We start from the raw sequence: 142,047 nt of genomic DNA, 5'->3' as shown, positions 1-142,047 counted from the left end.
GTGCTTCGTCATTTGCCATTTGCACATCCCTCAGATCTGTATCCTAAGGCCTCTGATTCCCCTTCTGGACAACAAATTGTTAAGTTTTTTTTTTCACTGAAAAAAGGAGAAAGGGGGCAGCTAGGTGGTATAGTAGTTAGAACACCGGCCCCTGAGTCAGGAGGGCCTGAGTCGAATCCAGCCTCAGATACTTAATAATTGCCTAGCTGTGTGGCCTTGGGCAAGTCACTTTAAAAAAAAAAGAAAAAAGAAAAAAGGGGAAAAAAGAAAAAGAAAAGAAAAAGGAGAAAGGAGGTTGTTCCTGGTTGGGCCTAAAGAATTCTTAAGTCTCTTCAATACTTAATAATTGCCTAGCTGTGTGGCCTTGGGCAAGTCACTTAAAAAAAAGAAAAAAGGGGAAAAGAAGAAAAGAAAAAAAAAAGAGAAAGGAGGTTGTTCCTGGTTGGGCCTAAAGAATTCTTAAGTCTCTTCAAAGCATCCTGCAACGAAAGTCCTCTAGGTTCTTACCATAGAGCTCCTGCCATTATAGCAAAAACCCAATATTAGAAAGCTAAGTGCTCTGGAGATTTTAGTCTTTGAGAACCTGTTACCTCCATGATGTGATGAGGTACAGAAAGACTTGAGTAGAGGAACTTGACATTAACTTCGTCAATAAAATTCTAAGTGTAACATTGGCCTATAAGAAAGGCTTAAAATATGCTATGTTTTTTAAGCTCCACCACTGCTGCCAATCAGCTAACAAAGACAGAGCCTTTCTCTTCTTTTGTATTCCTTTGGCACTTGATTGCTAACTTTTTTTTGGGGGGGGGGTTTGCAAGGCAATGGGGTTAAAGTTATCTGCCCAAGATCACACAGCTAGGCAATCATTAAGTGTCTGAGGCCAGATTTGAACTCAGGTCCTCCTGACTCCAGGGCTGGTGCTCTTCCACTGCACCACCTAGCTAACTGCTAACTTTGGATTTTTGCACTAATTCAGATCAACCTTGTCCACACTGTAGGCACTTGATTATGTTTCTCAACATGCCTTTGATAGCCACCCTAAGGTCATCTTGACCTGTTACCCACAATACTACCTGCCTTCTCTACTTCATTTTCTTCCACTTTTCATTTTATGCCCAAACACCACATGTGACACATATATTTCTGCAAAAGAGAAAACAGGAGGTCCCTACATCATGTGGTTAAAATCTTGATTCAACTGCTTGAATACGTACCAACTACCGTTGGCTCCAGGTCCACAAATACAGCTCTGGGCACATGCTTGCCAGCCCCAGTTTCACTGAAGAATGTGTTAAATGAATCATCCCCACCACCTATGGTTTTATCGCTTGGCATCTGGCCATCAGGCTGAATCCCATGCTCCAGACAATACAATTCCCAGCAGGCATTGCCAATCTGAACCCCGGCCTGTCCCACGTGGATGGAGATACACTCACGCTAAAAACAAAAATACATAACAAGTTTATCTTCAAAGCAGTGGATATTTGCCAAAAGACCAAAAAATACCACTTACCTTTCTTTCTAGACCACTTCAGGGCTTTCAAAGCTCTCTTTATAATTGTTTTCTTTCAAGTCCCAGGGAAGATACTTTCTCATTTTACACGAGTAAAACAGGATCAGAGATGTTGAAGGACTTGCAGCTCTTTTAAGAGGATTAACTGGGGAAAAAAATCTGTGCCTCCTGCCTCTTTGCCCACTATTGTCTTGTTTCACTGAATTTGTTTTGAGAGAATATAAAGGGATTCAATAAGATTAAAAGTTCTAATCCCAATGACAGGATATTAGTCGTATGACCACAAACTCCCTAACTTATTAAAATCTGTTTTTCTTGTGGATAGAACACCAGTCCTGGAGTCAAGAGGACCTGAGTTCAAATCAGGCCTCAGACACTTATTAATGCATTTGTGTGGTCTTGGGCAAGCCACTTAACCCCATTGCCTTAAATAAACTTTTTTTTAGGTTTTTACAAGCAAATGGGGTTAAAGTGGCTTGCCCAAGGCCACACAGATAGGTTAAGTGTCTGAGGCCACATTTGAACTCAGGTTCTCCTGACTCCAGGGCCAGTATGGCTAGGTGGCCCACTAAAGCTAAAAAAAAATCTGTTTGCTCATTTGTAAAATTTAAGTCTCAAGAGTCTTGTGAGTCTTAACACTACGGCATCATCCACGTGTATCCGTGAAAAAGCACCCTCACACTCACAAAGGCGGTCTCAGACCTGTAACACCCCTAGGAGCGGCCATTAGAGACGGCGGCCCCCATTGCACAGGGGGGCTGAGGCCAGGGAGGCTCAATCTCCAGTCATCTCTCTCACAGGCTGGGGGGCGGCTTAGAAATGATCTGCTGCGGAGGGGGGGGTCGTGAGCCTCGCTATTCAGGCAGGAGAGAACAGCAGGCAGAGGGCACTATCTAGTGCCCCAGTTCCTCAGGCTTTAAAGGGGCGTGAGGATGGCCCAACCCCATCAAGTCCAAAGTCTCCCGGCTTTCCGCAGACCGTCGCCGTTTTTAAAAGTCGCAACTATTTCCAAACGGTCACTGTCCGCCTCCCAACTCGATGCACTTCACAACATGGTTTGTGGGTGACCCCAGCCCCTGACTGGGGGCCCAGCTACCCGGGGCTCCCCTGCTGCTCGGGTAACAGCGGCTCGGCCTAGTCCTGCAGCGGAGGCTCGAACATTCCAGGCCTCCGGACCCGCCCCTCCCCCCACAGGCCACGCGCTTGACGCAAGGCGGGCGCCCCTCGCCGCGGCGCCCCGCCCCCACCCCTCCATCCTCCGGCCTCCCTCCCCGCTTCCCTGAGGCGCGGCCGGGGGAGCCGCCTTGATTTTGGGGGGTCTCTCCGCCCTTGCTTCTCGACCCCGGCCACAAAGCCCGCCTCCATCCTTGGGGTTCTCCCCCTCCCCTCGCTCCCCGACTCCGGGGCCCCTCTCCCACCCCCACTCTCGGCGGCTCCCTCCGGGCGGCCCCAGCGGGACCCGGGTCCGGACCGGGAGGAGAGGGGGAGAGGAGGGAGAGGGGGAGAGGGTCGAGGCCCGGGGTCCGCGGGGCCCGGCCGCCCCTACCATGATGAGCCGCCAACGCCGACACCACCGCCCTCAACGACTAACAACCGACTGAGGGCGCGCAGGCCTTCGACGCTCGACGTCTTCGACAGGCCGCCCTCTGATTGGCCGAGCCGCCCGAACGCCGCCGCCCATTGGCCGAGCGGGACTCAGAGCGCGCGCAAGGAGAACGCCACGCGGTGCGAGGCGCGGAAGGAGCGGCGAGAGGATACTGCGCCTGCGCGAAGAAACTGCGCCTGCGCGAAAGCCACGCCGCGTGAAAGAGGCGCGAGGACCCGAAAAGGGGCGGGGCGGGCCCGCGGCCCCTGGGGGGCGGGGCGGGGCGGGGCGGGGCGGGCCCGAGCCCACTGCGCCTGTGCCGGGAGGGGGCGGCTCGGCGGGAGGGCCAGGCCCGGCCCCTCCCCGCGGCCTCGGCCTTTCTGTCTAAAGTGGGCGACTCCCCGGGAGGGCGGCCGGCGCCTCGGGGGGCAGCGCTGCTTTGGGGGCTACCCGGGGGCCGGGCGGGCTGCGGTGAGGCCCCGACGTCGAGGCCCTCCGGCCCTTGGCGAGGGGCTCCCGGCCCCGCCCCCTGAGGGGCCCGCCCGGCCCCGGGGGCTTCTCTCACGAAGACTGACGGGCCAACAGGCCAATCACAGAGGGGCCTGTCCGCCGTGCGCGTGCTGGTCCCGTGGGGGGCGGGGCAGGAAGGCTGAGCCCGGGGGCCTTTCTGGGGGCGTGACCGGGGGGCACGGGGGGGGGGGCTGCCCTCCCTTAGGCCCGAGCCTCCCCCTGGGGGGCGTGCGCTGATGCCCGCCTCACCCAGCCCTGTTTCCGGGTGGCACGGCCCTGGCACGTGCCAGCACCCAACCAGTGGTCATCGATTGACAGATCACTGGCCAGGGATCGGTTCCAAGGTTACCGAGCGTTTGGGGTGCTGCGTGACAGGTGTGTCCTCCGTAATGCGCCTGCCCAGGTGGGGAGGGGTCCTCCTCAGGGCAGACCGCCCTTAGCCCAGCCGGCTCCCTTCCAGAATTGCCCCAGAGTGCCCAGGTGGGGAGGGGCCCTTAGCCCAGCCGGCCCCCTTCCAGATTGCCCCAGAGTGCCCAGGTGGGGAGGGGCCCTTAGCCCAGCCGGCTCCCTTCCAGAATTGCCCCAGAGTGCCCAGGTGGGGAGGGGCCCTTAGCCCAGCCGGCCCCCTTCCAGAAGTGCCCCAGGAGTCAGTCTCTGCAGTTCACAGACTCTTTGTTCTCCCGTTTTGGGGAACTCAGGACTTTGCCTTTCTCAGATTCTGTCTGCCAAGGGTCACACAGATAGCAAGTGTCTGAGGCAGGATCTGAACTTGGGTCTTCCCGACTCGATTCCCAATGCAGTATCTGCTGCACCTTCCCAAGTCTTTCAGTTGTTAGTCTTGTAAAGACTATATTCAACATTAAAATGGTCACTGTATAAATGCTTCTCCTGGTTGTTATTGCATAAATTCTCCAGGTTCTACTTCCCTTCGCATCAGTTCATATGAGTCTTCCCAGGTTTCTCTGAAACTGTCCCCTTCACCATCTCTTACAGCACAGTCAAATTCCATGGCATTCGTATTTCACAGTTTATTCTCCAACTGATCCGCACTCCTCAGTTTCCAATTCTTTACCCCATGAAAAAAATCTACTAAATTTTGTATCTCCTCAAAATTTGTTTTATCAGTCAGTTGACAAATATTAATCAAGCACCTACTATGTGCCCAATACCCTGCTAACACTGTTGTCCTTCATTTTCTTTTTTTTTTTAGGGTTTTTTTTTTTTGCAAGGCAAATGGGGTTAAGTGGCTTGCCCAAGGCCACACAGCTAGGTCATTATTAAGTGTCTGAGACCAGATTTGAACCCAGGTACTCCTGACTCCAAGGCCGGTGCTTTATCCACTGCACCACCTAGCCACCCCTTGTCCTTCATTTTCAAAGAAGACCACATCAAGGAGGTGATGCCTTGACAAGCATGTGAATTGGATTTTAGTGAGGCGGGGCTGTGCTAGGTCACCAGCCTCACTTGCTCCTCCAGAATCATGTGGGTTCAGTGGCCAGATAGGAATCAGGACAACTGGAGATGGCTCTGGATAGTAAATGACAAGTGTCTGAAACTGGATTCAAACTCCCATCCTTCTGACTCCAAGGCCAGTGCTCAACACTGGGGATAAAAAGAAAGCCAAAAGACAGTCCTTGCTCCCAGGGAGCTCACTATTTATGAGGAAAACAACCAATAGACAAATAATACAAACTATACCCAGGTTGAATTTATATTTGTCCTTCATTTTTGAAGAGGACCAATGACATTAGAGAGTAAAGTTTACTTCTAGAATTGAGAAGTGATTAGAAAAGTATTCCTATAGAAATTTTAGTTGGGACTTAAAGCTAGGAAAGTTAATAGTGGAGGAGAGAGAGAGAGAGAGAGAGAGAGAGAGAGAGAGAGAGAGAGAGAGAGAGAGAGAACATTCTAGGCATGGTGAGAAGTCAGAGTGAGATGGAGGGAGGGGTCTGCTACTGGACCAAAGAGAATGTGCTGGAAAGATGGGAGCTAACTGGAAAGGTGGGAGTGGGCCAGATTGTGAAGGGCTTTAAGTGCTAAGCAGAGATTTTGTTCTTGTTCCTGGAGGCAAATAGAGAGCCACAGCAATTTAGGGCCCAGCCTGCAGCAGACTTGCTGAATTTAACCATAAGGAACTCTGCTGGTGTAAAATGAAGAACTCTAAGATTTTCTTTGGTCTAGGATCCCAGCTCTGGCTAGCAACACTTTCAGATTTGCAAAAGCACTTAATATGATCTCATTTTATTCTCACCATGACTTGCTCAAGGTCAAACACCTAGTGCCATTGGCCCTACTCTTCTCCAGGGTTCTCAGACACCTATATGGCTGCTTGCTTCTGAATGTGGCCCCTTGCTCAGTTCAGAGCCTATGGCCCCAGACCACTCCTGACCCTGAAGAGCCAGTGGTCCCAAGGTGCAGGTCCCCCCTTCAGCCTACTTTTGTATGTATGTGCACCCTGGGTCCCCCCTTCAGCCCACTTTGTATACACACACACACACACACACACACACACACACACACACACACACATATACATATATATGCCCTGGCAGAGTGGCAGAGTTGGCATTTCACACCACTTCTGAGAACTCTGGGGGCCTTGCATGCTCTGGTGCATAGCTTCTCCCTGCCTGGGAGAGCATGGCCAGTCCCAGTCTCAGGAGCTGCCCAGTTCGCTGGAAAAAATATTGTCTCCAATTTTGGTTGTTCATGAACTTTCTGATCACAATTTGGACTGATGCATTTTCCACATCTGTCTGCAAGTTTTGTCATGGAGGAACTGCTCCTGGCTCCTCTGCCATCTTGGTTCCTCTTCCCAGTTCTTCCTATCACAAGTTTCATCTCACCAAGTCTCAGAGTTGTACTTGGTAGAGAACTCTGGGTGTGCAGTCAGGAAGATTTGAGTTCAAATCTAACCTCCGATAGTCACTAGCTGCATATCCTGGGTGAGTCCCTCCACCTCTGTTCATCTCAGCCTCCTCATTTGTAAAATGGGGATTATAATAATTACCTTTATAATATATGTTATAATATATAATGATCCTATCAGTATCTGGCCCATAGAAGACACTTTATAATGCTAGTCAGTATTATCTATCACTGTGGTTTCTCATTTGGGGAGTGTATAGAGTCTTCTCCCTAATTTTTTTCTTCTTTTTTAGCAAAGCAATCAGATTAAGTGATTTGTTCAAGGTCGCGCAGCTAGAAAGTATCAAGTGTTTGAGGTCATATTTGAACTCATGTTCTCCTCCTGACTCCAAGGCAAGTAGTCTATCCACTGAGCAACCTAACTGCCCCTCCTCCATCCTTTTTGTTGTCCTTTTAATTAAATTTCTAAAATGCCCAGAAAATATACGTAGTTTGGGTTTTTTTAGTTGGTTTTTTTTTTTTTGCAAGGCAATGGGGTTAAGCGGCTTACCCAAGGCCACACAACTAGGTAATTATTAAGTGTCTGAGGCCACATTTGAACTCAGGTACTCCTGACTCCAGGGCCAGTGCTCTATCTAGCTGCCCCCATATATATAGTTTTAATTAGCCTATCAGGAATTTGTCGTGCCTATATTTTAAGCAATGCTTCAGAGATCTTTCCAATCTCATTCTCAGATGCCATATTTTTAACCAGCTATTCACTTCCCAAATTAATCTTTCTTTTTTTTTTTAATCTTCTCTCTCATAAGAAATAATGAGGAGAATATAACTTGTTCTCATAGCTTTTGGTTTCTTGTCCCAGAACTTAACATGTTTTCGGGGGGGGGGGATTATATTTTATTTGCTTTCAGTCAGTACAAGTCTGCCTTGTTATCCTCCTTCCCACATCATTAAGAACAAAAGAAAACCCAAAGCTATGTTATAAACAGGTAGATAATTAAGCAAAACAAATCCTATCCCCCCAACCACATCCCCAAAGCAGGTGTCTCTGCTCCCTAGGGTCCTTGCCATGAGATCTATCAGGAGGTAGCTAGCACATTCATCATCAGCCCTTATCAACACAATCAATACTCTTAAGGTTTCTTCTGGCAGATCCTCTTGTGCCCTAGTGAATTACCAGGAGTGGATGTTGTCATCTGCTGTTGAGAGTCCTGGTGGATTCTCAGCTATGTCCTGGAGATTTGACCTTTATGATATCATCAGTTGACAAAGAACTGTCTCAGTCCCCTCTGAGAGGGTCACAATTCCTATTGTTTCCTTCAGCAGCAAGGGATCAACTGACCATCTTCTTTTGACTCTTGCCCTATGGCTTCTGGGGCCTTGTGGGGTCATTCTTTGAGAGACAAGCAACTTATTTCTCTTGGGAGCATCTGGCTCCATTATCATCACAAAGGGCTCTATAAGGGATTGTTGTGTGTATGGGAGTACTGTAAACCTTTATCACCTTGTGTCCTCTAGCACCAGAGTGTTGTTTTATTCATTGATTGGAGAGTGCCACGGGAGTGGGAGTGGGCCAGGGACTGGGCCAGGGACTGGTGAGGATATTTAAGCACTTGCATTTGGTTTAATAAACGGAGATCTTGGAGAACTTAGAGAACTTTCCATCCTTTCCAGCCTTTTCAACGTTTGCCTGGGTAAAGATAAGCTAGTCTAGCAGTAACCTAACAAGGCTCAACTCTGGTTTTCAGCCCAAATAGCTCAACTATCTTCTCTCTCCTTTCTTCTTGGTTTGACCCATTCATTCTCAAACATCCTGACCAGAGTCAAATCTCTCCTCCTCCATCTGTGGTCCCTGAGTTCATTGAAGTTTCATTCTGATTTCCTTTAGAAACCCTTCATCATTCCTTCCAACTGAGAACATGGCTAGATGGGAGGTAGAGTCCCTATCCATTGTTCCTCCAGGAGGGAGATTAGTCTACAGAGATCCCAGAGAAGTCACTTGGCTTGTCTGAAGCCATTTTATGATGGAGGGAATAAGCTGCTGTCTTGTATCCATATGGGTAATAAAGGTATAGTTTCTGGAAGTCAGTCAGTAAATATACAGATTAATTAAATGTATACTGTGTGCTAAGTACTGACTAGACAAAGAAAGACGAAAGCTAATCCCTGTTCTCAAGGAGCTCACAGTCTGATGGGGGAGACAACAATCCAACACCTGTAGACAGTAAGGTCTTTATTGTTAGGTGTCTGCTCTTTGTAACTCCATTTTGTATTGTCTTTGCAAAGATACAGAAGTGATTTGCCATTTCTTTCATATATTCATGTACAATTAGACATTAGTCAATAGCTAAATATAAAGCATTTATTATTTATCAGCAGGTACTTAATAAACATTTATTGAATTGAAAATTCACTGTTTGAATCTTCATAAGTGGGTTGACATTTCCTTCTCCAGCTCATTTGACAGATGAGAAAATGAGGCAAACAAGGGTTAAGTGACTTGCCAGGGGCACACAGGTAATAAGTGTCTGAGGCAGGATTCAAATTCAGGTATTTTGGGTAATTCCACATAGTTGTTGTAGAAAAGAGAGGTAGTCTCAGGTAGAAGGCACTAAAATTCAGTAATCCTGGAATACATAACTAATGTTTGAGTAGTAGGGAGAGAAAGAGAGGGGGGGAAAGAGAGAGAGGGGAGAGAGAAGGGGGAAAGAGGAGGGAGAGGGGGAGGGGCAGAGAGAGAATGGGAGGGGGAGGGGGAAAGGAGGGGGAGAGGGAGGGGGAGGGGGAGAGGGAGGGGGAGGGGGAGAGGGAGAGGGAGGGGGAGAGGGAGAGGGAGAGGGAGAGGGAGAGGGAGAGAACTCTACTTCCGATGAATTCTGATCCTCCTTTCAACTATGACTTCAGATGTCTATGAGACCAGGCTTTGGAGTCATATGTTACGATCCTATGACCCCAGAATTTCAGATGCAGAGGAGTCATCAATATCTTTTTTTGTGTTTTATTTTATTCTATTTTCCCTCAGTTTTATGCAAAAGCAAGTTTCAACATTCACTTTTAAAACCTTGAGTTCCAAATTCTCTCCCTTCCTCCCCCTCATTGAGAAAGCAAGTTATCTGATATAAGTTAAAAATGTGTGGTCATGAAAAATATTACAATAGTCATGTTGTAAATATAAACCTCTCCCCCAAAAGAGAAACCTCACAAAAATAAAGTTAAAAAAGTATGTTTCAATCTCTATTCAGCCACCATCACCTCTGTCTTTGGAATGAATAATATTCCTTAATATAAATCCTTCAGAATTCTCTTGGATCACACACAGCATTGCTGAGAAAAGATAAGCCATTCACAGCTGATCATCTGCAATATTGCTTCTACTTTGTATATAATTTCCCATTGCATCTGCTCCTGTATTTTTTTTTTTTTAGGTTTTTGCAAGGCAATGGGGTTCAGTGACTTGCCCAAGACCACATAGCTAGGTAATTATTAAGTGTTTGAGATGGGATTTGGACTCAGGTACTCCTAATTCCAGCGGGTGCTCTGTTCACTGCGCCACCTAGCTGCCCCTCCTATAAGTTGTTGTTTTTTTTTACTCAGAGAATCCTGTTCTTCATTTCTTAAAAAAGAACAGCATTTCATTTTAATCACATACTAAAATTTGTTGAACCATTCCCCAACTGATGGGCATCCCCCTCAATCTCCAGCTACCTACCCCCAGAAAAGACCTGCTTTAAATATCCTTATACATATAGGTCTTTTTCCTTCCTGTTTTTCATCTTTTCTGAAATAGCATGGTATTGGCATTGGTCATAGTTCCATAACATCTGCAATAATGCATTAATGTCCCATTTTCCCCATATCCCTTCCTCATTTGTCTTTTTCTCCTTCAGTCCTTTTAGCCAGTCCAATAGGTCTAAAGTAGTACCTCAGAATTGTTCCAACTGTATGTATCCTATCAATAATTAGGATATTTTTTAAATGATTCAAATAGAAAGCATTGAAAATTTCATCTAAAAACTGTTTATATCCTTTGATCATTCATCAGTTGAGGAATGACTCCTATATTTTACAAACTTGGCTCAGTTCTCTATGTTTGAGAAATGAGACCTTTATCAGAGCAATTTGTTTCAATATTTTTTCCCACAATTACTATTGCTAACTGTATTTCCTTCCATCTTATTCTCCCCACCACCCATTTATTCTATTCTCTTTCACCTTTCACCCTTTCCCTCCTCAAAAGTGTTGTTGTATCTGACTACCCTCTTCCACAATCTTCCCTTCCTTCTATCATCTATCCTTCTTTCCTTTCTTCCATCCCTTTCCTCTCCTATTTTCCTCCAGGTGAATTTCTTTACCCAGCTGAATGTGTGTTATTCCCTCTCTGAACCAATTCTAATGAGAGTAAGAATTACTTACTCCCCTTACCTAACCCGCTCTACTCTACTCCACTGAAAGCTTTTTCTTGCCTTTTTTTTTTTTTTAGTTTTTGCAAGGCAGTGGGGTTAAGTGGCTTGCCCCAAAGCCACACAGCTAGGTAATTATTAAGTGTCTGAGGTTGGATTTGAACCTAGGTACTCCTGACTCCAGGGTGGGTGTTCTATCCACTGTGCCACCTAGCCACCCCATTTCTTGCCTCTTTGTGAAATAACTTAACCCCATTCTACCTCCCCCTTTTCCTCTCTGCCAGTATATTCTTCTCTCCCCCATCAACTCCATCATTTTAATATATCATCCCTTCAGATTCAATTTCCACCTGTGCTTTGTCTTTATAAGCCCCTTCTAACTGCCCTAATATGAGTTATCAGCATCATCTCCCCATGCAGGAATATAAGCAGTTCAATATCATTAAATCCTTTATGATTTGCCTTTTTTTTGTTTGTTTTTTAGGTTTTTTTGCAAGGCAATGGGGTTAAAGTGGCTTGCCCAAGGCCACACAGCTAGGTAATTAGTAAGTGTCTGAGGCTGAATTTGAACTTAGGTCCTCCTGATTCCAGGGCCAGTACTCTATTCACTGTGCCACCTAGCCGCCCCATGATTTGCCTTTTTATGCTTCATTTAAGTCTTGTATTTGAAGATCAAATTTTCTATTCAGTTCTGGTCATTTCATCAGGAAAGTTTGAAAGTCCCCATTTCACTGAATGTCCTTTTTAACCCCTGAAAGAGTATGTTAGTTTTGCTTGTAATCCAAGTTCCTTTTCCTTCCAGAATATCATATTAATATCTTTTCTACAGTGAACCCAACACCTCAGGGATGACCCAAACAGGATAGCTCTGCCTCTCTTAATGCAGCCCAAGATGGCACCAGCTTGGTCCTCCTATGCCTTGCAGCCCCTCAACCCCCTGGATCTCCTTCCAGGCTCCTGTGTGACCCCCCACCCCCGCCTTTCCTACTTCATCTTTGCAAATTTCATTTCTAAACCTGAAATGGAAAGTTTCCTCATCACTCATCCCAATTCCAGTCTCATCTTTTCTTCAGCCTAGAATTTTCTTCTGCTCCCTAAGATTATTTTTTGCTTTCTCATTCTCACCAATCTAGCCCTCCCTGTTCTATGTCATCTCTTAATCTGATAAACACATCATCTATGATTTGATTCAAGTCACAGAATCAAATGCTAGCCAGTTCATGCCTGGATCCCTGGGCCCTTGACCGTAAACTCTGGTCAAATTAACCTGGAGCAAAGAACAATGACTCTTTGAGTGCAGTATGAGCTAGTCTTTTCTTGTCTGGGCTGGTCTCCATGGCTGCTGAGGTCCTTGATGGAGTCTTTACTTCATTTTTCCTGGTCTATAAAATAGAGATACTTCACTGACTCCCAGGATTGTTGTAGCAGAATATAAACCACTTCAGAAATTCTCCAAACCCTCTAGCCCATTGGCTATTGGTGGTAGTAATTTGTTGTTTGGTCCACTCATTCTTTAAAATGAGGTTACTCAGTTTCCAATTGGTTTCCAATTCTATATCTCCTTGGCCCAATATTGCATAGGACCTTTATTGCATTGTGATCTGAGAAAGATGTATTCGCTATTTCTGCCTTTCTGCAGTTGAGCATTAGGTTTTTATCCCATTGGCTATTGGAATGAAGCTGGATAATGTTTGTGGCAAAACTAGAATGGTGTCCTTTGGACTTTGTATCTCAGTGCCCAGCTCAGTGTTAGCACATAGTAGGTGCTTAATTTTCAATTCTATTCAATAAATATTTATTATGGGTTAGTGAGGTGGATGAATTAAGTCCCCTGATGGGAGTCAGGAAGACCTGAGTTCAAATTTGACTTCAGAAGCTTACTATCTATGTGAGCCTGGGCAAGACACAATCCCGTGTACCTCACTTTCATCATCTGTCATATGAGCTGAAGACAAAATGACAAACTACTCCATGAAGAGTGGGATACTGAATTTTTAATTCAATAAACATTTATGAAGCACCTGCTGATGAATAATAAAAACTTGATAGAGTATACTTTATATTAAGCAATTGACTAATATCTAATTGTACATGAATTCCCGAAGCTAGATGAGATGTCCAGACCAAAGTCTAAGTCACAATACACCTCTTTCCTGGATACCCAAATAACCAATGGTGTTCAACTTCTTGGTATCTTTACAGAAAATATTTAAAATGGAATATTTATCTTGCCAGAGATGTGTGGTAGGGTCCATGACTGGGGAGAAATAAATGGTATTGAAGTCAGGATTTGCTCTGTATGAATCTAAAAGAGGTCACCCCCCCACACCCCCTTCAAGGAGGCAAATACACTGACTGCCTCATCTGCTGATTTTTCAGGTGGTTAAAATCAAGATCAACAAAACTAAATAAAGACTTTTACACATGCATGAACTGTATCATCTAGATGTGGGAAATGGAGCATATATAATAAAAGGGTTTACAGACATTACAATGGTGACATAAAGAGAAATAGCAAAAGGCATGTTAACTCTCAAACTAGTTATTGAGGGATTGCACGATCTGAGGTGAGGCACAGCTCACCACTGCCTCACCTCGTCTTTCCCTATATTGAGGCTATAAAAATGACTGGCATGCAGAAATTAGTTATAATATTTATTTTATTTTATCATTTTTTTTTACCTTTGATGATGTCACAGAAGGCTCTGCCTCCTCTGTCTCCCCTGATCACAAGTTCCTGAGCCTTGTCCCTTGTCATTCTATATTAGCTGATATATATTGATTTCTATTTGGCTATTCCATTGAATAAATGATTTTCTTCTATTAAAAAACAAATGAAAAATAAAAACATTATATTCCTATTTTAGCAGATCCTCCTTTTTTCCTCTCCTTTCCAACTCATCTCTTTGATTTCCAAATTAGAAGGTGACATGTTGAATATGAAGCCAGTGAGGCAGTAGGATAGATGGATCCCCATGTGCTACATAAAGATATGTGAAAAATAAACCCTCTATTATGCGCTGCTTCACAGAATTAACCCCTGGGAACCAGAAGGGATCTTAGAAGGCATGAAGTCCAACCCACACCTGAAAGGAATCCCCGCTTGCAAGATTCCTGAAAAATCCTGAAACTCAGCTTGTTGCTTTCAATGGGAACCCATCTGCCACCTCTAGAAACAACCCCTTCCTTTTGGGGATATCTCTTTTGTCCTCAAATTCCCCCTGACTTCCAGCCTAAATTTGCCCCTGTAGCTTCCAAACTTGTAACCATCATCCTTGGGCCCAACTTAGTGTATTTCCATTGTGGTTAAGAAGGTGAATGAGGATACACACACACACACATTTATCTGTGAGTGCTGTGCAAACAGAATTTTGCATATATTTTAGTTATTATAAGTCTTACTATTTACTGTTTTGTTGTTAACAGCATTTTTAAGGAGGGATAGATAGCCTCACTCTACCTGTTTGTTTTCTTTTGGTTTGGTTTTTGGAGAAATGCCTCAAACACCCACTTTTGTTAAATAGCCATATTTTTGGATTGAGACTTAGCTGTATATTTGCAGAATTATTTTATGCCTTTACTAAGTTAAAAAAAAATTGGGGGCGGCTAGGTGGCAAAGTGGATAGAGCATCAGCCCTGGAGTCAGGAGTACCTGGGTTCAAATCTGACCTCAGACACTTAATAATGACCTAGCTCTGTGGCCTTGGGCAAGCCACTTAACCCCATTGCCTTGCAAAAACCTAAAAAAAAAAATTTCAAGGATGTAGCTTGAATTTGTGGAATGCACCTCAAAAGCTCTTGAGGGCAAGAGTTGATCCACTTTTGACTCTGTATTCACAGGGCGTAGGTTGATGTCCAGATCTCTTTGAAAATTCCTGTTGGACAGAGTTTGGAATTGCAATTTGCTTAAGATTGGAGCAGGTTGGAGGTCTCACTATGGTTTGATCCCCTGGACTGGTTTCTGGGCCATACTGGACTCTGTGAGGAAAATCCTTCCTTTGTCCTCCTACCCAGTTCCACATCTAGCTTGACTTTTGGCCAAGAGATAAATGGTTCATGTTGAGGTGAAGAAGAGAAGCATTTGAAGGTTTTGTCTTTAATAGCAATATCCTAAAAGATCACTAGGTGGAACTCTGGTTCTTGAACAAATTAAGATCCAAACTGTAGTAGAGACCAGAGGTCGTCTGGTCCCACCTTCTCCTTCTTCCGATGAAGAAATGAAGATTTGTGGAAGTTAGGTGACTTGCTCAAGGTCACACAGGCAGACTTTGAACTCAAGCCCTCTGATGATAACATCAATTTTCTTTTCTCAATAGTTAAAAGTGAACCACCATTTATAGAGCAGGCTACAAGTACTATATCCTTTGAGGCTTACAACCACCCTGGGAGGTAGATGCTACAATTACATCCATTTTACAGTTGGGGAAATTAAGGCAAACAGGGTTAAGGGACTTGCTCAGGGTCATCTTTCTGACTTCAAGTTCATACTGTGCTCCTTGTTGCCTCAGTTTCAGCCTTTTAATTATATTTAGTCCCTCATTTAACAAATATTGATAAAAGGACTACTGAGTGTGGTCCACAGCTTCCTGTTTCTAGAGTAGAAAATTAAGAGCTTTCTCATTGAAAAGAGATGGAGAGAGAGAGAGAGAGAGAGAAGGAGGAGGAGGATGAAAAGAAAGGGAGGAAGCAAGGAAAGAAGGGAGGGAGGGAGGGAGGAAAGAAGGAAAAAAGAAAGAAAGAAAGAAAGAAAGGCAGGAAGGAAGGAAGGAAGAAAGGAAGGAAGGAAGAGGAAAAAAGAAAAAGAAGAAAATGAAGGGAAGAAAGAATCCCACCAAGGCCAGAGCTTCCAATCTTTAAGGAGAAGCAAAAACATTTTTCAGACTAAATTCTAGATGAGTTGATTTGAAACAAACAACCCCCTTGTCTGGACTGAAGCTCTCCCTTTCCTCTTTTATCCATGGACTTTAGGTAAAGTCACTCTGGTTCCCTTAGTCTCCTTTTCTGTGAAATGGGGACATTTCATCACAACGTGTGATAAGGGTTGACAGATGATGATGGTGGTGGTAGAATTGGGACTGGACTTTTGATTTCATAGGGGAACTTCTGAATGAGAAAACTCTGTCCCCATAAAGGTCCAGTGCTAGCAAGTGACTAAGGTGAAGAGGCTGGACTCTCACCAAGGCTTCCTTCTTGCTCTTCACTGTACTGATTTCTCTCTCTCACATTTCTTTTTTGCAAGGTTAAGTGACTTCCCCAAGGTCACACAGTTAGGTAATTATTAAGTGTCTGAGACTAGATTTGAACTTAGGTTCTCCTGATTCCAGGGCAGGTGCACTATGCACTGCACCACCTAGCCGCCCCTGCATTGTCTCTTGCTAAAGATGACCCTCTTCACATTTCTCTGGTGACTAAGTAAGATGATGTATGCTTCTCATACATCATGCTCCTCATTGTGGAGAGAAGGAAATTGAGATTCAGAGATCAAGGTCCCTCCTCCTGATCTCTCTTCTTTTTGGGGGAGTGTTGTCTTTCCCACACTGTCTCCAGCACCATGAGTCAGCTTGGTTCCTTTTACACAAGCCCATGAAATAGCTGGCATCTGTGAATAGTCGTGAGCTCCTGGGGCTTTGGGAACACAGCTGCTCTTCCTTCACCAGTACCTGCCAGGGATGGTTGCTTCCTTAATCAAATTGGTTTCTTCTGGATAGATGAGCTGATCAAGGCAGTGAATGATTGGCCAACTATAGGGTATATTTAAGCTGTGTACCTTTTAGCTGGAGACAGCCAAAGAAAAAGTGACACGGGAGGGAAAGGGGACCGGAGCAGCTCAAGGAGAGCCCACATGTGTGTCCAAACTAGGAAAGTCTCTATACCCCCTCACACATCCTCAGCCCCCAGCAAAAGGCTGGCTAATGACTCTGGGAAGGACTGGTCCAGTACCAAGAGGGGTCACACCCAGAATGACATCAGGTCATCTGGGCCTACACCTGGTCTAGGTCTCCTGGGTGTGTACTTCAAGGAAGCTCACTTTGATCACAGCCTCCTGTGATCAGAGGGGCTCATGGTAGTTTCCTTCTCAGGTCTGTTTGAACATAAGCAGGGAGGCACCAATCAGCCAGGAGGTTGGAAGCTTCCAGCCCAGAAGGCAAAAATAGCAAATGCAGACATGGAGTAGAAGGAAGGTTCCAGCAAAGGGCCAGGGCAGGAGCCAAAAGGAGCATGCCAGCTAGTTAGATATTCAATAAACATTGATTAAGCACCTGCTACTTGACAAGACCTAGGCTAACAGCAGAAATAAGAGTAGGGAGCAGGCAGCCTAGAGAAAGACCAGGCCAGACAAAAACCGAGGATCCCTTGACTTCCACAGTGTCTGGAGCCTCTATCAAAATTAGAGATTCCATTACTGGGCTTCTACCCCAAGGAGATCATTGTCAAAAAGAAAGACCCCAAAGTCTCCAAAATATTGATTGTAAATGATGCTAAGTGAAGAAATGAGAGCAAATTGATGCTCATCGATTGGGGGGACAGAAATCATGGTCCACGAACATAACAGACCATTATTGTACTGCAAGAAATGACAAATAGAAAGAATACTAAGAAACCCAAGAAGATTTACATGAACCGATTCAGAATGACATCAAAAGAGCCAAGAAAGCAATAGACATAATGATGACAACAATGAAAAATAAAAACAACCACATACACACACATATCAAAAGTGAAGTGCCAATCTAGAGAAACCTGGCCCCAAAGAGGAGCTAAAAGGCAAAACCTCCAGTTCACCCCCTGGAAGAGGTTGGGAGAGCCACAAATGTTAAACATTGCCCATATTTTCACACATTTTTGATGTATTAATCAGTTATACAGATATTTTCCACTTTTTCTTTTTTTTTCCCTTTAGAAACACTATTTGTTTTTATGAGATGTCTCTTTGGAAGGAGGAAGGAGGAATACTGGAGAAAATTATGGTGATGTAAAAAAAAAAGCAAAAGATCAATTAAAAACTTATTTTGAAAAAAGAAACCTAGAAATAATACATAGGAGTGAGGGAAATCCATGTACCTTGGGGTCTGAAAGGGAGTCAGATACCACTGTGTGAGGGGGTGGAGACCCTACAGAGACAGGTCAGGAGGCCAAGTTAGCTCAGCTACTATATAACTGGATAGAATAACAGATGTCTTAAAACCATCCAGTTTTTATTAGTTGTCTCCTTTATTCTCTGTTCTCTTGAGTCCCTATTCAGGTGCTAGTATGTTGAGTCCCCTTCTGGATTCTCTCAATCTTCCCCAGGCAAGCATTGCAGGGGCAAGGATGACAAGGGAGACAAGTACTCCATCAAGATCTCCAAGGTCTCCGTTTCTTTGCCAAAACACCAGTGCTTAAATTCCTTTCCAGTCTCTAATCTACTCCCACTCCCATGGCACTTAGTAAGATAAGACTCTGGTGCTCAAGGACAGAAGGTGAAGATAATTTACAATGCTCCCATACACAACAATCCTTAATACTGCTCTAATTAAATTACACTGGATATGTATATATTACATCAGAATTGATGTCTATTTTCTCATATAATTAAATATACTTGTTTACAGCTATAAGGGCTTAGATATGTCATCAAGTGAACGAACATTTATATAGTGCTCACTGTGTACCCACCACTGTGATAAGCACTATAATAATAACATTAATTGTAATAAAAATAAAAAGTTAAGGTAGCACTAGTGCCGGTAAGTACTATGATATGAATAGCAATAACTATAATAATTGTTATATATCATTTACTATGTAGTAGGCATTATGCCAAGTACTATATAATTATCATCTTGTACACAGCCCTGGGATGTATGTACTATTATTAACCTATTTTATAGATCAGAAAACTGAGGCAGAAGTTGTGAAATGACTTGCACAAGGCCACAAAGCTAGGAAGTGTCTGAGACTAGATTCAAACTCAGGTCTTCCTGACTGCAAGTCCAGCACTCTATATACCACTCAGGATCACAGAGTTAATAAAGAAGTATTTGGGGGCATCTAGGTGGCACAGTGGATAAAGCACCAGCCCTGGAGTCAGGAGTACCCGAGTTCAAATCTGACCTCAGACACTTAATAATTGCCTAGCTGTGTGGCCTTGGGTAAGCCACTTAACCCCATTTGCCTCGCAGAAAAAAAGAAGTATTTGAACGTCAGCCTGAGTTCAGTTTCAATTCTCCATCCATGGTGTCATCTTGATGCGCACATGATATGGTGGATAAAGGGCCAGCCAGGGAGTCAGGAAGCCCTGGGTTCAAATCGGTCTTGGGCTGACATTCTGCTCCAGGTGATTCTGACTATACATTCCAAAGGTGGCAGCTACCTGCATTAGTAGGAGGAGCATCTTCAGCTTGGAGTTCCAAGGCTCAATTAAATCACAGGTTCTTTCTCTACCCCTGCCTCGCCAGGGTAGTGGATCAGGTGTCTCTCATTACTGTTTGCTGAGATGTTATCAATGCATTCAACAACAACAAACATTTTATGCCAGAGGGAGCGCTATAACAGGAGGCATTTTATGAAATAGCAGAGTAAAATGATTTACAATCGAACTTAAGGTATACTGTCCCACAAACATGAATTCCCTGTGGGAAGGAAGAAAATGTGTGGAGTTCATCCATGAGAGGTAGTATAAGAAAAATGTCAACAAAAGATTTTATATTTTTTTGTTTAAAGTGTGTATGTGGGCATGACATGAATAGACTTGTGTTTTAGGAAAACCACTTTAGTGACTGGATAGAGGATCTACTGTATTGTAGTAGGGAGAGACCTGAGGTAGGAAGACTCCCCTCCCCTCCAGCAGCTACTGCAATAATAGTCCAGGTGTGAGATGATGAGAGTCTGCCCTGGGGTTGGGGCAGGGTCAGAAGAGAGGAGGGGATCATTAGAGAGATATTTATAGATGAGGTCAATAGACCTTGGATGTTTATGGAAGAGAATTCAGTAAGGAATTCAGAATATATGGAATTTAAGATACCTAGCAGACCTATGTCTAATAAGTAGTTGTGCATGTGAGACAGGAGGTGAGTAGAGATTGGGGCAGGATAAGAAGATTGGATCTGAGAATCATCAGCACGTAAATTATACCTGAGTCCTCAGGAACTGATTTCCAGATTCCAGGATTTCCAGAACTCAGGAAGCGATAAGCTGACTCAGTGAAATAAAACAGAGGGAGAAGAGAAGAGGACCTAGGTCTGACCCTTGAGGGGCCCCTGTGGTCAGAGAGCGAGAGTTGGAGGTGAATCCAGCAAAGGAGATAGAAAAAGATACCAGAGAGGGAGGAAGAGGACCAGGAGAGACGATGTCCTGAACACCTAGAGAGAGAATAAAGTCTCAGGGAGGTCCTCAGGAGAAAGTCTCAGGAGGTCCTCCTCAGGGAGGAGAGAGAGTGATGGCAGTGTCCCAAGCTGCAGAGAGGACAGGAAGGAAGATGGAGAAAATGTCATTGGATCTGGAGCCTAAGAGATCATTCATTGGTCACTGTGTAGAGGGCAGTTTCAGTGAAATGAGGAGGTTGAAAACCGATTTTGTAAGAAAGTGAGAGGAGAGAAGAAAGACATGGGCTAGAATAGATAATAGTCTAATTAAGTGGATTAGGAACCTGTTGAATGTCTAGATGCAGAGACTAGTTCTTAATGGCTTGGTGTCCATCTGAAGGAAAGACTTTAGGAAGGTAAGAATCGAGCATGTATTAGGCATTCTAAGTTCACGATTTCAACTGGCCTTCAAAACAGTTCTGTGAAATAGGTACTGTTATCCCCATTGAACAGCAGGCAGAAGGTGAAGTGACTAGCCCAAGCTCACATGGATAATAATTGTCTGAGGTCACATTAGAACTCAGTTCTTCCTGATTCCACCTTCACTGCTCTAAGTGAGGATTTATTCTCTGCTGTTAAACACTTTTTATCAGTGACTTGGACAAGGGTTTAGACAGCACACTTCCTAAATTTTCAAATTTTATAAAGGTTGGTAAGGATAGTAATCATGTTGGATTTCCAGATAGTTCCATCTACTCCCATAGTGGTTCAGATCTCATTAGATGAAGTTTGGTCTGGACCAATGGAAAGTCTGGGTTCTCAGACATTAGCTCCCCAAGTACAAGATCTGGGGGTTTTGAGAATGCTTGGTGGTTAGATGAGAACCAGTCTGTGACCAGCAAGAAGACATGTTTGACTTCTTAGGGAGTCTTCCAACCCCTGGGTTTCTGCTTACCCAGCTTACTTATCAAGATCTTCCCCATAAAGGATCCACTGGAGTGGGTGCCTTTGTCTACCTCAGCACAAAACCCCACAGGTCCTAATTCCACTACACTGCTGCAAAATAGGCTAGGGTTCTGAACAGTCAGTCAATTGATAAGAATTTAATAAATGCCTACTGTGTGTAAACACTGGGCTAGACTCTAGGGGATCCAAGGACAAAGAACTCAGCAACAGTACCAAAAAAAAAAAAAAAAAAAAAAAAGCAAAGCTGATTTCTTGGGTTATGTGTTTGGGTGTGCCTTAATTATCCTTAAGAACAACAAAATTATTATCATATTAGTAATAATAGCTAGTGTTTGAATGGTTCTTTAAGGTTTGAAGTGACTTTTAGGTGGCTCGGTGGCACAGTGGATAGAGCATTGGCCCTGGAGTCAGGAGTACCTGGGTTCAAATCCAGCCTCAGACACTTAATAATGACCTAGCTGAGTGGCCTTGGGCAAGCCACTTAACCCTATTGCCTTGCAAAAAAAAAAATTTAAAAAAAAGTTGAAGTGACTTTTAAAAATATTATCTAATTAGAGTCTCACAAACTTCCATAGGTGCTATTACTATTTCCATTTTACAGATGAGAAAACTGAGACAGTCAGGTGTTAAGTGACTTGCCTAGGTTCATACAGTTCAAAAACTGTCTAAGGTTGGATTTGTTCTCTGTTCTTCCTAAATCTAAGCACAGTACACTATCCATTGTGCTGTTCCTAAGGATAAGACTGGGACCCAAGGAACTCTCTCACCTCCTCAGAATCTTTTCTTCCTCTGGAGAGGACAGAGAGTAGACATTGGAGAGCTCCCACATCCTCCACCATTGACAAATTCTCTCCCTCATTCTTCAAATTCTCCTTTTCATTCCTCACCTGGACTTCATGATCTTTAGAAACTCATCCTTCTGCAAGCTGAAATCGGCTCCAAAATTCTCGCCTCCTCATTCATTTCCCACTTGGCCTCACAATTTCACCATGCCCCTCTGCCTTTTTCAGTTTCTTTCATACATTGTCCTCCCATTAGATGGAAAGTTCCTGGAGGGCAGAATTTATCTTATGCCTTTCTTTGTCTCCCCAGCCCTTAGCATAGTGTCTGACACCCATCAGGTATTAATGTTTATTGACTATTGATTCTAGTAATGAAATACAACTGTGTATTTCCTTGCATATTTTTTAAATGAATGAACCAGGTGTATGCTGTTGATTCAGCCTATTAAATTGCATGCTTTTGGTATAAAGGTGAACAAGGCTGTTTTTCTGTTCCTTGAGATCTAAAAGCTGATTAGTCCAAATTCCCAACCAGAAACTATTAAAGCTTAACAAGTCTTTGAGACTATATTTCTGATAAAAAGAAAAAACCGGTTTCTTAGTTTCTAAAGAAGTTATGAATGTTGTCTCTGGGTGTAAAAATGTCACTCTCCTGTGTCCAGACCTGTTCTTCATAGCCTGTTGCAATACTATCTGGAATAGCATCAATAAATTCCTTTACCTGGTTAACAAATCGTAAATCACAAGCTAAGAGACATTCCCTCTCCTGCCTAAGTGGGATCCTTATCAATATCATAGAAATTTGAAGCAAATATTATCGCTTATGAGAGACCATGATATATAAATATGCCATCTATATGAAACCTCATTGGTTACCTAACTCAATTTTATGGTTCTTTGTCCTTTCTGTATAAACATGCCTTTAAAACTTTGTAGCAGAATTGATGTCTTTAATGGTGTCTTCTACCTATAGGTTCCTAGGTAAGATTTTAGAGAATAAAACTTCCTTTATAACCTAACTTTTTGTTATTTCATTTTTAGCCCAAAAGAATTAAAGTTGACCTAAAGCATCTGAAAAAAACATAGTGGAGACTGGAAGCAGTGGTCAGCAATGCATTGGGGTACCCCCAAATCATGTGATCTTGGGTTACAAGAAGAGGGACAGAATAAACAGGAATAGTTGAGGCACCTACCTAGAGTCAGGAAGATCAGAATTCAAATCTGGCCTAAGACACTTATTCATGCGTGGCCTTGGGTAAATCATTTCACCTTGGGCTGACTGCCTCAGTTTCTTCAATTGTAAAATGGAGGTGATAATAAAAATGTCTCAGAGTTGTTGTGAGGATCAAATGAGATATTTATAAAGGACACAGGCACAGTATTTGACCCTTGTGGTTGTTCAGTCATCTCAGTCATGATCAACTCTACAGGACCTCATCTTGGTTTTTGTTGGCAGAGATACTGGAGGGGTTTGCCATTCCCTTCATTTTACAGATGAAGAAACTAAGACCAATAGGGTGAAGTGGCTTCCCCAAGATCACCCAGTCAGTAACTGTCTGAGACTGGATTTGAATTCAGGAAGAAGAGTTTTTCTGACTCCAGACCTGGAGCTCTGGCACATAGTGGGTACTTAATTAATATTCCTTGACTGTTCATCTCTTGACCAAGATCTTGGCATTCAGAGCCCTTCATAACCTGCCCTCCCTCCAGGTCTCTTATCCCTTACTGCCCCATCATACTTTGCAATCCATTGAAACCTACCATTACTGGCCTCCTGACTGGTCCTTGCATGAGACACTCCATTTCTGAATTCTATGTATTTTCTCTGGCCTTGCTCCAAGCCTGGACCACTCTCCCTCCTCATCTTCACTCCTGGATTTCCTGACTTCCTTCAGATCCTTCAGATCAAATCCTTCAGATTTCTACAAGAGCCTTTCCTGGCCCTCCTAAAAGCTAGGGGATTTCCCCCAACTTCGTCTGCATCTACCTTGCTCATTCACAACTGTTTGCAGGTCACCTTCTCCATGGGACTATAAGCTACTTCAGGGCAGGGGCTGGGTTTTCTGTTTTAGGTGTTTACTTTCTTTGTAACGGTGGGGATTGGCACAGTGCCTAACATAGCTTACTTCTTAAATGATTGTTGATTGATTGGCCATGTCACACCCCTGCTGAAGAAGTTTCAGTAGCTCCCTTTCACAAGCTTCTCATTACTGTTACACATGTATATCCCCTAATCACCTTGGGCTAATAGTTCTTTTTTTTTTTAAATCAATATTTTTTATTTTATTCTTGGTTCCAAATTCTCTTCTGCTCCCTTCTTCCCTCACCCATTGAGAAGGCAAGAAAAACTAAGGCTTTTCCAAGCACGTGTAGACATGCAAAACAAATCCTTCCATTTTCCATGATCCAAAAAGAAAGAAAACATTCTCCACCATGTTTTCTAAGTCCATCAGCTTTCTATCTAAAGAGCAGTAACGTGTCTAACCTGTCCTTCCACCGTGGTTTCAAATTACGACCCCAATGAACTTTAAGGTCCAATCAAACTGTCCTATTGCTCCCATTGGATAATTCATCTCCTACCTCTGCATCTTTGCCTAGGTGGTGCCCCGTGCTTGGAAGCCTCGCTCTTCTCTTCTATCCCTTTGTATTTGTTCTTCATACAGGTGAGAAGTCAGTGCCTGTTGACTGGCTGATTTCTTCTTTCTCCCTACTTTCTACTTCCTTCGAGACCAGTTCTGGAGCCCCCTCTCCCCAATCCTTCAGACACCCGCCAGGTTACCTTCATCGATTTCCTAAGAATTTTGTACTTTTCTCTTCCACCCCTTCTCCTCTATCGAATGTCAGCTTCTTGAGGCCAGTGTAGAGGGCCTGGGGAGGGTGTGAAGTCTGGAGGAAGCAGTGGGGATACGGCTCGGTGTGGAGGGACTAATGCGGGTGTGGGACCAGTGAGGGTCGGGATGGAGAGATGAGTGGGAAGGTTTGGGTCAGTAGAAATGAGCCGGTGGGGGGGTCAGTAGAGATAGATCATCGGTGGGGGGGTCAGTACGGAGTACCCTCCCCCTCCTCACTGGATGAGCCGGTGGTGAGGTGGGGGGGCTGGTAGAGGGTGTCCATCGGTGGGGGGTCAGTACGGAGTACCCTCCCCCTCCTCACTGGATGAGCCGGTGGTGAGGTGGGGGGGCTGGTAGAGGGTGTCCATCGGTGGGGGGGTCAGTACGGAGTACCCTCCCCCTCCTCACTGGATGAGCCGGTGGTGAGGTGGGGGGGCTGGTAGAGGGTGTCCATCGGTGGGGGGGTCTGTACAAGTACCTCCCTCTCCTCACTCCCTTGGGAAGCTCTGGAAAGTGTGGGGGAGCGTTCCTCTGCGCTTCCCCCGCCCCGGTCCGGGCTGGGCGGACCTTCCCGGGTAGGTGGGGCCGGCCTGGAGCCTGGAGGAGCCGAGCCGCAGAGGCTGCAGGTGGGTCTCCTGCGTCGAGCTCCGCAGCCCCCCGTCCCCCGCCCCGGACCGCCGGTCCACAGATCCCCCGCCCTCCGTCCCCACCCCGAGCTGACCGGGGGCGACCGTACGAAGTATCCGGGACCGGGGAGAGCCGGGGCGGACCCCAGCCCTGGGGATGGACAGGAGGAGGCCTGGGGGGCAGCGCTGCTGGGGCGGGCCTGGGGGCCGCGGGGGGCTCGGGCGTGGGCAGGGCGGGGCTCGGGGGGCCGCCAGGCGGCTCCGGAGCTGGCTGTGGTGCTGAGCGGCCCGAGCGGCCGAGAGCCGGCAGCCGCGGCCCTGGGGTGCAATGTGGCCCGAGCCCCCGGGGCGAGTCGGGGCCCTCTGGGAAAGTTCGGGGGCTCGACCCCTGCCCCCCCCCGGCTATCCGCCTCACCCGCAGAAAATGCCCCCCGGCGTCCCCAGCTGGGAGCCGGAGGAGACCCGCTCTGGGGGGAGATCAGATCTGGGAAGGGAAGGTCCCTCTTGGGACATTTTGCCCCCGAGGCCCTGACCGGCCTGCCAGCCTGCCTGCCACCCGCCTCCATTTTGATGTCCGGGAGAAAAGCTCCCTCCGGGGCTGCTTGCTTGTCCAGCGCCCCGGTCCCCAATCCCACCCGCTCCAGCCCGGTTCCCCTCCTGCGCTCCTCCATCTGCCAAACTTAGCCCGGCCTGCGGGGGCTGGGCGGGGGGCAGAGGATGCAGGCCCCAAGGGCTGCCTTCTGGCAGAGCCCTCAGTGCCAGGGGAGGTGAGGGAGACAGCGGGGGGCCCGGCCGAGGCCTGAATTGTAGCTGATCCGTAAAGGGAGGGGCTGGGAGAGAAGAGAGAAAGCTGGGGAGGGGGGTGAGAAGCAGGGTTACCCTTGGGATGGACAGGAAGGGAGGAGCTACAAGGGAGCCTCAGCTAGAAAGACAGACAGGGTGAGGGGGCAGATGGCAATGCCCAGGAGTTGGAGGGGCAAGGCGGCAGAAAAGTGACGGCTGGGCAAGGACCAGGCCGCAGAGAGGAAGGCTGAAGACTAGGGACAGGGGCGAGGAGGAGGGGGAGAGTTGGCAGGTAGGCTGCGGCTTTGGTGAAAGGGGAGAGGAAGAAGGATGGGGCAGAGGGAAAAGCTGATGAGTAGCGAGAAGTAGGTGGTGGGCAAGGATGGGGGCCGAGCAGTGTGGGCAGGGGGAGATGGCGGTTCCCTACAGGAACTTGGCCCGCTGTCAGAAAACACAGATGGCAGCTGCTCCGAGCTCCTGGGAGACGCCCCTGGCCCAGCAGGCAGTGTCAGAGGTAGAAAGGCTGTTAGCTGGGGCTCTCCCCGTTTCCTTGGAGAAAGAGGGAAGCTCTAGCTTCTGCCTCTCTAGTCCTGCCTAGAGTTGATGACACATGCTGAAGTCTCAGGTTTCATACCTGCTCCTCAGTTCCTGGTCAAGGGAGAGAACCTCCCAGGGAGCCAGTTCCCTTTCTTTCAGCCCCACCCCCATAAAGGGTGTCCCACCTGGTCCCTCTCTTACCCAGGAAAAGAAATTCCATCTGGTTCCCTCCCTCTCACAAGGGAGAGAGATACAGTCTGTTCCCTCCCCAGGAAGCAGAGAGAGAGAGAGAGAGAGAGAGAGAGAGAGAGAGAGGAAGGGAGGGAGAGATCTGACTTTCCTTGTCCTCAGTAAGGGAGAAATCCAGTCCTGGCCATGGAGAAAGGCCAGCCAGGCTGGGGCAGGGATCTAGTGTATTTTTCCACATGTGCCCAGGAAGCAGAGAAGCGGTTGCATAATAAATTGGGCTGGTGGTCTGCTCCTGTGCACTGAGCAGGGGTGTAGACTCTAGCCCAGTCCCCTCCCACTCCAGTCTACAGTAGTCTCCAGAAGCTACTGTCAACCTTTCTGCAGTTCCATCTGCTCTGGTTTAGGGGAGGGAGCAGAGGAGGGCACACTTTAGTTCTGACTAGGAGAATACCCCAATCAATCAATCAATCAATCAGCAGCAAACATTTGCATTGATGGAAATGCACAGAATGAAAAAGACTCTTCTCTTCTCCAGTATCTTACTCTACATTTGGATGGGGGCCAGCAAGGGCAGACCCACATATCTATACTCTCTGTCTCTCTCTGTCTCTCTCTGTCTCTCTGTCTCTGTCTGTCTCTGTCTCTCTCTCTCTCTCTCTCTCTCTCTCTCTCTCTCTCTCACACACACACACACACACACACACACACACCACCTCTCCTGCACCATAAACATACATTCCTATATATACCTCCTACAAATACACAGATATAGATATGTATACTGACTCTTGACCTTTGTTACTGAAGAAGACCAAAATTACATCAATAACTTAGAGACAGATTCAAGTGTGTCCTCCTGTAAACACACACACATCTTTTATGTGGATGTACATATGCATGTGTGTGTGTGTGTGTAAATGTTGCTGTTGAGTGGTTTCCAACACTGTGACCCTATTTGGTGGGATTTTCAGTCTGGCTCTGGCTGTGTGAAGAGAGAGAAGGGGTGGCGTGGGCGAGATGTTTTGGAGGTAAAAATAGGAGGTTTCGAACCCTGAATAGACTAGGGAGGAGCTGAATAGAATGCATAGCTCACAAAGATGGGGACTGAAGGATGGTCAGATCTTCAACAGACAGTGTGGAATTTGGAAGAGTGCTGAGGTCTTTTTTTGGGATTTGACTTTGAGATGAGTCCTAGGCCTACAGTCTGAAATGCCAGGTAGACAGTTGGGGATGAAGGCCTGATGGTCAGGGGAAAGACTGCACTAGATAGAGACCTCTGTAAATCATCTTTGTGGAGAAGATTATCAAATTATTGGGAGGTTACCAAGAAAGTATAGATAGCAAAGGAAAGAGTCTGGGAGCAGAGCTTAGAGAAGACAGGGGAGATTGGGGAGTGAGGAAAATGGAGAGACACTGGATGGGGTGGGGCAGGAAACCCAGAGAGGAGAGAGCCCCAAGAAGAGAGGGCTAGGGGTGGCTAGGAGGCACAGTCCACCCACCCTGGAGTCAGGAGGACCTGAGTTCAAATGTGGCCTCAGACACTTAATAATTACCTAGCTGTGTGGCCTTGGGCAAGCCATTTAACCCCATTTACCTTGCAAAAAAAACCCCCTAAAAACTAAAAGATTTTTTAAAAAAATTTAAAAAAGAGAGGGCTGAAGGCAACCAAGAAAAAAAGATCCTCTGATTCAGCCTTTGTTGATTGTTGGTAACTCAGGAGAGAGAGATGAGGCTGGAAGTCAGAGTGCAAAGGACTGGGGAATGAGTTCAAGGAGGCCTGGGAGATGATGATTCCAAGGAGTTTGGCTGAGAAATCAAGGGGAGATACAGGACAAAAGCTTGGGAGAATAGTGGGCTATAGTGAAGGCTCCCCAAGATTTGCCAAATACTTTACACATTGTTTCTTATTTGATCCTCACAACCCTGAGAGGTAGGTGATTTTCTTATCTTCATTTTACAGGTGAGGAAACTGAAGCAGGTAGGGGTTAAGGGACCTGCTTAGAGTCACACCACTGTTAATGTCTTAAGTTGGATCAAACTCATGTCTTCCTAACTTTAAGTCTAGAACTCTACACTGCGCCACCTAACTGCTCCTTTGTCTTTCTCTTTTCTCTCTGTGCATGTCTATTTGTCTCTATCTATCTGACTCTATTTGTCTGTCTTTATTTATATCTTTCTATATATCTGTCTATTTAGATCTTTCTGCCTATATAGGTATATCTGTCTCTCTATGTCCATCTGTTATAATTATCTATCCAACTGTCTATCAGCATCTGCCTGTCTGTTTATCTATTTAAGCTCTCTCTTTCTCCCTCCCTCCCTCTGTGCTTTCTTGCTTTCTCCTCTAGAACAGGGATTCTCCTTACTCTACTTGTTTCCATGGGGGACTCAGTGGGTATAATGAATGGGAGTCTCAGAAGCAGTTTCATCTCGAAAGCTTTTTAAAATCAGGTAAAAAAAAAGGTGAATCCCCTATAGGATTAAGTGAGGAGGTGCCTGGTGGGCATGGAGAGGCTGGGACCCTTCCAAGGGGCTTACCCTGGAGAAGTGGGGTAAAGGCTGGCCAAATAAAGAAGCAGTGCAGGCCAGGGTTCACCAGCCAATGACCAGCCCTTAAGTTCTCTTGCTATCCCTCATTGTGGGATCAAAAAGTCTCTGCAGAGGTTGTCCTCCATCACACCCCCCACACTTCTTGAAGGATATGGCAGGAAAGACAAAGGAGGGGAGGTATTGGATGGCTTGGGATCTGCCTCCTGATCCAGGAGGTCAGAGAATTGACTTGGGATGGAAAATTCTCCAACAATCAGAGTTGTCTGAAAGAGGATGGGGCTGCCTGGGGGAGTTCTCTAGGAATGTTCAAGAGAGGGCTGAATGATCACTTCCGTGGCACGTTGCAGAAGGGTTTCCTCTTCCTGGAGACATTAGGTGAGGTGACCTTTGAGGGTCCTCTGGATGTCAAAATTCTGGAGAGGATGGAAAGGGATTAGTTTAGCCTAGGGATAGGGCCTGGGAAAGGGCTAGCCTGGGGAGGGGACCAAAGATCAAAAGAGAGAGGGGACAGGGATTTCCCAATCTTCCCAATATTAGAACCTTCCTTGAGATTATCTGGCTTTCCCACTACATATTATTTGCAATATAGAGGGCAGGGTTCATGAGTTTTATTATCTTTATATCCCCAGCCCTGGTGAATCATAAGCCTATTAAATATTGGGGGACTCTCCAACAGACTGTCTGACTGATGAGGGGTGAGGCTAGGCTGGGTGAATGGCGGGTGGGCAGGGCCCTTGTCTGGAGCTCAGATGCTCTCTTTTTTTTTTTTTTTTTGCCCTGACCAGACAGGTGTTGGCTCTGTGCCCCTCCTCTGCCTCCTCCTTGCCCAGGCCCTAGGGCCCAGCTTCACCCCCAGCATGGCGTGGGGGCTGCCCAGTGTCGCCAGCCTGGCTCGTTTCTGCCAGAAGCTCAATCGGCTGAAGCCCTTGGAAGACACCATGATGGAGACGTCCCTGAGGCGCTGCCTATCTACTCTGGACCTGGCACTTTTGGGCATCGGTGGCATGGTGGGCTCAGGGCTTTATGTGCTCACAGGCACAGTGGCTAAAGAACTGACAGGTCCTGCAGTGGTTATCTCCTTTGCTCTGGCCGCCGTGACCTCACTGCTGGCAGCCCTATGCTATGCAGAGTTTGGGGCTCGGGTGCCACGCACAGGCTCAGCCTACTTGTTCACCTATGTGTCCATGGGCGAACTCTGGGCCTTCCTCATAGGCTGGAACGTGCTCCTGGAGTATGTGATCGGGGGTGCCGCTGTGGCCCGGGCCTGGAGTGGCTACCTGGATTCCATCTTCAGCCACCGCATCAAGAACTTTACAGAGATCCATGTGGGCGTGTGGCAGGTGCCCTTCCTTGCCCGTTACCCAGACTTCCTGGCAGCGGGTATCCTGCTGATAGCCTCCGCCTTTGTTTCCTGCGGGGCTCGTGTCTCCTCCTGGCTCAACCATATCTTCTCGGCCCTCAGTATAGCCGTCATCGTCTTCATCGTTGTCTTGGGCTTTGTCCTGGCCCAGCCCAGGAACTGGAGTGCCCAAGAAGGTGGCTTTGCCCCTTTCGGGATCTCAGGCATCCTGGCGGGCACCGCCACCTGCTTCTATGCCTTTGTGGGCTTTGATGTCATCGCTGCCTCCAGTGAAGAGGCCAGGAACCCCAAGCGGGCAGTGCCCATGGCCATTGCTATCTCCCTGGGTCTGGTGGCCTGTGCCTACATCCTAGTGTCCACGGTCCTGACTCTGATGGTGCCCTGGAACAGCCTGAACCCCGAGTCGGCCCTGGCCGATGCCTTCTACCGGCGGGGCTACAGCTGGGCCGGTTTCATTGTGGCTGCAGGATCCATTTGTTGTGAGTGGCAAGAGGGAGGAGGGATGCCATCCAGCCCTGGGTCTTGTGCCAGAGCAGTACCCTTGTCCTAGTGGTGTTCCCATGTGGAGTTCTCTCAGCTCTGCCCTGGGCCCAATAAGGCTCTAGCCTTTTCATGGTTTTTTCCAGTGAGGTTCCCCACCCCCGCCCCATCTTCCCCTGTGGACAAATGGGAGCAGTCCTGGTCTTCTAGGGTGGTCTGACTGCAGGGCCAATTAAGGGGCGAATTATGCCACAATAACTGCCAGATGGATCCTCTGAACTATAAAAGGTCAAGTCACAAAGGAGGCAGCAAGGGGGCACATTCAAGAACACTGGGTCTGGAGTCAGGGAGACCCAAGTTCAAATCCTGCCTAAGACACCTGCTAGCTATGTGACCCTGGGAAAATCATTCAGTGTCTTTGGGCCTCAGCTGCCTCATCTATCAGATAGGCTAACAATAGTACCCTTCCCTCCTGATCACTGTGAGAATTAAATGAGACAACACATGTAAAGCATTTTGGAAAACAAAGCTTTATAGAAACGTTAGTTAGATGATGATGAGCAATCAGGGATCAAAAAGGAGACACTTGCACATCTGTGAATTAACCAAAGGACAGTGGGAATTTAGAAAGTAGAAACAGGTCATTTCAATTATATAAAAACAAAAAGATTTTTATGTAAGTAAAATCAAAATAGCTCCCATAAAGAGTACTTATAGAAGGGGGGGGGGGAACCTGGGCCTCAAACAGATTTAATAAAAGTCAGCTTTGCAAGCTCTACTGGGAATTGACACAAATATTTAAGATCAAGGGTCCTTTTTCAATGGATGAGAGGACAAAGGACATGAGTTGACAGAGAGAGAGAGAGAGAGAGACAGAATCAGAGACAAGGAGAAGAAAAACCCATCAACCAAGAGGTAGGTTGAGAATGGTCAGAAGTGTAGATAGTTCGCAGGCCTCTTCAAAGACTGACATGAGATCATGGGGTTTAGAGTTGAAACAACTAGACCTGTCCTGTCATTTGTCAGATGGGGATACCGAGGTCCAGACAGGTTAATAAGGACTTCTGCTGCCACTCTCCCAATGAGGGTTCTCCTGGGGTGACCCAAGACAGCAAGCTGGGTGTCATAGCAGATGGAATGTTGGGTTGGAGTCAGGAAGAACCTGACTTCCGGAACCAGCCTCAGACAATTAACTGGCTCTATGGCCCTGGACAAGTCATTTCCCTGTCAGCTTCAGTTGCCTCAACTGTAAAATGGGGATGATAAAAAAAAGGGTTCTTGTGGAGATGCAATGAGATAACAAAAGAGATCTGTATATGTGTACGATTATTAATCTTAGCCTCTAGTGGTCAGGTGGGGATTGGGGGAAGAGCAGCAGCAAGTCTCCAGCCATCCAGCTGGTGGCCAAGCGCCCAGCCCACCAGCCTCCCCAAGATGGCCAGTGGCCTTGCCCCACCCCAGCTGGACTTGCCCCGAGCTCCTCGATCCAGTTCCCTCTCTCACTTTGAGCTGACCTGCTTCTGGGTTTCTCCCACAGCCATGAACACGGTTCTGCTGAGCAGCCTCTTCTCCCTGCCAAGAATTGTCTACGCCATGGCCACGGATGGGCTCTTCTTCCAGGTGTTTGCCCAGGTGCACCCCAAGACCCAGGTGCCGGTCGTGGCTATCATGGTATTTGGAAGCCTCATGGCGCTGCTGGCCCTGATCCTAGACCTGGAGGCTCTGGTCCAGTTCTTGTCTATTGGGACCCTGCTGGCCTACACCTTTGTGGCAGCCAGCATCATCATCCTTCGCTTTCAGAAAACCCCAGCCCCTGCCTCACCAGCAGCCCCGTCCAGTCCGGGTCCCCCCTCCAAGCAGTATGAGTCCTTCTCCGACAGGCTGCAGCTGGTTGGGGTCACCCAGGCTGGGGTCCCTGAGCCAGGTCAGCTAAAGCTAGCCTGGCGCCCCTATCTGCCCTTCCTGAGTACCTGCGGTGGCTCAGGGACTGCTGTGATCTGGGCCCTGGTGGGCCTCATGGTCTCCGCCACTGGGCTCAGTGGTGTGCTTCTCTTTGGGAATTCCCACCTGCACCTGCCCCACTGGTGCTTCATCTTCTTGCTAGTCCTTTGCATTCTGGGCTTCTTGTTCAGCCTTCTCCTCCTGGCCGCCCATCAACAACAGCCAAGCCAGGACACTTTCCAGGTAACCGTCCTCCCTCCCAGGTAAACTTCCTCCCCAGCTGTCTCCTCCTCCATCTTTTGCCCTCCTTTCTAATTTTCCTCCTCCTGAGATCCATACAAATGCCAAATTTAAAGGTATCTCAGGATGCATCAAGTCACGGACACTTGTCAGGCGACAGCCGTTATTTGCTGTCTGCCGGTTCTTTGCCAAACACTGAGCAAACAAAGGAAGACAAAGAGAGTCCCTGCTCTCAAGGGGCTTCCACTCTAGAAGGGAGGCAAGATGTAAACAACTACATAGATATACACAGTGGTTTGAAGGCAATTCGAAATGGGGAAGGTTTTAGCAGCTTGGGGGCCTGGGAAGTTGAGATTTGAGCGGTGAAGATCAGTCAGCAAAACCATTTATTGAGCACCGTTGTGCAGGCACTTGTACTCTCACGAAGCTCACTTCTAATGAGGGAGACTAGAGACAGACCGGCTATAGAGAGGAGGCCTGGAGCATTAAAGGAGGTTGGGGCTTCCTGTAGAAGATGGGATTTTAGCTGGGAGGTCAGGAGTCAAAGCAGAGGAGAGAGAGAATCTCAGGCATGAAGGACAAACCGCAAATGTCCAACGTGGAGAGCTGGAGGGCTGAGCCTATCACACCTCCACCTCCTGGTTGTCCTCCTCTACCTTGCCTTTCCCTGTCTTCTAGATCCCTTGGGTGCCCCTGACTCCAGCCTTGAGCATCCTTCTGAACATCTGCCTCATGATGAAACTGAGCTATATGACCTGGCTACGCTTTTCTATCTGGATGCTGGTAGGTGAGTATCCAAGAGTTTCTCCTTCTGAGGGCCTGCTGTCTCTCCAAGCCTGGGAATCCCGGTCATCTCCACATCATCATTGCCCTTCCATGCAGCAGATATCTACCATGGGACAGGTGCTCTCTTTGGCCCTGAAGACTCAAATACAAAAATCAAATATCCCTTCGCCTCAAGAGGTTTCCAAGTCTAAACACTGGCCCTGCCCTGAGGAAGGGGCCTTATTACTTTCAAATGAACTGTCACCATTTTACCATCTGGTTGGGGCTCACTTTGAGGTTTCAGGTTGGGGAGGAAGAGGGAGGACAGAGTGGAAGCCTTCCAGAAACCTTCCAAGGTTATCTGATCTGATCTGGCCAGACCCTCCCCTCCTGAACCCTGGGCTCCCTAGCGGAGGCTCTCTGTTACCTGGGACCTCAAAGCAGAGGAAGTATCTAGACCTGGATGATGGGGAGGGAAGTCTGACCAGGTTATTTGTGCCAGTCTGGTGACCCCTCCTCACAAGAATGTTTTTAAATGCACAAAATAAGATACACAGGATTACAAAGGAAATCCATAGTATGGAAGGAGCAGTCAAAATACTCTTTTAAACAATGAGTTCTTAATCCCAGGTTGAAGATCCTGTTTGGCCCCAACATCCTTGTGGGAAAATGGGAACTCATGGGGACCTCTGGGATTCTCTTTGGGACAGCTTTCCCTGTGAGGCAGTATTTACCAATGGGAGGCTTCTGCCCTCCAGAACTAAACAGAGCAGATTGAACACCTCTTTTTCCGGTGACAGTCATCAGATTGCCAAACACTGCTGAATTTCTGTCTGATGTCAGGAAAACCTTATTAACAATCAGAATGGGCTGTCTCAAAAGGGAGTAGAGATGATAGGGCTGATTGATCCCAGAGTGGTGGAACCAGAAGCCCCTGGCAGCTCTGCCAGCTTGATCACTCTGGGGCTTCTTGTCCTCTCAAGTCTTCTTCGGGCTCTTTCGACTCTTCCTGCTACACCCAGGTGGCTCAGGCCTCCAGGGGAGCCTAACCTCCTTCTCCCTCCCCTCCCCCCCCAGGGCTTGGCGTCTATTTTGGCTATGGAGTCTGGCACAGTAAGGAGAATGTGAAGGAGCCTCCCAGTGTGGGCAGTACCCGCTACGTGGTGTTCCCCAGCGGGAGCCTGGAGGAGACGGTGGAAACCGTGCAGCCTCCAAGCCAGGCTGGCTCAGAACCTCCTCCCAGCACCAACAGCCCGGGGAGCAGCGGCTGATGCCCAGCAGACTGCTCCTAACAGCCCTCACTGCCAGGGGCTGGCAGGTCTGGCTCCTCCCCCAACCCTTACATCTCTTTCTCAGCATCCTTCGAGTCTCCCTCTGAGCCGGAAGGAAGAATGGGGGAGAATGTCCCCTCCCACCTGCCTTCCCTGCCTGACCCCTAGCCCCTACAAGGCGCCACTCTGGAAGTGGTCCCTAGTTGTCTGTCTGAGGTGGGGACTGGTGGGGCAGAGGGCTGGGGGAAACACTCGCAGGAGAGCCCTGGCTTCCAGTGAGTCACATAGACCTACAAAGGCACAGAAGGCTAAGAGAAGTTCAGAAAGCTTGGAGGCGTCTGGAAAGGCTGGTGACTGATAATAAGCAATGAGACATTTTTCGTTACTGGTGCTGTATGCCAATTAGGCAGCTGGCACCCATCATCTTGGCTAAGAGAAAAATATTAATCATGATTACAACAACTCACACTGAACTTTTTTGTCTTTGTTCTCATGAAAGGGGAGGTGGGAGTCCAGAAAAGGGAAGAGTCAGATCTGGGTGGGGACACAACTGCGCCTGTACCACCTTTGAGGCCTGGGATTCTCTCCCTGCAGTGGTTCCTCAGGACATCCCCAAATAAGTATCACAAGCACCTTCTCTACTAGGTGTCCTGCATCCGTCAGTGATGAGGGTTCCCTCCTTGTGGCCTTCACACAGTGTGGAGGTGGGGCCAGCAGCATGGCCCTCCTCCCCTCAGTCAACGAGGCGTTAAGCAGCTTTGGAAGGGGCCTTCTCTGTAGTGGGTAGTGGGCTAAGCCCCCAGCCCTGCCCTCAAGACTCACAATCTAATGGGGTGGATGATGTGTAGGTGATTGGAGGGTGCACGCTATAGAGGAAAGTATGTGGAGGTGTGTGAGCGCATGTTTGTGCATGTGTGGTGTGTGGTGGCTATGTATGAGGGTGTGATGGGTGTGTATGAGGGTGTGTGGGGTGTGTGGCCCCATCAGGAAGGCCTTAGACAGAAGCTGGGAGAAGAGCTGCGTCTGAGCCCTGGCTCCACCTCTTCCTAGACGTCCTGCTGAGAGCCCTCCTCTGTGAAATGGGATAATGATGCCCCCCACATGTTGCCTCATGGTCTCAATTCTTGCTCTCTTCCGATGCTCCTCCGATTCCTCTCGTCTCTGCTGACGGCAGGCTCACCTCCCTACACTTAACCACCTTCCCTGCGCGCCTCCCCTCTTCCTAAGGACCTAAGTACCTCGGAGAGCGACACCAGCCTCGGGATCCCAGGCTGAAGTCTGGGGGGTCATTTTCAACTCCTCTAGAGCCAATCAGGAGCCAAGTTACCAGCATTTCTAGTCCAGCCCCTCCTCCCTCTGAGGCTGCCCCCGATGCTGGTCCTGGTCCCCTCTGCCTGGAGCCTGGCCAGGGCTGCAGGGCCCGTCCTCCCCTCTGCTGTCAAACCAAGGTCTGTCCCCCTCTTCCAGTCAATTCACCCTCCCTATCACCTCCAGCCCCTCTGCCTCCTGCTTTCCTTCTAGTCTCAGGTAGAATCTCACCTCCTGGAAGCCCTTCCCATAGAAACTTGCTACCTGTTTACAGAGTAGCTTGCAGGTTGTCTCTTTGAGAGTACAATAATTGCCTTTCTTTAGAGTCAGATGAATTGGGGCAGAACCTGGCTCACTGTAGGAGCCTAATAAATGCTCGTTGCTGTGGGAGACCCAAAATCTCACCAGCCTTCACCCCAAACCCGACCGGAGAGACGAAAGGATGAGCAAGAGGGATTTGTTCTGAGCTGTCCAGGGCCAAAGAGCTTCCTGCCCTCTTCTACCCCAGGCTCCCAATGAGCATGCCATCATTGGAAGAGGGGGAGAGGAAGTGCCATTTCTGACCCCAACCCCCGACTCTTGTCCTTGCTCCCATCACAGGTCACCTCGACCCCCTTTACTGCTCCCAGAGTTACAACACAGACCTCTCTTCCCCCAGTAGAGGGCTCCTTGTTTGGGGTCCTCCTTGGGGCACTGGCTGGTCTTAGAGTTCTGGCCTTGGGCCCCATAGTGGACCAAATATGAAGGAAGGGAGTGATTCCCCGGGGTCCCTCACCCCAGCCCCAGGAAGAGTTCTCGTCTTTCTTCCCACCACACATCCAGGCCCCTGACCCCCCCCATCCAGCAGGACCCTGCCCCCCCATCCAGGACCCTGGCCCCCTCCTCATAAAGGACCCTGCCCCCCCATCCAGGACTCTGACCCCCCATCCAGGACCCTGCCCCCCCATCCAGGACCCTGCCCCCCCATCCAGGACCCTGGCCCCCTCCTCATCCTCCCAGGGGGCAGAGACTGGGCCTCCTAGTAAATTCAGCTCTCAAGGTGTGGTCCGGGGGTCCTTGAGCCCCTCCCGGGGTCCCCGCAGTCAGAACGATTTTTCCTTTCTATGGGGGGGCTGGTGGAGCTCGGGCGGGAGGAGGCGCCTCCCCGGGAGTGACGTCACACGGTGGGGCCCGGGGGGGCAGGGCTGCGGGTCCCCGGAACCCTCAAACTAGGGGCTGGAGGGGAGGCCCCCGCCCTGTCATCACGGGGACAAGCGTGCCTCAGTTTCCCCATCTGTCCAGCCCTAGCCTCCGGGTCCCCGAGCCCTCTGAGCGCTCGGACCCTCAGCCCGGGGGGCGAGTGTCGGGGTCCCGGGTGACTCGGGGGGAGGGGCGATGCCCACGCGCCGCTCCGAGCTCCGGGCCACGCCCCTGCAGCCGCTGGGCCCCTCCCACTCCGCGCATGCTCCGTGACGAGGCACTCTTCCTCGGGGGCGGCCGGACTCCATTTCCCGGCGCCCCTAGAGCTTCCGGAGGACGCGCGAGCACTTCCGGAGCCGTCCCGGAAGTGGGGCTGTGGGGCAGGGGCTGCCGGAGGAGGCGGCGCAGCGGACGCGTTAGGAGCCTGGCCCCGGGCAGACCCCGGCCCCGACCCCGCCTCCGCCATGGGCAAGCGGCAGCACCAGAAGGACAAGATGTGAGGCCTGCGGGGGGGCGGCCCGGGGTCACAGGTCAGGGAGGGCGCGCCCCCTCCCACGTCGCGCAGCCCGGGGTCCTCCTGAGGCCGGGGCGGGGCGGGGCGGGGCGGGGCCGGGGAGCCGCTGGGGGGGGCGCCTGGGCCCGGCCCCGCCCGGCTGACCCCCCCCCGCCCCCCCAGGTACATCACGTGCGCGGAGTACACGCACTTCTACGGGGGCAAGAAGCCGGGTGAGTGACCCCCACCCCCGAGCCCGGGGCGTATGCAGCTGGCGCCCACTGCGTGCGCGTGCCGGCCGAAGGGGCGCCGGAGCGGGAGGGGGCGCGGGGCGCGGGGGCCTGGCCCGGGGCAGCGCCTCTTCGGCCCCCCCAGCACGCCCTCCGTGGAGGGCCGGAGGCTCTGGGCAGGGCGCCGGGCGGGCCTGTGCCCCGTGCCAGGCCCCCCGGAGCCAGGCCCCCCGGAGCCAGGGCCCCCGGAGCCAGGCCCCCCGGAGCCAGGCCCCCCGGAGCCACGCCCCCCCCCCCCCCCCGAGCCACGGCCCCCCGGAGCCAGGCCCCCCCGGAGCCACGCCCCCGGAGCCACGCCCCCCCGAGCCAGGCCCCCCCGGAGCCACGCCCCCCCGGAGCCAGGCCCCCCGGAGCCAGCCTCTGATGCAGACCCCCCTTTCGTTCCGCACAGATCTCCCACAAGCAAACTTCCGACGTTTGCCTTTCGATCACTGCAGGTAAGAGCTCCCCCGTGCCATGCTGTGCCCGTGCCCGTGCCCACTCCAGGCCACGACTCTGGGCTGAGCCCCTCGGTGGCCGGCCCAGGCTCGGGCTGCAGGACGGAGGACGGAGCCCGGCGAACGACCACCCCCGACGGCGTTTATTCAGAACGCCCTGTTCCAGGCCGGGCAGACGCGAGTGGGGCGGCCTTGTGGTCAGGGTCTCCCTGGACGCCCTCCACGGGACATGAAGGGGTGGTAGGGGGAGGCGGCTTGGGTCCGTGGCATGGAGGCCTTGAATGCCGCCTAGAGCAGGGCAGAGAGGAGGGCTGAACCTCAGAGGGTCTCCAGTGGGCAGCGAGCTGGGGGAGGGTGATGTGGAGGGAAGGGAGACCTCTAAAGCCCAGGGAAGTTTTGTGCCTCGTTCGGGGTGACCCAGGCAGTGGGCGCCAGAGGCAGCCCGGGCACTTCCCGCTGTCCCAGGCCGACCCCGCGCTCCGTGGCTGAAGGGATGGACGGGGATGGGCGGAGGGAGGAGGCGGAATGGACGTCCACGGGCTGGCATCGGGGACTGTGGAGAGGAGCGGGTGCCCCGGGAGGGCCGCCCGATCCCCTCGACCGACCGGAGCGTGTTTGTGTGTCTCAGCCTGTCGCTGCAGCCCTTTGAGTACCCGGTGTGCACCTCTGATGGAGTCGTCTTTGACTTACTGTGAGTGTGTCCCGTCCTGAGGCCCTGACACGGCCTCTGGGCCCCTCCCCCTGCCAGAAGGCGCTCTCTTGGAGTCTCCCCCCTTTGCCATTTATCCATTAACCTCACAGCTCCTTGACCACCAGATGAGCCGGCCCCATATCAAGCCAAGCCCCACCCGGGCCGTTTGTTTTAGCTTAGCCACAGCAGGGCCCCAGCCCTGCAGCTGCCTCTCTTGGGGCGACCGAAATAGGTCACTACCGGGCTCCGTTGAGCCCGGGGGTCTTCTCACAGGTCATTCCCGGCAGAGCAGCCCAGGCACTGGGAGTCACCCACTGACTGGCACAGTCAAGGTGCTTTGTACATGTTGGTTGCCCGATGGCCCCAAGCCCCCCATTTTATAGCTGAAGAAACTAAGTGTTCTCAGCGCTGACGCCCCCAATCTCCCCCTCTTGCAGCCTGAGTGGATGGGCTGGCTGACCCTCCACCTCCTTCCCAGGAGGGGCTTTGGCAGCGATCCCCAGGAAAGGTTTTTAAGCAGGGAACCAGTCATGGGTGTCGAGGCACAGGAAAAGGCCATGTTCCGTCCCACAGATTCATGAGCAGAGCAGCCAGCCCAGGGGCCTGGGGACAATGCCAGGATGGAGAGGCCCAGGCCAGACAGAGGGCCCTTGTGCCCTATCAGAGTGAGAGAGACGATGGCTTTGGGGAGGTTTCCCTTCAAGGAGATGTGAGGCCTGCTGCACTGACTGGATCTTCTTTTGTCTCCTGATCCTTCAGGAATATTGTGCCTTGGATCAAGAAGTATGGGACTAACCCCAGCAGTGGAGAGGTAGGCGGTCAGACACGGGCTGGTGGCGCTGGCTGGGGGAGTCTGGAGGGCTGCCAGAGCCGGCTGCAGGGTCAGGCACGGACTGGGCCTGTTGTCTTTCCTAAGGGAGGGAAATTGAGTTGTGATTGTTTTCGGGTGAGGACGGATGACTTCTGTGCCTTCTCTCCCAAACGTAGAGCCGAGGCTTCGTGCCCTTCAGCGGCTCTTAGATGAGAGCTGTCCCTTGGGCAGTGACCTCTCTGGCCCAGCTGATGACACTGGAGGGCCCTTGACGAAGGAGCAGTGGCCACTGAGAGCTCTCAGCAGCACCTCAGGGACACAAAATGTGACCAGAGGTCAGAACTGGAAGGGAGACCGACTTCCCTGAGGTTACAGAGAGCAGGGCACCAGGCCCCCTGGCAGGAGGCCTGAGTTTACACTCTGAACCAGTGACTAGAGGAAGTGGGGACTGGGGGTGTGAACCCCAGGCCACTGCCCAGGTCCAGTTTCTCTTCAGCTTCAGCATTATCTTCTCCCCTGGTCCTAGAGCCCAGGGGCTGTTGGGAGCTTCTCATCCTTGGCCTTAGAGGATGCTATGGTGACTGGGGCAGGGCAAGGGGCTCTCATGCCTGTGGTAGTTGAAGGCCAATGGGGTAGTGTCCTCAAAACCAGGCTGGGAGGTGAGGAGTGAGCTATAAAGCTAGGGTAAGAGTTTGATCCAAGGTTACACAGTCACAGGGTGGTCAGCCTCCCCTCACAGACCTTGTGCCAGGGACCAGAGGCTAAGGGGTTTTTCTGTTGATCCTGGTCATCCCCTCCCCACCCCCCACCCCCCAAGATCCAGGCAGAGTCAGACTAATCCCTAGACCGGAAGACAATCCTTCAAAGCCCAGCCTTGTCCTGCCCCCCAAGTGTTCTCTTCTCCCAGATGAACAGATCCAATGGCAAGTCCTCTAGCCTTGATTCTCAGAGGAATCAGAGGCTCTTTTTTTCTCTCCTAGTTCACCTCTAAATCCTCTCTAGCTCATCCCCCACCAGGCCAGGGGCCTGACTAGTCTTCCCCCCCTTTGCTGCCCTTCCTCGGAGGCCTGGCTGAGGTTGACATGGTGCCCCCCATCTCCCCCCACCCTGCCCCTCTCATTCCTGATGTAGTCAGAGAAGAATTCATCACAAGAGGTGACTTGAATTACTAGAGAGAAACCTCAGAAGAAAGATCCCTGAGTGTTTGTCTTCAAGCTAAGATGGGCTGCTGGTCGAGGGGGCTTTGCTGATGGCTGTGGGGATCCAGCCTAAGCTCTGCCATGGTAACATATCCCCTAGACCTTGCCTCAAGACTTCTGTTTTTCGGTCGTATGATGGGGGCCTCAGATGGGGTAGCATCTTGGCCTTCCCAGCACAAGCACAGCGTCCTCAGCTAGTCAAGTCTAGGCCACGTGGACAGATGAGAAAATAAAATAGACCTATTAGTGAGTTGGGGATAGAGCTGAGGTCAGAACCCTGGAGAGTGGATGAGAAGAGATTTGGTCCCCGAGAGAGTGGTTCAGGGAGAGGCTGCCCAGTCCAGGCCCCTTCTTTTGAGAGTTGAGGAACCTGAGGTCTTGGGAGGCCCAACAGCTAGTAAATATACATGAACCTAGGGCTTCAGAGCCCCAAGCTCCCTGTTCTGACCCCTGTGCTCCTGAATCGGATTCCCTGGACCCCTTGCTGGAGCTGCTGAGCCCCCCAGGCATCATCTTTTATCATTACAGTTAAGACATAAGCATGGAAACGGGATGGACTCTGTGACCAGGGAATGGATGACTGTAGATTTAGGCCCCAAGATGGGGTCATCTCCTGGATGGCGGTGGGCTCTTTGGGGGTGCAACTTGTGGCTTACCAATGCCTTCATGGCCACACTGTCCTTTGGCTTACCACCAATTCTTGCTGAATCATCCTGCCTTCATCCATGCTCGGGGTCTATGCTTTTCTATTGCAAGCCAAATAAATCTCTGTATTGACTCTTTTGCCTGGTGATTGAGTTGTCATCGCTCTTATCTGCCAGGAGAGGGCAGCACCCTGAAAAATAGGGGCAGGGACCTCCTGCCCAGACAAGGAGACTGATTGTGACCAAGCTGGAAAAACCTGTGGAAATGGGAAAGGCTGGCAGGAGTTAGTGATATCTCTAGGAAACTTGTGTTCTTAGCCATGAGTTGGGGCCACTGCTCCAGCGGCAGCCTGATTTGGCTCGGTGTGTGTCTACTCTGGCTGACCTGGGCCTGAGACTCTGGCGGCTCCCCTTCCCTGTTGCTGCCAGTTCAAGTACACTAATGAAGCAGGTGGCTTAGGAGAGCGGTGGCCAGAACCCTGGGTCTGCAGTCAGGAAGACCTGAGATCAAATTCAACCTTGGACATTTCTGGCTTTGTGACCCTGGGCACGTCATGTTCTTTAGTTTCTTCATCTATAAAATGGAGGTGATGTTGGTACCTGCCTCCCATGGTGATTGTAAGGATCGAATGAGATGCTATCAGTTACTATCACATAGGTATGGCTCGGGGGCTAGGCCTTGTACACAACGTGGGGGTGCCCAGACAGAAAGTGTCTTTGGGGGACACAGTATGAGCCTGGAGGAGCCCATGTAGAGCTTCAACTAAAGAACCAGGAAAGAGGGTCCTACAGGAGAGCATTGGGGGGATTCCTTCCCCTCAGCCTCTATAAAGGCTTAGAGGTGGGAGGTGGAGAGTGGCCTGTGGCACCTGAAGGGATTGTTGAACGGGGCCGCCAGATGGCGCTGTTGCCCAACCTGCCTTTTTAAATGAAACTGATAGACTGAAACTCAAGAATTTCTTTCATTTCAAAGACCTTTCTTTGCTTGGTCTTTCAGAAGCTGGATGCCAAGTCTCTGATCAAGCTGAACTTCTCCAAGAATAATGAAGGTGGGTGGGCAGCTTTCTGGATCGGTCCCCAACCCCCATTAAACCTTTACTGTGCTAGGACCAGGAGACTTGAAAGGGGAGGTGGCCGGGGTGAGATGCAAGAGCAGGGCCTGCAGGGAAGTGGGGTTTAGAGGAGAAAGTGGGGAGGGCCAGCCAGTCGGAGCCTGGGCTTTCTATTATGATGAGGCAGGAAAGACAGTGGGGGCCAAGGCTGGGGTCTCATGGGTCAGGGGAAGGAGGTGGAGTGGGGTCCGTCAGAAGTGTTGGAATGATTGCTCGGACCTGTTCCTTAGGAAGCCCTCCCCTAGGAGTTCATGGTGTGAAGGGGGGGGGGGGAGACTTGATGGAGTCTGTTGGGTGGCTCTCCAGAGGGAGGTGGCCAAGCTCCCTGACTTCCATCGACCAGCCTGTTTATGGGGTGGGGATGGAAGAGGTGGCTGGTCCTATTAACACATGACCTGTTTGTAGGTAAATATCACTGTCCGGTGCTGTTCACGGTTTTCACCAACAACTCCCACATTGTGGCAATCAAGTCAACCGGCAACGTGTACGCTTATGAGGTAGGTTTTGTGCCTCTGGTTATCTCAGATGCAGACCCAGGGCAGGATCTGCCCTTGGAGGTGGCAGACAGCTCAGTGAGCAGACTACTGGGTGCAAGGGCAGCTGCAAACCCCTGGGGCCCTGGGCTGCATGCCACAGTTTCCTCAACTGTAAAATGGGGGGTCATAATAGTACCTGCCTGCCAGGGTCTACAGCCCTGGTGCTATGAGGTTGGGCCTTTGCTTCCATGGTGTCACTGCCTCCAGTGGACACACTGCTATAGAGCTGTCTTCTGTGGTGGCTCCTGGGCAGGGGTATATTATTGAGGAGTGCCTCAGGCGAGGAATGGGGTGGGTTATATGACAGCACAGGGGTTACCAGAAACCCCCCCCGCCTCCTGCATCATGGGATGGTGGAAGGAAGACACAAACCTGGGTTTAAGCTGCTCTACTGCCCTCTCTCAGCCTTGGTTTCCTTCTCAGTAAAATGGGGTTGGTAGTCCTGGCCCCCCTCCCTCCTGAGGCTACTAGGAGGAGAGGCCCCTGTTGACTCTCAGAGGTTAGGAAAAAATGAGTTTCTGCTGTTAGCTTTGAGACTGAGCCACAACTCCTTCAGGGAGGCTTGTGCATCAGCCGAGTTGGTGCGATGTGGCCCGTGCCACGACTCCCACTTTTGAGGTGTTTTGGAGACCCCACCCACCTTGGTCTGCCTGCCACGTGTCCACCTCAGCCTGCCCGCCATGTGCCCGTCTGCCTCCTGGAACCATTTCTTTATGAATCTTGAGTCTTCTGGAAAAAAGGGGCAAGATGTTCAGGAAGGCATGTTGGCTGAGCTGGGCTTCTGCTGCTCTGCAGGAGCTGCCGTGGTCTCGGGGGGCTCGTGTTCTGGTTATTCCTTGTCCTTGAAGACTCATTCAGGCATGAGCATGGCAAGGAGGGAGCCAAAGGATCCTTGGCACAGATCTCCCCCATGACTCCTCCAGGCCTGCTTGCAGGGAGACCTAGGCCAGGGTGGCCAAAGATGTTCTTGGGGAGAAACTGGCTGACCTCTGGGCCTTAACTGGGCCACCTGATCTGCCTCTGGGGCATCCTCTGCAGCATGGGCTCAGGATTCCTGCACCACCTGCCTTGTGAGAGCACCATGAGGAGGATTCAAAGAATCACAGAGACATGGCACTGCGCTGTGGATGAGGTGGCGGGCAGGGAGGCCAGAGGGCTGGGGATAGACAGGCTTGCGAGACCTTCCCTCATTTATGTCCTCACTGCAGGCCGTTGAGCAGCTGAACATCAAGACCAAGAACTTCAAAGACCTGCTGACGGACGAGCCCTTTTCCCGCCAGGACATCCTGACGCTTCAGGTGAGAGCCTCTGGGGTACGCTCCTCCCATCTGGCCCTGGGCTGGAAGACCTCTGTCCTCCAAACCCTCGTTGTGGGTGGACACTGGGGTTGCTTTGAGGGAGAGGGAATGTGGACATGAAAATGGTCTCTGCCCATGGGAAGCTCATGTCTCCTTGGGGAGTGGCCATTTGACATGGGGTTCCAGAGTGGCCGACCACAGGTGATTAGCTCCTCACTCAGGGAGTGAAGACCGTGTCAGATATGGGGGAGGGGAGAGGTGTGGATACAGGGGAGGAGGTGGGAAATCACAGGGATGCACCAAGGCTTGTTGGAGGACAGCTCTCACCTGGTGGGCCAAGCAGCAGAAGCCAAGGCCTTGCCTCACAATGGCAGCATCTCGACTCCTTGGAGAACGCTCTGGGATTCTCCTCCGAGTTGTCTTGTCTTCCTAGTCTTCTCTCCTTCTGCTCAGCCTCCTCCAGTCATGCTCCAGCTCTCTGAGACAGGAAGTATCTGGGGTGAGGCTTGAACCCAGATCCCTGTTGCCTCCCAGGGCCAGTGCTCTTGACTACTGACCACACTGCCTTTTTTCTGGGGGCCATTGATTTAGCTGGTATTTGTGGAGGTCTTCTTGTATGCTGGATGCCTTGAGGTCAGCAGAGGAAATGGGGTAGACCTGGCAAAGCCTCAGGCCTGTCCAGACTGGAAGGTAGCAGAGCACCTCTGGGGAGGGGTCATCCTCCTGGCTCTTCCTCTCCCTGCTGGGCTAACCATCTTCTAGTGCCTGGGCGACCAGGAGCAGATGAGGGTGTCAATGAGTCTGGTTGTTTCCCTGGTTTGTTGGGAGAGGGAGAAGGAGCCTGAGATGGGAGTTGGGGGCCCAGTACGATGGCTTAGGGGTCCATAGTCCCCATTCTGGGCCTCAGTTTGCTTGGGACTCTGGAAGCAGCCCAGTGATCTGGGGGAGGGAACCAGGCCTAAGGTCAGGAAGGCCTGAGTCCGAATCCAACCACAGGCCCCAAGGGGGCCTCACCTGTAAAATGGCCAGCCCTGGGGCACCCCCTTGCCTGGGGAAAAGGCTCTGGCTCCCCAGCATTATTATGACTGTAGAAGGAGAAGCCCCCCATCCTTGCTTCCCTCTCTGCATTGGGCCTGGGAAGAACCAGGCTCTCCCCTTGCTGGGTAACCTTTCTGACCATTCATCATGGCTGCCTTTCCTTGGTCATTTTTTTCCACCCTCAATATCCCCTGTTTCTAAAGTCTGTCCTGGGCTGGGGTCCCAGGCACCTTCCCCAGAGGCCAGTTATTACATTAGAATCTGGCTCAGGAAAAAAGATTGAACATCACCTGGACCACCTCGACATGGCCAGCATCTGTTCCCTGGACAGTGACTGCGGTAATGCCCCCTCCACCAACTTCATGGAGTTGACCTCGACCTCATCAGCTCTAGTCCGTCCCCTTTGTGCCAGCTTTGGAAGCCCTGATGGACATTTGCCCATGATGTCCACCCTTCTGCCAGCCCCACGGGCCAGAAGGGAGCTTGTTACCCCTGCCATCTCCCTGGCTCTGGGCCCACTCCCCAAGCAACCTAGTGAATGAATGACTTGGTCCTGTGCTGGCATCTGGCATGCAAGACAGCCCCTGCCTTGAAGGCACTTCCAGTCTAACGGGGAAGACCACCAAGGCCCGAGATGGCCCTGGCCCGCTTGGCGTCTCCAGCTCAGACCCTGGTGAGAACGGGGCTCCCAACATGCCCCAACTTCTCCTAGGGGCCACTAGGTGGTGCTGTGGCCCCAGCACTGGCCTGTCTCACGCTGACCACTGAGGTGGGGGTCCTCTGGACAAAGCTCTTGGTCTCCTCATCTGGTTCCCAGGCAGGGTTTTTGGGAAGCTCAGTAGGTTGTAAGACCAGAAAACAGTATAGAAGCATCAACCTTCATTCCTGTTGGTGCTGCCTTGCTTTCCTTACAAGAACCGCGTGATGGAGGACGGGGGCATGATCATCCCATCTCACCCAGGGCCCAGAGCAGCAGCCTTCAGAGCCCCCTTGAGAAGGTTTAGACCTCAAATCTCTAATCCAGAGCTTAGAGATGAACACACCAAGGCCCAAAGACACAGAGAAACGGGATGAGATCAGGAGCAAGAGAGGAAAGTTCCAGAGAGAAGCACCACTGGCTTGAGGTTGGGGCAAGTGGCGAGCCTCCTCATGGGAGGCTGGGAGCAACCAGGGCTGTCGTTTTCTGGTGGGAGCTGACCCCAGTGGTTTCAGGGCTGGTTTTCAGATCGTGGGGCCACAGCACTCGTGACAACTTTATTTGTCTCATTCGCCTTGTCTCCATCACTCTCTTGAGGCCACCCAATCAGACAACTCTGCCAGGCCCTGACCCAGAGTGTTTGCTTCCCCTGATGATGGAGCCCTTGATGTTTGGGGATTCCCTGGCTGAGATTAAGAAAGGCAGGACTCAAACCCCAGAACCTCCCCTAGCTCCACTCAGCTTTTTCACTCCCATGCTACGTTTGTAGGTTAGATAGGATCAGAGATTTAGAAGAGGGACCGTGGAGGTCCAGCCCCCCTCATTTTACAGTTGAGGAACCTGAGGCCTGTGGTGGGGAGGAGGAATTTGCCTGGCATCATACCTTAAAGAACGGGGGGGTGGGGATCCAGGGGTCTTGCCATTTGACCTCCTTTGTCTAGCTCTGCAGGTACCAACCAAAGGCGGGGGGAGAAGTGGAAAGAATTCCAGGTCTGGAGTTGGGGACCGAGTTCAAATCTAGATAATCCCACTTTACTCCCAGGTCCCTTCCCTCTGTACCTGGCAGGCCTTGGCTGAGGGGTGGGGGGGCCATGGAGTCGGCGGGCAAGGAGCTTTCAGACAAAGGGAGACACAGAAGCGAAGGGCCCCACGGCCTCCAGGGGTCTGTGCTTCAGTGAGGGAAGTGTTTCCAAAGGTGTGGGTAAGCTCAGAAAGAGGGGGCAGATGGCCTGGCAGAGAGGGGAGCCAGTGCTAGGATGCCCAGAATAGACAGACCGTCCTTTCTCAGACTCAGCCTGGGCCATGACTCCATTAATGAAGGGTTTGAGGACTGGGGTGACCCTCTTGGGGCAACTCTTCCCATGGCTCATGGAGTCATGGACTGTCAGAGCCAGAAGGGATGGTAGAGGGCTTAAAGGGAGGCCTTGCCAAAGTCACTGTCAGCCGGCCCCCGCTCCCGATACGCTGATGGGATGCCAGAGAGAGCCGCAGCTTCTAGTTTGTGTTTGGTGTGGGCTTCATATGCCCTTCAGCTCCGAGGGCAGGGGGCATCACAGCCTTGTCTCTGTTGCCTCAGAAGCTGGCCCCCAAAGCAGGGGGCCCCTGGATTTGGAGAGAGGGCCAGGCTCAAGGCCTGCTTTTTGGTTTAGCTCCTTCAACCTTGAAAGAGAGTGGGCTTTGTGAGCTCTATGCATGGCCCCGTTTGGCCCACATCTTCCTCTAACTCCGAAGACATCAGGTTACTGCAGGGGCCCAGAATACAGAAAGTTGGGGCCTGTGGGGGACCAGAGGGAGTCCCACCTTTAGCAAAGGAGGGACCCTGAGTTCTACTGCTCTCAATCTTGGCACTCACCAAACTCAGTTGCAGAGGGAGGTCAAGGGCCTGGCCCAAGCACACCTCTCTCTCCCTCCCTCTGCTCAGGTGGTCCTGTTTGTTTTGTTTCCCTTCAGGATCCCACGAACCTGGACAAGTTTAATGTGGCCAACTTCTACCACGTTAAGAACAACCTCCGGGTCCTGGACCCAGGTAGGTGGGAGTTCCCCTGTCCCATCTCAGCTCAGGCCCCTCTGGTGCTTTTCAGTTTCAGGTCGGCCCTGGAGGTGAGATGTGTGACTTTGCATAACTCCACTGCAGATGAGCCCCCTCAGGCTGAGTCTAGAGAGCTTTCCTTAAGCCCCTGGCTTCATGGTGGGGGGAGATCCTGGGACTGGAGGTGTTCAGAGGGAGTGGAGACCCTGAGCCTACCTGCTGTGAAGGCCCTTGGAAGGAGAGGCTTCAGAGGGGGGGGGGGGGGCTGAGGGCCCTCACCAGCCACCCAAGTTACATCTGCTCCTTTGTAGATGAAGAGAAAGCACGGCAGGATCCCACCTATCACCTGAAAAACACCAACGCTGAGACTCGAGAGACCCTGCAGGAGCTTTACAAAAATTTCAAAGGGGACGAGATCCTGGCTGCCACGATGAGGGCCCCAGAGAAGAAGAAGGTGGACAAGCTAAACGCGGTAAGGTTGAGGCTAGGACGCTACCAGCACAAAGGCTGCCCTCCCCCATGATCGAGGCCCCACAGCTGGGCCTGGGGCTCTGACCTTGGCCCGAATCTCTCCCAAGTGATCAATGTCTGGTGTCCTCCTCCTTTTCCTAATTGTGAATAGCTCATCATGCAAAAAGCCAATTCAATAAGTGTTGCCCCCTTTCCCGAGGCCTCCAGGGCCTGCAGCCCCTCTCCCACTCTGCCAACAGCATCCCCTTGCCTTGGTTCTTCACCATCCTCAGAATTTTGACAGGCACCAAAGTTGTCTGTTTTTTCTTAATCATGGCCAACACAGCCCTAAGTAGGTGCGCCCCTCAGCCTTAGCCCCCAGAGCCACATACCTGAGGAGAAGCCGCTGCAGCTTCAGGACCCTTGCCTGACCCCATGCTCCCTGCATTCTTCTCCCTCGACTCTGGCTCGGTTCCTTGCAGACCTTTGGAGTCTTTTTATTGGGTTCTTTAGTCGAAGCTCACAGATGGCAGCTGCCCGAGCCAGAGGCATCCCATTCCTTGGAGTTCTCATTTGCTTTGCTTGTCCTTAATGCAGAGTTTTAATGAATCTCATCTGAACCTTTGGCCTGTCCCCAGGGTGTTCCATCTCTTTGCTCAGTTTGACTTCCATTCCTGCAGCTCTGTGTCCCTTTATGTAACATCTGTGTTGATGACTGCACATGGGGTGCCCGGCCCCGCCAGCCTGGGCTTCTTAGAAATGGAGAAGTGGACTTAAAGAATCCATTTGTTGGAAACAGGGGAGCTGACCTTAGGTCACAGATGGAGAGGCTGAGGTTGGGGAGGGGCAGGGGCAGGGGCAGGAATCCCTGCCAGGGCTCCTGCCTCCTGGCCATGCAGGGTCTGTCCAGCTGAGAGGCCAGCATCAAACTTGCATTGGTCACCTTCAGTTGTCAGATGCTCTCTTGGTGACCCTGCCTTTGTTTCTCTTTCCTCCAGGCTCATTACTCAACTGGGAAAGTCAGTGCCTCCTTCACATCTACAGCCATGGTGCCCGAAACAACCCATGAAGCAGGTGGGTGCCATGACCTCCATGGGATTGACCCGGGTGGGCACACTCTGCCCTTTAGGATTGGTTATGAGGAAGTGGATGGGCTAAGAAAAACTGCTGCCCTTGAGAGCTGTCTAGAAGTGGGCTGCTCCCCAGCAGATTGGCCATTCCCTCCCCCAGCCTATTCTGTCTGGTCATTGCCTAGCCCTGCCATTAGGGGCTTGGGACCAGATGACCCTTAAGTCCCTCCTGCCTCAAAGCTCTTTGTGAACCTTCACCATTTGTGCTGGCTGGAGGCCATGGCCAAGGGAAGGGCAGGGCAGTGCCTGACATCCAGTCTGTGGGGGCTCTTCCTTCTTGCCACTGCCTGACCATGCCTTGGGGCTCTGCTCAGGGCTGCTGCTCCATTACCCAGGGACCCTTGGCATCTGTCTTGGCACCTTCTCCTTAGCTCATTCTTTTCCGTCCCACCTCTCTTCTTTCTGGCCAGGCCCTGAGGTCCTCCCTGCCCTCCCTGTCTCTCTGGCTTGCCCATGTCCATTGACTTGATGATGTTTTCTCTGTTCTCGTCCCCTGGAGGGGCCAGAGACAGTTGATTGCCTTCAGTCATTTCCCTGCCTTCTCTTCTTTCCCCAATCCTTTCTTCTTACTGCTCCACTCTGGTCATGCCCCTTGTCTGCTCCAACTTGGCCACTCCGACAGATCAGACCCTCAGGCCCCTCTTCCCCCACTCCGTGTGGGGGATGTCTGTCCTTTGGGCTCTCCTTGCCTTGCATACTTTGTTCTCTGGCTGTGTTTTGTGTTGTATTATCACAGAACAATATTGTTCCCTTATCCTGGCCCTGGAGAACATACAGGTGCTACGGGTGTTTTAGTTTTTGCCTCCTTTGTATTCCTACCACCTGGTGCTTGGGAGACATTCCGGGGCCTCTGGTTCCTCATCAGGATGTCGCTTTTCTTGCCACTGGCCCTTTCATTGACCTCTTTTCCAGTCCCCCACCACCCTCCCCTTCCCTTGTCCTTCTTTTCTCTGGGCAGAGACACTTAGCGACGTGGTCCCCAGAGGAAGTCTCATCTCTCTGGAATGCCTCACCCATCCCACTCCCCAGTCACACGCAAGCTGGGATAGGAACTGCCCAAGGTCAGGGTCAGCAGAATGGTGAAGATGGGAACCACCCCCCAGGCTGCCCTGAGCCTCCTTTAACTGCACTCCCCATTCTTCCTGGTCTGCCAGAAACGCCTGCCTCTGATTCAGAACAGGGACTGAGGGGCCTCAGAGATGATCAAATCCCATCCCCTTGTTCTAGACTGAGGAGTGATTTCTCCCAGGCCACATTAGACCCAGGCTGAGCCCCCCTCACCAATGTGTTTTTCCATTTTCCCATAATAGCAATAGCCCTGGGTCTCTGTGATTGTGATCTGTGTCCCCAGGCCAGCCACAGTCCATGTTTCTCACACACACACCAAATCCACATGTATCATCCAGACACCCCTCTGCTTCACACATAGTCCTGCCTGTAGATGCATGTGTGCCCGCCTCTCCCTCCCCCCTCTCTGAGCCATGTCTGTGCTGTTGCACCCCAGCTTCCCTAACTCTGTGGCTGCTGGGAAGCCACAGAGGGAGCCCAGGTGAGGGGGACAGACTGACTTACGGCAGGAGGCCGGCTTTGTTTCACAGTACTTTCTGTGAATGGTCATGATCAGTCCTCTGGGCAGCAACTGCTTCACTGGAAGGGGCTCCCTTTCACTGGAGGCCTCCTTAAGAGGCTGGCCCAAAACTATACGGGAGAAATCACCCCAAATTCTTCCTCAGTGACGTGATTCCCAAGTCCCTTCCTGCTCTGATGCCGTAAGCCCTCATAGAATCTTCTAACAGAACCGGGTTGTGGCCCCCACAGCTCTTCTATCTTGGGTGACCATGTTGGTCCTTTTGTTGGCCAAGGCTTGACTGAGGGTCTGGAGTTCATACCCTTGGAGGAGCAAAGCCATTCAACTTGGGGAAGACAAGAGTGGAGGGAGGTGACCATGCCCTCATCTGAACAGCTCTGCTGGGGAGGCTGCCCCATGGGGGTTGGAGGGCATGACCCCCTTGGTGGGAGGGGCTCCTCTTGGTGGGGGTGGGCTTAGGTGTAACTCTAAGACTCTGCTCCTGTAGTACAGAGTGGCAATCCCTAATTGGGCCTTTTCCTTGAAACAGCTGCCATTGATGATGATGTTGTCCGGTATCAGTTTGTGAAGAAGAAGGGGTATGTCCGGCTGCACACCAACAAGGGGGATCTCAACCTAGAGCTGCACTGTGACATGGTAGGTGTGCCAGCCTTCATCTGAGTTCCAGGGACAGCCAGGTTGGCGGCTGCCACAGCCCCTGGTGCCCAAGCTGGGGAAGAGCAGGGACCTCCTGCCTCCATGGCCATTTCTTTGGTCTGAGGGTCCCAGGACAATATGGCAACAGTTGTTGAACCTTCAGGGAGGCCATTTCCTGGCCACCACATTTTAGGAGACTTAGACAAGCTGGAGGAGCTTCAGAATGCAAGGATGGCAGCGATCTTAGCGCTGACTTAGGATGGACCTCCATGAGTCATCCATGAAGTAGAAGAATGAGCCTCTTATGCCTGGGTCTGCACTGGTCGGATGTCAGCTGGCCAGGGAGCTGCTGGCTAGTGGACCAGGGCTAGGGTGCCAGGTGCCCAGGCCTCCTTTAGAAGCCTGGCTACACCAAGTCCTTTACTGGAGTTCTAGATGGCTTCAGCCTCAGCCTGATTCAAAAAGAGACCAATCCCAGGCTTTTACTGAGACTTGCGGCCCCCAGAGGGATGGCACGCCTGCTGTCTTGTGGCTGTCCTTGGGATAGCTCTATCACCTCCCCTCCGAAGCTAGTGGGAGTTTTGTCCCTCTTTGGGTGAGCAGATAGGACACTCCTCATCCCCTAAGCCTTTCTCTCCACAGTCCTCTGAGACAGGAAGCCCTTGTCTTTCTGTCTCCTTTTTGGAGCTAAGGAAATGGAAACGGAAAAAGCAGTGCCTTCTCCACAGTCCTCCAGCTCATGAGGCCAGGCCCAGCCTCAGGGGGTCTCTCCTTCCGATGTACTCGGGGAGCTCATCTGCGTTCTGTGCAGTCAGGCATGACCCTGGACAAAGCCTTTTCAAAGCCACTTGGGCACTAAGAATCACCAGGAAGAAAATTTTATTTTATTTTTTTCAATTAGCATTTCCCACTTTGCTTATCTTTGAAATTCAGAACTCTGGTCAGTCCTTTGTTGGCCATGTCCAAAGTTGGAGGCCTCATTATGGGGCCTCTGACCTCAAGCCTGGTCATTGCTGTAGTTGGAGCTCCTCAGAGGCTGTTCTTACTGTGGTTGCCACTGTATGATTGTCCTGGTTCTGCTCATTTCACTGTGTCTGCTCATAGCCGTTTTCCTGACGCTGTTCCTTGGATTGTTTCTTAAGGCACCTTGCTTGCCTTATCTTCCGATGTCAGCTTTATGTTGAGTCACACCCCAGGTGATGAGCACTTCTCTGCCTTCTAGTTCATGGTCACCACAAAAATAAGTTTCTCTATCAGCAGGTCTTTACTGGATCTCTTGGGTATCAGGGGCCTAGGTGTGGTGTCTCTGGTCAGGAGTTTTCCCATCACTAGAATGACCATAGAGGAAGCAACTTTTCCTCCTGGGGAAGCAATGGGTCCACTGTTCTCTCCCCTCCGTTTCCTGACTTTGGCTTCTGTTGACTCTCCCTCTGTTCTCCAGGACTCCTTTCTCAGGAGGTCATAGGCTAGTGCCCAGTAGAGAGCTGGGATCCTCAGCCCCTTTCCTGGACAGACTGAGATCCAGAATGGGGAAGTTTGCCCAGTGTGGAGGGAGCCAAGGCAGACTGCCCAGAGATCATCTCCTGGCTCCCAGCCCTGGGCTCCTGGTACCACCATCACTGCTCCCTAGGACAGAGGATATGACTGTGGTGGGTGATTTGTTTAAGGGGCAGAATTTGGAGATCACATCTCCCCAAGCCTTCTTTGATCCACCCCGTGGTGGGAAGGAAGCAGCTTCTTCCTCATCTGATCTCAGGGCTCTTGCCTCCTATCTTACATATTTTTTCATATTTTCAGGCTATAAACATTAATCAGAGGGCGTGTCCTATCCCTCCTATTTACCTGTACCCTCCTGGGTGGCCTTTATGTTGGCCATCAGGTTTCTCAGCTTGGCCTTGTTTACATGCCCCAAAGGTTCCCAAATAAGAGAAAAATGGGATTTGCCCTTCCTGCCTTGGTCCCTTCAGCAGTGCCCTCCTGCAAGGAGGGGGATGGGGCCACCATCTGGTGATGATGTAATGTTACCAGTTACAGATGGATGGAGGAGGCGCTTCTGCTATTTCTGTCTTGTCTATCCTTGCAAAAACATGGAGAGACCCTCCCCTCCACCAAGACTGGAAGCATCTCTCCGGTGCAATGGGAGAAAGAAGAGGCACCTTCCCGGAGTGATCAGGGAAGAAAATCAAGGAGCAGGCCCAGAGGCACCAAATCTGGGTCAGAGCTGGGAGGGATCTTTGGATAAAGCTATCTGAGAACATAGCTGTAGGATCAACAGAGGACTTCAGGACATAGAATATGGAATTTTAGGGCTAAAAGGATGAAGGAATATGGAATGTCAGACTTGGGGGCTGAGAGGGACCTTAGAACCAGCAATGTCAGAGCTGGAAGAGAGCTTAGAACAGGGAATGTCAGAGCTGGGAGGGTTCTTAGAACCTGGGAAACTGAGGATTGGAGGGGAAGTAGCTGGCCCAAAGTTACAGAGGTGGTATCTGAGATGGAAATTGAACCCAGGGCTTCCTGACTTCAAGGCCACTTGGCATCACAAGATTTATCTGTCCTTTGTCCAGAGACCGAAGTACAGACTCCACCCTTCAACAGTTTTTTGGAAGACCTCCTCCAAATGGCTCTGATTAATTCTCAAGTCTTTTGGTTCTTGGTTCTGGTGCTCTCTGCAGGCGGCCCAGCTTTCCAGCCCTTCCCCAGCAGCCCCTCCCATGATTCAATGGGGACACAGGAAGGAAGGAGGGAGCTGGTATTACTTGGCAACCACATACCTGCATCAGCGCCTGTGGCTCCATGGGAACAGTCCAGGAGGATGGCCTTGCCTATGGACTGGCAGAGGCCCAGGTCCTAAGCTCTGTTTCACCAGATGGCAGACAAGGGCTCTCTGGGAGCTGCCAACATGCCCCTGGCATGGGGGCAGAGGCTGAGAGGGAAGCACGTGTTGTTTAACTCTTAGAATAGAGACTGTCAGAGCTGGGCTGGGACTTTGGGCCCTAGTCCATGGGAGGTCTGGCTCGGGAAGGCTCATGGAGGACAAGATAGTTAATGATGTCCAGGTGGCAGGGACAATTCCTGCATTGGAAATCTGGGGAAACTGAGGCCTGCAGTGAGCAGAGGAGTCAGAAGGCTCAAGTGGGCTCAGCAGTGAATCCAAGGCTCCTCAAGACTTCATTGCTTCCTAGATCAATTTTTTTCCTGTTCCAAGATTTTTCTTTTACTTTTCAACTGTTTTTCTACCTTATGTTTCCAATCTCATGCAAAAATCATTTTCACCTTTCACCTTTTTGTAAGCTTTTGAGTTCCACATTTTTCTCCCTTCCCTGTGGCAAGGACCAGTTTGATCTCAGTTGTCCACATACAGTTGTGGTTAGCATAGTGCCATATTAGTCACCAAAGAGAAAAATATAGAAGAAGTTGTAAAAAGTAAGCAGAGTCCGCTTTGCTCTGCATTGAGACTCCATGGTTTCTTCTCTGGATGTGGACGGCATTTTCATTAACAGATCTCTCAGGGTAGGCCCTGATCACTGAACTGCTGGGAGGAGTTGTGTCCACCCTAGTTACTCATCTCACAGTGTGTGCAGTGTTGTCCTCTTGCTGTCCCCTCCATTCAGCATCAGTTCAGACTAATCTTTGCAGGCTTCTCTAGAGTCCAGCCACTCATGAGTTTTTTCTTCCATAATGTTCATGTACCATAACTCGTTCAGCCATTCCCCAAGTGATGGGCAGCCCCTCAAGTTTGGCCACTGGGAGCATCCAGCCCATGAGAGCCAGAAGAGTCTTAGTCATTTTTGCCTGTAACCCCCAGACGAGCACATAAGAGGCATCAGCCAGTCTTGCCCAGAGCTGGGTCAGGAGCGAGTTTCTTGGTTACAGTACTGGGAAGTCGGGGGACAGTGAGGGGTCCCTTTGCTGGTAAACTTCCTGATGGAAATCCTGAGGGTCAAGAGCAGCTTCTTGTGGACTGGAGGGCTTGCTGCATTTTTCTTAAGAAGGTTATTGTAATGAACAGGAATCCCAAGCTGCAGATTTGCCCCCAGCCCCCAGCAGCTGTGGGCACAGGAAAGAGTCCTGGGCCGCTGCAGCTCCAGACTGACTAATGGTGTCCATCCACACCCCTGCCCCACCAGAAAGGAAGGAAAACTGGGATTGGGAAGGGGAGTTCCCCACCCTCTTTCTCAGTAGTACAAAATCATGGTTTAATATCCAAGCCCCCAGTCCCTGGCATCTCATTGTATTCTCATGGCAGGGTCTTCAGAAAGAAGAATCCTCCAGATAATTGGCTGTTTTATGGATTCATCCAAGAGGGGAAGGGTTGTTGGGAATAGGTTGGCAGGCTGAGGGCGACCTTGGGAAGAGGGCTAGAGGGAAATTCTGGTGAGGTCAGGCCTTCGAGATTTTTAACATCATTTGAATTTCTTCCTTTGTTGAGGAGGGGACTGAAGTCTGGAAGAGGGCAAGTGATCTGTCCAAAGTCACCAGCTGGTCTTGGAGAAAGTTCTGAACTCAAGTCTTGGCCCCCAGGGCTCTCTCTCTGCTTGTCTAGTGTACCCTCCTCACTTTACAGATGAGACAGTGACTTGCCTTGGGTCACACAGATGGACGTGTTATTGGAGCTCAGGTTTGAACTCGAGCCTCCAAAATCACACCAAGGAATTTCTCTGAATTGGATCCATTTCTTCTTCTGGTGTAATATGGGGGTGTTAGCCTGTCCCACCCTCTCAGGAAAAATTTGAACAGAAAAGTGCATGGGGATCCTTGAAACCCCCAAGAGGTCAGAGAGCTAATGACTCATCCTGATGTGTCTGGCTTGTTTGTAGACTCCAAAAACCTGTGAAAACTTCATCAAACTCTGCAAGAAGGATTACTACAATGGGACCATCTTCCACAGGTCAATTCGGAACTTTGTGGTGAGTATTGCCAAACTGGAGGTGAGTAGGGAGGGGATGGCACCTGGGGGAAGCCACTCCTGGCCGCCGTTCAAGTCTGGCCCAGAACCCACTTGCCTCAGGCAGACCTCTCTGGCCCTCACTTTGCTTATTTGTCCAATTGGAGGTGGGATGATTCTAGGGGCCCTTCCTACTTGTTTTAGCCCTAGTCATTCTTATAATGCCAACACACCTTTCTCTAGGTCTTTATATGGGAAGCAGGGGAAGACTGACCAGACCAAGGACACAGTTTGGAAAAAAAAAGCCATTATCAGCTTTTGATGTTTATTAGCTGGGTGACCATGGATGTGTCACTGCCCCTATCTAGGCCTCAGTTTCTTTATCTATAAAATGGGTGGGGGGATGGGGTAGACTTCTGAAGTCCCTTTATCTGGACCCCAGTTAGTCCTTCTAGATACAGATCATAGTTCTTCACCCCTCCCCTTCTAAAGAAGGTGAAGGGGCTTTCTGTCTCCCTCTCCTGATCTGTCTCTCCTTGAACGACCTTGGCCTTGGTTCTCTTTGAGCCGGCAAGATGACATACAGATTGTATTTCTCCCCACTGCTCCCTCCCATCCCCTTCCAGGGAGAATGGAGGGTCCCTGAAGGGAAGAATCCTCTCAGGGCTGAGCCCTGGCCTTGATGGGTCTTCCTTTTCCTTGTCCTCTGTGCTCATCTGACACTTTGTTCCCTTCTCTCTTCTCTCTAGATCCAGGGTGGGGATCCAACTGGCACAGGGACAGGTAAGTGTCCAGGGAGTTTATTCAGGAACTCGGTCATTCTTCAGTCCAAATGCCCCTGGGGTGCAGAAGGATTGTTGCTAAGAGTGGCGAGACTTTGCCAGCGCCTCCTTCCAATGGCTGGCTGAGCCTGGAGTCGTGGCTGTTGTGGAGTGGGGCATCAGGCCAATTTATCCCCATGGTTCCATCCCTGCATTGTCTCCAGGAGCCTGCGGGCCAAATGTTTAGGCAGCTATCCAAGGCGCTTCAGCTGGCTGAGCAGCAGACTGGGGTGGAGCCCTGGGCCTGAGGCTCTGGGCCGCCAACCAGACCATGGGGTCAGCCTGGACCCAGAACCAGGGCAGGAAAGCAGAGAACCAAGGAGTGGCCAGGAGACTCCCTGCTGCAGTCAGGACTGCCAAAAGAAAGGCTGAGGCTGCAGGCGATTAGAGCCCGTGCCTGCAGTGGCCAGGCAGGATGCTCCTCTTCCAGACCCAGAGAAGATTCCTCTCCTTTTCTAACATCAGTGGTGGTGGGTCAGGAAACCCTTTCTGCCAATAAGAGCAGTGGCAGGGTGTCGGGGGCCATCTTGGGAGGCAGAAGGGTCCCCGTCCAGCTCAGGACTAAATTGGACTAACTGCTCCAGAGATCCTGCTCAGTAATCATCTCCTATGGCAGCTAGGGGGTCACTGGACCTGGGGTCAGGAAGATGTGAGTTCGTATTCTGCTCAGACACTTAGCCCTTGTTTGCCTTAGTTTCTTTATCTGCAAATTGAGGATGAAAATGGTACCTTCCTCCCAGGATTGTTGTGAGAATCCAATGAGATTAGAATTGTAAAACACTTAGCACACAGTATGCACTGTCATCGTCATTACTGCTAATCTGACCCCTTGTGGCAGAGCATTCTGAGCTTGTATGGGGCTGATCAGCCATAGTTGGATATGCTAATTTTCTCAAATGTAAGTGATGCCATTTTGGTCTTCTTCGATAATGAAGGACAAGAACCAACCATCCAATCTGGCCTTAATCTCTTATTAGTTGTGGGACCCTGGACAAGTCATTTCATTTCTTCTTGCCTCAGTTTTCTTATCTGTAAATGGCAATTCTAATAGTACCTTACTTGAGTATATTGGGTGTATATGGGATGTTAAGGAGGATGAGCACCTCTGTTGTGAAGGCTCCTCCGCTTTTGATGTCCACCTGGGGCCCCAGGGAGCTAGAGCCTGCAGGGTGGTCACAAGCTGGTAAACTGTCTTGGCAGGTGGGCTAAAGTACCTGATTGGCCTCAACCCATTGGTGAGTTGGGGCGGTGTCTATCCCAAGGGTGGGAAGATTTCCCCCAGCAGAATAGGTGGGTGAGAAGAGTTTGTTCCAATGGCTTTGAAGGCTGCCGAAGCAGGCTCTGGGATGCCCTCAGGCACTTGGGCAGACAGCAAAGACACCGCCACCAGTCATCCTGTCTTTTGTTCTGCTGAACAGGAAGAGAAAGTGAGGCTACTGACCTTGTACAGCTCTGCCTTACTTAAATCTAATTCACATAGGAGTTGAGACATCCCCCAATGGTGTCATTGGGCCTCTTCAGAAACAAAGGACAAACAGACACCTAGAGGCTCTGGTGAGGAGCCACTGAGGTCATAGTTACAAGCACGTAGGAATCCTTTCCCTCTGAGTCTTGGAACAAAGAATCAAGAACTGGGGGGGGGGGGGCCCAGAGGGGCAGGGAGATGCCTGGTCTCTCCATGTCTTTATGTCTGTTATTTGATCCTCACTTCCATCGTGTGTGGTAGGTACATAATGAGAAAATGAAGTCTTAGACTAGGCGTATCACCTTCCCAGGTCACTCAGCTATAAGTATCTGGGACGAGATTTGAACTTGAGTCTTCTCGATTCTGCCCCTCTGTACTCTTTCTCTTGGTGTTCTTTCTCCCCAAAACCACTCTTGGCTTCCCTAGTGTTGTCAGACCCTCCTGGTCACCTGGGTTTGAAACCTGGCAGCCATCCTCCACTCCTCCCTCTCTCATGCCTATGTCTAGTCTGTCGATCTTAGCTCATCACCATCTCTTTTGTAGCCCCCTTCACTCCTCTGATGCTGCCCTCACCTGCTGGAGGGTTAGGGCCTGCCTGCCCTGAGTCTCCCTACTCTAGTTCATCCTCCATTTAACCACCAAAGTGATTTTTCTAATGGACAGGTCTGACCATGACACTGAACTCTGGCCACCTTTGGCCCTCAGAGCCCTTCATGATCTTGGCCTCTCCTACCCTGCTAGTCTCCTTCCAGTGACACTGACCCCGTGACTGTCCATCTCAGCTCAGGACATTTTCTCTGACCTGGAACACTCTCCCTCCCTCCTCCACTCCAACCACTGTCCTTCCTGGCTTCCTGTAGGTCCCACCTTCTACAGGAAGCCTTCCCGATTCCTCTTGCTGCCAGTGCTTTCCCTTTGTGTATTGTTGATGTTCAGTTGTGCCTGACTTTCCATGACCCCATTTGGGTTTTCTTGGCATTTCCTTCTCCAGCCCATTTTATAGAGGAGGAGACTGAGGCAGAGTGTAGTGCTTGCCCAGGATCACATAGCCAGGACATGAATGGGACTAGATTTGAACTCGGGGAAATGAGTGCTCTAGACCCTCTGGCTGTTGTGTGGATTAGCTCAAGTTGCTCCTGTAGGAAGCCTCCCGTGTTACATAGAGGGGCAGCTGGGTGGTGCAGTGGATGGGGCACTGGCCTTGGAGTCAGGAGGTCAGGAGTTTGAATCCAACCTCAGACACTTGACTCTTACTCGCGTGGCCTTGGGCAAGTCACTGCCCCACATCTAGGGCCATCTCCAGTCATCCTGATCCATACCTGGCCCCTAGACTCATGGGACTCTGGAGGAGAAAGTGAGGCTGGGGACTCAACATAGCCTCCTCCCCCTCACTCAAATCCAGTTCACCTGCTTGTCATGGCATCCCCCTCCTCCCCTCATGTCATGGTCATCTTCGAAAACATTATCGTTAGATAGCTTATGAGCTTCTGGAAGGCTTCCCCCCCCCAGCCTTCCTCCTGTGCCTGGAACACAGAAGGGGCTTCATATGTCCCCCCTGCACACTGCCCAAGATTTCCTGTTGCACCTCTGTCATCCTCAGGGCCCCCCTGACCTTGGGGGTTTGCCCTTCTGGCAAACAAGGCGTGTATGGAGGAGACTTTCTAAAAGCTGCCAACATTGGTGAGCGGAGTCTCCCTCTGGAGCCAGCAGGGGCTCCCTCAGCCTCTCAGCTGCCCTTCCCACAGCTCACTTGCCATCTGTCCCCAGACTCGATGTCCATCTCCTTCCTCCCACCGTTGGAGACCACTCCCAGGCTTGTTTAGGCGGCAGAGGCTTGGAGTGTGAGACTGGCACCCACAGCAGGCTACCCTTGTTCTGACCTTGTTTGAGGTTTTGGCACTGGCCAGGGGGCCTTAACTTAGGACTCAGATTCCAGCGCTGGCCCCCCCCACCCCCATATCAGCAGGGGCCGAGACCCTCTGTCACGAGGGTGTTGGAGAAGCCAGCCTGCAGTAGTTTCCTTCTGGGATCCTTGGCATAAGGTCCCCTTGGAGCAAGGCCCAGGGCCTAGTCTAGAGGGAACCCATCCTCGGGGGGCAGAGACAATTCCTGCTAGCACTGTTGGGGCCCTGGCTGATCCCTCGCTCCTGCCTTGACCTTCACTGTCTTTGGTCTTTCAGGGGGTGAGTCCTATTGGGGGAAACCCTTCAAAGACGAGTTCCGGCCCAACCTGTCCCACACAGGCCGAGGCATCCTCAGCATGGCTAACTCAGGGCCCAACTGCAACAAGTCCCAGTTGTGAGTTACAGCCCCTTGGGAGGTGGTGGGAGGGGTGGGTGGATGGCATCTTCCTATTTCCTGGCTCTAACTGGCACTGCCCAAGGAGCACCACCCCCACCATAGATGGAGTGCCCTGGGGAGCATGCCCTTCCTCCTCTCCCTCCTCCATAGACTCCATGATATTCAGGTCCACCCATGTCTGAATGAGAGTTCCCCTTAAAATCTCAGACAATCGAGACCTGCCAACTCTACCAAAGACCCCCAAATGAGGGGGTGCCCACCCCTTCTTGGGGTCTTCTGGCTGACCTGGAATCTTGCCAGTCATAAGCCTAGCTCAGGCTCTTGGCAGCTGCTCCCCCTGTGTTCCCAGGTCTACCATCCTGAGCCCTCCCCTCACCCCTGGACACTTGAAGTCTCCCCCATGCTCTTCTCTAGACCAGACACACCCAGTTTCTTCACTGGATGTTCCAGAGGGTGGACGCCAGACCCTCCTGAACCTCCTCTGGTCCCATCAGCGATGGCTGCCCTTCTTAGTGTCCTGCCAGAGCTAGTCCCCCCTGAGCCCCTGGGGCCTGGTCAGGGAAGACCTCGTTCAGCCTCCCCTTCCCCTCCTGCACCTCTTATGTGACATCCCAGCGCAGCTCTTCCCCACTGGGTGGGGGTTAGAACTAGAAGGGGCTTTAGATGAGACCGAGGCTCAGCAGGCCTGCTCCCGGCCCCTCGGCCTTGGTGATCTCTGAGCTTCTTCCAGCTCTGACCTCTGCCAGTCAGAATACTGGTCTGATTGTTGGCACCTCCACAAAGCCTGCTCTGTGCGGGCCCCAGTGGGGTGTGGTACCACCTCGTGGGGATGGATGCAGTGGGGGAGGATCCACAGGGAAGGGCAGGGCCATGCTCAGGGTACCCCTGCTGCTAAAGCTCGGGCCTGAGACCCGCCCCAGGTCTTCTGGCTCCCAAGGTGGGGGCTTCTTTCTTGGCACACACTGATCTGCAGGAAAAGTTGGTGCATTCAGTGGGTTAACTTCTTGGGGTCGATGATGACATTCCAGGTCAAGCCCTCCCTCAAATAAAAAAATGTCACTCCATGGGACATCCAGGGGGATCTCCCCACTTCAGGGTCCCCTTTATCTTACCTGTCTCACTATGTCTGAGTGTTCCTTTTCATTGGAGTAGACTGGGGGGAACTGTCCCACTGCCCACACCCTTCTCCCTCCCTCACTACCCACCCTGACTCCCCTACAGAAAAATGCTGGAGAAAATGAGTTAAAGGAAATGAGGAAAAACAAAAAATTCTGACTGTGGGGAATCAGAGGAGGCCGGGAGAGGGTTGGGGTCTGCTTGATGGAGGGGGGGAGAGGGTCCAAGGGGCAGAACCCTGGGCTGCCTCCAGTATCCAGTTGAGGGATCTTCCAGGGAGGTCCAGTGACCACTGCATGGAAATTGACTCAGAGACCTTCTGAGCTTCTGGGATTCTGCAGTCAAGGGGTCTTGAGAGCCAAGCGGGTATGACCGAGGTCCTGCAGCCCATGGTAGCTACTGGTAGAAGCTCGACTGGGAACCGCCATCTCCTGCCCACCCCCATCCAGTGACTCAGATGCAGTGTCCCCTGGGGGCTGAGCGAAGTTTCCAGATCGGCCTCTCCTTGGTCCTTCCTGCTTTGAGCTGCCTCTTTTTGTTTTGAATTCCTTCTCTTGGGGTCCTGGAGGACTCTCCAGGGTCCTCCCTTTGGAGTTTCCTTTGGGGGCAGTAAGGCCAGAAACATAGACCCAGGCCTCTTGGAGCCAAAGGGATCCCACAGCTAAGGACGGGGTGACAGCCTCAGAGGCTTGACCCCAACAGGATACCCTCTCCACATCCAGTGATGGGGGGGGGGCTCCCTGCCTCTTGGTGGATCCATTCTTCAGGGTTCACTGTTTGGATCTTCTGTTGAGTTAAAATCCAGCCTTGTAGAATCACAGCCCCTTTCTTGTTAGCAGACAGGGTGACCCCAAGTTTTCAACTCAGGGAGCCAAGATGGGAAATGGCTTCTTCAGGAGGGGGCTCCCAAGGGTCTTGGGCACCTTAGTAATCAACCAGAAAAAAACATTTGTTAGCCCCAGAATTTTCCCAGAATGCCTTAATTCGGATGTCCTAGAAAGGGGAGAGGAGGCGAGGCAGGCGAGGGCATGGACTTGAGGGTCCCCTGTGGGCTGCGTGACTTTCAGAGGTGGACAAGCAGGAGGCCACACCTCCCTCACTTCTAACCATGCGAACAGGCCCAGCTTGGAGAGGGATCACTCGAAGCCAGTGCTCCTGGTTGTCTTCTAGGGCCAGGTCCCCTACAGTCACTTCCAGTTCTCTGAAGAGGGCAGTTGTGTTTCTGTGGGTGCTGGGAGAACCTCTCTGGGTTGGGGGGGGGTATCACTTCTGGTCTTTTATGCCGAAATTCACCCATGGCCTCTTCTCCTCTCTAGTTTTATCACTTTTCGGTCATGCGCTTACCTGGATAAGAAGCACACTGTCTTTGGAAAGTAAGAGAAGCTCTTTGGGCCCCGTGGCTTCTGCCCTCCCTCCTCCCCCAATCAGATCCCATTTCCTCCTGGGGGGGCTGGTGCCTGGCACTGTCAGATGGGTGGGGCCTTCCATGGTCACCCTCCTCCCATTCCTTTCATGGTCTCCCTCCTCCTGCAGAGTTGTTGGTGGCTTTGACACCCTCACAGCCTTGGAGAATGTGGAGAGTGACCCCAAAACTGACCGGCCCAAGGTAATGGGAACCGCTCAAGTCTGTAGTCCCTGGGGAGCAGCCCTGGCTGCTGATGGGAAGGGCTCTTTCTTTGCCCTCAGGATTGGGCCTTGTAGGGGGTTTTTGTTTTTTTCCAACTTTTGGGCCTAGCTGTCTCATTACTCAGGACAAGCCACCTGTGACCTTTCTGGTCCATCTTGTGGAATCCGGAGTCTGGAGCAATTTGTTCCCCCGCCCCTTTTAAAAACAGAGAATGTCTGTTCTCTGTCCTGCCCTGTGAGCTCTCCCTTTGGACCAAGGGGCCAGTGGGGGATCCATTCATGCTTGTTGTGGGGGGGAGGGTCTGTCAGGAAATGGCCTCAGTCTGGTTAGTGAAGCGGGAGGAAGGTTCTGGGGGGGAGGGGACAGGTGAGATTGGGAAGCACCTGACGAGACTAGCTCCTGTGACACATTAGATGGTTTCTAGGTCTCAGTGGCCTGGACCGGGCCAGAGCTGCCCTGCACAGACTGAAGCAGCCTTCCCTGGGCTGGGGCCCAGCAGCTGCTCACCCTGCCTGTTCTCTTTCCTCCAGGAAGAGATTCGAATCGAGTCGGCCACAGTCTTTGTGGATCCATATGAAGAGGCGGATGCTCAGGTAAGGCCCAGGACCCTGCAGCCCCAGTGGGGTCCCCTCACCCCCAGGATCCCTGGGAGCTCATCCAGTCTCTGCCTCATTGCAGGTGGCTGAGGAGCGGGAGAGGATCAAACAGGAGCAGGAGGCCCCCAAAGCCAAGGCCAAGGAGACTGCAACAAAACCTGAGAGTTCAGGGCCTCGGGCCTACCATCAGGGAGTGGGCAAATACATCTCCCCGGAAGCCACGTGAGTGCCCTGGAAGGAGTTGCAGGGGCCAACCTGGTGGGGGGTGGGGGGAGCCTGCACAGCCTGAGCTCTTCCTTGTGGTTACAGAAAACGCGCTGCAGAGGAGCCGCCCTCGACCAGTGTTGCCACAGCTCCCAAAAAGAAACCCAGTCGGGGCTTTGGGGACTTCAGCTCCTGGTGACACCTCAGCTGGGGAGGAGCCTGGGCCCTGGCTCTGGGGCAGGATCAGGAAAAATCTGGTGGGGGGAGGGGGTTGTCATCCTGAAATAAAGCAGGGGCTTTTTGGATGTGTGTTCCTGCCTGCTCTTTGCCCCCAATCCCAGTGCCTTGTCCCCTTCCTGCCAGGGGGTCATCCTTGAAACTTGCAGGTGAGCACCGAGGGGCTGGGCCATGGCCACTGCCCTCAGGCACTGCCCTAGATAGAACCTCACAGGGCTGTTTTAGGTCAAGTTAAAGATGGGGCAAGATTTTAGGCAGCCAGAAAATACCTTGACTGGACCACAGGCCTCTATTGGGTTTGTCATTAGGGTGACTGGGATATGAAACCTGCTCCATCCATCCTAGGCCCCATGGAAGACCTAGGCCCAACTACCTGAGTTCCAGGGGCCTGGAGGAGTGAGCAAGGCTCTCTGGTCAGGCAGATCTGGGTTCAAGTACCCTCTGGCATGCTGGGCAGCTGTTATTTACTGGCACAAGGCCCCTCTGCAATCTAAGTCACAGGTCAAAAAAAAGCAGAGGAACTTGTGTATTGTTACCAAAAGCTTTATTTTGTATCTGAAATTAAGATCTCCCATCACGCACAACCTCAGACAAAGCTCGGTAGCCACCCAACCGCAGAGCTGGTGGAATAAAGCTACTGGGGAGGAAAGAAAGCTTTTGTTGGTTTTTAAAGTTTCTTAATGTTAATAACCCAAAGTTACAGCAGTGAAGGCTCCAACATTCGAGGCCTTCGAGGCACTAGCACAACTGAGATATGTCCGGTGGTTCCTCCCCTAGAAAGACTCCCCTCCCGACTAAACCTTCAGCCTCTGGCAATGCTGGGGACAGCTAAGAACACTGGGGTGGGGGTGGGGGAATGGCCACAGGCTTCCCCCCTTCCAATTCGACAATGTAGTGTTAACAAAAACAAAAATCAAACACACCTTGGCCCCAAGTCCCACATACAAGAGTCCCATAAGCACCAAAGTTACACAAATGCACCACGACATGGACGTTGCAACGAAGTGGGCCAAAGCTTACATCTCAGAACCATTTTGAAAGAGATGAAAAGGTAGAAAAATACTGTATCTAAGGGAAAAGGCCAATTGAACTAAGCTCAAGAGCCAACCCAACCGGACAAAGCAGCTTCTGACTCAACATCACAGCATCCATCGTTCTCCAAAGGAGGGAGCCGAAGACGACTGAAGACCACTGAAAACTCTGCATTGAGGAGGCCGGGAAGCTTTCGGGATGCCCAACAGGTCCGAAAAAACCATTCCATTTCATGTCAGTATTTGCTGGCGCTTCCAAGGTGTCAGATTCAGCCTTGTTTGGTCCAAGGAGGCGGCGAGTGCCTTGCAAAATGTTAACTAACACCCAACAAAAAACTGTAAAAGCTATGGTCTTGATTATAAAAGAATGCCATTGGTATGACCGACCAATAGTAAAAACTGTGTATATATGTATCCCATAGATAAATGGACAGTACAAGTCACAAAAGTGCTCACTCACATTGGAGAGGAAGTAAACTCACCCAGAACATATATAAAAACTTTAAATATAATCTTAATATATGTACAAAAATTGGTTAGAAGAAAAACACATAGTAAAACTCTCTTCAAGTAAAGTTAAAATATGTTTTTAAAAGAAGGCTCAGTAGCCAGACTGGCCTCTCCAAATCCCCAGAATCTGCATGCTCCCCACTCCCGATCCCTCATTGGCCTTCTGGACTGCCTCTCTGGAGAGGAATCTTCTCCAGGACAGTCACCAAGCCTCCCCGGGAATGGGAAAGGAAAGGCAAGAAGATGCCTGGGTTAATTAGTGTTAATTACTCATCTCCCTTCAGTCAACAACCCGAGAGCCAATGGTTTCTCAGCTTCTAAGAGGCACTGAAGTTGCCCGGTCATCTCAGAACTTCGCAACTTGGTGGCGAGAAGATCCAGGTCATTGAGCCCTAAATGATTTAATATATTCTGAAGTATGAACAAATGCACTGAAAAACAAGGCTGCGTGGGCACCGGAGAGCCATTTGCCCTAGGCTTGTCCTTGGTGGGCCAACATCCTGATCCACTGAGAAATTTGTTTTTTTGGATTTCCGGCTGGTGTCAAATCTACGCTAGCTTGTTGAGGATTAGCGCTGGGAGCCCTTCAGCATGACAACTGATGACTTTCATAGGTTCAGTGATTGGCCCACAAGGTCAGAGGGACCGAGCATCTCTGACAACCTGTGTGTCAGGAAGCACATTTTGCCAGGGCTGACCCCTAGCTGGGCGTTTTGGGCCCTGACTCCCCGAGTTCCTCAGTGTGGTCCAGACCCCTTGCCCACCACCTTCTTGCACTGGATGAGCTGCCTGCACTGAAATTGTTGACAGAAGGCCCAGAGCTCTTGGACAATTAGACAAGGCTCTTCCCAAATCAGGCATTCGTAGCCTCCTTCCTTTCCTGGCATCCACTCTTGAGGCAGCTGGGAAGGCCTTGGACGCACCAGCAAGGGCCAAGACAGCAACTGGGGCTTGAGTCCAAGGCATCTAAGGGGGGGGGGGGGCTTCTGCGGATGCGGTGCTACCTCCCTGCAGGAGGATGGGCAGCCAGGCGACAACACAAGGCAGCTGAGATACAATGAGTTCTAACTTGGAGAAGTTCACCCATTGGGAAGGTGGAACAGTCTGAGATTTGGCAAATGTGCCTGTTTACATTCCAGCTTCAAAGCAACTGGGGAAAAAAGGAGAAGGAATGGGAGCAGGAGAAGGAAAAGGGGTGATTTCATATTAATTTCATTAGAAAAATGCTTCAGGGAATGATTTATCCAGCAAACCAAACACCCTTTTTATTTAAAATTTTTAAACTATCTTGTAATTTAAACTTTTGAAGAAAATTAAAACGAACAATTCCCAAGTACTTGTAAAGGTTTTCTTACCTAGTCTGGCCCCTTTCCTATGTAAAAATTATTATCTTTGTTCAAGTAGATCAAGAATAAAACACGAATGCAGAAGTCTGTGTGTGTGTGTGTGTGTGTGTGTGTGTGTGTGTGTGTGTGCGTGTGTGTGTGCGTGCGCTGAGTTTTTCCCTTTGCTTTTTCCAGTGCATTCAACTCTGCCGCTAGGGGAGCCACCAGGGACTAAGCTGCCCCAGCTGTTCCCTTAAAAGGTACATCAGCATCCAAATGGAAATTGTGCTCCAAGGTGTCCAGGACGTGTCGGCTTGGAGGTGCCCACTCCAGCTCTGCCGATAGTGGCTTCCCACAAAGCAGATGCTTCCATGAAGTATGTTCCCTTGTTGACAGCCTAGATAAAATACAACCAATATCCTCTGGATGTGGGGGGAAAAGATCAACAAAAAAAGTGAATACAAGGTGACGGGGCACTGCCCTCTTGCTGCTGCTCCCTTGGCGGCGCTCTGCCAACAGCCGTCCCAGAGCCTTTCACTGCCCCCTCATCCCTGACCCCATCCCAGACTCCGGAACACTTTGTGCTAGTCTAGGCCAGGTGGTCCTTAAGGACAAGCTCCGACAGCAGAAGCCTACTGGAAGAAGCGACCAGGGGAGGGAATCCCCACTCAGTACATTTGATCAGGGAGGTTTGAAAAAGTCCATTGGAAATGCCAGCTGACTACTGTCAGTCCACCTTTACACAACCAGCCTGGGCCCGTTAGAGGTCCATCTGGCTATGGGGCTTCTCTGCTTGGCAGACGCCGTGGACAGGCAGACTCCTGCCGCCCGTCCTCCATTCACTCCCAACCATTGTCCTTGATCATGTGAGCTAACTCGATGATGAACTTCCCCTCCTTGTACTTCTGACTGCTCTCAAAGGCATGTTCCTGGACAGAAGAAAGGAAGACTTCAGTGAAAAGTTGAGGCTAAAAGCCATCCACATTCCCACTTTGGCAAGTCATGACTACAGGAACACCACCAGCCATCTCCATGGCTTTCTCCCTTAAGCCTTGGAAAACAGGCTAAGGAAACAGGCTCAGAGAGCTAGGAAAAGGTCAGGAGCCCTTGGTTCAGGTTCCAGTTTTGCCACTAACTTTTTTTATATATTTTCTACTCTTTTGGAGAACAGTTTGGTATCAATTTAAAAATGAATATTAGTTGTAGATGTCTAATTTGTATATGAATATTCCCCAGAGTTTTATTTTTTCCAGAAGAAACTATTTACAAGTATTTTTTCTTTAGCTGATGGGATCTAGTTTACTTTCAAAATAATATTTTAAATAATTATATTGCTATATATATTATATATACATACATTCAGACAAATATGAAATATTTCATTACAACTTGCCCCAGGCAGTGCAAAATTCCTTAACAAATGTCTTCTCATCCAGATGGTTACTTACATATTTCCATCCCAGAGTGGTTTTACAGTTTTCACAATAGATATCGGCTACAGCATGTAAGCCAGTGAGAAGAACCCTCTCCTCTGCTGGACCGCAGCCCACATTTACCCTGCAGGAAAAGGGACAAGGCTTATAAGCATTATGGGGAGTTTCTTGAATAAAACTGACTTTTAAGAAAACATTCAATGATGGGGGGGCATGGAAACCCACAAACAGTTTTCTAGAGAGCCTCTGAATTACAGCATTGTTTAAAATCACCTAGTTTAGTATTAGAATTACACAACTTGTAAACTCCAATGGGCCTGGGATGGTACCTGGGAAGAGGTGGCTTCTATGAGATGACATAGAGAAGGCAAAAGTGATTTGTATTTTGTCTCCTGCGGTGGGTGTCTTAAAAAGAATCCTGAACCGGGAATCAGTAGCCCATGATCTAAGCTCACCATGAGACCTTGAGGAATTGACTCCTCTGGGTCTCCTTTGACCCATCTTGGAAATGGAGAATGTGGACAAGATGGCCTCATGGGTAGCATGTTGCTTGAAGATGAGACAGGTGTACTTGCTGATTGGGTCGATGTAGACCTGTTAGGCTAGCAATGCTCACTGGGTCAAAGTCTCTTCCATCTGCCATCCATCTCTTCACGGTCTCCCAACTCTCTGGAGCCTTACAAACTCAATTTAGCTTTGTATAACTTGGGTCTTCTCTTTCTTTGGTCTGAATTTGGACCACCGTGGTGAAGGCCTTCTGGGAAGGTATTCTGGAAAGAGTAATTAAGAGCTGGAAATTTCCATTCTGGAATCTATGCAAACTCTTCCTCCTTTGGGATCCTCTCCCCTGATCCTAACCTGAAGAGAAGGGGTTGCACTTACAATTCTTGTTATAAGGAAAGCATTTTGTAACCTCCAAGTCCTAGTCATTGAAATGTTATTCTTCATTTTCAAACACTGACAAACCAAATTAGAAATGTTTGCACTTGGTCACAAAGTTACATGAATGCCTAAACCTTCTGACAGGTCTAGTGAATTTTCTGATGAGAATTTTCTAAATGAAATAAAACCCTATGCCTATGAGGAAGCTCCTGGGTCAGTTGCCCTGCCCTGCCCCGCCCCCCCCCCCCCCCCCCCAGCTCAGATTTTCCTCTAAGGCAGCAAAGTCCAGAACAAGGTTCCAATTTCTCTCAGTCTTTCCACCCTAGAAAGTCTGGTTTTTTTTTTTTCAGAGAAACCTCAGTGAATGTGACCCAAGTATCCTTTTCTCATCTCAAAAACATCCAACTTTGGGTCATGGGTACACATTTTGCAGGATATGATTTGAGGAACAAGTCATGTGTGTGACCAAGAAACATTTAAAGATGTGTCATCCTTGGCTCAGAAAGTGCAAAAGGTCATTGTTGCTCTGGAACCCTCTGCCAGGGCTTAGCACAGCCTCTTGTCCATCTTGGTGTGAGCTCCTTACTGTGAGCACAGGAAGAATTGGCTCCCCTCTGGTTCAGGAATGATGCCAGATTGACGGGCCTAACAAGATGCTAAGCAGAAGGAGAAAGGTCAACACCACAGAGTCCAATCTCCCCCCTTTTATACAGAAGACCACAGGCTAGTAGACAAATGTGACCTGCAGGTGGTCACACAGCTGGACTAAAAGGAAGGATGACTTGTCAAGGGATTTATGCAATTCTTTAATTTCACAGTATTGTTGCCCAAAGACAGAGGGGAACAACTTTCAAATAACTGCTCGAGGCCTCATTTCTATAGGCTTGGTCCTTGTCTTTGGAGGCCTATGGATAACTATTACTTTTAGTTGCTGCCCAAAGGCACGCCCACATTCATCAAAGCTGACAGGATCCTACCACTAGAACATAGAGCCCTAGACTGTCAGCCAAAGAATTCATTTTGTTTGATGGATATTCTCGGCTGTGCAGAGCAGAAGCTTCCATTCCTAAAACCATGAATTCCTAGTCATCCATCAGTTCAATTGAAGGATATACATAGAATAGGTGCTCTCTCAGCATTTGCTGAATTTTTAAAAAAAAATTATTTGCATTAATAGTCATGTTGTGAAAGAATAATCAGAACTTGGACGACTAGGTGGCACAGTGGATAGAGCATGGCCCTGGAGTCAGGAGTACCTGAGTTCAAATCCGACCTTGGACACTTAATAATGACCTGGCTGTGTGGCCTTGGGCAAGCCACTTAACCCCATTGCCTTGCATAAACTAAAATAATAATAATCAGAATCATAATAATCAGAACTAAAGAAAACATAAGAAAAACAACAGTCTGCTTGCTCTGCATTCAGACCTTTGGGATCCTCTAGATATGGATAGCAGTGTCCATCACAAGTCTTTTAGGAGTGTCCTTGATCACTGAATTGCTGAGAGAAGCCGTGTCCATCATAGTTGTTAGCGTGTATGATGTTCTCTTCCCTTCTGTTTCTCTTTGCTCAGCATCAGTTCATGAAATTCATTCCATGCTTCTCTAGAGGCCAACCATTCATAGTTCACCACAACATTCATATAACTTGTTCAGCCATTTCCCCACTGATGGACATCCCTTCAATTTCCAGTTCTTTGCTGCTATGAATATTTTTGTTCATGTGGGACTCTTCTTCAGACCTAGCAGCTGGGTCAAAGGCTTAGACATTGCTTTATTGCTCTCCAGAATGGCGGGATCAGTTCACAATGCCAGTGTTTGGTGATTTTTAAGGCAGATGTTATTCTTTAACTGAGGGAGGAACAAAACCCAAGGCTAACTCCCAAGAGAAGCAAATCTAAAACTCCAAACTCTGGTGTGGGCCAGGATTCTCACGTGATGCTCACTGTCCTTAGGGAACTTTGTCTTAGAAGAATTGGTCACAAATCAGGTCAATTCCTAGCCACTCCCCAAGTCTGTTTCCTACTTGGCTACCTACCTTGCCAGAGCTTTGCTCCTCCATTGCCTCTTCTGGTGAGCAGGTGATCCTGAGGTCTGCAGGTTCTGCCAGTGACCCCAAATTCCAGCAGCTCTTGTAGGCTTTGAAGAGGAGTCCAGGGATGAACTGTGTCTGTTGTCTCCCCACCCATCTAGCCTCATTTGGCCACCATGGGATAAATCCTTTGATCCTAGCTAGCTACTTATTAGAGGCTCCTTAAACATAGTGGGGTTGGGGGGGGAGTAGAACCCAAACCTTACAAATGGTCATGTTCTCAGGGAAAATCCTATGGATCCAAAACTTTAGCAGAATTATTTTGTGGCTCATCTCAACTTCTAATCCATTTAAAGGCTATTAAATGAACACACAAAACAATTGATAATCAGACACAGAACCAAACAGTTCTCTGAGAAAACTGCTGGCAAAGGATACACCACTGATACTTACACAGAATTAAAGAGGTAGGCTCGTCCCTGGCTTCCCTGAAAGGACTGCAAAGAAAAAGCCAATACAATCTTTTTTTAAAAACTGGACCCACAAGTTTTAGAATCAGTTTATAATAGGTAAGTTGTAGGGGAGGGAAGGAGGAGATTTGAAGTCTATGAATCAGCTTTTTCAGTTTTGAGACTCAAACAAAACTACTGCCAGAAGACAGGCTGAAGTCCTTTGTCCCACCCTCCCTCTTCTCTTAATCATGACCAGGCACTGGCACAATGCAGCTTGGGCACTTCATAATGGTTGACTGAATTTAAATTTGAATGACTAAAGGTGCTCTCCAAAGGAGTGACCCAAGGTTTACACGTACAAGGACACACACATACACATATTTTAAAAATGTATAGCTATACTAACAAAAAAATAATATCCACCTAAAACTGATGAGAAAACTATAGAGCAGTAGCTAGAAGGCTAGTCATCTCAGAGCCTGCTGGCTGAGCCCAGACATGGAACTTCACTCTATGAAGAACGAACCTGGGGATCCCAGGTTACAGAGGAACTGCTGATCATCAATCAGCAAAGGACTTTCCATACCAGAAGTTCCACCAATGAAATCACAACTCTGGATTAGAAAATGGCTTAGGGCCAGATACATCCAATCTACTACTCTGCATCTTCCTCCTTCACCATATAACTTTCTGCAATGACAGGCTATTCCCAGGGGGCCTATGGAGCTGGCTGAGAAGTTCACATCCAAAGGTTAGAGAATCAGCCCCCAGGCTCCCCAGGTCTGGACACCATGGAGTCATTAACTAGTCTCCAGGGATTTCAAGTCTTGCAAAGCTTTGGGCTCTGGTGCTAGGACACGGGAGCAAGGCAGGGGCCTTTGCTACTTGCTAGCTCTGGGACCTTGGGGAAATTCACTGAGTACATGTCTCTTCAGCTGCCTCTGCTTCACAGGACTTAAAACATATATGTCCATGAACTCCACAAGTTATTATCTTATTCTGTGTCATAGGGTTTTGATGGTCTTTAGCACTAGGCAGCCAAGAACTCAATAGACTCATTAGGGGGTGCCCAAATGCTCCTGTTGATTCCATAATGAATAATTATGAAAGTTGTCAGAGACTATGAAGATATCATCACTTCCCAAATCAAAAAAAATCACCATTTTAATAGAATGTTTTCACACACACACACACACACACACACACACACACACACACACAAAGAGTGCATGAGTCTACTGAGCTGACTCACACAGTGACTTCACCTTTCAGGTGGCTCTCAACATACCATCACTGTTATCAAATCAGTACTCAAACCTCAAAGTTACTCTGCTCCCTTTGCTCAGCATCAGATCCCATAAGTCCTTCTATGCTTCTCTAGAGTCCGACCATTCAGTTTCTTATAGAACAATAGTACTCCATAAAATTCCTGTTCCATAACTTGTCCAACCAACTTTTTTTTTTAGGTTTTTTTCAAGGCAAATGGGGTTAAGCAGCCTGCCCAAGGCCACACAGCTAGGTAATTATTAAGTGTCTGAAGGCGGATTTGAACTCAGATACTCCTGACTCCAGGGCCAGTGTTCTATCCACTGCACCACCTAGCCGCCTAACCAAGTCTTTAAGAATTCTCCTAATTTGAAGAAAGCCTAAAATGTAGCCCAGCTCCTGGATTCACTACTTCCTTCCAAGTAGGGCTCTAGCGCAGGAGCACCAGGACAAAGAAGGACCGATCCTCGAGGACTAGCCCTATCATAAGCACTCGGCATCTTTCCCAGACCCAGGCACCAAGAATGACTTGCCCAGGACCACACAACCCTTATGTGACAGGTGGGGCTTCAATCTGGATCTTCCCAAATCAGGCAAACCCTCTCTTCAACCCAGCAGCTTTGTACCTCATGCCCCATCCACTTCCCAATTCTAAGCTGTCAATGGAGAGTCTGGCTCCTCTTGTTTCACTTCCAAAGGTCAGAGGTACCTCCCCCAAACCTGTTATGGCTCCATTTCACCCATTTTGAAAAACTTTTGAAGCCCTTTTTGTCTAGTGCCACATCATCGTCGTCTTCATCAGCCAGGGACTTTGTTCAATGGCCTACAAGTAGCTCATTTGATCCTCACGACTACCCTGGAAGGCAGCTGCTATTTCCCCATTTTACAAAATGGAGGCAAAGAGAGAGGAAGGGACTTACTCCCAAACTACCAGGACCCTAGGGGATACATTCCAGGCCATCACAATGTTAAAATGCAGCACGTCATAATGGAAAATTACTGGCGGATAATCTGGGTTGAAGGGCCAACTCTACCATTTACTTTCTTAAAATGAGGGGCGTTCCCACTAGATCTCACCCTAAGACCTCTTTCCTAGTCTAAAGCTTTATCTTTCCAAAATTCACCTTCGTATTTCAAGGATATCTTTCATCTCCTATGTATAACTCACCTAATCTTGCATGGTTTTAAACTCAAAGTAATTAAAAAGTAGGTTTCAACTCTAGAAAAGTGAAGAGTGAAGGGTCTCTGAAACGGTTCTGGATTATTGGAACTTTTCTAATAAGTGCCAACAAAGAGAGTGATGAATACAGTAACTACTGTAAAGAAAAGCATCTTTTGAAAGACTTAATAGTTCTGATCAATGCAATGCAAACACTATCACTAGTCATCTCCTCAAGGTAGGGGAAGAGATGATGGAGGTGCAAGATGAGATAGGTCTGTTGATTTGCTTTGCTCCACTGGGCTGACTTTTTTTTATGAAAACTTGGGTTTTTCTTGTCTTTTTTGCATGAGAAGGATGGAAGGGGAAGAGAATAACTATTGACAGTGTTACAAAAAAACAGGCAACAATAAATGCTCAGATAAAAAGTTCAGAAAGAGACAGACTGCCAGCCAGCTTTGACAGTGACAGGTTGAGTTTATTACACACTTTTCAAAAAGCAAATTGCAAGTCATAGAGATGTGGTTTCACACACCCATTTTTTCTGTTCTACTTTGAATATAAAATAAAATATTCATTTTAGGATCGTTGTTAGAAAATTTTTTTAAAAGTTTATATAACAGGGAAACTGCAGATATAAAAAATTTAGCAATCTACTAAAACATGACAAGATCTGCATGAGTGGAGAAGATACATATGTAGCAAAACTATTTTGAAGTTTCTAAAATATTGAAGATGGAAACACTGTCAGTGGAGTTTTAGGACATCACAGTCTGGTTACTTGGATTATGGGCCTCTGAATATGCCTTCTGCACCTCTATTTACCATTTCTTTGCCCAGATCATTTCCATTTCTTGCAATGTTGTTCCCTTTCTTCTCATGATCCAAGTCATAGCCATCATTCAAAGCCCACCTTCAATCTCACCTCTTCCATGAAGTTTACAGTGACTTCCTTTTCAAATTATTTTTTCAACCAGCAAAAATTCACCCCTTTTAACTCTCTCACCCCTGACTGAGAAAGAAAAACAAACTTCTGTTAGAAATAGTCAAGCAAGGGGTGGCTAGGTGGCACAGTGGATAAGAGCACCGGCCTTGGAGTCAGGAGTACCTGGGTTCAAATCCGACCTCAGACACTTAATAGTGACCTAGCTGTGTGGCCTTGGGCAAGCCACTTAACCCCATTGACTTAAAAAAATCTAAAAAAAAAAAAAAAGTCAAGCAAAACAAATTCTTTCATCAAGTGCCTCAATTGGTACTGATCCCCTCAGGTGAACAAGTATGTTTCCTCTTCTGATCATTAAGTCAATCAGAGTTGTTTTTACAATACTGTCATTGCAGAACAAACAAAACCAGGAGAACAGGTTGTACATCTGTTCATACAGGTTCTTCTTACAGCACAGTAGTATTCTACCACATTCATACAACTTGTTCAGTCATTTTCCAATGGATGGGCACCCCTTTAGTTTCCAATTCCTTGCCAGTGCAAAACAGATTTACTCATTTTGTAATCCTTTTTTCTGAGTTTGTTTTGCTTAAGACCAATTCACCCTTAACATGGCCTCCCTCAAATTCCCTCTTCATCCCTTATGAGTCAATTCCCTGTTGTCCCTCCCCATCTTTTCCCTCCTCATTTGCAGTCTTCTACTTGTGCATCCCAATTATGTGAGCTGATTTTCTTTAATCTGTTCTGTTAAGATATTATCAAGAAATAGCATTTCTGGGTTTTCTGTCTAGAATCCTTTGATGGCCCCTGATGATGGTATAAATGCTTTATCCTTTTGTCTGTTTGGCATTCACATATACCTTTTTTTTTTTCCTTGACTCCTGTGTTTACATAGCCCTAGTCTTTTTATTAAGAAGTCTGTTTTATTAAAGACCCATTCCTCCCTCTGTATACTGGATAATATAGTCTTGGTTGTATTCCTATATCCTCTGACTTCTCAGCTCTCTACTCCTTCATAGTGGTGGCTGTTAAATTGTGTGTGGCTCCTCAGTGCTTGAATGAAATAAACTGCAATCTAGTCACACTAAGAAATAAAAACTGAAAACCTGCAACAAGTGAGAGCATAAAGAATAGACAGAATTTTAGGGACCCTTCCTCCAGCTCCAGAAGAATGGTTTGGTGATTAAGACAAAAAAAAAATAGAATAAAACAAGACAAAAAAAAAAACCCAACTTTAGTTCTTCAGTCAAACAGTGATGATCTTGAGGTGGACTTGCTATCCTGGGACCCTAAGTGTTCCATGACTTCGATGATATTTATGGTCGAAGACCAAGCACCTGACATCCAACAAACCAGTCTGAGCATTTCAGAGAAATAGCCAAGAAGCCCACCTCACAGTTGGGCCCAACTTTTATCAGGGATGACATGGCAAGACCATTGAGCTTCAGGAGGAAGGTGTCATCAGCAAATTTCTCCTTGTAAATGGCAGGAACCCAAGAATGATTTTGTGGATCTCTTGTATTCAATCTCTTTTCTCTACTGCTCAAAGGATCAAAGTTTTCCATTTTTCTCTTTGGAAACTTGTGCCAGAGGCCCGTTTTTTTAACTGTACATGTTAGCATTCACTATTGCCCCAGGTGAGCGAGCTGGCTGGGTTGGACAGCAGTAGAGGAAGCCATTAACATCTGGCAGACCAAATGAAGCCAAAGGCTCTTGGTGCTGGTTTCTGGTCTTGAATTCATTTTTTTTTCTGGCTGCTGGCCATTATTTTACATTTATATTTCTAGAAGTTCTTCATTTGGCTAATGCTCCTGGGAGCTTTCATTTTGTGTTTTCATTTAGTAGATGAGCAATGATGCTTTTTATTTTCTAAGAGTTCTGGAATGTTCTTTTATCATTTCTTTATACTTTTTTTTAAATTATGGTTTTCTAGTAGCCTTGATTCTTATCTCTCTTCAATCTGTTATTTTTTGCTACAATACACAATTTTTTTCTGGCCTTTCTTGCTCCTTGCTTCCTCCTTGCTTCTATTTGGTCCATTCCAATTTTCAAGGAGTTGATTGTTTTGAGAAAATTTTTGTACCTTATGCTTGGGATAACTCACAAAAATTCCCTTTTCAATTCTTTCTTCCTTAGCTTTTTCATCCCCCCCCCCCCCAAATAATACTGCTCATTTACAAAAACATCGTAAGCTCTTACTTCATCTCTTCCAGGAATTCTGGTTGAATTTGTATTCAAGCTTATAGAAATTTTGAAGCTTTCTTGTTTTGTCCCAAGCATCTGTATCACCAAAATAGCTCTTGCCGATGAGTTTCTTTTGACTCATTCTTCCACCCTACTTTTTTACTTCGGGCTCTCTGTTAGAATCAGTCTCTGTCGAAATATCCGAATTGGTTTTATTTCTGTTTGCTTGGGGTTTTACTGTCATGTTATAGATCTCAGACAGCTCAGGTTGGAGACCTACAAACTGATTGCTAGACTACTTGTCCAAGTTCTACAAGCTCTGGACTTGGTTTGTGCCGTAGAAAGTCCCTAACAGCTGGAAAGGCCTGGGGGTTTAGAACTAACTGTAGAGTTCCTTTTGGCCAGTTGGAATTCCTGCCCAAGTTATCCTTCTGTGTTGGCTTCAGACTGAACTTCAGACAGATCTAAGACCCCAACCCCTTTTGGTCTGAGTCACAGAGCTATTCACTTCCGAACTTGTTTCTGGCTAAATACACAGCCAACTACTACTACTCAAGTCTAGAATATAACATCTCTAAGTGCGAATCTCTTCCTCAGTCTGCCTTGGATCTGTGTCCTGGACTCGGGTAGTGAGTAATATAGCTGCCAGCTCATCTATACAAGTCAAGTGTAGGCCCCTTGGTGCTGGATCTGGGACTTGCTCTTGTCCTGGTATAGTGGTCTAACATTGCTCTTAGCTAGATTCCCCATCCTCAGGGTTCTCGGGGTGCTACATTGAGCTAGGGACCTTTTTTGGATTTTCCAATCAGGATTTACATTTGATGTGTTCTTTAGAGAAAGCTTACTCCAACTATTTCACCATCTTGGCTCTACTTCCTCTTTTCCTTCCTTTTAACACCTGTTATCCAGATCATTTCTATCAATTATTTGTAATGATAACATCCAGAATCACATCAAACATTCTGATGATCACTAGGATTCCTTTCTACAGGCTAGACCTCCTGAGAGCATTCCTAGGGGGCAGATCAGCCTCTAGGCCCACAGTAGAGTGGGGTCCTCAGAGATGAGCTTTGAGGAAGGTGATGAAGACCCTGGGGCTGACCTGCCTTCTCACTGCATTCAGGAAGCCAGGAGCCATTTCTTCTCAGTTTAGAACTCCAGCTTCTAGTTTCATCCCAACATGACTCTCCCACAGTGGGGAAGAGCAGGACAGAAGGATGGGAGAGAAGCCCAGGGTGCCCTGAACCAGGGCTGCTGTAAGATGCAATTCTCTCAAGGGATTATTGATTGTATCATACAAAGTAGCATATGCTCTCAGGTCTGGCCTGTAGAAAGGAATCCTAGTGATCAACAGAATGTTTGACGTGATTCTGAAGCATTCTTTTTATTTTTTGGCAAGGCAATGGGGTTAAGTGACTTGCCCAAGGCCACACAGCTAGGTAATTATTAAGTGTCTGAGGCCACATTTGAACTCAAGTACTCCTGACTTCAGGGCCAGTGCTCTATCCACTGCATCACCTAGTTGACGTGAATCTGGATGTTCTCATTACAAACATTAGGAATAATAAACTTCTGGCATCAGAGGTAAGTATTGTCTCTGAAGTCTAATAAACCAACCTTACCCCAAAAATCTTGCTTAGTCCAGGGCTTTCCTTGGCACCACTCTGACCATGGCTCCTTGTGTAGCTCCCTCAGTCCACCCGTCACTCTTGCACAACACCCCCAGGCCCAATGGACTCCCTACCACAACTGGACATTTTCTACTACTTTCAATACTTGGATCAGCCTCCTTTCTCTTCCCTTTTCAATTTTTAACTGTTGATCATGGGCAACTGCCTCTATGTGAATCCCCAGACTTCTAATTCTGAGATTCTGTGGTTACTGATGGAAGGAGCAGATAAGAGTGCTGAGGACAGATGACCTGGAGTTTAGCAACATCTCAGAAAATCTCACCTGGTGGAGAGTGGGACTGGCTGGCTAGTTTTGAGGTCACTGTCCAAGGGGTTCTTCAGGGGAATATCCCAGTGACCGGAGCTCAGTTATCACTGCCCTGAATAAGGCGTAGCTCATGGGCCTATCAAATTCCCCAAAGGCCATTAGCTGGGAGGGATAAGTTCTAACCCATGAGATGAAGGAAACAAGGTTTACAAGTTAACTTGACAGGAGAGAACATTAGACTGAATCGAATAATATGAAGAGATGCAGAGTTTCAATGGACTAAAAACTCATGATAAGTTGGTGGACAGTGGGATTCAGTCACCCACACAACCAATGCCTTTCTGGACTATACTCAGAGGAGTAAGGAGTCCATCAGACTATCTGCGGGAAGAAAAAAGGCCTATTGCGGTCCAGGACTTTGGTGACTGCTTTTTACAGCAGGATCTTTGGATCTGGGTTGAGTTCAGGGTGCCAAAAGGACTCTGAGAAGCTGCGGAGTATTCACAAAGGGTGTTGACTGAAGACATCTCATGGGGACAAGATTTGACCCCAGAGGGCAAGAAAGGAGGGGATATTGTAATAAACTGAATGTAGGTTAAATGTCGGGAGAATTTTCTAGGAATTCCTTGGAGGTCTTTCAGCTGAGGTGGCAGGATCACTTGTTGGGGAGTTGTGGTGAACTGGGGAAGATAGTGGCCAAGGTATCTGTCATACGATACACTTTCTTTCAGTAATTATTCAGTTGTCTGAGGCCAGACTGGAACCACCTAATTGCCCCTACAGTAACCTTTAAATATTTCAAACCGCTGTTGTGCCCTCAGTACATCATCCTCATAAAATGACCATCCATTTCCTTAACCCGAATGGAAGACCCCTTTTGAATTTGAATAGCAATTGCTTTGGGTCCTTTATTGCCCCATACTACCAACTAGCTTACAGAAATTCTCACTACAGGCCAAGAAAACTTCTTGACAGACTTCACCTTCTGTGCTTTTGTCTCCTCTTATGTGGTTTCTTGATGCCCTTTCAGGCCCTTGAGCAGCCTTTGACCTGGGATCTTTCCATTGCCAAATGTCCAACACTGCTTTGTTCACTTCCAGGGCCTCTGCATCAGGAGCCTCTCTTTTGCCACAGATCATAACTTTTTTATATCTTCAAAGATGTATTCCTCAACTTCTTTGTCCAAAAAAAAATCCATCTATAGGTGGTAAATCATCCTAACATGAGGTCCTCTACTTAGGTCAATTCTTGGAGACTAGGAATGCAGCCCATCATTGGTCCCAACTTTGAAGGTTGATATTTAAAAGCATTCCATCTGACCTGAAAACTATGGTGTTTGCCACTTCAGGATGAATATGACCAGTTGGCTCACAGGCCTCCCTGTCTTGACTTGTTTCACCATCTAAGTCAATGAAATCACATTCATCACTTTTTTCTGCCCTAGATTCCTTTCCCACTCCCAAATATAGACCCAGAACATCCAAGCTTGGTGTCAAGCCCAAGTCATCCTTCTGAATCCAGTATGTGTGTGTGTGTGTGGGGGGGGGTATCATTCTTAACTTGACCTTTCTTTGGGGTGGGGGGAAGTGGGAGCAACCAGTGATAGGTTGCTCCTAGGGTCCAGAAGATCCATGGTCCCTATCAAGCCTTAAGAGCAAGAGCCAATTCAAAACCTCCCTGAAAAACCCAACTTATTGGGCCCTGTTTTGACCTTAAATAGAACCCAAACAACCCACTGCCATCATCCCAAATCCATTCACTGAAATCAAGGAAAAGCTTACCTAGATTCAGGAGGCCTGAAAGTCTCCTCAGTCACTCATCTTGCTCTTTGACTTTGGACAAGTACCATCTCCACCCTAACCCTGCTTCTTTCTGGGGAGGTATTAATCTACTCTTCTCTAAAATAAGTTGAGAATTTCTAAGATGCAAATTGGAAGCAAAATGCCCACATCTCCTGCTAGAGAGCTGGTCAACCCATTCATCAACTAGTATCTCCTAAGCACCTGAACAGGAAAATTGCAGAATGAGACCCAAGTTTTCAGACAGAATCAATAAGGGAATCTGTTGGCTTAACTCTCATTTGTTTTAAGAGTTTTTTTCTGTTTTTCAGCAGGAGATGGAGGGAAAAGGCAGCAAAAACAAAAGAAAAGATGAACATTTAAGCATCTTTGTAAAAATGCTCAGAAGAGAACAATATAAGGCAGGCCAGAAAGAAGCACAGACAAGCAAAATAGCTTTGAAAGCTACAGGCTCAATTTATTACTTAAAAGCAAGGGATACATGATAAGATTGGCAGTTTCGTGTGCAATCCTGTTTCTCTTCTACTGTGCATGTGGAAATGACCATTTTATTTTGTGTAACTTAAACTACAAATTAAAAAATACATTTAAAAAATAAAATGAGGGTGGATCAGATGACTTTCAGGTCTAAGAAATCTCTCACATAACATAGCTTGTCATCTAACTTAACAAGTCTGATACGGATAGCATTCAAAGATGCCAGGTGATGAGGAATAGCACATTAGATGTTAGCCTTGGGGGTCCAAGAGACTGGAGGCTTCCAGGTCTGCCACATTTGGTTGGGGAGACACTGGGGGCCAGCAACCACAACCAACTCAACTTCCTTGTCTCCTGAAATGTTAACATCAATTCTTGCACTCCCTACCTCCTTGAGAAAGTACTTTTTAAAGATGTTTTGGAACCAAAACTGACAAATGTGGCAGTGCTCCCCCCACCCCCACTGCACCTATATACAATTGAAGGCAAAGCCAGAGCTTTTGCAGCATCTTGCACACAGTAGGCACTTCACTGAGTGTTTAAGGTTATAAAGGCAGGTCTCAAACCCCAGGAACTCCCTGAACATCCTCTCCCACCCTCCCTGCCACTTTAATGTGTCTCCTCCCTTTCCTCAGTGAAGCCCTTTTCACACAAGTAACATTCAAGTCAAATAGGAAAGAAGAAAGAAGGGTTGTGGTCTCCCCTCCAGCTCAGTGGAGAGGAGAAGAGAACCCTCCAGAAGGTAAGAAGCAAAGAGGGTCCTCAGAACACTTGAGTCTGGAGGCCCAGGGCCCTTTTTCTTTCGTGGTGGGTCCTCCTGAAGACTTTGAGGATGACGACAGGAATGAGAAATCTAAGCAGAGTGTGGTGGAGCTTAGAGGAGGGGTCACACATCCCCAACCTAGAGAACCTCAGTTCCAAGGGGTTCCTGGGGTCATCTGCCCAACCTGTAACCTGTGGTCAAGAAGCTGCCATGTGGCCATGTGACTCCCTGGAAGATTCTTTTAGACAGCTCTATCATACAAGCCTAGAACTGCAAGGCTCATCAGCACCCATTGTAGCCTACGCCACACTACAGGCACTCCATGCTTGCCCTGACATCAGCTTCTTGGTAGTTTTCCTCCATTGCTCAGGGTCCGGCTCCAATTGTTTTCCCTCATAGCTAACCCAAATCTACATCCCCTAACTTTCTCCCACTTCTACTTTTTTGGGCCCACTGCAAACCTCTGGCTTCTTCCTCCTTCCTCATGACTGCATGTACTAAAGAAGCAGAAAACAATCACAGCGGGAATAGGTCTTCTCCTACCCTTGAGAGGTTGGCTAGGGACCTTGGACAAATCACACCCACCTTTCTGGGGAGGTTTTAGTTTCTTCCTCTGTAAAATACATTACAGAGTGTTGAAGATTCCTGAGGGTGACCGATGCCCGCCTCCTGACAGAGAGATGATCAGTCCATCTACATCTAAATTACAGAAGTGACAGTCCATGCCAAGGGCCCTTGAATGACAACAACGTGCCACCTCATTCTGAATAATGGCCTATCCTTCTTAGGAAAGAAAAAGATGGTGGCTGTGGAAGGGCCAGGCGTGTAGTAAGTATGCTGGTGGATAATAAGTGCCAATTTGACTGGGCCCTAGAGACCCTTCTGGCTCTGAACTCTGTGAGAGTCGGAACATTGATATCCAATTTAGAAGGCTGATGTTTCCTGCTGTGTGACCCTGGCCAGGGTGCTGGACCTCTCTGGACCCTCCCCCTGCCCCTTTTACCCATCTACCTAACATCTAGAACATGTTGATTTGACTCTTCCTTGACCCCACATCACACACCATCAGTCATAATCTTGCAATAATTATGATGCATCTAACATGACTAAATAATTACATGGTATTACAAGATCCAAAAATCAGCTTTAAGTAGAATTTTAAATCTGGCCATGATTACCCCAGTAAAAGAACATTCAATATGAAATCTACAGTCTGCTGGGTCAAGTGTCAGTTAACAGTTATCCTAAGTGCTCTTCACAATGATAGAACTCTTAGTTTTAAAACAGAACAAGAAACCAGAAGCTCAGTAAGCAGGATCAGAAACTCACAATAAAAATGAACTCTGTTCGGATTGAGGAAACACAAAAGGGTGGGGTGTATCTCACTTAATTGTGTGTCTACAACACAATTAAAATTCATATTTTATAGCAAGGGATTCTGCTATAAAACTGAGTTACTCATACAGCCTTTTCCTCCAATTCATTTTTTTCCCTACTATTCTTGGATAACAAAGGCCATGTCTACACAATGCTCCAAACTCCAGAGTCTGAATGACTCAATTGGTTATGCTGCCTCACTGTTTTGGCATTGTGGAGAGGTAAAATAAATCGACATTGAAAACATAAGGAAATAATCTTACTGGAAGAACTGACCTCATCACCAACAGTTACAGTAATGGAAACCATGTCATTGCATTAATAAACTGCTGTATATTATAAGGGATCTGTATGGGAACATTCAAGGACCCAGGGGATGGACAGCTAGAGAGACTCTACAGAACTTCCTGGACCTATGTTAATGGCCAACAGCTGAGCAGAGGAACAGCCAGGAGTTGACCTCCAGGAGGAGAGAACAGCAGGAAACTGCTACCCCAGGACCCAAGAGGCAAAGGTGGGGAATCCTAACCTCAGCAAATCTCAAGATACCAAGGACTTTATCAAACTCTTAATGACCTGCAGAGATGAGGAACCCCCCCCCCCAAAGCAGCCCACTGCCATTTGGAGACATCTCTCATCAGAAGTGTTTTTATAACCCCCCCCCCCCACTACTTCCACCCATGAGGACCAAACTGAACAAGCTAACCCTTCCTAGCAGCCCAACAGCACTTCCTCATTAGGCCCAAGCTCTTCTCCAGGCTGGCCCTCAGCAGTTCCTTCCCCCCATTCTTGTCACCTCCTTCTGTCTACCTGTCAGCATCCCTCATGGCAAACTTGGAAGAAACTATAGAATTCCAGATCTAGTTTGACCAGGGTGGGAAGTCAATCATGGGCAAAATAGATGCAAAATCATCAAAAGCTTTTCCTGGAGACTCACAAATCGTATCAACTGTGCCTCAATCTAAAATATGATATGGAGAATTTGAGAATACCTACAGAGAACGATGACCATAAACTCTGTTATGCAACAACCCTGGGGGGGGGGGCTCAGTAATTCAAAAGAGAACTAAAAGCAGTAGGGGGAGGCCAGGGTTGGTAATTGATGGGCTTCCTCAGCTATGATTCTGAACTCTGGGGACACACCACCCCCTCCCTCCCAAGGTGGCTAAGCTGCAATGACCCCTATATGCTGATGGTCTTCACCAGTGGAAAGAAAAATCTTTCTAGTTCTGCTCCATTTCCATACCCACACCCACCCCAAGACCTTCTGATTCATGGCTAGGGAGCTGATAAAATTTAAATACAACCATTAAGCCTTCCAGGGAGCCACATATGCCATCTAGGGTAAGGGGTAGGAGGCAATACATCAATCTGGGCAGGTCTGGAGCCAAGCAAGGACTCCCAATTCATCCATCAGTCACATCACCAGAAAACCACTCCTCAGGATTAGATATAGGAACCAGTGATTCCTGAGAGAAATTTGGGCTAAGCTGGCTGACCACTCTGCAGTGAGGGTGAACAAGAGAAACGACTTTTAGTCCTATATAAATAAAAATACTTTAAATGAAAAAAAATAAATGAGAAAAGAAAGGGTTGGAAGTAACACGGATTCAAAAGCCTCAATATCAGTGTAGATGGTAAGAGTTTTAAAAAGTAAGCTTCGAAGATGATGAATAGACCTTCTTAGATCTAGGGTGAAGCCCACTGCCCACCTCTTAGTGGAGAGTCAGGGGCTAGACATGGCTCAGGACAAGATAGTTTCTAGGCGAGCCTAAAGCTTGACTCATCTTGTGTTGCAATTTCTATTGCAAGAGAAGGTTTCTATTTGTGTAAGGGAATCAGTGAGTAATAATAGTGAGAACAAAAAAGAAAATACAGAAAAGAAATATCCATGAAACATTTTCAAAAATATACAAAAGAAAGGAGAGGGAAGTTCAAAAGGGGCCTACCATATTCAATTTAACACTCACTGTTATAGTGAAGATCTTATTTGTGAAGGTCACACAAACCAAATGTCTCATTTAAAAGAAATAAAGAAAACATTTAACAAAAGGGGTAGGAGAGGATATTAAATGAATGAGTCAGAGTGGGCACATGGGAGTGAAAATGTGTATAAGGAAAAACAAGAGGGGTGGCTAGGTGGTCAGTGGATAGAGCACAGGCCCCAGAGTCAGGAGTACCTGAGTTCAAATTCGGCCTCAGACACATAATAATTACCTAGCTGTGTGGCCTTGGCCAAGTCACTTAACCCCATTGCTTTGCAAAAAAAGAAAAAAGAAAAACAAGAAAAGTTCAAGTGATGTGGTAGGATGTTCCTAACAAATCAATCTGGCCAGGTGGAGACAATGGATAATGCTTTCCAAATAAAGCCTGTAGTTGTTCAAGCATTTTAGTCATGTCCAACTCTTTGGGAATCCATTTGGGGTTTTCTTGGAGTGGTTTGCATATCTTCTCCAAAGTAAGGCAAACAGGGCTAAGTGATTTGTTCAGGATGACACAACCACAAAGTGAGACCAGATTTGAACTCTGGAAGATGAGTCTTCTGAACTCCAGAACTGGCTCTCCACACATTGTGAAACCCCAGCTGCCCCTCCAAATACAGCATGTAAATGGAGTTCAAAGACAAGACTGGTCATCTTTTCCTAAATTTAGGATTCTATGATTTTCCTCTATTAAGACTAATTCCAAGTTTCTTAGGTCAAAGATAATTATCTTTTTTATTCCTCCCCATCCTTAAGAATGGAAGTGTTGCAAACATTATCAGGTGCTGAACATCTTACAGGTGTGTGTGTGTGTGTGTGTGCATAAATCTCATTTGATCCTAACAAATCTTTCAGGTGAAAACATCTCCACCTTTTAGCCACAGGCCTGTGCTTGGGAGAGCTCTGACGACAGCATCCCACAACCCTCCTGGTCCTTCCCTTGAGGCCACAGACAGCACAGCACCATCAGTCACTACCAACTGCTCTTTTGTCTAAATTAGAACAGTGGAAGACGAGGTTGGCCAAAGGGAGGGCCACAAAAAGCTGTGTTTTATGAACCGTGTTAAACCACACTGCATTTATTTCAGTTCTGGATTTGCAGTCAGAAAAAGATGCTTCCATGTTATAGATCCATAGGCAGCTCACTGAGAAAAGCTCCAGTTTTGTCTTTAAGATGGAGCCAATGCCATTAAGACTGTGGGGCTGGGCCTGGAATCGGAAAGACCTGAGTTCAAATCCAGTTTCAAACACTTCCTAGTTCTGTAATCCTGAGCAAGTCACTTAACTCTATCTGTCTCAGTTTTCTCATCCATAAGTGGGGATGCTAATCACAGCTTCCTCCTGGGCTGTTGAGAGGATCAAATAAGGTCCTATTTGTAAAATACTTTGCTTTTCCAAGTCCTATGGAAATGCTGCTGCTTCTTCTAGTTACCTGATAGGGAAGTAACCGTTACGATGGGATTTATTAGAACGCTAATAAGCAGAAGGGACTGCTCAGGGACACACCAAGTCAGCCCTGGCATCACAGAAGATGTAGAAGTTGTTCATGATCATCCTCCCTCTACAGCCCCAGGCTGGTCTGACTCAGGGAAAAGCTACTCGGGGCTGGAGTTGGGGAGAGTTTGTTCCCTAAGTTTCCAGATTTCAAAGGCTCCACCAGGTCAGTGTAGGTGGTGGAAACAAAGCACGGACACAGATGGCTAAGGACCTGAGGAGTGAAGCCAACTGGAGATTTATTTTTAGAATTGGTACCAAGTTCTATTATTGGCTGCATCACATCTCTTTTTTTCCCCTTGCATTTAAGAATTTATTCTGTTTTTAGACAGATATACAAAAATTCATCAGAATATGAGGTCACTTCAAAGAATACCAAGACTTTGTGGAGTGAGTAAGGCTGGCATCCTGCATATCCTTAGTGATAGAGGGACTGATCCCAGGCCTGGCCTGGACTCTGGTGAGGTGGCTGGAGCTAAGTCGCTTCCCCTCCCTCTCCCCCTAGAGCCAGGGCTGAGGAGTTGTCAGTGTGGCTTCTGGAGGCCATCTCCCATATCTCACTGGACCTGAAGGCATCTAGACAATTGAAAAAAAGGACTGTTGTTCTCAGCTGGGCAGCTGATGGACAGCCTAAGCCAATCAATCTTCCTCTCTCTGATTCCAATTCTGTCTTTATAAGTAGGGCTATTGGGAGGATCCCCAAGGTAAAAGAGGAGAGAGCTTGGTGCAGACATCTCAGGAGACCTGGGGGGCTCTGTTCAAGCTCTGCCCCTTCCTCACCATGGGACAAGGATTCCTCCATCTGTTTCTTCATCTGTCAAATAACTGGGTAGGCTCTAAGGATCTTTAGAGTTCTTGTCCAGCTATAACATTTAACAAATCTATACAAATACCCAGAGCATTTGAAGAGAGTGGCAGAGGAAGCTCTGAGACTGGGTGGAAACCTATGCCTTCCCAATTTCTCAGCCCTTCAGGTCTGACAGGCAAGTCTAGGTTTAAAGGTGGAAGCTCGAGTGTGAATTGTGGAGATGCACTGTCCTCATCTTTGATATGGGCGCAGGAGGATTTCCAGTGCCTTCTGAGACTACTATGAGGATCAGAGGAGGCCACACAGGGAAGGCCAGTGATGACTGTCCTTATGGTTTCCCCTTGGATGCCGCCTGGTGGGGCTTCCTCCAGCTAATGTCAGTGGGTAGGAGAGTGCTGACCACTTCCTTCAGGATGGAAAGGGTCTCAAGGACAAAGCTGGACCCAGGCTGTGAATCCTGGCTGCGTGCACACTGGCTAGGTGACATCTGTGGGGAATCACTACCAAGTTGACTGCAGGGTGTTTGAGATTTAGGGTCTACATCACCCAGGTCATTGCAGGGAGTACCCACAGCAATGAAACCAGAGTGCCTTAATAGTATTCTTGCCCAGGTATAGGCCAGAAGAAGAAAAATACAACAGTAACATCCCCTTGTTTCAGAAGTATAAGTAAGACAGGGAGTGACACCATTGGAATGAATGCTGTTTCACAGTAATGAGTCAAGTTCAAATTTCACCACTGAGACTATGTGGCCTCTCAGTCTCACTTTGCCTGCCTACCTCCCAGGGTTGTGGGAGGAATGTATCAAGTGTTAAACTCTTCTTTTTCCCCCTTTATATCTAGTACTATCAATGGGGCTCCCCAGGCCATACTCACCATGAGATGGTTGGGCAGAATTCTAGTTATGACCTGAATTATTGATAATGTTGGCAAACAGCAATCATTAACATCAAAAGTCTTTCATAAACCGTTTGACCCACACCAGTGACTTGCCTTAGAGATCAGCTCGTCATGGTTGGCTAGATGGGCTCTGCAGTGAATGCAGCTATAAGTTCGGTGACAGTGAGGCAGGTAAGCCTGGAAAGTTTTGGCTTTTGTCATCTTCACCATCTCTGCTGGGGGCCCCGAGCTTAGCGAGGGCACAGAGGGACAGCTCTGCTGGAGTCGAGGACAAAAGAAACACTGGAACAAGCAAGCAGAAGCCGTTGTGGTTACAAAGGCCGGGGGGGCCCTCTCCACACTGCCGTCACCAGAGAAACCGTCACCACCTGCCAAAGACAGCAAAGCAGCACAGCATTATCCAAAGGGAGGCTCGACCCACTCCATGCAAGTCAACAGCTCTTGTCCTATGCTGGGCCCCGTGGCAGGATTCTTAGCCACCAATTTTATTACAGCTCCCAATTTTATTATAGCCAAGCCTCAGAATTCCACTTCACCGACTTGGGATACTGTGGGGAGGGTTCCGCTCTACCCGGCCTCAATCCCCATCCTTGGATGTCTTCATAGTAGGCAGTCTTCGGATCATGACATCCTACAAACTCAATCACTGGCAATCAACCTGCTGGAGACCAGCTTCCACATTAACTATGCTGAAGAGAGTAAAAGGACTTGCCCAGAGATCAAGTTGGAAGGAATATACTAAACTACTACTGTACGCTAGGAATTTATGAAAACATGATCAAGTGTATTTTTATGCCATCTGTTTCCCTGGAAAACATGGAAGAAAGTGTGAGTGATTCTCTTTCAATCTTAATAAAAACAGCCAACAAAAACTGTATTCCTGTTATCACAGAAATCATTTGCCTAAATGGTCCAAATAACATGAGCACTATTAACTCAGTGTTTTTAATTTTGAGAAATTGCTCATCACTGTGCATCCTTTGCTCCAGCAATATACTACTAGGTCTGTATCCCCAAGAGATCACAAGAAAGGGTAAAAATCCACATGTACAGAAGTATTTAGAGCAGCTCTTTTCATAGTGGGAAAGAAAAGGAAATTGAGGGGATGCCCATCAACTGGAGAATAGCTGAACAAATTGTAGTATATAAATGTGATGGAACACTATTCCACTATTGTTCTGTAAGAAATAGAGGAACAGGACTTTAGAAAATCCTGGAAAGACTTCCATGAACTGATGCTTAATTTACTGTATGATGAGCAACTATGATACTTAGCTCTTCTCAGGAGCACAATAATCAAAGATAATTGTTAATGGAATATAGCATACAAAGAAGGAACTATGGCATCTGAATACAACATCAAGGCTTACCATTTTTAATTTTTAAAATTCGTTTTATGTTTTATGGTCTTTTCTCCTCATGGTTTTTCTTGCGAGATTCTTTCACAACATGAGTAATATGGTAATATGTTTAACATAGAGCAGTCTAATAATATAGATTATACATGTATATCATGGGAGAAGGCAAGAAAAATGTGAAATTCAAAACCTTACAAAATTCAAAACCATACTAGCTTTGCATGTTGTTGGAAAACTAAATTAAAAAACCATTGCAATCACCCTCCAAAGTTCCTTCTTTTAAACAGAAAAAATCTATCAAAGAACTTTAAGCATATGATTAAATGAAGTAATAACATTCTCTGCAATGAAGTCAGCTGTTTGCTTTATTATGGATACTCCCTAGGGCCTTGGTCATATGGTAGAATTTTCTTTCAAAAAATCCAGAAGGCTGGGGTTTTTTCCTGATTCTCATGTGTAAGAGGATGAAGAGGAAAGCTAAAGATGCCCCAGATAATTCAACTAAAAGCAAAGTTTGTGGGAGGAGGAACTATGCAAGAATAACAATGAAAATTCAGCTTTGTCTGGCCCATAGTGTGTGATCTAAGAGCACCCTATCTGGGTCCAGATCTTGGTTCTGCTCTACTTTCTGCTTTTCCTCCACCTCGGTGACCCTGAAAAGGTCACTTTACTTTCTTACCATCTTAAAGTCTTCTGACCTTTCCAGCCCTTGGCCTGGATCCACTCACCCTATAATCATCTCCATTCATAAGAGAATAAATATATATATATATATATATAGTTTTTGCAAGGCAGTGGGATTAAGTGGCTTGCCCAAGGCCACACAGCTAGGTCATTATTAAGTGTCTGAGGCTGGATTTGAACTCAGGTCCTCCTGACTCCAGGGCTGGTGCTCTATCCACTGTGCCACCTAGCCTCCCCCATTCATAAGAATATTGAAGAAGATTGAGAAACAGTCACTTCTAATGGCAACGAGTGTGAGAAAAGGAGCTTCAGCTAATTGCACTAAAAAAAGTTTTGTGAAAGAAAACATACGAACTATTTACAAAAGAAGGCACATATATAAGAAATAATCATTTTTTAAAATGTGAAAGCTTGGAAAAAAGGCAGGACAACATGTTTGTAACACATCACACAGTCAATCAGCAAAAAATAATTAGACAAAAGAGAAAGCTGGAAGAGTTCAGAAGAAGCAAAACCCTTCCCCCTCCATTGCTTAAAGAATGACCAACTGATATCATGTGGTTGGGGAGAAATTTGGCATGAGCAATAATTCACACAAAATAACTGCCTCTGACCCAACCTTTGTGTGTTTTGACCCAAAGAGTATTATCCTAAAAGCATGTCTGTCCAAGAAGCCATCTCAAAAGTGGTCCAACTGGGGAATGGCTAATTGGAATGATCTAAGTGGTATCATTCAAGGTCTGGTTGTTCCATGGGCTGACACAAATGAGCACCTTCTGTACACTTTAGAGCTGCCTTGGTCCCTAAGGGCTCATGGGACTTGCCCAGCCGGGGTCATCCAGCCAGCAGGGTCAAAGATGGGAATTGAACTTAGATATCGCCTCAGTCCACTACAACACATTTCATGTGGAATATCTCAGGACATTAAAAGTTTTTTAAAAAGATGGAATGTGAAAAAATTGGGAAATGACAAAAAGAAGAAAGCTGACTGAGAGAACAGCAAGTTCATCACAAGAGTTACATGTCAACCCTTTAAGCCTCCATGATCTCACTCACTCACTGCCATGCAACCAGATTGTGACTTTATATATTATCTCCCACTCAGCAAGAATTACCCTCCTGAGAACTCCTGATGATTAAACTCTCCAAATTCAACTGTGCTCATAGTTGGGCCACAAACATAACCATTCCCCAGTCTGCACGTATAGCCCAGTCTGGCAGGACTGCTTAGCAATGACATTCTACCAACACAGTCTTCAAGAACCCAGGGACAAAGCAGTACTAGGTAATGGGACAGGGCAAACTTCTCAACTAGCAATCATTGCCCTTAAAATTTTATTTTTCTTATTCTGGTTTTAAGTCCTTCCTGATATTTCTAGGAGGAAAAAAACCTCATCACAATTACATAAGAACATCTTCCTTACTAGATCCTGAGAGCCATCTTGCTTAGACCTTACCACTATCCCTTCTCATAGGACAGTAAGCAGAGGGCCAAACTTGGGGTCAAAGTATAAAAATATTGTCTCTGAGTGACTCTCTGGCCCTTAGCTCTTTCACTGTTTTACAAAAAACAGGATATACAAGATATATCCATTAACTAGACCCTTTAACCCTAAATTTGTGACCCTCTATTATTTTGAGCCATCACACTTAAAATGTTTAAAATGTTAAAGCCTACTAATTGGAAAAAGGCTACCATTTTGGAACTCCAAGCCCTGGTTTATGCTCTTTCATAGGTAGACATTTTTTTTAGGTTTTTGCAAGGAAATGGGGTTAAGTGGCTTGCCCAAGGCCACACAGCCAGGCAATTTAAGTGTCTGAGGCCAAATTTGAACTCAGGCACTCCTGACTCCAGGGCCGGTGCTCTATCCATTGTGCCACCTAGCTGCCCCCATAGGTGGACATTCTTGAAAATGAGCTCTGAGGCACACTCTTTCCCCCACTATTTTTCCTAAGCCTAAATCACAAGGTCACAGATGATTAAACTGAGGCCCAGATGAGGGAAGGGACTTTCCTAATATCCTATGTCTATGCAAGTGGTAAGCTGAGATTGGACTTCGGTCTCAAGATTGCACAGAGTCACACAGTGCCTCCAGTCATGAGCACATCCTCTTTGTGGCTGCACAATGTACATTTGTATTTTCAAAAAGACAACTACAGATATTGGGTCTTGGAGCACTGGGAGTCACAACTACGAGGGCACATCTTATTCAAAAGAAATAGAACAGATACAAGCAAGGGAGAACAGCACTGCTCACTAAGTAAATAGACTCAGGTGAGGAAATATGGGAGAACCAGGAAATTTAGTTATGGCACAGAAGGGGGGATCTTGATAAGCCAGACATCAACTACTTTTGCTCTAGTTGCCAAAAGCAGAGTATCTAATTCAATAATGGCAGGCAATGATCATTTTTGAGCTTGATGGATGCCATAGTCGTTTCCCAATATAATACCTTTCCTTCTCCAGCTGAATCTTTGCCAGTAACAAAGAAAGGTGGTTAAAAAAAACAACTGGCAGGAGATTGCATCTAAAAGCAGGCCTAACAGCACTTCTGGAGTTTCTCCTTATATCCCATCAATCCTTTCTCTGGTATCAAAAGCTTTCATGATCATTTCATGTCAAGAAACAAGAGGAAGCTGCAAAGAAAGCTGCCATCGTCCATCTGACTCTTCCTCAAGCAGATGCAGCAACTCTGGGGACAAGTGAGCCCTCTAAATTTATGCTGATGGAGAGGAAAGGGGCCACCATTTGTCATGAAATCAATGAAAGTGGGGGTTCAAAGGATAAGCCAAATATTTAGGATGTTGGTTAGTTCAAGAGTGATGCAAAGCTCTCAACAATGAATTTCTAAAGATACAAACAGAAATTATTCAAATTAGAAAGAGGAACCTTTCATAAAGCTAACTCCCTGAAAAATTCAGATAAAAATATGACACCTATACAAGATGGGGCAAAAGACACTGATCAGAATGTGCTTAGACTGGTGATCAATGCTAAGGCAAAGAGTGTGGGAGAGTGTCAATAAACAAATGCCTCCTTGTGTTGCCATGCTAAATGTTGCTGTAAAGATGAAAATAATAAAATAACCCCTTGTTCCCCCAAATTCACATTCTTATATGTTCACTGATTATTGACTGAGACAACCTAACTAGGCTAATACAAAGTTTCGAGAGTATAGTTCTGATGAAGGGGAAAAAGATCGGAAGTGGTAGCTGAGGTAGATGGGCTGATTAGAGGTGATGAGTGAGAAGCCTGAAATGACCCAATACTTTTAATCTTCTTGTTTTCTCTTCCAAGAACAAATATGGAAAGCAGGAATGGAATTTACACTCTTTCAATGAGGTCAAGTCCCAAGGCTGGGATGGATTACATACTGGAATTATAATAGCACTTTTAAGGACTAAATTCATCATTTCATTTGAACCTCAAATAATCTTGAGCTTAGAGAGGCTATCACTCTACCGACATTTTACAGGTGAGGGAAAAGGCTCAAAAAGGTAGCTCCAGATACCAGTTTCTAAACCTTACTCCATGGATTGGAGTTTCTATACCTTACTCCATTGATTACACCACACTGTCTCTAGCAAAGAGAACTAGTAAGTGTGACTGTGAAGTTTCTGTGGATGAGCTTTGAAATATGGGAAATGGGAACAGTGTTAAATGGATTAGAGAAATGTTTGGGAAGAAGGGCAAAGAGAAGAGGGCAGAGATGGAGAGAAAAGAAAGGTAGGAGGGAGAAAAGAAGGGGAGTGAAGATGATGACCTGTAACACAGACCAGTGATTTTTTTCTATTCTTGGAAAAATTTGAGAGCACATTTTTAAGGGGATGGTGCTTAAGAAATAAGAAGCCTGCATGACTTCAATAAGAACAGATCATGGCAGATCAAGGACATTTCATTGACCCAGTAACAAGAATAGAGGAATACCGTAGGCATAGCATCCTTGGATTTCAGCAAAGCATTTGACAGGCTCTCCTGCTATTATGCTTGTGAGTAAAATAGATAGCTATAGGTTGGATGATGGAACAGTTAAGTGAAATCTGACTTGTATACTGACTAGCATCAAAGAGTAGTCTCCTGAGTCACTGCCAAACTGGAGAGAAGATTCTGGTGGATTGTCTTTGACCACGTGCTGGTCCTCAGTGACATGGATTAAAGGCACAGATGGCATGCTTGTCAAATTTGCACACAATCAAGCTAGACAAGAGTAGTTAAGATGATGGGTGGCAGAGTCCAGATGCCAAAAACTCTCAAAAGGTTTCAAGCAGGATATGAATCAAAGAAGACAAATGCAATTGGAATAAATGCAAACTTGTACTCTGGAGTTCAATATTTCATTAACAAAAGTACAACATGAGTGACATTACTGTTAAAAAAAGATCTGGTGGAGCTAAGTGGCAGAGAAGATAAAGGATAAAATAGTCAATGCTGAGAGCACAGTGAATAGAGCACCGGCCCTGAAGTCAGGAGGACCCGAGTTCAAATCCAATCTCAAAACACTTAATAATTACCTAGCTGTGTGACCTTGGGCAAGTCATTTAACCCTATTGCTTTGCAGAAAGGGGAAAAAAACTGTCAAAGCTGGTGTGGCCACAGAGAAGCCAACACAATTGTTGAGGTTGTAAATCCAGCCCAAATATTCTGGAAAGCAATTTAAGTGGTTAAATTTTTTTTTAGGGTTTTTTTTTTTGCAAGGCAATGGGGTTAAGTGGCTTGCCCAAGGCCACACAGCTAGGTAATTATTAGTGTATGAGGTCAAATTTGAACTCGGGTCCTCCTGACTCCAGGGCCGGTACTCTATCCACTGCATCAACTAGCTGCCCCAGAGTAGCTCTTTTGTTGGTGACCTAGAACTAAACACAAAATAGATGCTGTGGATTAGAATTCTGATGAACAGACTTTGAATTGCTGCTATCATAAGGTAGAGTTGGCCATCTAAGGAAATAGTGAAGGATCCTATCTGGTAATGGGGGGGGGGGGAACCATCAACCAAAATACAGCATTCATGGTGGAAAAAAAGCTGATGTGTAAGGCTGTATCACCAGACAGTATCTCTTGCCTTTTGCCCTTACTAGACCATACTCTAGGGTACTTTGTTCCACATTTTAAGAAAGGCTGAGAAAGGGAAATATTTATCTGGGAGACACAACTAGAACAGTACAAAGACTGAGGAACTAGTTCTATGTGGATCAGCTGAAGCCCAGAGAAGGTAAGACACTAGTGGATAGGGTTCCTATCTTCTACCATTGGAAAAATCCCCTGCCTAGTCAGAGGATTAAACTCATTCTGTTTCCCCTCAGAGGAAAAATTAGAAGCACAATAGAGGGACGTGGCAAAGGGGCAAATTAGAGCATTCCAGAAATTGGAACTATCCAAAAGAGAGTGACTTAAGCTATCCTTCACTAGAAGCCCTGGAGCACAAGTTCGGTGACCATTTTATTGGGGACCTGGAGATCATCTGTTCAAGTATGGGTTAGGTTCCTTGGCCTTTGAAGTCTGATTGTTTTTTTTTTATTAGAAATGACAATAACATTAAGAAATGGGTGGACCTTTTAAAGCATCTGAGATGGGAGTCATATCTGGCTTTCAGTCTTGGCTCCCTACCACTTGGGAGTTCTGTGACCCTGGGCACACTTTATCCCAATTTTATAGGAACATAATAACTAAGAAATAGAAGGGACTTCAGAAATCAAACCCTTCACTTTACTAAGGCAGTGACTTGTCACAAATAACACACACACACACACACACACACACATACATACACAGAAAGAGAGCTAGTTAGAAGCAGAATTGATTGCACAGACAAAACCACTGTAACCAAGATCAAAAGAAATGTAGTAAACTGGGAAACAATCTTTACAACTAATGATTCTGACAAAGGACTCATTTCTAAAATATACAGAGAACTGAGTCATATTTTAAAAAAAAAAGCCATTCCCCAATTGACAAATGGTCAAAGGATATGCAAAGGCAATTTACAGATGAGGAGAGCAAAGCAATCCATGGTCATATGAAAAATTGCTGTAAATCATTACTTATTAGAGAAATGCAAATTAAAGCTTCTCTTGAGGTACCACTTCACACCTCTCAAACTGGCCAATATGACCAGAAAGGATAATGATCATTGTTGGAAGGGTTGTGGGAAATCTGGGACACTGTTACACTGTTGGTGGAGCTGTGAACACTTCCAGCCTTTCTAGACAGAAATTTGGAACTACACCCAAAGGGGAACAAAAACGAGTATACCCTTTGATCCAGTAATACCACTACTGGGTCTATACCCTGAAGAGATGAGGAAAAAGAGTAAAAATGTCACTTGTACAAAAATATTCATAGCAGCCCGGTTTGTAGTGGAAAAGAATTGGAAATCAAGTAAATGTCCTTCAATTGGGGAATGGCTTAGCAAACTGTGGTATATGTATGTCATGGAACACTACTGTTCTTTCATCAGAATGTTCCCATGCTCAGCCTTCACGTTGTTCCCCCTGTTAGACAGCCTCCAGCTCATCAGTGTCCAACATTCAATGACACAAGCATTTGTTAACCAGCCACTATGTGTACTAGGGATAAAAACTAGATAAAAGATAAAACTAGAAGCTATCTAGAGTCTGTGGCAGAAAGAGAGAAAATATATACAGTAGAAGTAAATACAAAATATTTACACTTACACACCCCCATCACCTGCTCAGCAGTACTGGAGCTTCTCCATGGACAGATGGCCTTGGTAGCTGTTGAAACCCACATTTCAGAGACGGAAGGGCCTCTATGACCATTTGGTCCAATTCAAATCCCTTCTACACCCTCAACCAGTGATTATCTGGCCTTGTTCCTCCAATGAAAGTTTCAAACCACTATCTCCCTCCTGAGGCAGCTGTTCACTCTCTGACTAAGCTGTTAGAAAATGAGGCTTTGGGGTCCCAGAGAAGCAAGCTGAATCCCTCTTTCTATATGCCAGTCCTTCAGATACTTGCTGTAGCTCTTGTTCCCTACCCCCCCACACACACTTCGGTTTTCTCTTACAGACCCTTCCCTACCCTACTCTGGAGCACAACCAGCTGTCCAGAAATGAAGCCAATGCCCAGATGTGGTATGAGGATGGCTCTGATATTACTATGCATACCCATCTGTAAGAAGCCTAAAATCAACTTTTGTGGCTTGCCATCCCCAAAATCTTCTATCTTTTCAGACAAATGTCTGAAACCATGTCTCCTATCTTGTATTTGTGGCTTTTTATTCTAAGGTTAAGATTTGCATTTTTCCCCACACTGAGCATAGAGCCTAGCCTATAATCAATAATTATAGCCCAAAGTCCTTTTCTAGGAGCTGAGGGCCACACAAAGGAGAACTCAAAGGCACAGGTGTACTATATGCAAAGAGAGTCCGCTGTGGGAAAAGGAGGAAGAGCATAGGTTTGGGGAGTCAAAGGGCAGGGGGTTCACATCCTAATTTGGTGCTTGTGAGGGATGAAGGAACAGATTCCAACTGGAGCTCACTAGCCATGTGACCAGTTACATAACAACTGGAGTCTTAGTTTCTTCATCTTTAAAATGAAAGTGTGCGGTGGCAAAGAATTGGAAATTGAATGAATGTCCATCAACTGGGGAATAGCTGAACAAACTGTGGTCTATGTATGTCATGGAACACTATTGTTCTATTAGAAACCAGGAGGGATGGGAATTTAGATAATGCTGGAGGGATCTGCATGAATGGATGCTGAGTGAGATGAGCAGAACCAGAAAAACACTGGACACCCTAACAGTAACATGGGGGTGATGATCAACCTTGATGGACTCGCTCATTCCTTCAGTACAACAATCAGGGACAATTTGGGGCTCTCTGCCATGGAGAATACCATCTGGGTCCAGAGAAAGAATTGTGAAGTTTGAACAAAGACCAAGAACAATAATATTACGTTCAATTTAGAAAAAAAAAGTTATCTTATTATGTAATTTTGCTATCTCTTATATGTTGTTTTTTTCTCAAGGATATGATTTATCTCTCAAAACATTTAATTCGGATCAATGTATAGCATGGAAATAATGTCAAGACTATTAGACTGCCTTCTGTGGGGAGTGGAGGAGGGAAGCGAGATTGGGGGAATAATTGTATAAAATTCAAATACCACTAAATTTTAAAAAAGCAAATGTGATACGAACAATCCCCTTGTGTTTGGTCAAGGCAGTTTCCTGTGCCCAGCTGGAATGGTCATCCTCTCCTTCCCACTTTGGGAAATTCTTTTAAACCCCAATTCCCTCAACATCTCTTGCAGCTATTTCTGTAACCCGGGAGCAGGCGAGGAAGGCAGCATGGCATCCACGAGAACAATCTTCGTCCTTTGAGTCCGATCTCGGCTTTGCCCTTTGGGGAGTCACTGCTCCTCTCTGAGCCTCAGAGAGAGGGGTGGGACCCTCTCGTCCTTACATTTCATCTCCTTCCAGTCTCTCTTGGAGTTTCCCACACAATGGGCTTTAAGAGAGACTATGCTATGTCCCTAACCTTTTGCTACTCCTTAAAAACTTTTAAAGCCTTCTAGAAGATGCCAGCCACCATTACTCAGCTTTCATTGGAAAATGGAAGGCTCGAAAAGTTTTCTCCACAGACATCAGTGCTTGTCCCCAGAATTTCACTTCCGAGGCCCCTGCAGTGGTCTCCCCACCTGTCGGGGTCTGCCTGGGCCGTCTCTAAGTCAGATGAAGGATTCATTTTGTAAACCCCCTCCCTGCAGCCAAACTCTCGAGTAAACCATCTGACAAATTCTTGGTTCTTTTCCATGTGTGACCTAGCAGCATCTGCGTGTGTCTGCGGTGGGGAAAGAAGGGGATGGGGGCGCCTCCGGGGGCCCCGGCAGGTGCTCCACAGCGCCCCGTGGCAGCCTTGGGGCCGCGGGCCTCGCCCCGACACTCCGAAGCCAGCCCCGCGCTGCGGCCTCCGCGACCCTGGCAGCGCGCGGGCAGCGCGGGCATCGCGGCCCGGGGGGCAGTGTGGAGCCCGGGGGCCCGGGGGGCAGTGTGGAGCCCGGGGGCCCGGGGGGCAGTGTGGAGCCCGGGGGCCCGGGGGGCAGTGTGGACCCCGGGGGGCAGTGTGGACCCCGGGGGCCCGGGGGGCAGTGTGGAGCCCGGGGGGCCCGGGGGGCAGTGTGGACCCCGGGGGCCCGGGGGGCAGTGTGGACCCCGGGGGCCCGGGGGGCAGTGTGGACCCCGGGGGCCCGGGGGGGCAGTGTGGACAGTGTGGAGCCCGGGGGCCCGGGGGGCAGTGTGGAGCCCGGGGGCCCGGGGGGCAGTGTGGAGCCCGGGGGCCCGGGGGGCAGTGTGGACCCCGGGGGCCCGGGGCCCCGGCCACCTCCCTGCAAACGGGGGCGCGTCGGGCAACTTTGGGGGCCTGAGCCGGCTGGGGGAGGGGCCTCGGCTCCCCAGAAGCTGGGGTGCGGGGAGGAGGCGGGGCAGGCTCTGCCCCCTCCCCAAGGACCCCGGGCCCGGATCCCACACGCAACCCCACGCGGCGACACGCGCGCCCCCTCCCCAATCGCGGCCGCCCTCCCCCCGCTCCAGCCCCAACTTCTGGGGGGGCTCCCGTGAGGGGGGGCTCCCGCGGGTCCTCGCGTCCCGGGGGTCCCGGGGCTGGGCGCGGTACTCACCGCAGCGGCCCGGCCGGCTCCCCGAGGGGGCGGCGGCGGCGGGGGCCCGGGCCCGGCTCGGGGGGCGCCTCCGGCCTCGGCGGCAGCAGCGGCGGGAGGAGGGGGAGGAGGAGGCCGCCCCCCGCCCGCCCCGGGCCGGACCCCCGCCGCCGCCCGGGCTGCCTCACGCGGGGGCGCCGGCCCCGCACCAGCGGCCCGGCCGCCGCGCCCTCAGCCGCGCCCCGGGCACGCCCCGCCGGCCGCCGCCGGCTCCGCTGCCTCCGCGCCGCCGCCGCCGCCGCCTCCTTTGTTTTGAAGCCGCGGCGGCTGCTCCGGCCGCCGTTAACGGCGCCGGAACCCCGCGCCAGCCAATGGGCGCCGGCCCGCGCCCCGGCCCCGCCCCCGCCCGCCCGCCGCGCGCCTCCCCGCGTCTGGCCCCGCCCCGCCCGCCCAGCGCGCGCCTCCCGGCGTCTGGCCCCGCCCCGCCCGCCCAGCGCGCGCCTCCCGGCGTCTGGCCCCGCCCCGCCCGCCCAGCGCGCGCCTCCCGGCGTCTGGCCCCGCCCCGCCCGCCCGCCGCGCGCCTCCCGGCGTCTAGCCCCGCCCCGCCCCGCCCGCCCAGCGCGCGCCTCCCAGTTCGCTCCCGGGACCTCGTCCCCTCCCATTCGCCGGCGCCAGCGAGGCAGCTTCCTCGGCCCCGCCCCTCCGCGCGCCAGCCTGCGCTTCGGCCCCGCCCCTCGCTCTCTGGGCAAATCATTAAGTCAGCTCCTCGGCCCCGCCCCTCGCAGTCGCGCACCTATCCGCTGCTTCGGCCCCGCCCCGCCCGCCCGCTAGTCCCGCCCCTCACCCCGCCTCGCTCCCTTCGGCCCCGCCGCTCCGCTCTCCGCTTCGGGCCCATGCCCGCGGCTCCATGCGCTGCGCCACCCGGCCGCCCCACCCCTCCCTTCTCAATCCCACTGCGCCCCCGTCTCCGGCGTCGCCCAAGGCCTGACTCCCCATCCAGAAGCGGGACGGGAAACAACGCAGCACGTGTTCCCCCCGCCCTCTCCGTCGCTTACGGGCCCTGAGCATTTTCATTGGTCAAGACGAACGGGGCGGTCTCCATCACAACCAATGAGAAGAGAGAGTCCGACCGGAGGGCGGGCGGGAGCGCGGGGAACAACAGGCGCGCACTGGGGAGAGGTTGCCGCGGACGCGCGCCCTGCTCGCCCCGCCCCGCCCTCGGGAGCGCGCGGTAGGCGGGGCCAAGCTCCTTCCGGGAGCCCCAGGGCCGGCGCAGAGGGACCCCGAGGCTGGGGGACCGGGGCGCGCCGGGGGGCTCTGCCAGCCCGGCGCCTCGGTGCGGCCCCCGCCAGGCCCCGCCCCCTCGCCTCCCTGCTTCCGCCTCCTCCGCAGTTCCCGGATGTCGCCCCCCCCAGGGGCTCCTCCTGGGTGAAGAGGCCCCAGAGGGGCGGCACCCCGGAGACCAGCTGCCGCCTCCCCGCCCCCTCCCCGCGCCGCCCCCCCCCCCGGCGCCGCCTCCCCGCCCCCCCCCCGTGCCGCGCCCCCCCCCCCCGCGCCGCCCCCCCCCCGGCGCCGCCTCCCCGCCCCCCCCCTTGCCGCCCCCCCCCCCCCGGCGCCGCCTCCCCGCCCCCCCCCCCGGCGCCGCCTCCCCGCCCCCCGCAGGACAGGCCGTGCTGCTGCCCTGCCCCCGCTGCTCTCAATGGAAGCGGACAAGGCGCTGGCGGAAGGTCCGGCCGCCGGGAACCTTGGCTTTGGCAGTCGGTGCAGGACCTCCTCTCCCAAACCCTGGCTCTGGGAAGGACAGGGTACCGTGCCAGGGTGAGGAAGGCATGCACGGTATTCCTCGTTGGCTGCAACGATGATTCCACGTGTGCATGCCGGGCTACTGGCTGCTGGGCCCCGAGTTTCCTTGGTGCCCATCATTGGGCCAAAATCAGCACAGGCGGCGGCGGAGAATCCATCCGCACTTCGCCGCATCTCAGCTTCGGAGGCTGCATTGAGGGCACAGCCATCTGCAAACAGAAGATCCTGCACCACCCCTCCTTCCACTTTGATCTTGGCTCGTAGCCTTTTTTAAAGAATTTACTGTGGGTGTGATAGCTGAACTTGAGGTCCCCTTCGTCTTCAGTGAAGGCCTTTGATAACAAGGCTGGAAAACTTCAAGCTCAAAAGCCTGGGAGCAAGGACACGTGCTCGTTTCACTCCATTAGTGCCCAGGAGTCACGAGAACATCATCCACCATCCAGAACCCAGCCAGTGGTCATGGAATGAGCATATAATACTGATGAACAACTCTGGACAGCCAAATTTTGGCATGATTTTCCATAAAGCCTCATGACTGATGGTAGCAAAGGCCTTGGTCAGATCCACAAGCATTGTATAGAGACTCCTGTTCTCCTGGCATTTTCCCAGGAGTTGTCAAGCAGCCGGCAACATATAGACTGTTCCTCAACCCTTTCTGAAGCTGCACTGGCTCTCAGGGAGGTGACCATCTTCCAGATGTAGGATCAGCCTATTGAGGAGGACTCTGGCAAGAATTTTACCAGCAGTGACTAAGAGAGGAAACCCCCGTGATTGTCACAGAACATTCCATTCCCTTTATCTTTATAGAGATGGACAATGGAGGTTAATCTCCTCATGCCATATAATTGGAAAAAATAAGTCAACTTCTGGATGACAATGGACTCCCACCTTGTAAATCTCAGCTGGAATGGAAGCAGCATTAGGTGCTGTGCCACACGAAAGGAGCCTAATGGTATTCAAAGCTTCTTCAGGTGAAAGTTCAGCTAAGGACAGATTGACTTCAACTTGAGATAAAGTCAGTGGTTTCTGCATTGATTAATAATGGCCCGTTAAGAACACTATGGAAGTGTTCAGTCCATATCTCTAGGATCATGTCACTATGATGAACCAAGGGGTCTCCATCAATACTGAATAATTGAGATGCACTATATGATTTAGGCCCTTAAGTAGCCTCCAGCACATCATAAAAGCACTTTGATTTGTTACTATCCACATAAAACTGAATTTCATCTACCTTCTTACTGAGCCAAGAATCTTGCATCAGTCTAAACTTGTATTTTATTTCTGATGGAATTAAATGTTGCCCTTTTTAGAAATGGATGCACTATCCTACTGGTAAACCCTGGGAAATCTCATTTTTTCATTTAGCAACTTCTGCTTCTCCCCACAATATTCATCAAACCAATCTTGCCGTTTGTGAGTGTTCTGATTTAGGGCAGTGAATGGTGAGCAAATGCAGTGTCTCTGAAAGCTGCCCACTCCTTTTCTGCTCCACTGTTGCCAACTGTGTGTTGCCTTAACTTTTCCACTAAGTTAGCCACAAACTGTTACCACTCAGAGTAGCACTCTAATCTCTTGGCATTAATTCTTCTGATGGTCATTTTGCCTTGAGGTCACCACTGGTTAAATGTGAATATTTAGCTTGGAAAGGATAAGTCTGTGATCCGTCCAGCACTCTGCACTGCACATTGCCTTCATCATTCTCACTTCTCTGTCTCTTCTTACAATCACATAGTCTATTAGAATTTCCAGGGTGTTTTCAGGAAATTTTATTGCATTTAGATAAACAGATGACAGTGTTTGTGATGAGGTCATGTGATGCCCAAGTCTTCAGTAGTAAGTGACTATTGCTATTGCTGTTTCCAGCTCCATTCTTTCTAAAGATTATGTGCCATGTCTGGTAGTTTGAGCTTTCTCTAGCAGTAAAGACACTCAGAATTACAAGTTTGTCTTTTAGGGGAGGTTCATTGATGGTGAGAGTCTCCAGGCCTTCATAAATTTTTTCTTTGACCTCATCTGGTTTTGTAATGGTGGGAGCATAGACACTGAGGATGGTAGCATTTTCCTTCAAGCGGCAATCTCATTGTTATGAGCCTGTTATTCACTCCTTTTGGTAGGCATTCAGACTTGTTGACTAGATTAGTTTTGATTGCCTACCCCAGCTTCACAATGCTCCCCTTCATTGCAGCTACCCCAGAAAAAATGTGTATCCAGCTTCAGTAAGCTGGCCTTCGTTTGCCAGCCTTGTTTCATTCGAGGCTTGCTATTTGGATATGATACCTGCTGAGTTTTCTTGCAAAGAGAGCTATTTCTTTCAGGTCTATTAGCTTCTGTGTTGTCTGTGAGTATGTTCACATTCTGTGTACTGATGGTGTGTGGAATGGGCAGCATTTTGTGTACATTTTCTTGTGTTTAGACCACAGGGTGGGATCCCTGCCTGCCAAAGTAATCAGGACAGGGTTGGGTAAGCAGATTTACGTACATTAACTTTCCTAGCTCCTTCCTCACATCAGGAGGTGAGCAGCGCAGTCTAAAAGCCTGCTCAGATACAGGGGGCTGCCTAATTCTGCTGCTGCTTCCAGTGAGGAGACGACCCTATTGCCTAGGCTGCCTGTGTGCAGGATTAGGAATACAGTTTACAATGTTTCCGTTCTTGCTGCTTCATGATTTGCCTGTCACTGTAAGAATAGTAAAAATGGTATGGGTGATGTCTTTTGATTTCGGCATAAAATTGGACTTAAGTGAGGCAGAGTTGTACAAAGTCATCGACCTCCAGAGTTGTCATAGTCCAGTGGCAAGTCAGAGTCAAGACAACTGGTGATGACTTGAGATGTAGTGGATGACCTTGGCATCTTCAATGTCTAACCAAAGCACTTCACAGCACAAGCTTCAGCTACCTTTGTGGCCATTGTTCTTGTCCTGTCGTTCCACCAGGGGATGTTTTCATATGCTTGGGGTAGACACCCCCCCCCCAAATCATCAACAGATATAAACCCCGTTTGGTCACTCTTAACCTGGTTTAGTCCATCCACCAAAAGTAGTTTATCAGGGTGTGGCCATTATGTATACTACAGCTTCTCAGATAGATCTGATGGACATCAAAGCAGCCCTCACCCAGAGGTACTAGTCTTTCCTGAACATACTCTTTGTCCAGAGACATTGGACCCTTGCTCTCAGCTCTGGCCATTTTCTCTCTGACTGACCCCCATACCTCAATGCATCTTTTTCTTCTAACTACTGTACTGACCTCCCTGGCTTCTTTTAAATCCTAGTTATAATTCTAGCCTTCCCCAAGAACTCTCTTAATTTTAGTGCCTTCTGTCTTAATTCCATTTGCCCTGTCTATAATTTCTTTTTAGATCTGTATTTGCTTGTTGTCTCCCTCATAGATAGTGAGCTCTTTGAGGGTAGGGACTGTCTTTTTGTACACCCCCAACAATTAGTTCAGTGCCTGCTATAAAGGAAGTGCTATGCTTAATGACAGTCCTTTGAGGTAGGCGTGTTAAAACCCCCATTTCACAGATGAAGAAACTGAGGGGATAATTGACTTGTCCAGGGTCAAACAGCCAATTAGTCTAGCTCTCCCCAGATGACATGGAAAATCTGATCATGCCTTTTAGCATGTGTTGAATTTTTTTTCATTCCCTTTCTTCCTCTTCCCCACACTGGTTCAAGTCAGAATGATTCTTGCACCCCATTGCCATTTCCAGCCTCTCCCCTCTCATCATCATAATGTTTCTTCTCTGTACTCAAATTCATCACCCACACCAGATCGTAATTACTAGCCCTCACTTCATTTTCCCTCCTTTCTCAAGAACCACCTGAGTGATCTTTTCCACCTCAGACTTTACTTAATAATAAAGAATTTCAATGTGTCAAAGCTCTCCCAAACACTTTAGCATCCTAGTGCCTCAACAAGGAATTTAATCCATTCCATGACCTGCATTTCCAATCCTTCTGAGTCTCACCCCTTGATCTTACCACTTCCTTAGGTGTTCCATGATCAAGAATTCTGAAATGTCTTTAACTAAATCAAACTCAATCATTGAGTCACTGACTAAAGGTGTGCTGAAACCAGCTTAAACCAATTCATGAAAGCAGTTGTTAAGTTTTCAGTGTGACTATACCATCAAAATGTACAAACACTAAAAATCAGGATTTTGTTTGTTGATTGCCTAGATTTAAAAAATGATGGAGAAAATGTTAATAATGTTTAAATGTAGCATTTCCCAGCACTTCCCTGTGTCTCTCTTCATGCCCCACTCCTAGGATTATTCTTCGCTCTCACTGTTCTTTTGCTTCCCTCCTATCCATCTGATCATTCCTTTTCAGTCTTCTTTGCTGGACCATCATCCCCTAAGCAGAGTATTCCCCAAGGCTCTGTTTTAAGTCTTCTTTGTCTATTCTGTCTTTTAGCAACATCACTGATTCCCCTGGATTTAATCACCATCTTTCTGTAAATGACTCCCAGATGTAGAGATCTAGCCCTGGTCTCACTCATGTCCTCCGTTACCAATTGCCTATAGGACATTTCTAATTGGACTTCCTATGGGCACCTCAAACTAATATGTCCATAAATATGATTTCATTCCTTTCCTGGCTGAACTTTGAATTTTCTCCACCATGCCCCAGAAACCTCAACATCATAGAAATTCAGTCCAGCCCTGGAACTCACACTTTGGAAGTAGAAAAAGGATGGACCTAGTTGCACAAAGGTATTTATAGCAGTTTTTTTTGTGATGGCTAAGAATTGGAAATTGAGAAGAAACCTATCACCTGGGGAATGAATGACTGAACCAAATGTGATAAATGATTGCAATGAAATTTTATTGTGTTAGAAGAAATGAATGATTTCAGAAAAACCTGGAAAGACATGAATTGATGCAGAGTGAAGTGAGCAGAACCAGGACAGTGTACATAGTAATAGCAATATTATATGATGAATAACTGAGTAGCTTTTCTCAGCAATAAAATTATCCAAGTCAATCCCAAAGGACTCATGAAAACACATACTATTTACCTCCATATAACATGCTTTTCTCCCTTCTCTCTTTCTCTCCTTTTTACTTTCTTTTCTTTCCCTCTTTCTCTCTCTTTTCTTTCTTTTTCTTTTTCTTTCTCTCTTTCTCCCTTTCTCCCTCTCTTTCATTCATTCTTTCTTCCTTTCTCTCTTTCTTCCTTTTCTCTCTCTTTCTCTCTCCCTTCATTCTTTCTCTCCTCTCCTTTCTTTTTCTTTCTTTCTCTCTTTCTCTCTCCTTCCTTCCTACCTTCCTCTCTCTTTCTTCCTTTCTTTCTGCCTGCCTTCCTCCCCCCTTCCTTGCTTCCTTCTTCCTTTCTCTCATGTAAGAGGAAATTTTTTTTAAAGAAATGGGAGGGCTGCTCTAAAGTGCTTTCCTGAGAACCAGCTTATTAGTCCAGTGCCCACCTGACCGTGGTGACTGTAAACATAGTTGTCTCTGTATCTTTGGATTTATTCTTTCCTGAGATGGGAGTATTCGATTGACCTTCTAAGTTTTGGGAAATTTAGAGCTGCCATCAGTGACCAAAGATGGAGACTGGGGGCGGCTAGGTGGCTCAGTGGATAAAGCACCAGCCCTGGAGTCAGGAGTACCTGGTTCAAATCTGGTCTCAGACACTTAATAATTCCCTAGCTGTGTGGCCTTGGGCAAGCCACTTAACCCCATTTGCCTTGCAAAAACCTAAAACAAACAAACAAACAAACAAAGATGGAGACTGGTAGCAAGCAGTGTCCATCAGTAATGCCAGTGGCAGTGAAATTGGATGCACTGGGGATTCAGAAAATTACCCAAGGAAAGGCAGCTTCAGGGAGTATGCTACTTTGTAGTGGAAATAAGTAACATTTATAGACTCTAGGAGGGTACTGATTCTCAGTGCCCAGCAGAGAGTTCTACCTAATAGGAACTTCATTAGGACTCTGAGAAGGAAAATAAGGAGTTGACAGGTTCCCTTTTACCATATGTCTTCTCCTTATAGGTCCCTCAGTACCATTGTCCTCTAAATTTGAACCTATTCTCCCTGTGGCTGCTGTATTTGTGGGATAATGTGACCCAGGTTTTGAATGATAAATATTTTTTTATTTTATTTAAATTCATTCAATTTATTTGTGCAAATATATCCTTTTTCTGCTTCCAAAGTGTGAGTTCCAGGGCTGGACTGAATTTCTATGATGTTGAGGTTTCTGGGGCATGGTGGAGAAAATTCAAAGTTCAGCCAGGAAAGGAATGAAATCATATTTATGGACATATTAGTTTGAGGTGCCCATGGGAAGTTCAATTAGAAATGTCTCATATAAAACATTATTATATATTTTACTTGTTTTCCAATTATATATAATAATAGTTTCTAGCAATATTTTTTTGCAAGGTTTTGAATTCTACAGTTTTTCCCCCTCTCTCCTTCTCTTCCCTCCCTTCATAATTGAATGTTGGAGAGAAGAAAAACCACATCCCTAAGCAAGAAAGAAAATATTAGAGATAGCAATATTATGAAATACATAACAACTTTTTAAAAATTGAAGATAACCAGATCTATACCCTGAAGAAATCATGAATAAGGGTAAAAAATCACCTGTACAAAAATATTCATAGCAGCCCTGTTTGTGGTGGCAAAGAATTGGGAATCAAGGAAATGTCCTTCCATTGGGGAATGGCTTAACAAACTGTGGTCTATGTATGTCATGGAACACTATTGTTCTATTAGAAACCAGGAGGGACAGGATTTCAGGGAAGCCTGGAAGGATTTGCATGAACTGATGCTGAGTGAGATGAGCAGAACCAGAACAACATTGTACACCCTAACAGCAATGTGGGGGGGGGGGGGTGATCAACCTTGATAGAATTACTCATTCCACAGTGCAAAAACCAGGGACAATTTGGGGCTGTCTGTGATGGAGAATACCATCTGCATCTAGAGAAAGAACTGTGGAGTTTGAACAAAGACCAAAGACCTTTAATTTAAAAAGGAAAAATTATCTTATTATGTAATCTTGCTATCTCTTATATTTTGTTTTTTCCTTAAGGATATGATTTCTCTCTCAACACATTCAATTTTAATATAGCATGGAAACAATGCAAAGACTATCAGACTGCCTTCTGTAGGGGGGGAGGAAGTGAGATTAGGGGGAAATTATAAAATTCAAAAATAAATAAATTTAAAAAAATTAAAGATAATAATATTTGGTCTTTGTTTAAACTCTACAGTTTCTTCTCTGGATACAGATAGTATTCTCTATCATGCACCCCCTAAAATTATCCCTAATCATTGCACTGATGGAGTATGTCCATCAAGGTTGATCATTGCCCCATGTTGTTAGGGTAAACAATGTTCTTCTGTGTCTGCTCATCTCACTAAGCATCAATTCATGCAAGTCTTTCCAAGCTTCTCTGAAATCCTGTCCCCCCGATAGAACATTAGTGTTCCATCACATACATATACCACAATTTGTTCAGCCATTTCTCACTTGATGGACATCCCCTTGATTTCCAATTCTTTGCCACTCAAACAGAGCTCAAACAGAGCTGCTATGACATTTTGGATTATTTTTATCGTTTTTCACCATCTCTTCAGGGTATAGACCCAGTAGTGGTATTGCTGGATCAAAGGATATATACATTTTGTTGCCCTTTGGGCAGAATTCCAAACTGCTCTCCAGAAAGGTTGGATGAGTTCACAGCTCCACCAACAATGAATCAGTGTCCCAGATTTCCCACATCCCCTCCCACAATGATCATTATCCTTGAAGGATATGTTTTGCACCAACAGTCTTTACCATACCATCTACTTGGCTGGCTAACTGGCTGATTGCTAGTTAAGGAGCACATGGATAGGGGCTCAATTCTACTTTTAGAACCCTCAGATAGTGCTAAGTAGTAATTGTCCTCTGGAGGCTCCAAGTCATGAAATCAGCTTAAAAGTGACCCCAGAGTGGGTGCTGCATATCTGTTTTATGTGTATGTCTTTCCTGATAGATTTTAAGCTCCTTGGTATGCCTAGCACCTATAATACTGCCAGACACCGTTTAGTTATTTTTTGGTTGGGGTTTGCTGTTTCCTTCTCCAATCCATTTGACAGATGAAGAAACTGAGGCAAAGAGGCTTAACTGACCTCCTCCCCTGGTCACATAGCTAGTCTGTATTTGAGACTGCGTTTGAACTCAGAAAAGAGTCTGATTCCCATTTCTATCCAATGCAGCGCCCCCAGCTGTCCTACCTGACCCCTCAGTGACTCTTAATAAAGGCATTTTGATTTACTGATTGATTTATACTCTGTTTAATCCATCCAAGCTGATCTTTCTGTCTCACATGCATAACACTTCATTCCCCATCTCCATCCATTGGTCCAGGCAATTATCCTCGCCCCTGGAATGCACCCCTTCCTTATCTTCTTAGAACCTCTGCTCTCCTTCATAGCTCAGCTCAAGAGGCACCTTCCATAAGGCATCTCCAGTTCCCTCTGCCCAGGGGCAATGCCTCCCACTACCCAAATAAAGGGGGGGGGGCGTTTCTTGTTTTAACTTTATATCTACTTTGGACATAATTACATATGGACACATTTCACCTGTTAGAATAAACTTCTCTGAGGGCAGAGACTGTTCCATCTTTGTCTTGGCATCTCTAACACCCAGCGCAGCTGACTCCTAGCTGGTGACTAATAAGTGATAGATTGGTTGCTTGATTGAATCCTAGTTCTTCTGAGTCCAAACCTGTGTCTCAGAGATTCAAATATTGTTAGGAAAGGGCTAAGACATCCCTTAGTCCAGTCCCTCATCATACAGATGGAGAAAGTCCTAGAGAGAGGAAATATCTTTTCCCAGGTCAGAGGTCTATTATAATTCCTGACCTTGTGGCACAATGGATAGAGCATGGGACTTGGAGTCAGGAAGGCTTATCTTTCTGAATTCAAATCTGACCTTGGGCAATTGTGACCCTGGGCAAGTCACTTAACCTTGTTTGTCTCTGTTTTCTCATCTGTAAAATGAGTTGGAGAAGGAATCTTTGCCAAGAAAACCTCAAATGGGGTCACAAAGAGTTGGACATGACTGAAGCAACAGAATGACAATAAATTACATACTAACGAAATTGGTAACAGAAATCGAAATTCTTGCAAAAATATAAAACACTCAACAAAAAGAAGAAATAGTTTTTAAAATAACTGAATATTAGTAAAAGACACTGAGCAAAACTTGAATGAACTCATTAAAAAAAAGGAGCAGCTAGGTGGCACAGTGGATAGAGCACTGGTCCTGGAGTCAGGAGGACCTGAGTTCAAATCCAGCCTCAGACACTTAGTAATGACCTAGCTGTGTGGCCTTGGGCAAGTCACTTAACCCCCTTGCCTTGCAAAAAGAAAAACAACTAAAAAAAAAAGAGAGAGTACTCAGTCTTCACATATCAGTTAGTAAAGAAATTAAGAGTCCTGAGTATCTCTCCCTATGTCAATGACAAACTCCGGAGGACAAGAATCAGGGTACTGGGCGGCTTGTTTTGCTAAGAGGAGATAAGAGGACAGGTAGTGTTGTACAGATGATGCTCTTTGAGGAACAGTTTGGGCAACTTAATATTGTGCAGCTTTCGTGATTTGATCACAAAGGAAGTTAATAATTTTCCCTATTCTCTGTTTCTGTATAAACATCAACTCTTTCTCAGTTGAAGGGTTGGTCATTTTCTGAAATGGCCTCCATCAGAAGGTTTAGATGGTAAATTCCAGAGGATACAACTTCACTTTTTTTTGAGGTTTTTGCAAGGCAATGGGGTTAAGTGACTTGCCCAAGGTCCTATGGCTAGGTCATTATTAAGTGTCTGAGGCCAGATTTGAACCCAGGTTCTCCTGACTTCAGAGCCGGTGCTCTATTCACTGCGCCACCTAGCCACCCCAGCCCATTCTCTTTTGAGACATACCAAACCTCTCTCATATCAAACCTAAATTTGCCTCTCTGCACCTTCTCCCCATGACTCCCAATTCAGACCTTCAGGGACAAACAGAACAGGTTAGTGGACCCTGCACTCATTCAACAAGCATTTTTAAACTCCTGCCCTATACTAGAGGTAGCTAGGTGGTGCTACAGTGGAAAGAGGTCTGGGCCTGAAGTTAGGAAGGCTCATCTTCCTCAGATCAAATCTAGCTCAGAGTTCCTAGCTGTGTGACCCTGGGCAAGTCACTTTACCCTGGTTGCCTCAGTTTTCTCATCTTTAAAATGAGATGAAGAAGAAAATGGCAAACCCCGCCAGTGTCTGTCAAGAAAACCACACATGGAATCACAAAATCTCACAAGACTGACAGGATTGACAATATGCTGGGCTCTCTGCTATATAATTCAGCTACAGAGAAAGCAAATCAACCAAACCACTCACCTGCCCTTTTAGAGGGGAGTTTCTATTAGCCGTTTGACAAGTTTGCCAGTCTCCTCTCTCTCCCCCCAGTCTTCTCTCTTCCAGGCTAAACAGGACTGGCTCCTTCAGCCAACCTGTGGCAGTTTCTAGTTCTTGACCCAACTTGCCACATGTAAACACTTGGTGAAGGTGAGCTGCTGCTGTCCTTAGTACAACGAACCTAGGCCCCCTGCTTTCCACAAGAGAGACCTGAAGCCCGGGGTGGGGGGGTCTCGAATGAACAGAATTATAACAGGAGCCCACACCTTCTGAACCCAAAGCCGGGATCTTTTCCTTAGAGACCTCCTGAGGTTACCGGACTCTCCCAGGGGGCAATGAGGAGACAGGGTCCCCAACAGGGTAGCGATGGATGCTTCGTTCCACTGCAGCTTTGCTCCCAGGAGTTTCAGGAGATTCAGGAGCCATCTGGAGTCATTTGTTCATTCCTTCATGTGTTTGTTTCTTGCTCTTCCCTGGTGATTGATTCTGCCACCATTGTCTTGAGCTGTCGCCTGAAGCACTCTTGCATGAGAAACACTACCCGGGCCACCAGTGTAGGCAGGTCGGTGGCTAGGGACAATTCAGTTAGTGTTCCCTAGGAGGTGGCCTGATGCGGGTGACCTTTCACCTGCCATTTGATCTCAGGCCCTGTGGGCCTTGTTAGGGAGGCAGCTGGAGCATTGGGCTCGGTGCCCAGGCAGGTCCCTTAGCACATCACCCTCCTTGGCCTTGGTCTCTAGCCAAGAGCTCCCTTTCATCCCATTCCAGGCTGCCCTGCTCCCCTCTTCCACTCAGGGCTTTGAAGGTAATAGCTCAATAAGTAAAGAATTGAAAAAAATTAATTAGACTGTATTGATAAAGTATTGTTTCACACTGCTTCAATAATTTCACATTGACTAAATAATTAAATAGTATTTAAAAGTCCTTAGTATATGCCATGTGAGGCAGCTGGGTGGTGAAATGGATGGAATTCCAGGGAAGACCTGAGTTCAAATCTAGCCTCAGAAACTTACTAGTTGTACGATGCTGGGCAAGTCACTTGATCTGTTTATCTCAGTTTCCTCATCAGTAAAATGAGCCGGAGAAAGAAATGGCGCAAACCTGTCCAGTATCTGTGCCAAGAAAAACCCCAAATGGGGTCATGGAGAATTGTACTGAACTGACTGATCATCAAAGCTTTGGCAAGCACTGGACTCAACTGTGGGAATACAAATAGAAAAGCAGAAGCTGTCCTTTCAAGGAGCTCATTCTAATGGGGGGGGGTAACCACTGCCGGAGAAGCTCAGGGTCCTTGGGGCTCAGTGAGGAATTAGAAGGAGGTGCATTTTCTCAAATGCCATGAATGCTGATAAAATCACATCGGTGTCTGATGTGACACTAGCTGCCAAGGCTTTGAGGAGAAACTTTTTCCTGGGTCTTTTGTAGGGTTTTCCCATTGGAAGAGGCAGTTGGCAGGTATCATATCTGCAGGGATTGCTCTTCAGGATGCTGCTTATGGGGGCTGGGATGGAAGCAAGACTGCCCATCTTGGGAGAAGTGCCATTTCTGGGGACTTGTGTCAGAGTCTAGTGGTAGTAGTTGGTAAGTGGTTGAAGTTAGCAGTGTTGAGAAGGCTAGGCCCTTCTACAAAGTAATTGGTTCCTCTCAACGATGGCCATGGGGACCAAGACAGAAGCAAGACTGGTAATCTTGGGAGCACTGTTATTCCTGGGGTTCTTGAGGTCTGGAGCCAGTCCATCTACACTGGGGTGACAGGGGAAGATGGTGTGATAGTCTGACCCATTTGTCCCATGATGCCTTCTCTCTCTCTCTCCTTCAGAGTGCCTTCAGGCTTTAACCAGGCTGACTTGCATATGAATGTTAAGCCCAAGGTGTTATCCTTTTGAGAAGGATTTGTATTTTTATAGGTCCCAAGAAACCAACTAATGAATATTGCTGAGCTGTCTTGGTAACAAGGTGCCAGGAGGAAACAGCTACAAAGAAGGAGATTTTAGTTTGATGTCATTGATGAATTGTTAGTTCCTTAGCAATCACAGCTGCCCCAAGTGAGAGGGGCTGCCACAAGAGTTACCCCTACCTACCCCCAGGTCATTGAACAGAACTTGGATGGGGATTCTTGGTCAAGTATCAGTTAGACTAAATGACTACTGAGATTCTTAAAAATGGATATTTCAAAAGTCTCAGCTCTATCATTTGCTGGCTCTTTAGCCTGAGGCAGATCACTGAAACTCTCTGAGGCTCAATTTCCTCATCTGTAAGGGAAGGCAGCTAAGTGACATAGTGGATAATGTGCTGGACTTCAGACACTTACTAGCTGTGTGACCCTGTGCAAGTCATTTGACTCCCTATTCTGTCTAAACAGGGTACAGAAGCATAGTGAACCACAAAGGACCTAGGTAGGAGTCCAGCCTCTAATGCTAAAAACCATTAATGGAAGGGACAAGAACAAGCATTTTCCCAATTCCTACTGTGTACCAGATACTACATCTCAGGGCCCCTATTTATCAAGGGAGGAAATTGGATCCTATGAGACCAGGATGCCATCCAGCTCCAGGAAACATGAAGGTGGATGCTGACTGTCTACTAGATTTGTGCAAGGGTCTACACTGGCTCTCAGAAGACTTGCAGCTTAAACCCACTTAGAGACTATTCAACAGTCAGATTACCATCCATCACCATGAATATCCAGGGAGAAAGGTACTGGCTGCCATTACCTCCTAAATTACTTTGGCAAATCTCTCCCCATTTCAATCAATCCTCCTTCCATCTAGAAGCTAAAAGAGATCTTCCATGTCCTTCCCATCACTCCATCAACTGCAATGGTTTCCAGTTCCCTCGAGATCCTCTGGCAGTTCAGTCCCTTTACATCCTGGCCCTTTCCTCCCTTTCTGTTCTCTTTCCATGTCATTCTGCTTCCCAAATTCTACAACCCCACTGCCCTACTCCTAACACTTGATCTCCCACCTCCATACCTTTGCCCACCCCTCTTCCTCTTGAAATCTGGCTTTGGACAAAAACCCAGCTGCACTGCTGCCCTCTGTACAAGGTTTCCTACCCCCCAGCTGCTCAAGCTCTTCCTCCTTAAGTCAACTCGTGTTCATTTTGTGTATGTTTCTGAACAAAAATAGGCAGGGATTATCACTTGGTATTTCAGTACCTAGAAGATCTGCCACATAATTTGCTTTTCAGTCATTTCCCACTCCATTGTGGGAGTTTTCTTGGCAAAGATACTGGAGTGATTTGGCATTTCCTTCTCCAGCTCAATTTTTAAACGAGAAAATTGAGATTAACAGGGTTAAGTAACTTGCACAGGGTCATACATTCAGTAAGAGTCTGAAGTCAGATTTGAACTCAAGTCCTCCTGACTCAAGGGCCAGTGCTCTACCCACTGTACTCTCTAGCTGCTCAAAACACATAATAAATGCTTAATAAAAAACTCAATTGTTTGATTGACTAATTGAACCAAGGGATTGTTGAACCTTTATCCAAAATTTCTATTCATCATTAGATAAACCATGTTTCTACAGCAGCATTTCCTAATTGAGTCAGTGTGATGTAGATAGAGACTTTGTAATGATATATATTATATATCAATTATAAAATTCTGCACTTTCCATTTTTTCTAAATGAGAAACTTCCTCAATTTTGTTCTACAGTTTCTCAAACCTTTCTTTGTCCTGAGGTCACATAGCATATTGCCACCACCATCTTGTAAATCCCAGTCTTGTGGTCTCATTTATCGGGGAAGTGCTGCTCTAGGAAATCCCATCCAGAGCAGGAAGTCAATCACAATTTGTTTTCCAAACTCATTTATCCTCATTTTCCTTGTTTCTCATTTCACTAGACTGACCAACAGGGCAGCAGAGAGATGTTCAGTGGCTATAAGAATACCAAGAAGAAACAAGAAGATTGGCTTGAAGAAGGGGAGAAAAGGTACCATCTAGAATGCTGTCATCAAACTCAAATAGAAATGGGGGCAACTAATCTATAATGAAGGATCCCTATGGGCTACATATTGATTCTTAAAAAATATAATGTCTTTTATAATATGTTAATGTAATATGTAAATAATATATACTATATCATGTTTTGTTATATTTTATGTTGTTAAACATTTCTCAATTACATTTTAATCTTGTTCAGGCAACATGTTTGATACATCTACTCTCAGAGACATGAACTTCCTGACTTCAGGCCCAGTGCTCTATTCACCAAAGGGTCACCTAGCTGCCCTTTCAATATGGTAAGGTACAATCAAATTGACCTTCATGGTGCCCTATAAATGTAATGTATCTATGATTCTCATATTTGTGCCTTAATCCTGGTCATCCCCTATTCCTAGAAAGTACTCTCCACCTGACCTTTTCCTCTTAGAAGATTCAGCTCAAAGACCATCCTGTAAAATGATGACCTCAAAGGGCCTTTCCATCTTTTGATCTGTAAGTTGTAACCCTTATCCAGCCTCAGGCAATTCTCTATGATGGTAAGATATAGATAGTTTGTGTTGTGCTGAAGGTAGAGCTTCTTCCATCCAGAGTTCCTACACACTAAATCCCAAATCCTTCCCATAGAGAAGTTTCTATAATGGAACTATAGGCAAGGACTATTAAACAATTTGGAAAAGAAATTTTCTATTTTTTAAAAATAGTATTTTGGGGGGCAGCTAAGTAGCATAGTGGATAAAGCACCGGCCCTGGAGCCAGGAGTACCTGGGTTCAAATCCGGTCTCAGACACTTAATAATTACCTAGCTGTGTGGCCTTGGGCAAGCCACTTAACCCCATTTGCCTTGCAAAAAACCCCCCAAAAATAGTATTTTTTCCAATTACACACCAATATAATTTTTAGCATTCATTTTTTTTAGGTTTTTACGAGGCAAATGGGGTTAAGTGGCTTGCCCAAGGCCACACAGCTAGGTAATAAATGTCTGAGGCCGGATTTGAACTCAGGTACTCTTGACTCCAGGGCCAGTGCTCTATCCACTGCACCACCTTGCTGCCCCTGTTTAACATTTCTTATTGTATTATAGTATTCTATTACATTCATATGGCATAGCTTATTCAGCTGCTTCCCAAATGATGAGCATCTCCTCAATTTCCAATAATTTGCTACCACTAAAAGTGTGATTTAAATGTTTGTACATATGGTTCCTTTCCCCCTTGATCTCTTTAGGATACAGATCTAGTAGTAATATTGCTGAATCAGAGTATGTGGTTTTATAGTCCTTGGCATACGCAATTTCCCCATGTAGAAGAAGGCCCCATGTATTAGGTGCAGCTTAATTTTGGGGCCTGAAATTTGAAAAAAAATGTATTACATAAAGTTATTGAACTCAAGTTGTATTCATCATAAAATTCATACAACTCCTCATCACTGTCAAAACTCCCATCCATTAGTTTGTACTCATCTGTGTTGGATGAAGAATCCCTGTCTTAGGAGAAGCTCTGCCTGCTCTCCTGTCTGTGTTCTGGTCTGGGGTTGACAGCAAGCCCTTCCTGGGCTAACCTAGTGCATGGAACCATTCCGGTCCATGAACCTGAAGCACCCATTGTGTCCTCCTTTGAAATCAGTCCCTTCTTTTTCCTCAGCCATTCTTTTGGCCTCCCGCTGAACCATCTTGGTGGATACAGGAATAACAATGACCCTTTGCTCTTCCATCCATCTCTACAATTGCCTCTCGAACTCAGGTCATTTGACTGCCTTGCCTCTCATGGCCTTCTTTTCAGTCGGGTTTCTTCTTCCCAGAGCCAGGTTCAGACTGTTTTCTCAGTTGGAAGAGGACCAGACTGATGTTTAGCAGCAGGATTTCCATTCCCTTTTGCAAACTAGATACTTTGAACTTGGATTCAGCACTGCATGAAAATCTTTCCTGAGCCATTTCTGGGCAGAACGTGGCAAAACATCACCTAATGTTCCGGTAACAAATGCTAAACAATGAGTGCAAAGACAAGTGAGAATAAGTAGGAAATGCAAGTCAAAAAATCTACAACCACTGTATAAGGCACTTCCAGTTTTTAGACCCCAAATTATTTGGAAAAGGGTGTGTCCTATACATGGGGAAATATGATAGTTTCAATTTGCTGTCCAGAAAGGCTGGATCAGTTCACAACTCCACCAGCAATGCACTAATGTTCCAACTTTCCCAAATCCCTCCTAACAATTGATCATTTTCCTTTTTTTGTCACATTAACCAATCTGACAGGTGTCAACTGGTTCCTTAGAGATGTTTTAATTTGCACTTCTCTAATCAAAAGTGATTCAGACAATTTCTTCATATGCCTATAGATAACTTTCATTTCTTCATCTGAAAATTGCCTCTTTCATATCCCTTGATCATTTATCAATTGGGGAATGACTTGAAGTCTTATAAAATTGACTTGATTATATTTTAGAAATGAAGCTTTTATCAGGGACCCTTGCTGTAAAGATTATTTGTCAGTTTTCTGCTTTCCTTCTAATCTTGGTTGTATTGTTTTGTTTGTACAAAAGCTTTTATTTTAATATAACCAAAAATATCTATTTTAAATTTCATAATACTTATAACTATCAACTCTTCTTTTAAGTATTTGGATACTCAACTGTGTTATATGTATGTCATGGAACACTTGTTCCATTAGAAACCAGGAGGGATGGGAATTCAGGGAAGCCTGGAGGGATTTGCATGAACTGATGCTGAGCAGAACCAGAAAAACACACCCTAACAGCAACATGGGGACGATGGTCAACCTTGATGGACTCGCTCATTCCATCAGTGTAACAACCAGGGACAACTTGGGGCTGTCTGCGATGGAGAATCCCATCTGTATCCAGAGAAAGAACAAAAGGCCAAGGACTATTACCTTCAATTTAGAAAAAAAAACCCTGCTATCTTATTGTCTGATCTTGTAATCTCTTATACTTTATGTTTCTTTCTTAAGGATATGATTTCTCTCTCTTATCACATTCAATTTGGATTAATGTTTACCATGGAAACAATGTAAAGACTGACAGACTGCCTTCTGTGGGGGGTGGGAGTAAGATTGGGGGGAAAATTGTAAAACTTAAAATAAATAAAATATTTAAAAAGAAAAAAGACCTTGGATGCTCTACCACTTGGTTCTTATATTTTTGGTACTGATATTTCTTCCCTTGTCTATGGTAACTTTTGAGCAAGAGGTAGCTTCTTTCCTTATCTCTTTTAATTAGGTCTGTTTTGATCTTTGTCTGAGATCAGGATTACTACCCCTGGTTTTTGTTTCAGCTTTAGCTAAAGCATAATAGATTCTGATCTAGCCCCTTACGATGTGTGTCTCTCTGCTTCAAGAGTATTTCTTTTTTTTTTAATTAAAAAATTTTTTTTGCAAGGCAATGGAGTTAAGTGGCTTGCCCAAGGCCACACAGCTAGGTCATTATTAAGTGAGACCAGATTTGAACTCAGGTACTCCTGTCTCCAGGGCTGGTGCTCTATCCACTGCGCCACCTAGCTGCCCCTCAAGAGTATTTCTTATAAAAAATATACATTTTTTCAAATCTTCATTTCTTTCTTTCTTATTTTTCCAACTGCACATAATGGTAGTTTTCAACAATCATTTTTTTTACCTCTCTCTCTCTCTCTCTCTCTCTTTCTCTCTCTCTCTCTCTCTCCCCCCCCTTCCCCCAACAGAAAACAATGTAATATAGGTTCTATATCTATAACCATTCTGAACATAAATCCATATTAATCATATTGTGAAAGAAGAATCACAATCAAATGGAAGAAAAAATTAGAATAAAATGATATAATTCATAAAACAACCTTTTTTTTAAAAAACTGAAGATAGTAAATTTTGGTCTGCATTTACACTCTATAGTTCCTTCTATGGATAGGGATGATATTCTCCATTATAAGTCTTATGGTCTTGTCTTAATTAAGGTGCTGCAGAAATAAACAGATTCATCATAACTGATCATCACTTCTTGTTGCTGTTAGTGTGTGCAATGTCCTCCTGATTTCTGCTCACTTTACTCAGCTTCAGTTCATGCAAGTCTTTCCAGGCTATTCTGAAGTCTGGCCCCTCATTATTTCTTATAGAACAAGAGTTTTCTATCACAAACATATACCACAATTTGTTCAACCCAGTTGATAAGATAGCTTTAATTTCTTTATCTGAGAATTGCCTTTACACATTCCTCTGAGCACTTATCAATTGGGCAATGACTTTATTCTTATAAATTTGACTCAGTTCTCTATATGTTATAGGAAGCTAAGTGGTGCAGTGGAAAGAGCACCAGCCCTGGAGTCAAGAGGACTAGAGTTCAAATCTATCCTCAGACACTTAATATCTGTGTGACCTTGGGCAAGTCACTTAGCCCTATTGCTTTGCAAAAAAGAAGAAGAGACTTCCAGCCAAGATGACAAAGAGAAGACAGGCACAGTTCTAAAATCTCCTGATCCTCCCCCATCTATGATATGAAACAAACCTCTTAACAGAAATCCGATCCACAAAACCCAGAAAAAAAAAAAAGCCAGGAGCAAGAACATCTACCTCAGGATTTGTCTTCCTCAGTTGTGATGAGTCCGCAGCCAAGGAACAGCCTGATTAGCAGTGGGAGCCCTGGGAGCCTGAAGGCCCGAGTGCTGGAGCTGCTTGATTGGCTGCGGGGCTAGACTGCATGGACTTGGGTCAACAAGGGAGCAGAGGCACTGGTGTTGGCACTGACCCTCTGGAGCTTGCCGACAGGGCTGGGGGGAGAGTTCTGCTGCAGGAGATATGAGGTCACCATCCCTGGGCTCCTCTGGTCAGGAGTAACTCCGAGTCCACGCCTCTATTGTGGCTGAGGCCTCTTCCCAGAACAAACACAATTACAGACCTTCTGCTCCAGGTACAGGTGTGTGTGCAGAAGAACCAGCCCAGTTGACAATAGGGAGAGGGATGACCTCACCCCAGGGTAGAGCCCACTATTGATTGAAGGCAAAAGTATTCAACAGCTTCATTCACTCCCTCCAGGCTAAGGGAGTAGGCCTCAAGCAAGGTCACAGACACTCCAGAGAAAGCAACCAGCACCTCCTACTGGCCAGCCGGAGAAATTGCACTCAGTGAGTAAAGCCTCTAAGGATCCCAACACCAAACCTCTATGAACCAGCCCCTCCCCAACTCAAGGTCTTACCAAAATGAAGAAAGGTCAGCGGAAAGGTGGATCCATAGAAAAATTCTTGGAAGGAAAAGACCCTAACTCAGAAAGACCTAGAACCTCTAAGGAGAATACGATCCAGTCTCCAGCACAGAAAGACTTCCTTGAAGAAATAAGGAAGGAGTTTAAAAATCAATTGGAAAATTTGGGAGAGACAATTAATACCTTGCAACAAGAAAACAAATCATTGGAAAATACAATTGGTCAAATACAAAATGAGAATAATTCAGATCCTCAATTGGGCAAATGCAAAAAAGAAAATAATTCTCTCAAAACCTCAATTGGTCAAATGGAAAACTCTTTCAAAAGTAGAATTGACCGATTGGAAAAGGAGTTGCAAAAGGTAAATGAAGAAAACTCCTCCCTATAAAAAAGAATGGAGTCTGCAGAAACTAATGACTTCATGAGACAGCAAGAGCCAGTTAAACAAAATCAAAAAAATAGAAAAAGAAGAAGAGAAATACTAAATTGTAAAAATTTTTTCTTGTCTTATTGCATTTCTTTTGATTTTAGTCGCATTGTTTTTATTTGTGGAAAAACTTATTAATTTTTTTTTTAGGTTTTTGCAAGGCAAACAGGGTTAAGTGGCTTGCCTAAGGCCACATGGCTAGGTCATTATTAAGTGTCTGAGGCTGGATTTGAACTCAGGTACTCCTGACTCCAGGGCCAGTGCTCTATCCACTGTGCCACCTAGCTGCCCCCTAGAACTTATTAATTTAACATAACATTTTGTCTTTATAAAAAGCATTTCAGAATTCTGGTTTGTAAGTTTTTTATTTAAAATTGCCATTTTGTGGACTAGAGAGTAGGAATAAAAACACAGTTTAGAACTGCTGAAGTTCCTGATATCTGAAGAGATGGTCTCAGAAGCTGAGGAGAGTCCTTTTCTTAGAGTTCTTGATGACTATTTATTGGAAATATGGAAGAGAAGATTCTTAGATAATGCTTGGAATGGATGGTTTAAACTAGTGATCTCAAACTCAAACAGAAATCCTTGCGAGCCACATACTGACTTCAGTTAACATTATTTAGTTGTATTTTTATTTATTTTGTTAAACATTTCCAAATTCTATTTTTCTTTTCTTTTTATCCAGTTATAAGTAAAAACAAGTTTTAATATTCAATTTTAAAATGTTGAGTTCTGAATTCTCTTCCTTTCCCACTCCACCACCCATTTTCAAAACAGATGTTATGAAAGTAAACATAGATGCCCCCACCCCACTCCAAAAAAAAAGAAACCTCAAGAAAAATAAAATTTAAAAAGTATGCTTCAAACTGTATTCAGACCCCATCAGCTCTGTCTTTGGGATGGATAGTATTCTTTATTGTAAGTCCTTCAAGAGTTATCTTGTGACACAGCATTACTGAGAAAATCAAAGTCATTCAAAGCTGACCATCCTAAAATACTGCTGATACTTTGTAAACAATATATTTCCCATTGCATCTGCCCAGGTAAGTCTTTCCAGTTTTCCTGAGAGCATCCTGTTCATCATTTCTTATAGGAAAATAGCATTTCATTGTATTCACATACCATAATTTGTTCAGCCATTCCTCAGCTGATGGGTATTCCCTCAATTTCCAATTTCTTGACACCAGAAAAGTTGCTATAAATATCCTTATACAAAGAGGTCCTTTTCCTTCCTATTTTTCACCTCTTCTGGAATGCAGACCTAGTACTTGCATTGCTAGGTCAAATGGTAGGCTTTAATGGATTTAATAGCTGTGTGACCTTGGCAAATTACTTAGCCCTATTGCTTTGGTAGCCAGGATTATGGTTTGTTTTGGGGATTTTTCAGGATTCTGGTTTTTGATCCACTCTGCTAGCCCACAAAAAAGGGGGCAATGAGGAGACACATCAGCTCATAGAGGTTCTTTTTTGTTTGTTTGTTTTGTTTATCTTTATATGCCTATTTCCTTTCTTTTAAATTTGGGGTCTGTTTCCAGGGACACTTCTCAGCCTTTTGTGCCAGGGACTGCAGGCCTGGGTGTTTACCTGGTGCTGCATTGACATTGCCCTGGGACCCACCAGGGACTCTTGTGTCTGGGGTGGAAGGGGTGGATGGTGCTGCTGGAGGTTGTAGGAGTCTGATGCTTACCTGGTGCTGAGCTGGGGTCCAAGTGCTGGAGTCTTTAGTGTAAAGACTGATGGGGTATTTCTGTGTTTCCCTGGGGACACACTCAAAACCTTTCTAAAAGTATTATAATGGGGGGGGTAGAGCCAGACCAGAAAAGCAGAATACATGGAAACAAGGATTATACAGGAAGAAAAATCTGGACAACCAGACCATTCTGGCAGAGACCTAGAGTAAGGGTCTTATTCATTAAAATTAATTTAAGTGATTTACAATCATTTCAAGCTAATTGTACTGATGATGTGGGTTAGTATAATAGTGATATTGTTGTATGAGCATTGGGACATTGTCAACTATAAAATATAGTTGACAGTGTCCAGTGAGTGGACAGGCCCTCCTGCCCACTTTTTGTAGGCTTGACTGTCTCTCCAACTACTCCCCTGTCCCCTTTCTTCCAAAGGTGGACCTTTTGCTTTCAAACCAATTACAGCAAAAATGTCAGTGCCCATCTAGCCAGTTACTAACCTTGGCTACAGTCTCATTTGACTAGTAAAACCTGGGCTAAAAGTATTTGCATTACCCTGGCAAGTTGTAAAATAAATCATTAATTATCTTTTCTAGCTCTGAGCTCCTAGTCAGAGATTTTGTTCCAACAAGATGAAAATTTAAATTTCTCCTCTCTCTTCATTCTGTTTCTCTTTTTCTCAACTTCTCTCTATCTCTATTCTGTCTCTTCCTCTCTTCTGTTTTTATCTATCTCTTCTTTCTGTTTCTGGCCCTCTATTTCTCTCTATGTCTCTGTCCTTCTCTTTGTCTCTGTCTTTCTTGGTTTTGTCTCCATCTTTCTGTCTCTCCTCATCTCTCTGACTTTCTTTTCATGTCTCTGTCTTTGTGCCCCCCATTTCCCACAACAGCCCCCATTCTCAGGTTGTCCAGCACTCAGAGAACAGTCTGATCACATTCTCTGGCCTAGGAGACTCAGTAAATGCTGAACACCAAAAGGTGAATGCTCTCCCAATGGAGAACTGGGGCTTACAGCCCCCTGGGCAAGAGAGAAGGGAGATGAAGACTGAATGACTGCCTTTGACCTGCAGTCAGGCTGGGTATTGAACCCCAAGACTTGACTGGACAAGCCTTGAGCCTGATTCATCCCCAAACAGTGACCTCATTGACAACAAGCTTGGAGTTCCCATGATCTCCTGGTAATGTGGCTCCTGAGGACAACTTCAACTTTAACTTTGGAATTGTCCTGTGAAGCCTAGGGAGGAGCTGGCATTGGGTAGGTGGGGGGGTCAGGGATGGGGGGCAGGCCAGAAGGATTCTCTTTGACCATCCCAACCCCTCACTCAAGGTCTTGGGAGGAGCCACTGACCTTGAGAGCTTATCCCGGAGTCTCCTACTGCAATCTATCCTTTCTCTACTGTCATGTTGATCTTCCTAAAGTACAGGATGGACCATGTCACACTCCCTCCTCCCTACACACATTCAGTCAACCAAGGGCTGCCCATTATTTAGTAGATCCAATAAAAAATGCCACAGGTGCTGCCCACACCTAATTTTTTGAGATTCTGACATCTTACTAGCTCTTGTATACCCTGGGACCCCATGACACTCGCTCTTGTATCCCATGACACTCACCTTCTTTCGGCTCTATGAACAAAAGCCTCTGTCTCCTGACTCTAGGTCTTTGCTCTGGCTATTCCCCATTCCTGGAATGCCCTCCATCTCCACTTTCTGGCTTCCAACTGGCTCTCCTCTTGACTTTATGGATTTCAAACTCATGTCTCATCCTTGAATTTCCCTCAGTCTCTGGGATCTTCTCACCCTGGAATATCCTTCTGCAAGTCACCTACTTCTCCAATGAAATGGACAACTCCTGGAGTTGTCATTTTATGAAGGGCCAGTCCAGTCTGCTTCTCATCTTACCCTGGCCCTGCTCCTCCCTTTCTGGGCTTCAAATAATAAAAATAATGTTTGTCCTTCATTTTTGAAGAAGATCATGACATCAAGGAGGTGATGCCATGATAAGCCTGTGAATTGGATGTGAGTGAAGGGGACTGGGTTAAGTCACCAGCCTTACTTTCTCCTCCAGAGTCAGTCAGGATGATTGGATGTGAGGCAGTGAAGGTGAAGTGACTTGCCTAAGGTCACACAGCTAGTACGGGTCAAGTGTATGAGGCTGGATTTAAACTCCTGTCCTCCTGACTCTAAGACCAGGATCTATCCACTGTACCATCTAGCTGCCCCACCCCTTTTTGCCCCCTTTTGTGGGTAGTCTCCCCTTATTTTTTTTTAGGTTTTTGCAAGGTAATGGAGTTAAGTGACTTGCCCCAGGTCACACAGCTAGGTAATTATTGTCTGAGGTCATATTTGAACTCAGGTCCTCCTGACTCCAGGGCCAATGCTCTATCCACTGTGCCACCTAGCTGCCCCCTAGTCTCTCCTTATTGGAACAGAAAGTCCTGAAGGCAGGGACTGGCTTGCTTTTTCCTTATATGAATATCCCCAGTGCTTAGCACAATGCCTGACTCAAAGCAAGTTCTTAATAAATGCTTCCTTCCCTCCTCCTTTCCTTCCCTCTTCCCTTTCTTTTGTTCCTTCCCTCCGTTTTCCTTCTTTCATTCCTTCCTTCCCCTCTTCCTGTCCTTTTTTCCTTCCTTCCTTCCTTCCTTCTCTCCTTCTTCCCTTCCTCCTTCCTTTACTTCTAGGTAAAGTCCCACCTTCTGGAGAAAGGATTTTTTCAATCCTTCTTCATTTTCATGGCTTCCCTCTGAGATCACTCCAGTTTATCCAGTATATATAGTTTGTTTGAGCCTAGCTATTTGCATGGTGTCTCCTCTATTAGACTGGGAGCTCATTGAGGGCAGGGCCTGGCTTTTTCCTCTTCTTTATCCCCAGTGCTTAGCATTGTGCTGGCCTACAGTAGGTGCTCAATAAATGCTTGCTGACTTGACGTGTGTGATAACCCAATTCAGAGATTATAACCAAACAGCTAGCAAAAACACATAATAAAGATGAATAATACGAAAGCAAAAGGAAGGCCGGGGAGTTTAGAGCAAGCCGACTCAGAATCACCACTATGAGAGGGCAGCCCCCACCCCCAGTGCAATCTGGGTTGCATCAAATGAGTGGGGGCTGCTGAAAACGAGGGAGCTTCCATCAGGTGGATTCTGCTCTGGTTAGATGATACCTGGAGTTGTATTGGGTTATTTCCAGTCAGACCTCATACAGAAGAAGACCACCTGTACTCTAGGATTATCGACTTGGAGCTGGAAGGGTCTTTTTAGGCCATGACGGGGAATGTTCTCATGTTATTGAAGGCTGCAGTGATTTGCCCAAAGTCTCATAGGTAGTAAATAGCAAAGTTGGGGTTTGAATTCAGGTCCTCTGGTGCCCTCTGCTGGTGAAGGTTCCTAGGTTCAAACAACTCAGGTAAGGGGAAAGGAATTGGGGACATTTTCCTGGAGAAGAAAAGCCCGGGGGAAGGTCCCCTTTGGCAAAGAGTGACTCTTCCCTTCAGGGGAGGGCTTCAAGGAAAGGTTGAACAACTGACTTGACCCTTGTAGAAGGAACGTTCCTTCAGGTCCACATCGAACCCATTGGACACTGTGATCAGGGCACTGGAGGTAGAGTGGGTTCAAATCCAGTTGTAACTAGTTCTATGGCATCATCAAACTAGAGTGTTTAGAGGAAGGTGGCCAGCATGGTGGAAGGATTCAAGGTCACACACAGGAGGATTAGTTAAAGAAACTGGGCATGTCTAGCTTGGAGAAGAGAAGACTCAATGGAAACATCAGAGTCCATTCCAAAATGACTCATGTGGACATGGTTCTAGACTCGTTCTGTTTGACCCCTGAGAGCAGAACCAGGAAGAATCTGGGCAAGTTCCTAGGGGTACCAATGCAGTTTAATGACAGGAAAGAATTCTTCCCGAAAAGTGTAAATAGTTGCCTCAGTGGGTGGTGGTCTCCTCCCTCCTTGGAGGCCTCCAGGCAGAGGGAGGCTTCTTGTTGTTCAGCTGTTTCAGTCACATTCAACTCTTTGTGACCCCATTTGGGATTTTCTTAACAAAGATACTTCAGTGGTTTGGCATTTCCTTCTCATTTTACAGATGAGGAAACCGAGGCAAACAGTGATGTGACTCGCCCAGGGTCACACAGCTAGATTTGAACTGAGGAAGATGAGTCTTCTTGACTCCCGCCACACTGTCCACCGCATTGCCACCTACCTGCCCATAGAGAGAGAGGGTGAGTGGCCACTTGTCAGGTATGCTATAGTAGGGATGATTCCTCTTGTGAATGGGTTAGACTAGGTGAGCACTGAAGGCCCTTCCAATTCCCAGGTTTTGTGAGCCTCACCTGCAATGTGAGACTGTCACACTCAATGGTCCCAAGTGAGACCCCTTCCGGTTCTGAATCTAGAGTCCTATGAGCTCTGAGGTTTTATAAAATACCTTTGCTCAGGAAAGACATGGCTTTTATGAGATTTCAGTCCGTCTGTTGGAGGGAACCCTGGCTGGGAGGTGGTGGTGGGAAGGGGTGGCTGTAGGGGGAAGGATGGCTGTGAAGCACATCGGAGACTAGAAAGAGGAATAAAGGTACCTTTGGGCCAGCTGAGCCAGAGTCCTTGGGTCAAAGCTTACTAGCTGGGTGGCTGGGGGGTGACTGTCCTGTAACCTCCTAGTAAGGTTCCCTAGATGATTCCTCTATGATGTGAGGGCATTGGCCAGAATGAGCATCTCGAAGGGATCCCTTTCCCCTTTTAACATGGTAACTTGGTTTCTTTTGACCGCCCCATTCACTGAATCTGGAAGGTAGACTACTAGTGCCACCTTGTGTCTGAGGCTTGAAACAAGCTAGGAGCAGAAGTAGGAGTTATAGAATGAGGGGCCGGGGGACTTGGTGATGGACCCAGCCCACCCTTTCTTGTTTTTAAGAAGTAGGAAACTGTCGGAGTGTGAAACACCGTCAGGCCCTACAGTAGCCATTTGCTTCTCTGTTCCCATCCAAGTACTCTAGAACCATTTGAGGGGAAATCACACACAACGGGAGGGGATTTTAATAAGTGTGCACTGCTGGGATTTCCCCCTCAGGTTTGGAGGAGGGGAAGGATCAAGGCCTCAAATACAGAACTGGAACAAAAGTGAGAGGTCAACCCTATCTTCTCCCCATTGTCACTGTTGAGTCTTTTCAGTTGTGTCCAACCCCATTTGGGATTTTCTTACTGAGATACTGGAGTGTTTTGTCATGTCCTTTCCAGCTCATTTTACAGATGAAACTGAGACAAACTGGGTTAAGGACCTGCCCAGAGTCACATAGCTAAAAAGGGTCTGAAGACAGATTTGAAGTCGGTAAGGTAAGTCTTCCTAGCTTCTAGCCTAGCACTGTTGTTCATTCTTCCCCTACTGCCTCTATATAACAGGTTTATGGACTGGTGTGGGGGGGGTGGGGGTGGGACAAGAATCCCTAGGGATTCTAAACTAAAGCCCCAAGATTTCAAAGTGGCACAATTGAACCACTTTGGCTGACCACTTTGAAATCTTGGGGCTTTAGTTTCCCCATTTAAACTGTTTACTGCTATCTTCTGATTTTGCATCATCCTCATTTCTCAATCTCTCCGTCCTCCTCCCCATCCCAGAAAGCTGTCTTTCAAAACAAAGATTTTTTTTTTTTTTGGTTTTTGCAAGGCAGTAAGGTTAAGTGGCTTGCCCAAGGCCACACAGCTAGGTCATTATTAAGTGTCTGGGGTTGGGTTTGAACTTAGGTCCTCCTGACACCAGTGTTGGTGCTCTATCCACTACAAAGATTTTTTTTTAAAAGAAAAATAAAACATTGACCCTCAAAAACAATTTGTCTATAAGTGAGCAACATCTCTGCCAAATCCAAAATTATATTTCCTATTTGACACCTATAACCCCTACCTCTGCAAGAGGAAGGTTCACTCCCTTCTCTTTTCTTGGGGATCCAACTTGGTCTAAACATTTATAGTATTCAGATTTCTTTTAGTTGTCCTTTCCATTGTCACTGGTGCAGTCTCTGTGCACATCGTTTTCCTCTTCACTCTGAATCAGCTGATAGAGGTCTTCATCATGTTTGTTGGAAATGTCCCCTTACACTCATGTGCACAGGTTGTATGGCCATTCCCCAACTGATGGGCATCTACACTATCTTATTTACAGCTCTTGGATACTCCGACTTTCTTTCAGCTTGGGGAAAAGAGGTTATGAAACTTTTATTATTATCACTGACCTAATTTCCCCATTTTTAAAGTTAGTTAAAAAACAGAAGTTTCCTCCAGTTCTGAATTGTAGAGGAGTTGAAAGGAAGGGAGGTGGAGGTGGGGCAAGGCTTCTTTAGCAAGTAGAGGCTGCCGAGGGTCGGGTTGGAGAGGAAGGAGGGGGGCAGAACTTCCTTTGTATGATAAGTTCTCCCAGGTTCCTGGCTGCCTCCTGCCTTTTCTATGAGATGGCAAATTTAAGCCTTGCAGCCTTGTCCAGTGGAGGCCAGTGAGTGGGAGAAAAGCAGAGCACAAGAGGGAAGGGCATTGGATCCAGTTTTTACATGTATTCCACATTCCTCACACACATACATTCCACATGACCATGCACACATAAAAACATGATGATGATGCTTGTCCTCTGTTCTCGAAGAAGGGAGGCGAGGCCGCCACCGGAGTGCCAAGTCACCGGCCTTTTGTTCTCTTCAAGAGACAAGTGTGAACCAGGTTGCCTGGAGGTGGCCCTGGATGCGAGACAATCAAGTTGAGTGACTTGTCCAAGATGATGCAACTAAACATCCAGTGCCTGAGACTGGATTTGAATTCAGGTCCTCCTGACTCCAGGCCTGGTGCCCACATGTGTATAGATTTACATATATTTACATTTCTACTCATATTTCTCTGCAATCACACCCAGTGTCTGTTAGGATTTTTCAGAATGGGTAACAGGAGTCACAAATAGAGAGAATCTCACATTTCACTCCTTTTACAACATTTCACTTTATTTTCTAAATTAAATTGAATTTGATCAAGGAATTAAACCCTTCCAAGCCCCGCCTAGATCCTGGGAATTGTGGTACCTACGGAAGATCACTCTCCCCAGTGGCTCCCCGGGGTCAGAGCAGGCCAGCCTGTGGAGGATCGCGCTACCCCCTGGTGGCTCCTTAGAGGCAGAGCAAGCCAGCCACGAGCTGGTCGGCCTGGGAATTGCGCTCTGAAATCAGCTTCTCTTAACATGTCAGGGCTGGGCTCTGGGTCCAGGGACAGAAGGGATCGACAAGACCTTGTGATCACAAGGAGTTCAAAATCATGGAAGTGATAGTGTGAAATGCCTGGCTAGAGCAGTGGATAAAGAGAAATTATGATGATGATGATGATGATGATGATGATGATGATGATGATGATGTTTAATACAAATTCACAAGAACCTGGAGAGGCTGAGTCAGGAAGACTTGACTTCGAATCTGGCCTCAGAAACTTGCCTGTGTGACCATGGGAAAGTCATTTAACCTGTTTACTTCCATTTCCTCTATGTCAACGTTAGATCACTCCCCGTCACCTGATAGCTGACTGTTGACCATTCTTGTCAGTGGCTTAGGTGGACTAAGGACATAAGCCATGGAAGTTCAGGTCACTGATGAACTGAAAATCTGGGATGGCCAAGGAGAACCCCAATGGACATACCAAGTAACCATGGAGAAGGCAGGATTTGGGGTAGGGATGATTTTGAGCCAGTTCTGGACTCCTTGAGAAAAAAGGGAAGATGATCTAGAACTGTGAAATATACGAAAGCAAGAAAGAATGGGATCAGGGCGGCAGTTGAATACTTTGTTGTCGCTCGGTTGTGTCTGACTCCTTTTGTGACCCCATTTTGGGTTTATGGTTGGTCTGTTTTTTTGCAGAGATGCTGGAATGTTGCTATTTCCTTCTCTGGCTTATTTTCAGATAAAGAAACAGACACACAAGGCGCACTGACTTTCTCAGGGTCACATAGCTGGGAAGTGTGAACTTGGGAAGATGAGTCTCAAGTCTGATGCTCTATCCTCTGTACCATCTAGGTGCCCCTCGTTGGACACTGTCTCTCTCCAAAGAGTAGGGGTTGCAGAGGGAAGATGTGGAAGTGACAATGGGGAGTGAGAAGTGTTTCTGTGCCTTTTTTCTGTGCCTAAGTATGTTTTGGAGTAGAAGAGGAGTCAAAGGTACTTAGAGAGATTAGGATTTCCATGAACACAAAATGGAAAATTAATGAGAGTAAAAAGGATAGAAAGAAGCTTGTGCTTTCCCTTTCCCAGTTGAGGGAAACCAGATGGTACAGTGAGTAGAGTGCAGGGTCTGGAGACAGGAAGACTCATCTTGCTGAGTTCAAATCTGGCTTTAGACACTTCCTAGCTTATTGCCTGTGTGACCCTAGGAAAGTCACTTAACCCCATTTGCCTTAGCTTTCTTATCAGTAAAAAGAGCTGGAGAAGAAAATGGCAAACCACTTCCATATCTCTCACAGGGGTTGAGAAGTCATGCATGGCTAAAAAACAATTAAAAGGACAATTTCCTCCAGTGGGTGCGCCATCTGAGCTTTGTGATCCTAGAGCAAGGACAAGCCAAGGAGCAACGGAGCTTTACTAGATATTGGGGGGGGGGGCTCAAAAGTTAAAGGACAACTCTCCGTTTTCTAGTTTATCAGGAACAATAGTCTTCCTTAAGAAACCAGGATAAGGACTACAATGTGGAAATAAAGCTGAAGGAGCAAAGAAGCTTCTGAAGAAGCAAATGGAATGATGATCTCTATCAGAGAAAGAGTACTATATACTTGGGAGTCGGGAAACACATTTGAGGCTCTTCTCAAAGAGGAGGTGGTGGACACCCTGAGGAAGAAAATCTGCTTCTGAAAATAATACAAGAAAAAGAAATCAAGAAAACTTTTTAAAAAAATTTTTATTTATTGAAGGCAATGGGGTTAAGTGGCTTGCTCAAGGTCACACAGCTAGGCAATCATTAAGTGTCTGAGGTCACATTTGAACTCAGGTCTGACTCCAAGGCCAGTGCTCTATCTACTGTGCCACCTAGCTGCCCCCAAGAAGACTTTTCTAAAATAAGTTATGAAAAGGAAATTAAATCCATATTGGGATGGGATGGGGGTCAGAAAGAGGAACCTGTTTCCCACCCATCCCCTCCTTAAGCAGAGGAAGATCTTGCGAACCTCAAAGCTCATCCTTTATTAGACTGGCAGAATTAGAACACCCTTAGTTCAATAAACATAGACTCTCAGCAGGGAGGAGCCTTGGACTAGGCATGCTTAAGCGGTATAGGCTCTAAGCTCACTCATCCAAGCTCCTATTTTTCTTGGCAGGTTGGGTCTCCCAGGCAGGGTTGGCATCCCTTCTTGGCCTAGGGATGAACCCTGAGGGTTTGGGAGTGTCTTTTCTAAAACCAAAGTCTCCATCTTTCTCTATTGATTCTGAGTTTATATCAATTTCCTAAGACGGTATAATAAGGCATAGAAAAGATGCCCTGCTCCTCAAGTTAGGGAATATGTGGCAAAGGGATTCATTCACAGCTCCTGGAAAGTCCTCTGGCTGAAGTCCTCAAGATGTTCCCCACGATGGAGCCTTCTTTTTGGTTCCTTGCTTTGTTATTTTTCAGTGGAACTGCCTTTTCATGACTCCATTTGGGGTTTTCTTGGCCAAGATACTGGAATATCTTTTCTTCTCCATCTCATTTTACAGATGAGGAAACTGAGGCCAACAGGGTGAAGTGACTTGCCCAGGGTCACACAACTAGTAAGTGTCTGAGGATACAGTTTAACCCAGGAAGAGGAGTCTTCCCAACCCCACGCACTCTGCATTGTGGCGCCCTAGTTGCTATGGCAGCTAAAATCCTAACAGTACTCCCCTCCTCACAAAGACACTGCCTCTACTTAAAAAGTTCAAATCTGTCAGATCTTTGGTTAAGAAAGGGATGGGTGGGAAACAGGCTCCTCTTTCTGACCCCCACCCCATCCCAATGGAACCCCAGGGTAGCATTACCTCACTTCATTCAGTCTTCACTCCTTCCAAAATAACCAAGGGACTCTTTGACACTTCATTAAAATACCTTTAATTGATTGACTCACCTTGGCTAGAGTCAGCTATAGTTCATACCTCTGATTCAATTGAGAAGTCTAGGCCCTGTTATTATTAAAGAAAGGGAAGACTCCTCTGAGTGCTGAGAAACATGAAGGAACATTTGGGTAACAATCAATGGCAGAAGGTGGAAATACACCTGGAGTATATGCCAACTACTCTGTTAAAAGTTGGGGAGATACAAATACCAAAGTAGACCATCTCTGCCCTAGGAAGCCTATGCCATAATGGAGACCACAGACACAGGAGAACAGTTCCTGGAGGAGCCAAGTCAACGAACTCCATTAAGGAACAATAGAAGAACTGACTTGATCCTAGTTCATGATTCCAGAACTGGGGAGGTCAAGGAGGTGGTTGAAAAGCTGGGAATGGAAGGAAGCCTGGATAGGGCTCCCCTGAAATAGCAATGGGTGCAAGGGGCACCTGAATGCATGTGGTGAACAAGGTCCCAAACTTTCAACATTTGGTTCACATTAGTCTATCTCTGGACTGGTGCCAGGAAAGCATTAGCACAGATCTCTGAGAAAGCCAGTGTGGAGCCTGGAGGAAGCCCAGTCATGCTCTAGAGAAGGGACTCTACGTGTCCCCCCACCAAGCCTCAGTCTGTTCATCTGCAAAATGAGGATAATACTTGCAGTACCTGAGAGGATCATGAGATAACGTCTCTGCACTTCCACAGGACTAGAAATATATGTGAGATGTGCAAGGCCATTTGAAATGAAGCATTTATTGTTCTGAGCCTGCTCTAATCCCTTCTCCATCATTATGGTTCTGACATCCCCCATTCCAGGGCCCCTCCCAGCTCTGACACCCTCGGTTCTAAGGCCCCCTTCAGTTCTAACATCCCCTGTCCAAGGCTCCTCCCTGCTGAGAGTATGTTTATTGATCTAAGGTAGTTCTAATTCTGCACTCTAATAAAGGAAGACTTGTTTGGTGCCAGGTCCTGTACATCCATGAGGCACGTACTGACTTAGACCTTCTGCTCCCCATTTCCTACCTCTCCCTGACCTCTGGTTCCTTCCCCTCTCCTTAGGTGGCATAGTGGGTCAAGCCCTGGGGCTGGAGTCAGGAAGACTCACCTTAAACACTAATGGTGAGACCCTAGACATGTAGCCCATATTATTTAGGGCTTTAGGATTATCTCAGTCCTCACAATATCTCTGGGAGCCAGGTGCTCCTCTTTTCCTTACTTGATGGAAGAAGAATTTGAGGTAAAGAGAAGGTAATTGACTGGCCTAGCTGCCACCTGGTCTACCTTGGTTTCCTTAACTGTCCAGTGAGGATATTGGACTTTGCAAGGTGGTTGTGAGGATGAAATGGGGCATCTGTGGCACGTTAGTGGTCGGTGTACATTTTGTTCAGTGGTGTCTGCTCTTTATCACTTCATTGGGTCACATTGCTAAAGTGGTTTGCTACTTCCTTCTCCAACTAGGCAGTTGGCACTTAAGACGGTGGAAGCATAGGAGAGGGGCTGAAGGAGAAACACTTTTCCCCCCCAAAAGAGAAGACTGGAAAAAAAGTGAAAGCAAAGAGACTACCTTCCATAAGTCAGGGGCCCAATTTGAATGGGTATTAAGTTCTAGGCTGTACCATTACTGGGAGGTGAATGTTCTAAGTCCAAAGAATTCTCCTTTTACCAGCTTTGCCGGCCCAGCCTTATTTTTTTTTCCCACAGGGTGACAAGATGGTGGATGAGGGAGATGCTGTAAATACAGACCACCCAGACTTTGTCCCCATTAGTTAAGAAAGCTCCCTGAAAGCAGGGCTGAATTTATACTTCCAGTTCTCTGTACTCTCAGCACTTAATGCTTGTAGACTGATAAAGCTTCTCAGGCTAATCTTATAGGAAATGTGGAGCACAGTGTGCCAGTCCAAAGCCCACTGTGTGGACTCAACATGGAAGAGTCAGTAATGGAGGGGAAAAAAACTAACCCTCAAAATCAATGCAATGACATTAGGCAACACGCCAGTCCAAAGTTATACAGTGTTCCACATCTACCCAAAAGGGGGAGGAGGCTTCATTCTCATATCTTTTCTTGGGGACCAAGTTTGGTCGTTGCAATTTTATAATATTCAGTATTTCTTTTTTATTCTTGGCCTTCCCATTGTCATCGTTACTGTCTCTGTACATTATTTTCCTGGTTCCACTGACTTCACTCAGTCTACAAAGATCTTCCCGTGCGTTTCTGGATTCTTCATGTTTGGCTATTCCCCAATTGATGAGCATTATTGAGTTGACTCAAGGACCCATTGTTCCCAATTCCCCCCACCCACACACACACACACACACATAGACTGCATAGAAACTTGTCACATACTGTCTTAGGGAGCAAGGAGCTGAGATGCAAAGGTCAAAACTCTTCCACTGATGTTGACCTATTGACTCGGCTTTTATTTCATTATCAAAGTTACCAATGAAAACCTGGCCCCACTGATCTCTAGTGATCAGTGTGTCAGCATTTTCCACCTTAAAAAAATAAATTCCCTTTCATTCTCTTTGTCCTGAATTTTGCCTTATTCATTGGAGTGAACCCCATATGAAGGATTTATCTTTCAATGGCATCTATCTTGTTTTCCACTTCTTTGCTACTTCAACAGGTACCACTCTTGGTATCTGAATAGAAGGGGGATCTAAAGCCTTTATTATTATGACTGCCCCAGTATCACCAGGTTTTTAAGAGAAATGAACTTTGTAACAGAAGTTCTCTCCAGTTCTAACTTTCTGTAAGGTGGAGGGAGGGAAAGAGGAGGTTGGGCAGGTCAGAATTGTAAGTTTTCCTGAGTCACCAGGATCGGATGATTATACTAGGCAATACTGCCCTCTGCCCTGGAGGCTTAACATGTTCAAAATGGAACTCTTGTAGTCTTTACTCAAATCTCTCTTCTGGACTTTACTGAGCTGTTTGCTTGCTGAGGGTGCCTCAAACCTTCTAGTAACCAATGTGGGACTGGGGTCATCTTCAAGTTCTTCCTTTCTCTCATTCTCCATAACCAATCAGTTGTCAAATTTTGTGGCTCTTATTTCTATGGTACTTCTTACACCTATCCTCTTCTATATTTATTATTTTGTTTGGTAATTATATACAATAGTAGTTTCCACCTATCATTTTAATAGGTTTTGAATTTTAATAGTCTTGAATTTTACAATTACCCCCCTCCCACAAGGCAATCTAATAATCTTTACATTGTTTCCATGCTATCCTCTTCTATAAAAATGACCACGCTGAGGCTTTTTAGCATCTTTCATTTGGACAATTGGATTAACCTGTCAATTGGTTTGCCTATGTCCCTGATTGGTCTTCCGCCACACTAATCCATTCTCTACAAGTGTTCAAATGACCAGCCTAAAACTGTCTCTTATTGAAGCTTTGGGGCTATCTACTGCTTCTAGGATAAGCTATCTCCAGGAGGTGTCTCCACTTTTACTTCTACTAAAGCTTCTCTCTTTCAAACTCTCTGTAGTTGGTCCTCCAACCTCACCATTGGACTGAACCTGTCCTCTCCCAAGTGACCAATCTCATGGTCTTTTCTCAATCCTCCACCTCTGCAGATCTTGATACTGCTCATCACCACCTTTTTATTCTTTAGGTTTCAACATGTTGCACTAGTCCTCCGCATGCATGCTGCTGCCTTTGTTTCCCTATCTGACACAGTCCCTTGTCCCTGGCCTTCACCCCCTCCTCACCCGTTTTTTTTTTTCTTTCAAAATGTACCTCCCTGGAGTGGCTTGGTGGCACAGTGGATAGAGCACCTGCCCTGGAGTCAGGAGTCCCTGAGTTGAAATCCTCAGACAATAACTGCCCAGCAAGGGGCGGCTAGGTGGCATAGTGGATAAAGCACTGGCCTTGGAGTCAGGAGGACCTGGGTTCAAATCTGATCTGACTTAATAATGACCTAGCTGTGTGGCCTTGAGCAAGCCACTTAACCCCGTTTGCCTTGCAAAAACTAAAAAAAAAAATTGCCTTAGCTATGTGATCTTGGGTAAGTCACTTAACCTCATCACCTTACAAAAACAAAAAAGTACCTCCTGTAGTTAGTTAAATGCATTGAGCTGGGATTAGGTGATTTCAAGATTATGGAGATGTATTTCCCACTGGGAATCCTAGATTGATGAAAATATAGGTGGGGGAAAATGTATTGAACCTGGGAATCATAGCAGTGACTTCAGGACTCACCTCTCTGTGTAATCCTGTGCAGGTCTCTGGGTCTGCCTTCTTATCTGTACAAGACATCCTACTCAGAGGGTTATTGGGAGAAATGCTTTTGAAAAGCCTAAAGCAGTATTTTCAGGGCTGTGTCCTTGCCCAGAAAGCATACTTGGTTAGAACTGTCTTCTTGGCATCTGCAGTGGTGTTAGAACGTCTATCTTCGGCTGGGGGGGAGGGGGCGGGTAGGCTTGCTTTGCAAAAGGCTAGGCTTAGCGGAGCATGATTGCAATTAGGGACTAGATTTCAGTTACTGTTTGAACTAATATTTCGCCTTCTGAATACACAGAAGGTAAACACAGTCCATGTCAGAATGTTTAGTTATCAGATCCTTATGCAGACCTTTTCTTTTTTTTTTAATATTTGGTGTGTCAGCAAGACAAAGTGAAAGGCCAAGCCAACAAGAGGGGGGGGGGTCCATCTTCTCTAGGCACAAGTGGTCTCCAGCCTGCTTCTACTTTGGATCCAGATATAAACTCCTTGAAGGCAGGGACTCTCCCTGTTTCTGTATTCCCAACAGTTAGTATAGTGTCTGGCACATAATAGACATTGAATAAAGGTTTAGTCATTGACTTAATAGACTTTGGGTCTGCAGAGCAACATCAAAGACACCCACAGGAGCCCCAAGAATGTGGGTGAGGAATATAAGGAGAGGAAGGGACAAAAGAAAAACAGGCTGAGGGCTGGCTTGGGACCAACTTTCTCTATGGAAAAGAGGAGCTCAGAATGACAAAGCACAGATGAGTCAGGAGCTATGCCAATGATGGGACTAATCAGGTAAGGACCCAGCCCACCCTTTAAGAGCCCCTCTTCACAGGTCTGGAAGGTCATCCTCAGCCTCCCAAGAGCTCCAACTTGACTCTAGTTTTCCTTGGGTTTTGGCAGGGAGGAGTCTTCTAAACCTGGATGGACAGAAGTGAGGGAGGGAAATGGGTTACCTCAGGAGTAACACCTTTACTTGGGTGTTTTCAAGAATGGAGAATGGGCTTGAGAGATATCCTTTGGAACTGAGACTCTGATGCTCACAACACTTGGCAGAGTAAAGATAATCAATTCTCTTTTACAGTTAGACAAAAAAAAGCTTAGACAGGTTAAGTGCCTTCAAGTCACTCGGAGTGTATTCAAATCTTGGGACTAGATCTCAACTCAAGTCCTTAAATAAGAGGATGTGCAAAGCTCAGAAGACCAGAAGAAAGTGGGTGACCATCAAACCATTCAAAGTTGATGAAACAGGCAAAAGTAAGGGGGACCCAGCCTGGCCCCAAGTCTCTTGACTAGTCGATCGGCAATCCAGAGCTTCTCACTCAGAATCTCTCTAGCTCCTGGGGCTAGCCAACATGTCTTTAATCTAATGGCCAGTAGATTAAGCTCTGTAGTCTTGGGCAAGGCACAAACTCTGAACTTCTTGAAGAAGGGCACTTGCAAGTGCTCTGTAGATCTGAAGCTGAAATTAGAGGCTGGCAGCTTGGATTTCCATGTTCACTCGCCTTCCTTTAAGAGCTTCCTGTCCAATATGTTAAGGGAAACAAGAATCTATCCATTACTTATCACCAGATGCAGCTTCAGATTCTGTCCCTTAGAAATGGACCCAAACAGGTG

The 142,047-nt window shown here is 47.4% G+C and overlaps 4 protein-coding genes across 5 annotated transcripts in view; 2 read left to right on the top strand and 2 right to left on the bottom strand.

Annotated features, from left to right (window-relative positions):
- The window catches only part of LOC141502059 (tubulin alpha-3 chain), an 11,227-nt gene extending 8,067 nt beyond the window's left edge, over positions 1–3,160 (bottom strand). The window contains exons 1-2 of the mRNA XM_074206609.1: positions 3,060–3,160; positions 1,215–1,437 (exon numbers count right to left, since the gene is read on the bottom strand). Of these exons, the coding sequence (XP_074062710.1) occupies positions 1,215–1,437; positions 3,060–3,062 (226 nt within the window). The 5' untranslated portion in view covers positions 3,063–3,160. The remainder of the gene's footprint in view (positions 1–1,214; positions 1,438–3,059) is intronic.
- Positions 3,161–30,275: 27,115 nt separating this feature from the next.
- Positions 30,276–35,935, top strand: SLC7A4 (solute carrier family 7 member 4). The gene is made up of 4 exons (XM_074201151.1): positions 30,276–31,263; positions 32,802–33,448; positions 34,124–34,232; positions 35,288–35,935. The coding sequence occupies exons 1-4, from the start codon at positions 30,282–30,284 to the stop codon at positions 35,479–35,481; spliced, it is 1,932 nt and encodes a 643-aa protein (XP_074057252.1). The 5' UTR covers positions 30,276–30,281; the 3' UTR covers positions 35,482–35,935.
- A 2,369-nt stretch (positions 35,936–38,304) lies between these two features.
- Positions 38,305–66,361, top strand: PPIL2 (peptidylprolyl isomerase like 2). Its single transcript, XM_074206605.1, has 20 exons — positions 38,305–38,464; positions 38,645–38,694; positions 39,143–39,188; positions 39,817–39,879; positions 40,639–40,690; positions 43,531–43,582; positions 44,051–44,142; positions 45,390–45,479; positions 49,165–49,240; positions 49,555–49,715; positions 50,692–50,767; positions 52,941–53,047; positions 57,868–57,957; positions 58,685–58,718; positions 62,402–62,519; positions 64,955–65,011; positions 65,172–65,244; positions 65,796–65,858; positions 65,944–66,083; positions 66,171–66,361. The coding sequence occupies exons 1-20, from the start codon at positions 38,433–38,435 to the stop codon at positions 66,262–66,264; spliced, it is 1,566 nt and encodes a 521-aa protein (XP_074062706.1). The 5' UTR covers positions 38,305–38,432; the 3' UTR covers positions 66,265–66,361.
- A 2,718-nt stretch (positions 66,362–69,079) lies between these two features.
- Positions 69,080–102,870, bottom strand: YPEL1 (yippee like 1). 2 transcript variants are annotated; one of them, XM_074206607.1, is made up of 6 exons: positions 102,834–102,869; positions 102,738–102,780; positions 91,151–91,425; positions 73,969–74,012; positions 70,617–70,725; positions 69,080–70,097 (listed from the first exon to the last, which is right to left on the bottom strand). In XM_074206607.1, the coding sequence occupies exons 3-6, from the start codon at positions 91,265–91,267 to the stop codon at positions 70,008–70,010; spliced, it is 360 nt and encodes a 119-aa protein (XP_074062708.1). In that variant the 5' UTR covers positions 91,268–91,425; positions 102,738–102,780; positions 102,834–102,869; the 3' UTR covers positions 69,080–70,007. The 2 variants fall into 2 exon arrangements, with proteins under 2 accessions (XP_074062708.1, XP_074062707.1); XM_074206606.1 differs by having other exon boundaries at positions 102,738–102,870.
- Positions 102,871–142,047: the final 39,177 nt, after the last annotated feature.

This window comes from Macrotis lagotis, chromosome X (genome assembly GCF_037893015.1).
Source record: "Macrotis lagotis isolate mMagLag1 chromosome X, bilby.v1.9.chrom.fasta, whole genome shotgun sequence".
Classification (NCBI taxonomy): Eukaryota; Metazoa; Chordata; class Mammalia; order Peramelemorphia; family Peramelidae; genus Macrotis; species Macrotis lagotis.
This window is presented reverse-complemented; position numbering and strand designations above follow the sequence as displayed.

Coding starts and splice junctions, on each gene's coding strand:
- SLC7A4 (XM_074201151.1), top strand. CDS start 30,282: ATGGCGTGGGGGCTGCCCAGTGTCGCCAGCCTGGCTCGTTTCTGCCAG. Junction 31,264..32,801: donor GGCTGCAGGATCCATTTGTT/GTGAGTGGCAAG, acceptor TTTCTCCCACAG/CCATGAACACGGTTCTGCTG. Junction 33,449..34,123: donor CAAGCCAGGACACTTTCCAG/GTAACCGTCCTC, acceptor CCTGTCTTCTAG/ATCCCTTGGGTGCCCCTGAC.
- PPIL2 (XM_074206605.1), top strand. CDS start 38,433: ATGGGCAAGCGGCAGCACCAGAAGGACAAGAT. Junction 40,691..43,530: donor CTAACCCCAGCAGTGGAGAG/GTAGGCGGTCAG, acceptor TTGGTCTTTCAG/AAGCTGGATGCCAAGTCTCT. Junction 53,048..57,867: donor TAGAGCTGCACTGTGACATG/GTAGGTGTGCCA, acceptor GCTTGTTTGTAG/ACTCCAAAAACCTGTGAAAA.
- YPEL1 (XM_074206606.1), bottom strand. CDS start 91,267: ATGGTGAAGATGACAAAAGCCAAAACTTTCCAGGCTTACCTGCCTCAC. Junction 74,013..91,150: donor ATGACGAGCTGATCTCTAAG/GCAAGTCACTGG, acceptor TTTTCTTTGCAG/TCCTTTCAGGGAAGCCAGGG. Junction 70,726..73,968: donor GCCTACCTCTTTAATTCTGT/GTAAGTATCAGT, acceptor CTTTTCCTGCAG/GGTAAATGTGGGCTGCGGTC.